This window comes from Gymnoscopelus braueri (genome assembly GCF_963280865.1).
Source record: "Gymnoscopelus braueri genome assembly, chromosome: 13".
Classification (NCBI taxonomy): domain Eukaryota; kingdom Metazoa; phylum Chordata; class Actinopteri; order Myctophiformes; family Myctophidae; genus Gymnoscopelus; species Gymnoscopelus braueri.
The window spans coordinates 52,918,690-53,062,868 of record NC_137615.1 but is presented as its reverse complement, the minus strand read 5'-3'; the positions used below and the strand labels follow the sequence as shown (position 1 = coordinate 53,062,868).

Below are 144,179 nucleotides of genomic sequence, written 5' to 3'. Positions count from 1 at the left end.
GTATGTGGAGAAAACTATCCAGTTCCTCTCCCTGCTGAACAGTTACCCCGACCAACCTGTCCAAGTCACTACTGCAGTGACAGAGATCACCCTCCCTGCCTGGCCTCACGCCTGTGAACACAGTCAATTGGCTTTGTGCATTGACTGTAGAAAGTTTTAAAACGGAAACACAACACTAGTTCAAATCTGCTGCTGAGCCAATCAAATTAAGCTGCGAGAAACTGACCTGGAACAGGAAATAGAAATGCTACTTTCTAGAAAATGTAACTACAGTCATACTGCACTTTCAGCACTGCAGTTATTGTCTAAAGGGTTTTCATTTGTGTCACATTAACAATAAAGTGCCATAGGCCTACTAAGAGGCAAAATCTAAGGTGACACAAAGCCTAAAACAACAGGACATATTCAACAGGATGAAGTTGAAAGCAATAGAACGATATACTTTTAAGTTAGGGAGGTTAGTGGTCGAGTGTGTTAATGTGTGTGTATAAGCCTGTTGTGTTTCAGAGAATGTGTGTGCATGTGCGTGCGTGCGTGCGTGAGTGAGTGAGAGAGAGAGACAGTGTTGGGTTACTTTAAATTAGTAACGTTATAGTTACTAGTTACTGGTTTCAAAAAGTAACTTAGTTACTTTATTATAAAAGTAATATGTTACTAGTTACTTTTGCATTACTTTTTTTAGCTTCAATATTAATGTAGGCTACACATTTTCATAATGCTGCTGCACAAGATGATAACTTTTTACAAAAGAAGAAGACAGTGCTGCAACAAAGTCCAGGAATTCTAGCTTGATAACCAAGGTGAAAAAAGTATGAATGTATTGGTTCAAGGCAAAGACAGTGAACAGAGCAATAGCTTGTAATTTAGTAGCAGCTTTAAAGAATTGCAGGTAATGTGCAGAATATACAATCACTAATCAATAGTAGCAGTGCTCAATCAAATGTGCAAGAAGAGTCAAGCATAACACATAGAATAGGAAATAGAATAGGAAATAGAAAAAGAAGCAGCTTATTATCAGTAAAGTAAATGTTGAGAGACAAACAAACAACCAGACTGTTCTACTTCATATCACAAGCAAATGGGGCAACTTAACCAGGTCCCCCACGCATTCTTTTCCCTTTACACCAAATCTATTCATAGAGAATAGCAGATCACAACGAGTTAACAAGCTTGCAGATCAGCTATTTCTGGTGAATAGTCACATACATAATGTTCCCAAAATTGGGACACTAGGGTTCAAGTGGTTCAGTCTTGTCTCCCACTGGTTGGCCAGACCAGACTAAAGAGCTCTGACTTGAGCATTCCAAGTCAGTGTAATAGTTTGTGTGTGTGTGTGTGTGTGTGTGTGTGTGTGTGTGTGTGTGTGTGTGTGTGTGTGTGTGTGTGTGTGTGTGTGTGTGTGTGTGTGTGTGTGTGTGTGTGTGTGTGTGTGTGTGTGTGTGTGTGTGTGTGACTCTGACTGTGGAGGTGAGAGGTTGTGTTTTTTGAGCTCCTGAGCCCTTGGATTCCTGGAACACTTTTAAAGACTTTTGTGAAATACTTTTAACACTTTTCACAAAGACCAAAAAGGATCTACCAAGGACAACAAGGACAACAAGGAATAAAACAGCTTTTTACCACTCAACAAAACATTTGGAGTTAAAACTTGCTCTTTGCCAGAAAAGACACACAACAAACTTGAGTAAGTAAGCCTGAAGTTTGGAGATACATTGCAGAACTCTAGTCTAGAGACATTGAAGTGTAGTAAGATTGTTGTAAGACTGTAGTAAAATAGAATACTGTAGAATCATAGTAAACTGCATGGGAACAGTTTAAACATTTAGACACATATAATAGTAGTATTAGCAGTAGTAGTAGCAGCAGGCAGCAGTAGTAGCATAACAAAGGAAAGTACCGGGGGAGGGGTGTTAGACAGGGGCGGGAAGCTAGGTGAGCCAGGTGTGAGCCTGAACAATGGAAACCACGGCAACTGAGCAACCAGCTACAGCACACACACCCACAACACCAATACCAATTGAATATCCAACATCAGCTAAGGTTAAGGCTAAGGAGAATTACAAGACTGAACTCCTGACAAATAACATAGAGACACTTTATGCAGACTATGACTCAAAGAAGGTTGAAACAAACCTAATCTTTTTCACACATAGACCTCAGGCATGGATTGAAGCCACACAAGAGCACTACACAGAGATAAAAAAGGTACCGCTGACTGATGGATGTAGCCTTAAAATGCACTCAGAGGAAGGAACCACCACTGTAAACTTTTACAACACTGGAAGAGTAACAATCCAGGGAAATAGAACACCCATAAAGAATGACTTCACCAAAATCAGGGAGATGGCACAAGAAAAGTGCACTCCAACCAGTATAGACATAAACACGACAACACATCCAGCCACAGTAGAGAGTCCACCCCCACCCCCACCAATCAGTGCCACAAAAACTCACACCATAGAGCCAAACCTGCTTACCAAGTTGGCTGACCAATTCTATAGATTAGAATATAGGCAAGTACAGATGGAGCAACAGCTGTTGGGGTATAGGCAAGAACAGACAGCCCCCAGGGCCAGTGCCACAAAGCAACAGGAAGAGAGTGAGCCTAAGCTCAGACAGGAGTTGGTACAGCTACGGGAACATATGGGAAAGGAGATAAGACAGCTAAAGGAAGACATGGTAAAGGAGCTAGCAAAGCTAAGAGAAAGACAGGAAAAGGAAATAGCAGAGACTAGGGAAAGTATGAGAAAAGACACAGAACAGCTAAGGAAAACGACAGAAAAGGAAACAGGGCAACTGAGGAGAGAGATAGAAAAGCTTGAAAGGGAAGCAAGACCAACCAGCAATCAGCAGGAAGGGTTAGAAATAGCAGATAACCTTGACCAATCAACGGTACCTCAAAGCCAAGTACTCTCCCAAGAGATCGTTCAAGAAGAGGACCCACCCCAACCCACCCCCACTGCTACACCTCCAGAAAACCGCCAGCTACAAAACCCAGAAATTGTACTCCTGACTGACTCAAATGGGAAATACATTGATGCAAGAAAGCTCTTCCCAAAGCACAGAGTTGAACACATCAGATGTCGAAACACATCACGTGCAATGGAGCTATTGACAAGGGACCGGCTGGGCTCCCCCAGCCACATAATAATCCACACCGGCACAAACGACATATGGGTACAGGAAGACCACGAGATGGTTACATCTACCAAGGGAATGATAGAAAAAGCCACCTCAACATTCCCCAACGCAGAAGTAGTCATCTCGGCACTGCTACACAGAGGCGACGTCGAATACGACTACATCAACGCAATCAACGCACAAACTTCCAGAATCTGTGCAAGGAAGAGTAAGGTCCACTTCGCAGAACACCCAACCCTGCACAAGGGAAGCCTACACGACCAGGTACACATCCGCAAGGCTGATATCCCAACCTTTGCAAAGAGCCTGAAGGACATCGCACTCGACCGCGACTATCCTACAGACACAACACCCTACACACGCAACCACCGTGGACAACATCCTACACCCAAAGGACACCGCACTGCACACAGAGGACACTCTACTAGACGTCACCACCCCTATCAACCTAGCAGATCCTCTCCTAGACACCCCTCCGCCCCATCCAGACCCCATGCCACACAACAGGGTGGCCCACCCACACCCCTGATGCATATCCTCACTGCTCCACCCAGACCTCATACCACACACAGCTCACCCACACCACTGATGTCCATCCCATACACTCTTGCATCAGCCTCACCACCGCCCACTCTCCCCCTCCCTCTCCAACCATACACATACGCACAGGCGGTGACCAGAGCCATCCCCAGCACACACAGCATCGAGCAGATGTTCAGGGAATTCTACACAGCATGGGCCCAGGGCAGAACCGCTGGAATGTAACAACAATGTGAACAATGGAGTACAAATCACTCACTATATCATCCTGGAATATACAAGGTTTGAGGTCGACTGCCCTTGGCATCAAGAGCACAACCCCAGACTTTGCCAAAGAGATTGCAAACATAGACATAATTGTTCTACAAGAGACATGGCACAGAGGGGACGGCCCCACTGGCTGTCCTACTGGCTACAGAGAAATCGTGGTACCATCTACAAAACTGGCAGGAGTCACCCAGGGAAGGGACTCTGGAGGTATGCTAATATGGTACAAATCAGAACTAATCCACGCCATTAAGCTAGTAAAAACTGGAACTTCTTCCATCTGGCTGGAATTAAACAAGGAACTTACCACAACCGAAAAAAATGTCTACCTGTGTGCCACCTACATCCCCCCAATTGAATCCCCTTACTTTACAGAGGACTTTTTCCCCACACTAGAAGAGGATATCAGCCGTTTCCAGGCACACGGTCACATTGTAATTTGTGGAGACCTAAATGCCAGAACAGGACAAGGGCCTCAACACCCTCAACACACTGGGAAACAAACACTTACAAGGAGGGGGAAACATCAGCTCCCCAACATGTCCCCCGAGATACAATCACGACAAAACAAAACATACAATCATCGTTAACGGTAGACTCCGAGGGGACTCCTTCGGTAGATATACATACAGCTCATCCCTGGGAAACAGCACGGTAGATTACTTTATCACGGACATAAACCTGGCATCGCTCAGAGCTTTCACAGTCAGCCCGCAAACACCCCTGTCAGACCACAACAGAACCACAGCCTATCTAAACAGATCAACACACAGACACAAAGAACAAACGCCAAACAAACTACATACTATAAGAAAACGTTACAAATGGAATGAACACAGCGCAGAAGCTTTCCAAAATGCTACTAGGCAAAAACAAGTCCAATCACAACTGGATCAGTTCCTAGAAAAAACCTTTGAAGAAAACAGTGAAAGTGTAAACAGGGCAGTAGAAGGCCTCAATCATATATTTGAACTAACAGCCTCACTAGCAAACCTAAAAGTATCAAACAGGAAAGCCAGGAAAATGTTGAGAATGACAAATGGTACGATAATGATTGCAATAATCTCAGGAAAAAATTAAGGAAACTATCAAACCAAAAACACAGAGACGCAGACAACCACAACACACGTCTCCAATATGGGGAAACACTGAAACAATACAAGAAAACAGTAAGAGAAAAAAGAGATCAACATGTTAGAAACCAACTGCAAGATATCGAGGATTCCATACAGACAAACAGCTTCTGGGAAAACTGGAACAGACTAAATAAGCTAAAACAGGACGAACTACCCATCCAAAATGGAGATATATGGGTGAACCATTTTTCTAGCCTCTTTGGCCCAATCGAGAAGAACAAAGAGCAAAAACAAATAAAAGATAAACTACAAAACCTAGAGTCAGCCGTAAAAGACTACCAGAATCCACTAGATTCCCAAATCAACCTAAAAGAACTACAAGACAAAATAAAAACACTTAAAACCAAGAAGGCCTGCGGGCAGACGGTATTCTAAATGAAATGATAAAATTCACCGACCTCAAATTCCAAATAGCCATACTAAAACTCCTAAATATCGTGCTCAGCTCTGGGATCTTCCCCAGCACATGGAATCAAGGGCTGATAACGCCACTCCACAAAAGTGGAGACAAATATGACCCAAATAACTACCGCGGGATCTGTGTAAACAGCAACCTCGGAAAGATCCTCTGCATGATCCTCAACCACAGAATTCGAAACTTCCTCACAGAAAGCAATGTCCTGAGCAAATCACAAATTGGCTTTCTACCAAAATATCGCACAACAGACCACATTTACACTCTAAACACCCTAATTGACAACCAATTAAACAAAAACAAAAGCAAATTATTCTCCTGCTTTGTCGACTTCAAAAAAGTATTCGATTCAATTTGGCATGAGGGTCTGATGTACAAACTGTTGGAGAGTGGCATTGGGGGGAAAACCTATGACATCATAAAATCAATGTACACTAACAACAAATGTGCAGTTAAAATAGGCGAAAAGCACACAGACTTTTTCCCCCAAAGCCGAGGAGTTAGACAGGGATGCAGCCTGAGTCCAACACTCTTCAACATATATATCAACGAATTAGCAAAAACGTTAGAACAGTCCACAGCTCCAGGCATCCTCTTGGCAAACACAGAAATCAAATGCTTACTTTTTGCAGATGACCTGCCTCTGCTGTCTCCAACCAAGGAAGGACTACAGCAGCAACTTGATCTCCTACACAAATTCTCCCAGACATGGGCCCTGACAGTGTGTAGTGTGAAGTAACAGTGAAATCTGCTGGGACACTTATTGTAAGTTTAAATATTTGATGTCAGAATAAAGACAGAGGAGGTGTGCTCATCTTTCTGATAATGATTTACAACAGGCATTATTTAACCTTGTATCCCCATATTTCAGCTGTTTATGTTTTTTCATGAATGTATTCCTAACCTCGTCATCAAAGACAGTCACGGTGAGGACAGCCGATCTATAAGGTCACCTTTTTCAAATAAATACATTAATGATTTAATTAATTAATTAATTAATTAATACATAAATACAATTTAAAAAAGGTAGGTTAGTGTGGCTGTGTGGGCCAGCAATGTTCTGAATTCGCCAATCAGGCTGGAATGTGAAAAATCGGATGGATCGGATGAATATGTCTTGATCACTTGACTTTCATTTTCTTGATTTTTTTATCTCACAAGTTTGTAACCCATTTTTTCACCCAATTGTCTAAGTAATAAGCAAAAGCAAAATTTCATGGAAATTGCATGCTGTGTTCATGATTTGAGGCACTTTGTTCAAAATGGAGCACTCCTACAAACTTTGGAAGCCATTTTTTGCCAATCAGGATGGAATATGAAAAATCTGAAAGACACGTTTTGTTTAATGACTATAGAGATAATGTTCTCTAAAAAGCAGATTTGCGTGATGTTTGGACAACATCTGTAGGAGTACTGTCAAAAAAGTACTGTGTTTTTCAAAAAGCAGCCTCCTGGTGGCGCTATATGTGAAAAATGTAGGGCAGAGGTTCTGAATTGGCATCCAGGAAGTGTGTGTGCACAGTTTCGCTGCGATCAAGCCAACGGTGTGGGAGATTAGCTGTTTACAGACGGACACACGGACGGACGGACGGACGGACGGACGGACGGACGGACGGACGGAGAGACGGACGGACGCACGGACAGGGTGCAAAACATACTCTGAAAAGATACGATGAATGATTGATTGATTGATTGATTGATTGATTGATTGATTGATTGATTGATTGATTGATTGATTGATTAATAAAGTGAAAATCTGTCTGTGAATTAAAAAAATACTTAACCATTGGAAAAGTATTAACTTCTGACCAAATCACAACTACCTTGGACTCATAATTTTCTTTAACTGGTTAAGTGATTAAAAGTATAAGAATGGGCTGGTGGACCGCACGCACGCACGCACGCACGCACGCACGCACGCACGCACGCACGCACGCACGCACGCACGCACGCACGCACGCACGCACGCACGCACGCACGCACGCACGCAAGCTGATAGATTTGTGTATCGTATTTTGTGTTACTCTGTCTGCCTGCACCTCGGGACCTATACCCCACTTTGCATAGAAAGACTACAGGTCCTCAACTACAGTACGTCATTACACACACACACACACACACACACACACACACACACACACACACACACACACACACACACACACACACACACACACACACACACACACACACACACATAGATTGTTGGCTTTTCAGAGAACAGTGTTACTTGAGGACATGAGGAGAGCCAAGTTCCACCTGCTGAACTGGTTTGTGTGTGTTTGGCAAGGCAGATATGATACATGATACATATACATGATGAGTGATTAATGAAGGACATGGCAGGATTTAAAGGAATGCAATGTCACAACTAGTTTAAGGGCTCCTAAACATTGATCAGAGGTGAGCAAACATTTAGGTTGGAGGTCTGATGTTGATTCCAGACCGTCCGGTCTCTGAACGTGTTTCTATGGATTATGGCTGTGGACTATTGTCACTTTGTCTTGAATGACAAACATCTGCTTTACTTGTCCAGTTCTGCCCTCCTTTGCCTTGGTAGCAAACAGCTCATCCTCAGCAGATGACATGCTATCCGCTTTTCCTCTTTTTTGGACCATTTCCCCCTGTGGTCACTCACATACAGGGGTCATCACCATGCCAGCGTGTGATGGACATTTCCATCAATGTTTTATATTGCCACAGACATGCAAAACAAGTGATCAATAATATTACCCAAAACACATAGGCCTAGCCCTACATGTATACAGTACTAATGTACTCCTGATGTGCCATTGTGTCTATTCTATTCCACTGCACTACATATTTTAAAACGTGCCACTTATCAAAAACATAATAATACAAATAAAATCTAAATTATTTTGGCAGAAAAGACGATCTTCAAGCTCACAACCCATCACGACATGTTGTGAGTTTGTAGATCAGCTATTGTATTTTCTTTTTAGCCTATAATGGCTAAAATGACAGGGTTAAAGTGGTTAACTATACTTTAGAAAAAGTGGAAATTGTGAAGTCGTCCTCTGTATACTGGCAGCTATAGGGGGCAGTCCTGAGACAGGCATTAAATGTGGCATGGTCCAAATATTCCATGTTTGGGATTTCAATTATTGGGTTTTATCAGTACAGACAGTGCTTCCATCTTACATTGCAGGAGCAAAATGGCCACTTAGCTGCAAAGGTGAGTGGGTGCGTATTATACTGTACTATGGTTATTATCATATCGACAGATGGCTTTTCAGAGGACAGTGTTACTTGAGGACATGAGGAGACAAGAAGTTCTACCCGCTAAACTAGTTTTTTGTTTGTCAAGGTAGCTCCAATAGTTGTGGTTTCCATGAAGGTGAACAGGTACTGTAATCTATGTTGATGAGAAAGTCTATAATATGCCAACAATGGAAAAAGATACTTGAGTGTCACAGCAGGTAATTATGTACATGATGAGTGATTAATGAAGGGCATGACAGGATTTATTGGAATGCAGTGTCACAATAGTTTGACGCAAAGGTGCCTAATTTTGATCAGAGGTGAGGAGGAGGTCTGATGGTGAAGCTGTGGATTATGCTTGTGGAGTGTTATTATAGTTATTGTTATTATTGAAATACTTTCTCTTAATTGACAAAAATCAGCTTTACTTGTCCAGTTCTGCCCTTCCAAGGACCCAAGGAATTAATGAAAGTGGTTATCATTAAGATTCAAGCACATCTTGACTCAGGACAGGAAAAAAACAGAAAAACTAAAAAACAGAGCTGAAAATGTTCAGATCACATACACTACTCTCTTTTGAGTAAATACTTAGGTTGGATTTTCCTTACCAAAGCATTTTCTTAATCCTTGAAGTGTGTATTTTAAGATTTTGCCTGGGACCAGGCTGAAATAATGTCCATTGGGGTTAATTTTTTAACCCTATCTTACACATAATCGTTGCTGTCAGGCAGAAACCAGCTAACTTCATTTTGGCGCTTTTGCATTTTTTTTCTCCATAAATCAGGGCCATTGAACACCCTTTACATCTGTGTGTTGGTAAAAATTGATTGATTGATTGATTGATTGATTGATTGATTGATTGATTGATTGATTAATAAAGTGAAAATATATCTGTGAATTAAAAAAATACTTAACCATTGGTAAAGTATTAACTTCTGACCAAATCACAACTACCTTGGACTCATAATTTTGTGTGTGATTAAAGGTAAAGAATGGGCTGGTGGACCGCACGCACGCACGCACGCACGCACGCACGCACGCACGCACGCACGCACGCACGCACGCACGCACGCACGCACGCACGCACGCACGCACGCACGCACGCACGCACGCACGCACACACACACACACACACACACACACACACACACACACACACACACACACACACACACACACACACATAGATTGTTGGCTTTTCAGAGAACAGTGTTACTTGAGGTCAGGAGGAGAGCCAAGTTCCACCTGCTGAACTGGTTTGTGTGTGTTTGGCAAGGCAGATATGATACATGATACGTATACATGATGAGTGATTAATGAAGGACATGGCAGGATTTAAAGGAATGCAATGTCACAACTAGTTTAACCCTGCAAGACCCGGATATATTTCTACTTGCAATTTTTTTTTTTCAACCTTTAAGATGGTGTAGGAGTACTTTGTTCTTCACCCAGACTCTTTGTCCTGGTCTGAGCTCTTGTCTCGGCTGTGTGCGGTGTCTTTGATTGAAACAGGATGCTTGCTTCTCCTTCATCTGCTGATCCTTCTCTTTGAAAGACTGTAGGTCAGGCCACCTCGGCTCCAACTTCTCCTGACTGACGGGCAGGGGTGTCCTGGTGTTTCGACCCATCAGCAGCTGTGCAGGAGATGCACCTTGTGCCAGGGGTGTGGCTCTGTAAGCCATGAGGGCCTTGTATGGATCATCTCCCTTCTTCACGAGAGATTTGACTGTTCCCACAGCCCTTTCAGCCTCCGAATTACCTTGAGGATAACGGGGGCTGCTGGTCACATGTCTGAAGTCGCACGCACGCACGCACGCACGCACGCACGCACGCACGCACGCACGCACGCACGCACGCACGCACGCACGCACGCACGCACGCACGCACGCACGCACGCACGCACGCACGCACGCTGATAGATTTGTGTATCGTATTTTGTGTTACTCTGTCTGCCTGCACCTCGGGACCTATACCCCACTTTGCATAGAAAGACTACAGGTCCTCAATTACAGTACGTCATTACACACACACAGACACACACACACACACACACACACACACACACACACACACACACACACACACACACACACACACACACACACACACACACACACACACACACACACACACACACACACACACACACACACACACACACACACACACACACACATAGATTGTTGGCTTTTCAGAGAACAGTGTTACTTGAGGTCAGGAGGAGAGCCAAGTTCCACCTGCTGAACTGGTTTGTGTGTGTTTGGCAAGGCAGATATGATACATGATACGTATACATGATGAGTGATTAATGAAGGACATGGCAGGATTTAAAGGAATGCAATGTCACAACTAGTTTAACCCTGCAAGACCCGGATATATTTCTACTTGCAATTTTTTTTTTTCAACCTTTAAGATGGTGTAGGAGTACTTTGGAGAGGAAAATATAAGGTTTTATTGAAATGTTGTAATATTACAACATTGGGTCTAACGGGTAGCAGAATTTCCTATAGGCCATTTTTACTCACTGTCAGAATAACATGGCAAATGTCTATATACTTCACTAAAACAACTTAAGGGTTCCTTTACATGGTTATGGTTTATTATTTGGCCTCAGAACAGTATACATTATGAATAATATTTGGCCTCAGAATAGTACATTATGAATAATAACATCAATAAGCCATATTTTTAAGATGTTTTTTTATTTTAGTCGATGTCCACATCACTCTCTCCATTCATTACAATATCCAACACATCCCTTGCAGTGAAGCGAGGCTCTCTCCTTGCTTGTGGCATTCTGAAATGAAAATAAAGACATACCTTTAGTACATTAGTAGCACATCTCACTGCAGGTACATATTTCACAAGTCACACAATACTGTCTGGCCAACCTATTGTGCTTCGCTTATCCTCACAAAGGCTAAGCACCATCATCACTGATGGTGCTTAGCCTAACAAAGGGATTGAGGGTGGCTGTAAGTGGGCAATCCCCAACACCCATCACATGAACAATGATGAGAGAGTCTTAACTTCTCTCTTTAGCATTAAAAAGCGCATCTGACAAAACCAGCTAACTCAATTGGATCCTCGTTTTTTTTGCTAAACCAGCTGGTTTTGCTGACTCCAGGCTCCACCCCCTTTTGACCTCCAACCTCATTGTGAGCTTGGAGGTCCATTCAGCTGTTCTTATCAATGATGAACAAAACCTCCTTTTTTTCATTTCCTGAAAGATTAACATTTTGGAGTTAGCTGGACAGCAGAGATATTCTACCCAAACCCAAAAATGGAAACAATAGGAAATAGCAAATCTTTGGAAGTGTGCAACATATAAATGCATATATATGTCCCCATATAATTATTTGGTATTATTAAGATTCAAGCATATTTTGACTGTATTTCTGGGCAAAGATAGCAAAAAACAGAGCCAATATATACTTGTCTTTTTACTAAATACTTGGGATGGATTGTTTTCATGCCAATATTTTTTCTCATAATACTTTGAGTGTGCATTTAAAGATTCTGCCTTGTTCCAGGCTGAGATAAGGTCCTGTGTTGGTGTTTGTGTGTGTTTGTGTGTTGTGTGTGTGTGTGTGTGTGTGTGTGTGTGTGTGTGTGTGTGTGTGTGTGCGTGTGCGTGTGCGTGTGCGTGTGCGTGTGCGTGTGCGTGTGCGTGTGTGTGTGTGTGTGTGTGTGTGTGGGTGTGGGTGTGTGCACGTGTGTGTGTGTGTGTGTGTGTGTGTGTGTGTGCGTGTGCGTGCGTGCGTGCGTGCGAGCAAGACAGCAGACACATTACACACCGGGAGGAGAAATAGGCGCATTGTGAGCTTGTATATCTTCTATTTTCACTATTTTAGAAATAGGATAAACTAAGTCAAAAACAAAAAGGTGAATTACTAATGGTAACTCACTTCCTGAGGAAAGGCGTGCTCAACTCCATGTCTTGAAGTATGGTCTCTTGAGGATAAACTGGGTGCAGTATACAATAAAACAGGGGTCTTCAACGTTTTTCAGGCCAATTAAGGACAAGAGACCGAGATGAACAGGGACCCCCACAACATATTGTATTTATGTTCATGTGTTTTCAGACATTAGATAACATTTTAACGACTTAAACCCTCAATACTTTGCAAACTTGACCTTTGGCTCTGTACTTGGTCCGCTTTTTCCCCCCTGTACACCAGACCTCTTTGCCGAAAATAGCCGATCTCCAAGCTCAAAATGCGTCAGTTTTTTTGTCCCAGACTCTGGAATGCCGTTCTACAGGTCTTGAGAGCTGCAGCATCTGTGGATATTTTTTTAGAACCACCCAATAACACTTGTGTTCAAACAAGCATTTGTCTCTTCTCTCCTCTCACACGTTCACCTCCTCTTACACCTATAGGATTCCCCACACACATAGCTCTTCAATAAACAGGCTAGAACAGCACAGAGCAGAGGACATGGACCTGCCGTTCATGGACGATGGCAGGAATAAGTGGATCGATTTTGTCCTGGTCTACGAGAGCGAGAATGGTCTACCAGACACGCCAGACAGGACAGGCAAGAGGGTGAGAATCTTTTGTCTATTATATGTGCCATATAACTTAACAGCATAAAATAACAGTGTTTCAAATGTTATTAAGTTTAGGTTTTCAAATTTGGGACACCCAGGGGTGCTTGAGGGGGTTCCGGGAGGTCCCCAGCCAAAGATGAGTAATTTATCGTTGCAATATGGGCCTTGTTTTAATGAATAAACCATTATTCTTTTTAACAATATGCATGATAGAGTATGTTACAATATAACTAGTACATCTTTATGGTAGAGTATGTTAATACAAAATTACTAGGGTTAGGTTTTAGGTGGTCTTTAGTTCTCTGTATCGGGTTAGGGTTAGGTATACCAGTGTTGGAAAAAATGGAGATCCCGCACACTGTGGGTATCTCATCAGATTCCTGATGAAGGTCGTTGGCCACGTTGTAGCCTAATAAACTACTTTTTTTTGCTGTAAGTGAAGACAGTGTGAGGGATCTCCATTTTTCCTGTTTCATGCACTGGTTCGCCTGCTCCTACACACCTGACCCAGTAGCTGTGCAAAATGACCTTTTTTCATAAAGGTATACCAGGGTTGACATTTGCCAGGTCAGGTGGATGGGGGTTGAATACAAGTGCGACGAGTGTGAGGTGGGGGCGAGCAATCTTCCCCTAACACGCGCACACACGGCTCTGGAATATGCCGTGCAGAAAACAAAACTACGTAGCACACCTTGACACCAACAGATAGATTTGTGTATCGTAGTTTCCGCCTGGTTTGATTCTTTTGTTACTCTGTCTGCCTGCACCTCGGGACCTACCCCCACTTTGCATAGAAAGACTATGTAACAGGCTCTATTAGTATACTTTATAACTAATATGGATGAGACGTCGTGTATCCTTTTAGGTAGCTTTATTGACAACTGGAATGAATCACAAGCATGAATGAATGGGTGTCTCACCTAATGTGTTCCCCCGTAGCTACACACATTGGTTCCTATATCTATCTCCACATCTCCCTCTTTTAGTGAAGTACAACGTTTTTTTCAAACACTGTTAATTTCTTTTACTGTACTTACACAAACACAATTATTTTCTTTTACTTTAACTCAGGAGTGTACAGTATGAAATCAACTATTACATAATTCCTCAGAATAACATTTATCTTTCACACAACACTTGTAGTGTCTCTTTTCTTTTAAACCAACCACATATGAATTAACTTAAATGTACTGTTCCTATCTAGGGGTCAAGTTAGACTAAATGAGTCCCCAAAACTGTGCAGGGATTATTCTGCCCTGTTTATCAACAGCTTTCTATCTAAAACACAGGTTATTGTCTCCGCCAGGCCGAAAGGCCGTCTGTCCGTCTGTGGACAGCTAATCTCCCGCACCGTTGGCTTGATCGCAGCAAAACTGTGCACACACACTCCCTGGATGCCAATTCAGAACCTCTGCCCCAATTTTTTTCACAAGGCCCTGTTATAACGCCACCAGGAGGCCGCTTTTTGCTTAACAAATTTTTTCACAGTACTCCTACAGATTCTATCCAAACATCACGCAAATCGGTACACAATATCTCTATAGTCATTAAACGAAACGGGTCTTTCAGATTTTTCATATTCCATCCTGATTGGCTAAAAATGGCTTCCAAAGTTTGCAGGACTGCTCCGTTTTGAACAAAATGCCTCAAATTATGAACACAGCATGTAATTTCCGTGAAACTTTGCACGCACATTCCCACTATGCCGAAGAAGAAATACCACTTGAGATTTTTCTAATCAGCCTCATGGTGGCGCTATAACAGCCCGATTCGTGTTTTTACCTATAACTGCAACAATCTGCGTAAAACTTTGTATGCGCACTCCCTAGAGGTCAAGGAAAAACCTTTGCCCTGCATTTTTCACATCTGCCTTTTATAGCGCCACCAGGAGGCCGACTTATGTAAAACATATTTCTTTACATTACTCCTTCCGATTTTATCCAAATTTCACGCAAATCGGTACACATGATCTCTATAGTCATGTGATCAAGACTGATCTGTAAATACTTTTCATATTCCATCCCGATTGGCTAAAATTCACATCTAAAGTTTGCAGGAGTTTTGAACAAAATGCCGCAAATCATGAACACAGCGTCCGATTGTGGTCAGACTTTGCACGCACATTCACACTATGTTGAGGAACAAATGCTACCCTTTTAATATTTGCCTGTTATAGCGCCACCAGCAGGTCTAATTTAGAAAAACATTTTTGAACAAAATGCCTCAAATCATGAATGCAGTGTCCGATTGCCGTGCAAGGCCTAAGAAGAAATGGCACCCTTTTCACATTGGCCTATTATAGCGCCAACAGGAGGCCACAATAACCTACCTGACCTGGCGGAGACCTGTGCTCCGAGGAGCACTTTTTCCATTCACAAGTCCATTCTGAGTCTTTTAATCATGCGCCCTGATCTAGCAACTGTAGAAGTCTCTGGAATGACCCTGATGTGGGATCGGCTTCTACGAAGACTTCCAGATGGCAGCTCGATGTTGTAGGACCTTGGTGTCTGGGCTGGACCTGTGATGGTCCCAGGCTGCTCGGTGTTCTTCACCCAGACTCTTTGTCCTGGTCTGAGCTCTTGTCTCGGCTGTGTGCGGTGTCTTTGATTGAAACAGGATGCTTGCTTCCCCTTCATCTGCTGATCCTTCTCTTTGAAAGACTGTAGGTCAGGCCACCTCGGCTCCAACTTCTCCTGACTGACGGGCAGGGGTGTCCTGGTGTTTCGACCCATCAGCAGCTGTGCAGGAGATGCACCTTGTGCCAGGGGTGTGGCTCTGTAAGCCATGAGGGCCTTGTATGGATCATCTCCCTTCTTCACGAGAGATTTGACTGTTCCCACAGCCCTTTCAGCCTCCGAATTACCTTGAGGATAACGGGGGCTGCTGGTCACATGTCTGAAGTCGTACTCTCTGGCAAAGTCTGCAAACTCCGCTGCAGCAAACTGCAGACCATTGTCAGTGACCAGAACCTCCGCGACCCCATGACGTGCAAAGATAGACTTCAATTTCTCCTTTACATGGGCTGAGGTAGTGGAAGTCAGGTGAGCTACTTCTATGTAGTGTGAGAAGTAGTTGACCACCACCAGGTACATAGCTGCATTCCACTGGAATAGATCTGCTCCAACACGCTGCCACGGCCTGTCCGGCAACGGTGTCGTCAGCAGTGGTTCTGGGAAGTTATGAGCCTCCTTGGCACATATTGCACAGTTTCCCACTTTCTGCTTTATGTGTTTTGACAGACCTGGCCACCATATGGATTGTTGTGCTCTGGCGATACACTTTGTGATGCCCTGGTGACCATCATGAACTTTGTTCAGCATCTCTTCTTGCATGAAGTCAGGGATGACAAGTCGTTCGCCTTTCATCAACAGTCCATCTGCAATAAGCAGATCCTGGCGATACTGCCAGTATTGCTGAAGCTCTGGTGGGAGAGCCTTTCTGTTAGGCCATCCAGTTTGCCATTAATCTTGTACATGAAGCGAAGCAGTCGCAGTCTGAATCTCAGGATTCTAGGGGGCAAGTCATCAAGGGCTCTGCTGCCCAGCAGGGAAATAAGGGGTTTGTGGTCTGTCTGTATCAGAAAGTCCATACCAACCTTTCTGTTAGGCCATCAAGTTTGCACCAGATTCTTTAATCTTTTGCAGATACTGTCTGCCTCTTGTGTGGCTCTGATCTGAGCCAGCCTCCCTTCTGACGCAGGTAGGTGCTCCACCACTTGGTTGACGTACGCGCCAACATCCTTCTCCAGCTGCGTTTCTTCTGCCGTCGGCGGCGCTTGGATTGGAGCCCTGGACAGTGCGTCTGCTGTAACCAGGTTCTTCCCCGGTACATGTTCAATCTTGTACGTGAAGCGAAGCAGTCGCAATCTGAATCTTAGGATTCTAGGGGGCAAGTCATCAAGGGCTCTGCTGCCCAGCAGGGAAGTGAGGGGTTTGTGGTCTGTCTGTATCAGAAAGTCCAATCCTAAATAGGATTGAAAGCGCTCACATGCCCAGGTCAGCGCCAGCGCCTCCTTTTCAATTTGTGCGTATCTACGCTCCGCATCTGTCATGCTGCGTGAGATGAAGGCGGCTGGACGCCATTCGCCTGACGGTTGCCTCTGAGACAGGACCCCTCCTAGTCCAAATGAGGAAGCGTCCGCTGCGACTTTTGTCACTCCGTTCGGGCAGTATTGTGCCAGGACAGCGGCTGAGCTGAGCTCCCGACGCAGCTCCTTGAGCACCCGCTGCTGCATGCTCCCCCACGCCCATTCGCTGTCAGCTTTTAGCAGCTCCCTTATGGGCTGTGAGAGCTCTGCAATACGTGGCGAGAACTTCCCTACATAATTCACCATGCCCAAACCCAAATATCTTCTAACACCAGCGATATCCGTGGGTGTGGGCATGTCTGTGATGGCTTCAATTTTACTTGGGTCTGCTTCTAGTCCCTGGGCACTGACGATGTGACCTAGGAACTTGACACGGTCCACAGCAAACTGGCATTTTTCATCATTGAGTGTCAGCCCTTCCTTCTGTAGTCTCTCCAACACTTCAGCCTGTGGTCATGTGTTCACGCGATGACCCAAAGACAAGGATGTCATCTGCATGACACACTGTTCCTTCCAGTCCTGACAGCATCTGTGTCAGCCTCTTCTGAAAGTGCTCGGGTGCTGACGAAATCCCAAATGGTAATCTGTGAAAACAGTACCTCCCGAACGGTGTGAAGAACGTTGTCAGGGGAACTGATTCTGGATGCAGTGGCACCTGCCAGAAGCCAGCTGTGGCGTCGAGTTTTGTAAACACTTTCGCTCCTGACAGCTTGGCGAGGGTTTCATCGACTGCCGGCAGAATGAGTCTTTCACGGCAGACGTATTGATTCAGGTGTGTCAGATCTACACAGATTCTGATCTTTCCGTTGGGTTTTGGTGCCACAACAATCCCTGCGCACCACTCTGTGGGCTCATCGATGGGAGCAATCACTCCCAGAGTCTCCATTCTCTGGATCTCCTCTTTGACTTTGTCTATCAAGGGTATAGGCACACGGCGGGGCAGTGACAATGCATAGGGCTTGGCATCCTCTGTCAGCTTAATTTTATACATGCCCTGCAGGCATCCCAGGCCTGTGAAAACTTTGGGATACAGCCTTTTAATGTCAGCTGTCTGCTACTGAATACTGTCAACCGTGTAGGCTAACTGCAGTGCTTCAATTGCTGGCAGGCCAAGTAGTGAGGTAGCTAATCTTTGTATGACAAACACTGGCTGTTCAGTTGTCTGCTCTTTGTATTTTATGATTCCATTGAACTGACCTCTCACTTGTAGAGCGTTGTCGCCCGGTCCCAGCTCTCAGTCTCTTTGTTGCAGTGGTGAGTGGGCCATGCTGCTTCTTTGAGTAGACTTTAGCTGGAATGGCTGTCACGTCCGCTCCTGTGTCCAGTTTAAAGGTGGTTTGTTGGCCATTCAACATCAGTGTCTTCTGCCATGTTTTTGACTGTCCACCTGCGGACACCTGTACCAAGAAAACAGTCTCTACCTCCTGTTCCTGGATTTCATCCACGCTGCTTGGCTTTGTTTTACAGAGGGCTGCATAGTGGCCTTTTTTGTGGCATTTCCGGCACTCTGCGTCCCTTGCAGCACAATTGTTCTGGGAATGTGGAGGCGCTTTGCCGCATTGACCACAGCTCTTCTGCCCTTTTTCATAGTCCTTTTGACCCTTGCCGTGGGCACTTTTCCCTGTTTGAGGTTGTTTTTGAAACTTTTTCTTGAACTTCATCATATCCACATTAGCTTCTCTCTGGTCTGGGCTATGTGTGTCACGTACAGTGGACTGCTGTTTCTTAATCTCTTCGTGTTGCCTAATTTTTAGGACAGTTTTTGCCAGTGTTAACTCACTGTCCATCTGCAAACTCTCTGACAGGCCTTGGTGTCTTATGCCGACCACCAACCTGTCTCTGATCATGTCCTCCTGCAGTGCACCATATTGGCAGTGTTCTGCTAGTTTATAAACTGCAGAAATGAACGATTGAGCCGATTCACCTGGCTCTTGGCATCTTTTGTTAAATCTGCATCGTTCATAGATCACATTATGTTTGCAAACAAAATATTTATCAAAAGCTTATTTTACTTTACTGTATTCCTTTTTGTCTGCATCACTCAAGCCCAGTGTGCACAGAATGTCATCAGCTTTATCACCCATGGTGTAAACTAATGAATTTACTTGATAGTCTTCATCCTTTTGGTCCAGTCCAGCAGCAACCCTGAACCTCTCAAACCTGCGGATCCAATTGGGCCAGCTTGGAAAGTCTGAGAAATCAAAGTTTTCTGGTGGACTTATGGAGAACAGGGAATCCATCATCTTCTCTCTGTGCCGTTTGTCTCTTTCTTTTTTTCTTATTTTTGGGCGGTTTCACCGCCCCTATATGTGAGGTTTGGATATTTGCACACCAAATCCTGCGCTGTGATTGGCCACCAGTGTACCCCCCTAACCCTGCACCGTGATTGGCCAATCACAGTCTATTCAGGACTGTGATTGGCTAGGGAAACATGACAATTGTGCATAGCCCTATAAATAGGACTATGCACTTAAAAAAAACACATTTATGGTTTTTTTTACTTAAAAAAAACACATTTATGTTTTTTTTTAAGTTAGGGGTGCTGGTCCACAATATTACTTTTCTTTAAGTGAACTTCCATCACTGTGATGACCACTGTGACCACACCGCCCACTTCACACTGGGTGTGATTTTTTTAGATTTTTAGATTTTTAGACGTTTACAAAATAAAAAATAAAAATCTTCCAGGCAAGCAGGACCACGCGATGCTGTCTTCAATAGCACTCAGTCTCTTTTTACCCAAATCGGTAGCTATCTGCTATACTACCACTACAGTTTCTAACTGCTAGTTAGCTTATTAGCTTAGCAACGCCGACCGGGACTTTACTATATAAACGTTCGTTTCTGTACTCAACAAACGTTCTTCTTAACAGCCTCCGACAATCACTGTGACAGGACTCGGCACTTCTGACACCATGTAACAGGCTCTATTTGTAGTATTAGTATTACAGGGGTACCGTACGGGTCCTATGTTCCCCGCTTTCCTAGGGAGAGCGGGGAATATAGGACCTAACCTAAACCTAACCCTAACCCTAACCTTAGTGGGGGAACATAGAACCCGGGGAACATAGGGATGACCCCACTACAGGTCTTCAACTACAGAACGTCATTATATTTATACGTATATTATATTTTGCAATGAATACAATTTCATCTCATTATACACTTTCTGATACATTCTCAGATTATTGTTTTCTATACTTTTTTCTCTTCTCCGTGTCCAGGAAAAGAGAGAGGACTATGAAGCCAGACTGGTGGAGAGGTTTGGGCTGGAGCTGGAGACCAAAGAATCAGTAAGTGCACAGTGGTCCGTACAAAGTGGCCAGTTTTAAGATGGACGGAAAATTTCATTTTTGACATTTTGACAATGAAATTTTCCTACTCAAATTCCTGAATCAAAATCCTGCTTTCTGGTAGAGTAGTCTATTTGGAAACACCTTTAACCCTTCAGACATTCTTGTTTTTATTTGCTCTCTGTCTTTCTCTTACGCTCCGTGTGCTGTGTGCCCTGTCCATCTGTCCTTACATTGATCTGCCCTGTCAGTCTTACTCTTTCCAACCCCCCTGGCTTAATGTCTCTCTGCTGTCTGTCTGTCTGTCTGTCTGTCTGTCTGTCTGTCTGTCTGTCTGTCTGTCTGTCTGTCTGTGCACACACACACGCACGGACGGACGGACGGACGGACGGACGGACGGACGGACGTATATATATATATATATATATATATCTCTGCTGTCCAGCAGCATCCTGCTAACTCCAAAACGCACATTTTCAGGAAATGAAGAAAACCGTATATTTTCAAAACAAATCAATAGGCCTACTGCCTCATCAAAGTTGGTATAGTGACTTTATATAATTGTCATATACTTGCATGTGTCATTATATTATCACCACTTTACCCAAATCCAGCTCAAATGGAATTAGGAGTTTTGTCCGAACAGAAATCCAGCTCAAATGGAGTTAGGAGTCCGAACAGCTGACAATAACTCCAATCGATCGGAGGGAGAGATTCTAAATGGGTCTAAATTTCAAAAGGATCTCCAAGCTCACAACGCATCACAACGTGTGAATTAATGCCCTGATGCTTCATGACACTTATTATATAGGCCTACAATAGTAAACAGGACTTTAAATATTACAATAACTTCTGCAAAGAGGGGTTCACAGAGTTGGAGTTTCAGTAGAACTAGCGCGACAGAAATGCTATTCTCCTTTCTTGTCACAATGCTCTCCTCATTAATATAGTTTGTATAGTTTTAACAGACTACGGGGGGAAAACGATGTCGTTACTGTTTGTTTGTGCTGCTCCTCTGCCTGTGTGCACTTAGTCACTGCGCAGTGTGCTGTGTGCTGTGCTCTGAGCTGTAGAACAGCAGCAGGAGAGGAGAGGGGGGGAGTTGCGTGGTGTTGACGGATAGTTTGAGGATCCAATAGAGTTGGGAGGTTTTGTCAGAGGCACTTTTTAATACTTTTCATTGGTTCAAAACATTTTTTTTTACACAGACGTAAAGGGTGTTCAAAAGCGTTGATTCATGAATAAAAAAAATAAGCTGAAAATGGAGTTAGCTGGTTGGTCCTGGACACCGACGAGAGATATATATATATATATATATATATATATATATATATATATATATATATATATATATATATATATATATATATATATATATATATATATATATATATTAGAAACCATTAATGATCACTATCATCACTTAACTTCAGACTGATGGTAGGATGAAGTTTGTGAAGATCCACATGCCATGGGAATCTTTGTGTGAATGTGCCGAGTGGCTCCACATCAAGCTGCCCATCAAAGTGCCCAGAGACGATGATGATAGCGAGGACGATCACAGGGAGGAGCCTCACATCAGTGGCGACCTGTGCGATCTGTGCGAGAGCCTGTTCTGCGGGCACCTGCCCTGTAATAGGGGCGATGTGTCCTACACCAGAATGGATAATGACACAGAGACGACTATTACTGCCCCCTTCGAGAAACACCGGGAGGATCACTTCAACATCAACCCCAACGACTCTGACAAGACCTTCCCACCACCCATGAGAATCAGGATGGTGAAGTCCATTTAATGTTATCACTCTCAAACTGATTCAGGTCATTTTAGACTTAGAGGGTGCATTTACTGTATGTCTTCAATGATGTCATTGAATATTATTATGGATTTATACACTGTAGATCCATAACAATACAGTGTTGGTGTTGGTGTTGGTGTTGGTGTGTGACTCTGTGTGTGTCTGACTCTGTGACTCTGTGACTCTGTGTGTGTGTGTGTGTGTGTGTGCGTGCGTGCGTGCGTGCGTGCGTACGTGTGTGTGTGCGTGTGTGCGTGCGTGTCATCATCACCTTTATTTGAACTTGGAGTACAGTTGAGGGGCAAGCCCTCATTTACAATAATCCATATACATAATCCAAACCTATTGCGAATTGACATGGAATGCGAATCAGAGTACAATTACAAAATAAAAGTACTTAAACAGTACCACAAGTCAACTAAAACATAAATGAATAAAAACAGGTGCAATGTTAAGGACCATTGCTCTGAACTGAAATCGAAACAAAGCAATGCAAAAAAAAAGCTAATAGACTATAATACAGGGTAGCTGGGTATTTACGTTTATTAACACTGTATTGTTAAACAATAATATTAAGCATGCTTATCTGAATGTATCTTTAATGTGCTGTAGGTTTACTACATCCTCAGCACTGAGATTGGAACATTGCGGGACACTGACATGTCAGGAGTTAACATCACAAAGCTGCTGGCTGAAGGAGTGTACCAGGCTGCCTATCCTCTTCATGATGTGAGTGACATCGCTGATTCATTTAGCTAGATGATCTGACCTAACAACAATAATAATAATAATAATAATTAGGGGCCTACTCCTCCCACCCAACACTCCCTGCTGACAGGTGCCGCCCCAGCTTGTAGGAGTATGTGCAGTGACCATTATCACCCTCCCCGCCCGGCTTCCCTCCCCCCGAACACGGGCCAATTGTGTTCGCATAGACGCCCGACAAAGCCGGATGCGCCACAGTGGATTCTAACCCACAACCTCCCCTTGTGCCTTTCAAAGTACCAAGGACACTTTACATCAACCTGAGCTGGGACCACATCCCTCCCTAGTTTATATTCAGAATTGTTTATAGATTACCTTCACTCTGTGAATGCCAGAGTAGTGTGCCACTGCTGCCAGAGAAAACGGGCGATTTTTACTGTACCTTTGAAACAGAATTCTCACCAACTTTTATCAATCACTCTTGTTTCTAGTATTTGCTGATTATTTTCTGACTTTTGGTCACATGAGAACCATGTGGATCCCACTCTACAGATTTAGCCGGTAGGCTACAACGGCAACATCCCGGACGACTCGTCACTACATCGTCTTATATTCCTATCGAACACTGTTCCAACTCGATAGGCCCAGTCTATGGGCCTTCACTGCGAGCCCTCCTCTGTTTTCTGGTCCAGTTTTAAAGTCTACTCTTCGCTGTGGGACTCCCGTTGTGGAGTCCTTGCGAGTATGTGTCGTCCTGAGTTGCTACCTGCCTAGGCCTGATACAACACCGCTGCACCTAGCCTGCACTATCTATTCCTCTTAGATTTTTATAACTTTTTTGCTCCAAAATACATTGCTGAGCTCCTGTAAATAAAGATTTTATTATTATTACTAAGATTATTATGATTATTATTATTATTATTATTACCCTTATTACACTTATGTTAAGATAATTAGATTTTCTACATGGAATTTTTGTGTTTGGTTTTTCCCCAACTCAGTGTAGCCTCAACCCTAACCCTAACCCAACGCCAGGAGAAGATGACAACAACCCTAAGGAGCGGTTTGAACTCTACCGAGACTGGGCTCACATCTCCAGCTTCTACAAGACGCAACCACTTGATCACATTAGGTAATGGTCTGTTTTCACATTCACACCAGAAACTACCAATGGCATGGTTCTGCCAACCAATTTCATTGGTCAGAGATGTGGTCACTACTATTATTTACCATGGCAGAAATAAACGAGAAAGATAGCACATATTAGGAATGCACAATTGAAAACACCGCAACACACAAATACAACTGGACAGACAAGACAAAAAACAGACAATAGACACAACAGAGGTACAACTTCAATTAACATTTCACATACAGCTTCATTACATATCAAGCATTAGGAAACAAAGGGAAAGCTGCAACCTGTTCACATTGGGAAGTGCGGTAGTCACCATGCTGTTTCCACAGAGTAACATGATTACAAACTATACATTATATGAGTAGTTTGTAATCAACAATGACCAATCAAAAGTAGGTGGTGCTATGACTATGATTAATGTTGCCAGTAGGTAGCACTATGACCATAACTCAATATCGAGAGCAAGCGATCTGATTATCCTCCTAGGAGGAGATCATTAGAGTAAAAAAAAATGTATGGCATGAAAAACACCAAAAGGCCACAACAAATTCAAAGTTGCTCCAATCTGCACCAAGATCTGCACAAACACAGTTCAGTCTTCCATGTGAAGAGTCACATCAGGGGGCACATTGTGCAACTCGGCTTACTTTGTCAGGGGCCACACGTTCCCGAGGCGCACTGTGCTCCATCCACACCAAACTTGCCATAAACACTGGGTCTGACATGAGAATAGGCACACCAAAAACTAACAACAACTTGCACACATTTGCGGTGATACAGCAATGTTACAGCAGTGTTCAACACTTAAAATGGCCATAACTCAGTGACTATTACTCTGATCAGCAATATAATGACTATTATTTGAAGGCCGTGTAGCGGCCTGAAAATCTTGTAAAATACATCTGTACATAAAGTGAATGTGCCATCAGCATATACAGTACAGTAGGTTAATGGTTGCTATATGCCATAGATTATAGGCATTATCCAGTACAGAGGGGATGGGAAATAATACATTCACGTTCACGTTCACAGGAAGTATTGTGGGGAGAAGATTGCCATGTATTTTGCTTGGTTGGGATTCTACACATTCATGTTGATCATAGCTTCCATCGTGGGAATCATCTGTTTCATTTATGGGTTGGCGACTGGGGAAAACGCCACTTGGAGGTATGTACAATTTATGTGCATAATTACAGTATCTCACATCACCATTTTACAGTCAAACTATGAGAGCATCACATCATAAGAATACCACAAAAAGCTATTGTTCTAATCTGTCTCAGATGAGACCCTAACTATGTATATTAAGGTCATTAAGGGCTGATATACAGGACACATGAACACAGCGGACCAATAACTGTGGCGTGTGAGGGAGTGGATTTTCTAGGAATACTCGCTGGACACACAGACAATGTTAAGGACCCCCTCTAACCACAAGGCATGTAACGATACCAAAAACGATGAAGATATGATAATTACGCGATAACAAGTCCACGATAACGATATTTTTTTATATATTGGCCGGCCCAGTCTGTGATTTGTGAAACAGTGTGAAAGAAGTCCCTCGCACTAGTGCAGTTTCCTTCTAAACAATTAGCACAATATATTGAATTATGTTTAGGTTATTATAATTATAATTCTAAACCTAAAACCTAAAATGTTCTTCTATTTATAAATACAGCCAATGAATGCTTCTTAACATCAATTTACAATTAAGCAATAGAACATCATGTATTCTATTGCCAGTTTGATCCATTTTAATACTCTTTGAACTTATAAAATGACTGACAACTTTAATCCATGTTGATTCCACAGCTCTGGTTATTATATCGCGTAAAAACATTTAGGGGACGGCCGAAGGCTGGGCGGCCGATGGCCAGAGACTATGTTTCACCCCTGTCTGTCCGTCCGTCCATCCGTGTGTGTCTGCGAACAGCTAACCCCCGGCACCGTTGGACAGTTTGGTGTGAAACTTTGCACGCACACTCCCAGTAGGCCAAGGAAGACCGAAAATTCTCAAATCAGCCTCATGGTGGAGCTATAACAGGGCCTTTCACATCTTGGCCTATAACTGTTGAACCGTAGGTCGTACAGTCAAAATATTGGTTTCCCAGGTTTCCTTGGATCATTACGCAACTCCCCATTTAGTGGACCTCTGTCTGACAAGATTTTCTGCCATTTGGTCCAAAACTCGCACAAATTGGTACTTATCTCTGTGGTCACGTGATCAAGATGTATCTGTCAGATCTTTCACCTCATGGTGGCGCTATAACAGCCTACTTCACGTTTTGGCTTAGAATTCTTGAACCTTGGCAATCAATCTTTGGATCATCATGACGCAACTCCCCAACACTCTTAGCACTGCCACATGTTTTTATTCATAAATATTGGCTACCTAAACAGCAAGACCACACACACAACGTCTTCAGAAAAAAAGTATGTTCTCCTTCTGTCCAGTGTTTGACCATTCTCCTCTGTTATTGGGCAGTAAAGAGGTGTGTGATCCAGAGATAGGCGGGACTATAGTGATGTGCCCACAATGTGACAAGAAGTGTGACTACTGGAAGTTAAACAGCACGTGTGGAACTTCTAAAGTGAGTGAAACAGTCCTTACAGCTCACAGTACATTTCATGATGTATCATTAAAAAAAGAAAGAAAATCGAATGTCGACATTGTATTCTATTGTACCATGGTGATACAATTTTGCAAACCCCGTTGATTTGAAACACAACATGCATCCAGAATGAACTCCTTCATTAATTAAGTAATGAATTCATTAATTAATTTACAGTTCTGTGTAAGCAATTCCTGTAAGAAGTCCTTGATTAACCCTAGAACACTAACCATGAAAATAGTATATGTAAATAATAATGGAGCTGGGAACTTTTCCTTTGGTCCACCCATTCTTGGGACATGTGAGCTTGTCCAGTGAAGGCACAGTCTAATTGCATCAGCTGACCATTGTGGTAGTATGGGATTTATTTTTACCCTTTATCACTAACGTTAGGTGAAATTCAACCGAAGACCACCCTGTAGAAAAAAACAGGGATGGGGCAGGGAAACAAACCTACCTTCTTTGACGTCAGTGAGCATTCTGAAGGTACCCAAGGACCTGCCCACCTCAGATATCAGCAACATTATGAAAATCACATAATTAAAATTGTTCGGGTGAAATTCACCCATGGTTAGTGTTAGGGTTAAGAAAAGGAGTTCAATCTGGATGCATGTTGTGTTTCAAATCAACAGTGTTTGCAAAATTGTATCACCATGTACTGTATCATGTATCATTCATTCATTCGTTAATTCATTAATGTTTGTGTTGTATGTATTCAAAGATTGGCAAATAAAAAAAAATCTGCAATCCTTCAGATTTTATCAAAAATTCACGCAAATCGGTACACATGATCTCTATAGTCGTGTGATCAAGACGGATCTGTTTGATTTTTCATATTCCATCCTGATTGGCTAAGATTGACATCTAAAGTTTGCAGGAGTGGCCCGTTTTGAGCAAAGTGCCGCGCAAATCATGTACACTGTGATGTGTATAGTGCAGGGGTCTTCAACATGTCCGTACACGGACAAACATGTCCGTGGCAAGACTTGTCTATGTCCGTTGCTCATTTAAGTTTATTTTATTTCTTTTGAAAAAATGAAAAATATAGTCTACATATTTTTTTTCATGATAATGTAAAAACATATTGAATATTCTCAATATAATCTTTGCATTCAAATTGGTTTGAATAATGTATGTGACTAAGATTTGGGATGACATGCTCATTAATATGTTGCAGGAGATTTGCGGTATATTGTACATAGTACTGTACATGATTGCATCACAAGAGAGCTAGAAGTAATGTTTAATAATAGCTACCTAATTCCCTGAAAATAGCTCTGTTTAAACTGCCAGCAGCCCCTCCCCCTGCAGAGCACACAGTGCATGCAGCCATCTACACAGCGGTCACAACCGCGAGTGAGTGAGGTAGATAAAGACACACCATCTTTTGGACAACAGAACTACAAGCTTGAGAAACACACACAGGGAGATGGAGGGAGAGAAACAGCGAGAGACAGAGAGACGTGACGAAACGTTTCTCTCTATCACAGGGCTTCTCAAACTTTTTTATACCACAACCCCATATCATGAGGGATTTATTTTGGCGACCACCCCGCCCCCCGTGGTCTAGATTTAACTCCGCGAGGGTAGAGATGGAACCAAATGGACCCATTATGAGGGATTTATTTTGGCGACAACACACACTAGACCTGAGGCCCGCACAGCGGGCCGAACTTCTAGTCTCTACAATAACCATATGACACACACCTACTCACCTCTGCTCCTAAAAGGCCTTTTGCTCATGTAATGTGCGATGGAAGCACTGTACTGATAAGACCCAATTATTGAAATCCCAAACACAGAATAGACTTCTATCGTGACACATTTAATGCCAGTCTTAGCCTCCTGGCAGTCTTACGATTTTCTTCAGAATAGGTAACCTCTTTAGCCCTGGCATCCCCATGTTGGGCCTGTCTTTATAGGCCAAGTAAATAAATAAATAATTAGAAACATTTCTGAAATGTTTCTAAAATAGTAGATCCACAATCTCTCAACACGTCATGATGTAATGTTTTGTGAGCTTGTAGATTGGCTTTTAAAACAATGGCTTATATTTATTTGTGGCTCAATGGTTAATGCAGATATACTATCATTGTAAAATGTGTGGCACATTGGCATATACAAAATGGCAGGCACATTAGGAGTTAATTATGTATTTTTGGTAAAACTTAATACCGATCACTTATTTTGTATGTCTGTGGCAAGAATAAAATAGCTATGAAAATGTCCATCACAAGCTGGCATGGTGATGACCCCTGGTATAGTGGACATTTAATTTGGGACAAAACTGTGCATTCTTTATGAAACTGTCACACTATTCTAGTATTATGTACTCCACAATAAGTAATACTGTTATTTTTTTCTAATTCCAGGTACTTTCAAAATTTGATAACTATGGGACCATGGTGTTTGCTGTTTTTATGTCAATCTGGGGTGAGAAGCTCAATACATTATTTGCCGTTAATTTCCTAGCTTTCATAATTTCAGGGCCAGAACGTGAAACTGACTGTGGAAGTAAACACTACTGCATATCTGACATAACATGAACTTCCACCATTCAACAGTTAAAACAAACATATATATGGCCTCACACAAACAATACAGTAACAATACAACACAAGTCTCTTAACCACTGACAAATAATAATTGAGGCTTACAGATTTGATTTATTTTTGCTCTGCCTAATGGTCTCTAATGGTCTCTCTCTCTCTCTCTCTCTCTCTCTCTCTCTCTCTCTCTCTCTCTCTCTCTCTCTCTCTCTCTCTCTCTCTCTCTCTCTCTCTCTCTCTCTCTCTCTCTCTACCTTGCTTTAGTGACACTGTTCCTGGAGTTCTGGACGCGGAAGCAGGCAAAGCTGAAATACAAGTGGGACACCATGGAGTTCCAGGAGCAGGAAGAACTGCCCCGTCCCGAATACTTGGACAGGTGTAATGAGTCCAGTCCCACGAGGCCCAACCCAGTCACATGTGTAGGTCACATGATCAAAATGACACATGATATTACTGTATAATTTAATTTGTGTCAAATCCAGAAATGTGGTCATACAGAAGAGCATACAAAAATGCATAAAATGCAAAATACATAAATATAGCATAGTGACAAATGAAATTAACACAGGGAGACTATTACACTGAAATAATCAATGTCAATAGCAGAAATGGAATTGGGGAATGGAATTAACATTATATTCCATATGTGAAGGATGTCTCAGACTCCAAGTAATCATATCCTACTATATAATTGGAGTACCGTCCGTCTTGGTGTCCGTCTTGGGTCGACCGACCGGCCGACCGGGTATGGGCTAGTGTATATAAATGCTATATGCATTGATCTTCATGCCATGGGTCAAGTTAAGACCCTAGAGCCTCTGGATTGTTAATACAAACATATTAAATTAAGTCAATGTTACACATACAGTAACTGTAACGTCATTTTATTATAATGTTTCAGAAAAAAGAAAAGGTGCCATATACTCCCTGTGAAAGACGTGCTCGGATTTCCTTAGGAATAGTGGCTCTCTTGTTCATGGTAAGGTTGACATGCTGCTCCTGTTTGTCTTTTGTTTTTTTGTTTTATTCTACGACCTACGGTTCAAGAGTTATAGGCCAAAACGTAAAGGGGGATGTTATAGTGCCACCATCAGGCCGACTGGTGTAATTATTTTTTTAATAATTTTGCACTAAATTATGAACCTCCCCTACAAGTCTTGTAACTCTAGCCCTTACGGTTGCTGAGAAAAAAATACTTGAATGGGAGTTTTTCAATTTTCCCATTAAAGTCGATGGGGAAATTTAATGCACTAATAAATCAATATCAATCAAACTATGTAACCATGATTCCCGGTGAAGCCGCTTAATTTACCATATGGCATGAGTGTGGGTAAAAAAAACTGTTGGAGGAGTAGCGTGGCAAAATAAACTGTTAGGGCCTTGGAGGATAACAATAGTCTGGTTGCCCTGTTAGGGCAACCACACTAATTAACAAAAAAGGCAACTCCTTTAGCAATTGTGTGGGCTCACTGAAAATAAATATAGAATATTATGTCAAATAAGAACTTTCATATCTGTAGGGTAGAGTAATACAATATAACTTATACAATTGGGGTGGCTGTGCTTTAACTCCCTGCTCTTCTATTGAGATATTTAGATCGTGTCAAAGGTCATGTCTCACCTAGACACAGAATCGGACACAAATTTTGACCTGATGGTCAATATTCAGTTTATCCCCTGAGCAATAGCAGGCAGGCTCTATTAGATCAATGGTAAAAAATTTACTGACAAACTGGCTGTTGCAAACAGTTTTAACAGTTTTTCTCCACCAGGCCTAAAGGCATGGCGAGAGAGTATGTTTTGCCCCGTGTCCGTCCGTCCGTGTGTGTGTCATTCTGTCTTGTCTGTGTACAGCTAATCTCTGGCACCGTTGGCTTGCTCGCAGCGAAACTGTGCACACACAGTCCCTGGATGCCAGAGCAGAACCTCTGCCCCACATTTTTAACATGGGCCTTTTATAGCGCCACCAGGAGGCCGATTTGTGCAAAACACATTTTTGGACAGTACTCCTACAGATTTTGGCCAAAAATACCGCAAATCGGTATGCAGTATCTCTATAGTCATTAAAAGAAACAGGTCTTTCAGATTTATCATATTCCATCCTAATTGGCAAAAATTGTCTTCCAAAGTTTGCAGGAGTACTCCGTTTCGAACAAAATGCCTCAAATCATGAACACAGCATGCAATTTCCGAAATTTTGCACACACATTCCCATTAGGCCGAGGAAGAAATGCCATTTGAAAATGTTCAAATCAGCCTCATGATGGCGCTATAACAGGCCGATTTGTGTTTTTACCCACAGATCTGTGTAAAACTTTGTATGCACACAGAGGTATAGGTCTCTACTAGGTTGGGGGCTTAGCCCCCCAGTCCCCTCCCCTCCCCTCCCCTCCCCTCGGATTTCGGTCCTTTTTTCCCCGTTTTTTGTTACTTTATTTCGGTTTAAGGGTTAGGGGTAGCGTTAGGTTAGGGTTATAGATATATAATTAAAAAAATATATATATATTTTATTTTTTTATTTTTTATTGGTGGCTTTGGATAAAACATTGGTGGCTATAGCCACCGAAGCCCCCGCGTAACGACGCCACTGCATGCACACTCTCTCTTGGCCAAGGAAAAACCTTTGCCCTGCATTTTTCACATTTGCCTTTTATAGCACCACCAGGAGGCCGACTTATGTAAAACACATTTGTTGATATGAAGCCTTCTGATTTGATCCAAATTTCACACAAATCGGTACACATGATCTCTATAGTCATGTGATCAAGACGGATCTGTTTGATTTTTCATATTCCATCCTGATTGGCTAAAGTTTGCAGGAGTGGCCCGTTTTGAACTCAGCGTGAAACTTTGCATATGCACATTTGCACTACGTTGAGGAACAAATGCCACACTTTTAACAGTGGCCTGTTATAGCGCCACCAGCAGGTCAAATTGAGCAAAACACATTTTTAGAACAAAATGCCTCAAATCATGAATGCAGTGTCCGATTGCTGTGCACGGCCTAGGAAGAAATGGCACCCTTTTCACATTGGCCTTTTATAGCGCCATCAAGAGGCCAAAATAACCTACCTGACCTGGCGGACACCTGTGCTCAGAGGAGCACTTTTTCTAGTTAACATACTGTGCCCTCACATTCAGGACTCTATGGTATAGAGCAGGGGTTCCCAACTTTCTGTTACGCCTTCTCGCGGACCGGTGTTACATTGGGAATCGAACCAGGGACTCGCTGTCAGGCATCAGAGCCTACAATATGTGGTACGTGCCTTAAACACTCGGCTTTCGGCGCCCCCAGACCATTGATTGATGTATTTTTGTTTGGCCATACAGTTCCTGCACACGCAACACAACACAAGACAAGACATGACAAGACAAGACATGTTTTACACTGCCAGAGTTCATACCCGTATATTCCATTTGATTACCGTACAATGCGTACATGACTATTCTCTTTAGTCAGTCCACACTGGGATCGGCTACAGATGAGAGATCTGTAGATCTGTACACCAACACAACACCTCTTCTCTCTTGCTGCCCAGGTGCTGGTGATCCTGGCATTTGTAGTGGCCATCATCGTGTATAGCATGGTCATGATCGTCGTCTTCTCAGATGCGATGGGCGAAACTCAAGGACGGTCCAAGTATGTGACTCCGCAGCTGGCCACCTCTGTCACTGCCTCAGTAATCAGCTTTGTTATCATCACAATCTTAGACTTCCTGTACAAGAAGGTGGCTAAGCGGCTCACAGACTATGGTAAGGCTTTACTTTAGCTTGTGCATCTGTTCTTTTAGGAAATAACACTGTTGCGTTACAGAGCTCAGTGCTGTGGAATTCTAAATGAGCCCAGACTTCAGCTCTGGACACCGCGAGGAGGGGGTGAGGGAGACTTGGGAAGCACAGGTTCAACTGAAATTTCAGGGTCACAGGGTGCGCTCCCACCAGCGCTGTATTATGTATACATGTTCTTTGGTTCGTTCAGAAATACTTTCTTACAGAGTGTATTACTGAATGAACCCATTAACATGTATTGTAAATACGTATGCTTTAATGGTCTGTGATAAACTCCCAGGCATAAAAAACAAGAACAATATATATATATACATATATATATATATATGATTATGTTTAATTTGATTTTTTATTTAAAAAAAAGTTTTTAACCATTGCTCTGAACAGCGCTATGTAGGATTTGCCGCTGCACGGCCTGACAATCTAGTAACATTTATAAGGAGGAATTCTTGAGGCAAATTTGTTCCTCGTTAGGAAAGGCATGTGTGTAAAAATGGCATGGTATATAGGCCAAACAGGGCATGAGTAATTCCTGCTACACACCTTTTGGACAACAGGTGTCTAGCACCCCCATTTCACTTTCATTAGTCAATAATGGAGGGCCAGCCTCTGCTTATGTCTACTGATAAGCGAATAATTCAATTAAATTCAATTCAAAGGAGCTTTATTGGCTATTAACATTGCAAAAAAAAGTGTCAAGATATAATAAAAACATTTTAAGAAAATGGGTAAAGTATAATACAGTTGGAGGGTGTACAGTGTTAAACAGAGTTATACAGGGTATAACGCTTTTTGAAACAAATAGCAGCAATCTTTGAAGTCACTTCGGGACAATTTGCAGCATTTTTTTTCAAAACTATTTAAATAGTATTTTTTTTAAAGCCTCACATTTAAAATGTGTTTAAATGTAGCAGCTCTGTTTATATGTGCAGTAGGTCTAGAGGTCTACTCATCAATGGTCAATGGTCAAACACAGTTTTGTTGTGTTATCTAAGCACTTGTGAATATTTGCCTTTTTATGAAGCCACATCCTATACAATATTCATTGGCTCATAGAGGCCTATGGAAGTAAATGGTGCATTTATATAGTACCTTTATCCAAGGCGCTTTACAATGATTGTGCATTACATTCAGCCATTCATACACCGATGGCGGAGGAAAACATGCAAGGCACCAACCTGCTCATCGGGAGCAATTAGGGGTTCAGGGTCTTGCTTAAGGACACTTCGACACTGACTCTCAGTGAGCCTGGGATCGAACTGGGAACTTTCCGGTTGCCAAGCGCCCACTCTACCCCTGAGCCACTGCTGCCCATCTAATATCATCTTTCCTAATTTAGCATCTTTGCCTGATCTAATTATGCAAATGAGAAAAGGTTGTATTACTGCACCATGGTAATAAAACAATGAGCTGTTCCCCATTGATTGTGCATTGTATACATACAGCAGGGCATTCTCATTGCCACGCGACAGATGCACCCATCATTTACTATTATCTTCCTATCAGTGTGCAACCTGAACGAAGCTGAGTCGCTAGAAGCAGGTTTGAACCCTGTGAGGTGCCCATGTGACTGCACTAAGCCATGTTTTCAATGTTTTAAAGGCGTTTTCAGTGTTGAGTCTGCATGGTCTGTACTATGCAATTGTCCTCTCCAACTCATCAAATACTTGAGCAAGTGATTGGGGGATGAGAATGCAAATGAGCAATGTCAAGTGCACAGTTCTCACACCCTGTTTCACACATCTGACACCCGGAAACAGAGATCCCTCGGACCCAGACGGAGTACGAGAACAGTCTGTCCCTGAAGATATTCGTGTTTCAGTTTGTTAACAACTACGGCGCCTGTTTCTACATTGCCTTCTTCAAGGGGCAGTTTATTGGCTACCCAGGACAGCCGGCTTATATTGGAACTTTCCGAAATGAGGAGGTACAGTTTGCCATACTGTCCATTAGTCATTTGTTTTGTGATGCTCTTGATGAATGCCTAAGGATGTATATGAATCTGACCATGGTAGTGGATATACGTAGTAGTAGACCCTGGGATTAACCCTTTTCTTTCTTTCTTTCTTTCTTTCTTTCTTTCTTTCTTTCTTTCTTTCTTTCGTTCTTTCGTAGAATAAAACATTTCTAAGCACATAAAATATATTGGTTTTAACAGTTGCTGTGGGTCTTCGTTGCAGTGTAACCCTGAGGGTTGTATGATGGCATTGACCATCCAGCTGGCTGTCATCTTGAGTGGAGAAACCATCTTGAACCTCATCCTGCAGGTCTCACAAACGTAAGTAAATACAAACACAATCACATTCTGCGTTGGCCAATTCATTACTTATCTACATTATGCTTTTTGTGTCATTAGCCAACAGCTGGAGAGAGAAACTGTAATCAGTGTCATAAAAATAAACGGTTATTGGCTTTATTAAGAACTCTTAATAACTCTATAACTCTATCTATGAATTACTATCACATTATATATATATATATATATATATATATATATATATGCACTGCACAAAGGAAGTTAATATGATATGAACATCATCGCTGCCACGCCACCCAATGTGTCTGTGTTGTGCACGCTCAGTCGTGTGCCTGTGTGTGTGTGTGTGTGCGTGCGTGCGTGTGTGCGTGCGTGCGTGCGTGCGTGCGTGCGTGCGTGTGAGAATGAATGAATGAATTAATCATTACATTTTTCGTGTCTGGCTGCCTCAACACAGCCCATCCCTTACGTGATTATTCAGACACATTATAAAGAACACAGTATTCCAATGCCAACATGCTGTGTGTGTGTGTGTGTGTGTGTGTGTGTGTGTGTGTGTGTGTGTGTGTGTGTGTGTGTGTGTGTGTGTGTGTGTGTGTGTGCGTGTCGAATATTAAAAATAAAGCATTGAAATTCGAATGGGATTATAGAGGAAGACTGACAGCACTCATGGACTAACAGTGTCCTGCAAGATTTGGCCCATGGGCCTTGACTTTGACATGACGATCTGAGCTTACACAATAGTCTGAATTTAACGTGCCAATATTTCAGTAAAATAACCTCTCATTCTACCAGTTCTGTCCATTCTCCTGTACTAGCCTATGCACTGTATGTATGTGGTGTGTCAGGTTCCTCAGTGGGAGGTGGAAGAACTGGAAACGTCGACCCCTTGTGAATGCAGATCAGGACGGACCTCTTCCACGTTGGGAACAAGACTACAAGCTGTTGAAAAACAAAGAACTTAGACAGTTCTATGAATACCTGGAAATGGGTAAGGTTATTGGTGTGTTTTGATTGATTGATGTAGTTTATTTAGAAAGACATGATAATAGTACATGACAGTACATAACAGTACATGGAAGTACAAATTCACAATACAAGGTCTACTAAACTGGAAACTCTCATTAAGCACTAAGCTTGTTTAAGATGAGAACCCCATGCACACAAATCATGATGTCATATAAGAGGCAGACAGATATACACACTACTATACAGAATGTCATACAATCAGCTTTCAGGTTACTGGTATGACGAGAGAAAAAAAATAATATATATATATATACAAAAGAGGAAAATGAAGGAGGGGGGGGGGGGGTAGGGGGGGGGTAGGTTAAGACTTAAACAGGGGCCATTTTCGAATTGCAGCCTGTCAGTGTATCTTTCAGTTTTGAAAGTGAGTAGGGTTTTACACTCCTTTACTCCTTTTGGTAGGGCATTCCACATTTTTGATGAATAACATGAGAACGAGTTCATACCCTTAGTTGAGCCAAATCTGGGTTGAACATGATTTGTGGAGCTGCCTCTGGTGTTATGATCATGGACTGCATTAACATTTTGGAAGTATTTTGACAAATACAGGGGGATCCCAATGTTGTGGTATATCTTGAAGACCAGGCCCATAGCAAGTTGCTGTACTCTGTCCTCAACCCTAAGCCATCCAATCCTAGCAAAATGAGCAGGGGTTAGATGGGTTCTGTGATTGAGGCCAAGAAGTAGCCTTACAAGTTTGTTTTGGGATGTTTGGAGCCTTGTTTTTAAGGCCTTGGAGGTGTTGTGATACCATGAAGTGCATGCATAATCATAATGACCTTGAATGAGGGCCCCTGCAAGAATCTTCAGAGTATTCTTACTGACTAGGCGATCAATCCTCCACAAATAGCGTGTTGTTTGGTTGACATTTTTGATCACTTTTTCGGCGTTTTTGTTACCAGAGAGGTTTGCCTCCAAGATGGAGCCCAGGTAGGTAATTTCATCCTTTCTTTTGATGACATCATCACCCACTTTGATCGTGAAACTCTCTGCCTTGCTAAGGTTAGGACTGGACCCAAATGAAAGTTTGTTGTCAGAGAGCCAGATGCAGATCTTGTTGAGTTCGGAGCTGAGAGTTTTCTCAACCTGCAGCCTGTCCCTGTCCGAGACTAGTAGGGCCGAGTCATCTGCGAACAGGAACAGCTTGCAGTCGCAGGCCGATGACATGTCGTTCACATATATCAGGAACAGTAAAGGTCCTAGTATACTTCCTTGTGGGACACCACAAGTCACAGGGAGGGGGGGGGGACTGGGTGCCGTTTACTTCCACCACTTGCTCCCTCCCTTCCAGGTAGGATCTCATCCAGTTCACTGACGTATCATCAAAACCTATTGCTTTGAGCTTATTGATCATAATTGGGTGATTGACGGTGTCAAAGGCCTTCTGGAGGTCCAGCATGACCATGCCGCAATATTTGCCCTTGTCGACATCTTGTTTGATAGAGTCGTTCAAATAGAGAAGGCATGTGTCAGTGGAGTGGTTTGTTCTGAAACCAGATTGGAATTTGTAGATTAGATTTTTTTCGGCAAGATACTTATCGACCTTCATAGACTATTTTTTCCATGACTTTCGAGATGGAGCTAAGAAGTAAGAATAGAAATAGGGCGGTAGTTGCCAGGGTCTAATTTGTTTCCTTTTTTGTACAGAGGGGTCACCCTTGCTTTTTTGAAATCGTTAGGGACCCGTCCCTGTATGATGGAGAGGTTTATTATGTGGGTAATGATTGGAGCAATGGAGGCGGCCGAGTCTTTTAGAAATTTGGCGGGGATATTGTCGAGGCCTGTGGCTTTGTGTTGATGAAGAGCACAACATTTTTTAAACACCTCTTCTGTTTTCACAGGGGAGAGTTTAAAATCATCTTTGCGTACACCCTGTTTTTCGTAAAATGAGTCAACATGCTCTTCACCATAGCACCCAGAGTGAGGGGGTAGTTTTTCAACCAAATCTGAGGTTATGGTCGTGAAGAATATGTTGAGGATTTTACTCACTTCATGTTTGGATGTGATGAGAGTGTCATTCACCTTGAGGCTTATGTTTGTAAACCTGGTTTTCAATGACAGTTGTGTGCGCGCGCGCACAACTGTCATTGAATAGAAAACAATTCTTATTCGCTTTTTTTTTTTTAACATACTGTCATCTTTTAAGAAAAGGTTGATGCACACCTCCAAGGTTAGTGACAGGTGCGTAGGACAACCAGGAAGGTCTAAATGTTCAGATCTATGATATAGATCTATGATATCAAATCAAAGAAAAGGGTCCTGCACACTGTGTGGAACTTTATTAAATCAACGTTTTGGTTGTTAGAAGATAGTAGGTCGTTTTTTTTTTTTTTGTCCTGATGAAGGTCTAACTACCGAATCCTTTATGCAAGTTCCAGACAGTGTGCGGGACCTTTTTAAGGGTTCGAGGCCTGGCTTTCACTATTATTCTTCCGCAGTTTTTGCAGTTCTGGCCTAACCGTGTGGTAACTTTTTACGAAACTCGGCAATATGGTAGAGGGCTATGCCAAACGGCCAAGGCCCAAAACTCACAACCATTGGCCAAAGGGTGGCGCTATAGCACTCAATTGAAAATGCCAACTTTGAACAGGTACAACTCATGCCCTGATTGACCTACAGCCATGAAACTTCAATACACACATGCGTCTCCTCACGCCTAACAACTTTCATACTTTGACTTTTGACCTCTGACCTTTAAATCTCCCACCATTTTGAATTATATGAAAAACAGTAAAAGTCTATTTCCTCCTGGGATCTTTGAGCAATCTGCACAACACTTTTTACACATGAGCTTTGGACCTATGCCAACAAACTGCGGAAGCGGATTTTCCATAAGTGAAAAAATTAAGCTTTTATGAGCCAATGAATATTGCAGTTTTATGAAAATTATTCGTTTGCCCCTAACACATACATGCGGACTCACATTTGTTTGAAACTTTGCAGTAATGTAGAGGGTCATTCGAAGTATCACTGAAACCAATCTTACTCCAATTGGTCAAAGGGGGGCGCTACAGCAATTTTTTGAAAATGGAAACTTTAAACAGGCAAAAGTCATGCCTCGTTTGGCCGACAGCCGTGAAACTGTGCCTTGACTCATGAGGAACACATCTATCACTTTGACCAGTAAGCTCTGCCCTTAGATTTTCCGCCATATTGAGCAGTTTGAAAAACATTTAAACCCAGGATTTCTGAGCAATTTGCGTGAAACTGTGTCATCTGTATGAACTCCTTTTTCACCAGTTCAGGTCTGTTGGTCCAATGGCTGATTGGTAAACCATATGCCTTGCAACCACAGGGTCGTCGGTTCGAGTGTCACCTCATGCAGACTTCATCTCAATTGCATTGCACACAACATGACTGAATACATGAATGTGCAATTGTTAAATTTAACATGAAATGCTTATTTGAGAGTTGTTATTTTCAATGTATGACCTAAACCTAAATATCAACAGACACAGGGAGGCCATATCTCAATGAGAAGAGGCAGTCTGTGAATTCATAGGTCGCTGGTTCGATCCCTGTCCTCAACAACGTGTTGAGGTGATCATCATTTGGAATTCTTAGTTTTACAAATAGTGTTTCTTGAGGTTAGGTCGTTGTTTTACTGAGGTTAAGGTTAGTGAGGGTGGGTGTAGAAAATAGCCATCTAGTCAGCAACCTTCCCCCTATTCCCATGGATTGGATCCACCCCTCTCACCTGCTCTCACTCATCACCAATCACACCTGTCACAACTCATTAGTGGCCTGGTGGCTTTTTCTTTGAAAGAATTGTAGTTTTTCAAATATTTAACTTTAAGCGCCCAATGCCACGTTATTGGCCTTGGCCATTTAGGGTCGGGTAGCAACATTAACAAACAAATGAGTCTATACCTGTAACAATACTCTATACACCAGGGAACCAGATTACTCATATGCTGTGTTGCTTTTACCAGGATTCGATCCCATGACCTTGCGGTTCAGAGTTAATAGCTCTTCCAACTGAGCTACCCAGACACAAGAAACTATATACATTGACATTTGATGAACTTGCAATTTTTACACTACAGATTTTTTTTACATCACACTCCTATTTCATCAAAAAATTCTAAGCTGTGTGATATATACATTTTGAGTTAAGACCTTTAATATCAACCCATGTCCCTCTGCACTCTAGCAATCAGTGCACCTAGTGATACCTAGCCTGTCAGTGATTGGCTCCTCAATGGTGCTGAAAAGTAACTATGTACATTTACTCAAGTACCAATACAAGTGCTTACAATGCACAGTACCATTTTGAAGTATTTTTTACTTTACTTTCCATTTTTGTTACTTCTACTCTACTACAATTACAGCATATGACAGCTTTAGTTACTTGTTACTTTGCAGATTTAATTATTAATACAACACCTACAGTAACCACATACAGCCGATCTACAATGTGACGCATTATGAGCTTGTTAGGCTGCACTAGCCTTCCTGCTTTCGTGTATAGAGGGGCGGGTTTAAAATCAGCGAGGAGAGAATGCGCCTGATCCCATTGGTTCACCAATCTGTCCGTCAGCCCCTGCCCTGTCAACACAACATTACGAGCGACGCCCACTGCACTCTGGTTGGTTGGGGAAATGAAACACTTCCTACACCGGCTACACCGACGCGCATGTCCAGGCTTTTATTTTTTAGCAAAACTAAACAATAAAAGCATGGAGATCGAGGCTATGAGCTTGTAGATATATAATAAGCAATCCATGCTGTATGATAATTTACCACACATGCAATCCAATTCTGTCTATCCAATGGCTCAGTCAGTACACTATCTACCTGCAAATCTGTAGGTCCCTGGTTAAAACCCCAATTTAACCAGTCCAAATGTAATTTACTGAACAAAAATCATGACTTAATTGTTGACTCTCTCTCTCTCTCTCTCTCTCTCATCTCTCTCCTCTCTCTCTCTCTCTCTCTCTCTCTCTCTCTCACTCTCTCTCTCTCTCTCTCTCTCTCTCATCTCTCTCTCTCTCTCTCTCTCTCTGCCTGCCTCTGCCTTATCCCTCGAACCCGCTTATTGCTGCTTGCAGCTATATTTATTTGATTTGATATCATAGATCCCTTTCTGATCATACTCATCAAAATTAAGTGGGTTATCATTCATTCACAGTGTCATGCTATGAATAGTTTGCTAGCTATTGGGAAGCAAAATGTTGTCATCGAGTAGAGGGGTACTTGGAATTTAGAAAATCAAGGAAATGGGGTACACTGAAGCAAAAAAAAAAACACTGTCAGCTAGAACTCATATTATGTCACATCTCATCTCCTAGTGATCCAGTTTGGCTTTGTGACTATGTTTGTGGCCTCATTCCCCTTGGCTCCGTTCCTGGCTTTTCTCAACACCTGCTTGAGATACGGATTGATGCCTGGAAGACAACCTCCCAGTTCCGACGCATGGTACCAAGAGATGGCTCAGGACATTGGAGTCTTGGCTGCCCATCCTGCAGGCTATCTCCATATTGGCTGTGACAACAAATGTGAGTGTTGACAATAACTTCGACTCTCATACCAATGGATGGATTGCCCATGGCGCCAGTTCCCAGGGGCCCTTAATTACCAATTTACCTATTTTTGGGCGGTGAAACCGCCCCTATAAGTGAGGTTTGGATATTTGTACAATTTTGTACAATTTTATTTGTACAATTTGTACAATGCACCGTGATTGGCCAATCACAGTCTATTCAGGACTAGTGATTGGCCAGTGTCACATGACACATGTGCATAGCCCATTAAGAACCATAACTTGAAAAAAAACCATAAATTGTTTTTTTCAAGTTATGGTTTCTTCCATCATAAAGAGTGTTTCAATAAATGTATTTATTTTTTGTACATGATTGGTTGACTCCATTCAGTATTGTGATTAGCTAGCAAGACACCGCCCACTTCACACAGGGTAGTGATTTTTAGTATAACATATACTAAAATCTGTATACTGTATGATAACGCTCAAATACGTGGGTCCCCCAGCCTATGTAAAACAAGGCTCTCCTATACAGTATGTCCGTAACAGGATTCCCGACCGTCCTGGAAGGAACATTTTGATTATGTTGCTTAAACTATACACACATGTTGATTATAGTTATACTAATTGTTTCAGGCAGCACACACTGTAATGTTGCCTCAAACTATGTGAACAAATGTGGTTCCAATGTGGATGTGGGCCTATGTCATCTATGACATATCCACTTAAACCCCAGCATCTTTATTGTGGGGAAGGCTTTCGCAGAAAATAGCAGATGGACAAGCTTACAACGTGTCGCATTGTAATCTTGTCGATCCGCTATTTTCAGCGAAAGCCTTCCCCACAATAACAGAAAACAGAAAATACACTAGTATCCCCGAGGGACTCCAGTCAGCTATATAAGGTTTAAGCGGAGGTCTATGATGTATGACTCTCCATATATGGGGAAAGTTTCAGTGGGCAGGCAGGCAAGCAAGCAAGCAAGCAAGCAGCAGTCAGGCAGGCAGGCTGGCAGACAGGCAGGCAGGCAGGCAGACAGACAGGCAGGCGCGCGCACACACACACACACACACACACACACACACACACACACACACACACACACACACACACACACACACACACACACACACACACACACACACACACACACACACACACACACACACACACACACACACACACCCTTAATTATATCAAACATAATGCACCACTTAAAAAATCAATCATTTATAAACCTGTCAATTCTGTATCCAAGGGATGTGTAGTTTATATTAAACAATTATTATTCATTATAATCATAGGCAGTTTTGCATCCTGTTTCATTGCTTGAAATATTACAGAATATTTGCTATAAAATACATGAATGTGTTATTATTATTATACATTTTAATCCTTAATTATGTGTAATATTATATTAGCTATTCTATACAATCCATCAGTTATAATGTAACTACAGCACAATGCAACATTGTAATAGGGCAACTTAATGTTAAGTGTCATACACCAATCTTAATATCCTCTTAGTTATAATATTCTGTTGCTGACAGCAATGAAACCATGAAAATAATAACTTGCTTTTCTTCTGGCCACTCTTTTTTGGGGGGTCTGGCCTTTTTATTAGACATATACAAAGAAGTAAGTAGCTCTCTAGTATGGAAGTGATTCAAGTTCAACTACCATGCACACATTTAAAGTATCTTTTACTGTTATCTTACATGGTTTTATGACTTTAAAACGGTAACTAAAAGGAACACATTATTGGTGTCCAGTAATAGTAGTTCATGGACTCACAGTACCGCCGCTGAGCACACGCACACCATGCACTGTGCATAGGGCACCACGGTGCCGAGGGGGCACCAGAATGAGCCAAGCCAATCATCTTAATAACTAAATGATGAATTATTATTATTTAAATGTAAGATTTAAAACACAATTACTAAAAGACCAAAATACTTGACTGGTTGTTTAAATGACTCAAAACCTGTGGTGGTATCCAAGCAGGAAGTAAACCGAGATGCCCCTTGGCAGTATAGGGAGAGGGAGAAGACTTTTTGCATTTGTTTGCCTTATAATACCTTAAAATGCCATACCTTTTTAAAATTATAATATGCAGTGTTTATACAACAATTAAATAACTATATAATGCTTGCGATTCATATATACCGGTACTTAAAAGTTGTAAACTAGTTAAAACGTGGGATAACACTGGCAGGGACGGTGACAAGTAGACAGTCGCCACAAATCACAATATGAAAATAGAAAGGATTGCCAAGTATATTTCACCAGCTATAATAATATATAACTAGAAAATGTGCTCCTCGGAGCACAAGTCTCCGCCAGCAGACCTTCTGCGCCTTGCGTCTTCATCAGGTTTCAGATGCTCATTTGCTGCTTCTTTAGTTTGCATAATGGGAGTTAGTTACATTGTGTGATCTCAGCCTCCTATTTATATATTTATATTACATATTGTGATGTCACGTAAAACTGACCAATGTTAGGTGTTCTCAGAGGAACACACACACGCACGGACGGACGGGTGATTTGTACTGCAAGGTACTGTTGGTAGAATGTGCGTGGTTTTTGGTGTTCTGCAGGGGCGACTGAATATGTAGTGTTTGCATCTAAAGAATGTTCTTCTTGAAGCAATGTGTCATATGGGAGTGGTCGTAATTGACTGGTTTGTTCAAATACTTGTCTGTCTTCTTCATCTTCATTGTTGTCTTGAACAGTTTCAGCAGTTGATTGGTGTGTTTGATCTATGTCAGTTTTCTCTAGTGCTACATAATGTATTTGATCAAGGTGGCCAATTGTTACAGTATTAAGACTTCGGCCTTGTTGTTGTGGGATCAATTCACTCTATAGTCCTCTTCTGTGTTACTGTTGTAGATGAGTATGCTTTCTTAGCTTTGGCCTTCTGCGCCTTTGCTTGACCAATGTTAGGTGTTCTCAAAGGGACACACACACGCACGGACGGGTGATTTGGACTGGAAGGTACTGTTCCAATCAAGACTGATTGATCCTGTCTTACCTCACTTCAAAAAGTGAAAGCTTTTTGAAGTGACAACACCTATTTATAGGATTCTATTTCGTCATGCGTCCCTCTAGCCAATCAAAGGCATTGGTGTCAACATATTGACACGTGTCACGTGGAGCTTGACCAATGCTAGCTTGGCTAACAATGTTTGCTCACACACGGCGGGACGAAGCGAAAACATATTCTCCACCTACGGCGGAGACAACTACGGCGGAGACAATAATATGTGTAATAATAATAATAATAATAATAATGATAATACTACTACTACTACTACTACTACTACTACTAATAATAATAATAATAATAATAATAATAATAATAATATGTGTAAGGGTAATAATAATAATAATAATAATAATAATAATAATAATAATAATAATAATAATAATAATAATAATAAATGTAATAATAATAATAAATATAGCTGCAAAGCAAGCGATAAGCGGGGCCAGGGAATGCAGAAAGAAAACAGAAAGAAGCAATGATAAGTAATATGCACAATAAGCCATAGAAACATAGAAGAATGAACTTGAGAGAATGAAGACCATGCAATTAACAAATGAGCATTTTAAACCCTCACTAACCCTAACCTCAGTAAAACAACGCCTAAGCCTATCCTCAAGAAACACTATGTGTAAACACAAGAATGTCAAATCATGATCACCTCAATAGATTGTCGCGGACAGGGGTCGGACCAGCGATCTACGGACTCTGAGGTTGCCTCTCTTCTCATTGAGCTAGATATATGGCCTCCCTGGTAGTGTCTGTTGATAATTATAAGTATTTCCGTCCATTATGAACCAAGCCTCTGTGTCCCGAACAACTCTAGATCACTGGTTCACAAACCATTTACCAATAAAGGCATTTTTGTGTCTCCTCGGAACGAAAACTAGTGAAAGTAGCCGATCTACAAAGCTCACAAAACGTTGCTATCTGAAAAGTTGTGAGATTGTAGATCGGAGAGAGAGAGAGAGAGACATGGAAACGGAATAGATTGAAGAGATAAGGATAATTCCTTTAACAGGTCCGTTCATGAAAGTCCTTGCGGTCTTGTTTCCAATGAGGGCCTGTGAGCAATTAGGGGTTAAGAGTCTTGCTCAGGGACAAATTTCATTTGCTGGCCTGGCCTGGAATCGTACCTGAGGCAACTAGGGCCTCTGGCTCCCTAGGGCTGGCTCACTAACCACTCAGCTATGGCCACCCCTCAAGAGAGAGAGAGAGAAAAGAGAGAGAGAGAGAGACATGGAAACAGAATAGATTGAAGAGAGAGAGAGAGAGAGAGAGAGAGAGAGAGACAGACAGACATGGAAACAGAATAGATTGAAGAGAGAGAGAGACATGGAAACATAATAGATTGAAGAGAGAGAGAGAGAGAGAGATGGAAGCAGAATGGATTGATTGGACATCTCAACCTATTGCCATTAACAGGAATCGAACCCTTAACCTTCGGTTTGACAGGCTGCAACACTACCTATAGTGCTATAGCTTTGTCCAGGCTAAGGTTGTCTGTTGAAGATAAAAGTGAACCAGTGAAAGCAGCCGATCTACAAGCTCAGAAACACGTTGCTATCTGAAAAGTTTTGAGATTGTATATCGGCTATTTTCAGAATGAAGTATGTCATACATTGCAAAAACATACCTTCTCAGATAAGCATTTCATGTTATCTTTATCAATTGCATATGTATTCATTAATACAGTCTTGTTGTTTGCAATGCACTTTAAATGAAGTCTCCACCAAGTGAGGATTGAACCGGCAACCTTGATGTTGTGAAACATTCACTTAAGCGGGAAGCCATTGGACCAACAGACCTGATCCAGTGAAAACGGAGGTCAAACCAGATGATACCATTTTACGCAATAACAGAAAAATCCTGGGTTTAAGTGTTTTTCAAACTGCTCAAAATTGCAGACAATGTAAGGGCGGAGAGAGAGACATGGAAACGGAATAGATTGAAGAGAGAGAGACATGGAAACATAATAGATTGAAGAGAGAGAAAGATGGAAGCAGAATGGATTGATTGGACGTCTCAACCTATTGCCATTAACAGGAATCGAACCCTCAACCTTCGGAATGACAGGCTGCAACACTACCTATAGTGCTATAGCTTTATCTAGGCTGAGGTTGTCTGTTGGAGATAACATTGAACCAGTGAAAGCAGCCGATCTACAAGCTCAGAAACACGTTGCTATCTGAAAAGTTTTGAGATTGTAGATCGGCTATTTTCAGAATGAAGTATGTCATACATTGAAAAGACATACTCTCAAATAAGCATTTCAGGTTATCTTTAACAATTGCACTTGCATTAATTGACACAATCATGTTGTGTGCAATGCAACTTAAATGAAGTCTGCATCAAGTGAGGCTTGAACTGGCAACCTTGAGGTTCTAAGGCACACACTTAAGCGAAAAGCCATTGAACCTGACCTGGTGAATGAGAGAGAGAGAGAGAGAGAGAGAGAGAGAGAGAGAGAGAGAGAGAGAGAGAGAGAGAGAGAGAGAGAGAGAGAGAGAGAGAGAGAGAGAGAGAGAGAGAGAGAGAGAGAGAGAGAGAGAGAGAGAGAGAGAGAGAGAGAGAGAGAGAGAGAGAGAGAGAGAGAGAGAAGAGAAGAGAAGAGAAGAGAAGAGAAGAGAAGAGAAGAGAAGAGAAGAGAAGAGAAGAGAAGAGAAGAGAGAGGAGTGAGTGAGGGCAGGTGTGATTATGGATTGAGAGGGAATGACAGCAGGTGAGGTGGGTAGATCCAATCCATGGGAATAGGCCAGGTGGACTGTTGCTGTTGCTCACTTTCTACAAGAACATAATTATGTCTGAAAATTGACAAACAAATATTGTTAAGCATTTCATGTTATTTTTAACAATTGCACATGTATTCACTGATACAGTCATGTTATGTGCAATGCAACTTTAATGAAGCCTGCATCAAGTGAGGCTTGAACTGGCAACCTTGGTGTTGTGAGGCATTCGTTTAAGGGAGAAGGCATTGGACCAACAGACAGAAACTGTGAAAAAAGAGATCACACAGATGATACAGTTTCACGCAAATAGCAGGAAAATCCTGGGTTTAAGTGTTTTTCAAACTGCTCCAAATTGCGGACAATCTAAGGGCGGAGCTTACTGGTCAACGTGATAGATGTGTTCCTCATGAGTCAAGGCACATGTGTAAGCAGGTTTAATGGCTGTCGGCCAAACGAGGCATGACTTTTGCCTGTTTAAAGTTTGCATTTTCAAAAAATTGGCCAATTGGAGTAAGATTGGTTTCAGTGATATTTGGAATGACCCTCAACATTACTGCAAAGTTTCAAAGAAATGTGAGTCTGCATGTATGTGTTAGGGGCAGATGAATAATTGTCATAAAACTGCAATATTCATTGGCTCATTAAAGCTTCATTTTTTCACTTATGGAAAATCTTTTGCACATGTTTGTCGGCATAGGTCCAAAGTTCATGTGTAAAACGTTTCGTGCAGATTACTCAAAAATCCCAGGAGGAGATAGGTTTTAACTGTTTTTCATATAATTCAAAATGGTGGGAGATCTAAAGGTCAGAGGTCAAAAGTCAGAGTGTGAAAGTTGTTGATCATGAGTAGACGCATATGTATATTGAAGTTTCATGGCTGTAGGTCAAACAGGGCATGAGTTGTACCTGTTCAAAGTTGGCATTTTGCTATAGCGCCACCTTTTGACGAAAGATTGTGAGAATTATTTCTTGATAGTTTTTCATGACCATCTACCATATGGCCAAGTTTCGTAAAAAGCGTATGCACGGTTGAGTCAGAACTGCGAAAAGTGGCAGAAGAAAAAAGAGGGGAACATTAAGACAGGTCCAGAGCTGAGCTCTGGCCCCGTAATAATAATAATAATAATAGTAATAATAATGATAATAATTTACAAAAACTTGGGACGGATTACATTCACTTTGGGACGGTTACATGTTTTAGTCCGGAGCCCTGCTTTAGTGCCCACATTTAAAGGTTTCATGACGTTCAGTTTTACCACACATTAAAAGTCTTTGTCATGGTCCTTCAAAACGTGTATAGAAAGTTTTAACAAAAAATTCCACTCCATTGATCGATGGCAGGTGTTTTTCTCTCACATTTCTAAAGCCTTTTCAACTGCAATGAAAAAAGAAATCTTTGCCTGCGGGTGTCGCTAGTGAGGGATTTTGCCTGTCAATCATCGCCTCTGCTCCGCCCTCCCCAAAGGAAAGGATAGGGGAGGGGAGGGGCAAGGAGGAGAGTGGGCGGGATTATGTGACCTCACTGTCGAAGGGCCAAGCTCAGATTACTTTTCAGCCTAATTATTCAGAAAACCCCAGACCACAGAAAATCCACTGAATGTTCAAAGTTCAGATTTTTTGGGTGTAATTGAGGTCATAAAACCCCCCAAAAAACATAAAAAATAAAAAAAAGTGAAAATGAATGTCATAGAACCTTTAAAGTTCTGGTTTTTGTCTCCCTCTCACTCAGGTGATGATCATGGCCTTCACATCAGACATGATCCCTCGTCTGGTGTACTTCTGGGATCTCTCTGTCTACCAGTATGGACACAACAGTACCTACACCATGAAAGGATACATCAATAACACCCTGTCTGTGTTCAACATCTCAGACTTCACCAATCAGAGCAAACCAGAACACATACCAGACTGGTTTGCCAACGGCACCACCTGCAGGTACGGAACACAATTCTGTCTCATTCAAGCTCTGTGTATGGAGAGCTGGTCATTGGTCCTGACTGACACTCAGGCAGGACTGAACATATTTCAGTCTTATTATCACGGTTGATAGTCTGTACATATCCATTCATACTTCATACTTATTTTCATTCACGGATGATAGAGTTCAAAGTGTTTTGTTTTGTGTGTGCTCTGGAAGCCACCGTTTCCTTCAGCTGGTTTTCCTGGACTCTGTTGTCATGTAGCAAACAATGTTGTCCCCCGTCAGGTACAGAGACTTCCGTTATCCACCAGGACACCCCAAACAGTATGAGCACAGTAACTACTACTGGCATGTCCTCGCTGCCAGACTGGCCTTTATTGTTGCTGTAGTGGTGAGAAAAGAGTCCATATCTATCTATCTATCTATCTATCTATCTATCTATCTATCTATCTATCTATCTATCTATCTATCTATCTATCTGTCTGTCTGTCTGTCTGTCTGTCTGTCTGTCTGTCTGTCTGTCTGTCTGTCTGTCTGTCTGTCTGTCTGTCTGTCTGTCTGTCTGTCTGTCTGTCTGTCTGTCTGTCTGTCTGTCTGTCCGTCCACCCACCTACCTACCCCTGTCCCCAGCTGCACACCTATAGATCTATTTTCGGTCTGTCTGTCTGTCTGTCTGTCTGTCTGTCTGTCTGTCTAATCTATTCCACCCTGTCCCTTACAGCACATCATCTACCTGGTAAAAGTTGTCCTGATCAAAGTGATCCCAGACGTGCCTAAGGACATCAAGACAAGGATCAAACGAGAGCAATACCTGACGCAGAACATCCTTTATCAGGCCATCGGGCAGAGAGCGGTAGAGGAACCAACACTGTCTGATGCAGTTAGTGTAATTAATATAAGTTACTCAGTGTGTTCCACTTGCTAACGTCCAATAATGGTGTAAAAGGAACCAAAATAAGCTTTGGAGCATGATCCAGTGTGCAGACCTTATTCTTCTTTATGGATTCTGACCTCTGGCCCAGCACCTGGTTTTTAGTGAGTGGATGTGCATGCTTTATTGTTCTTTCCCAGTGAGTGAACCTTGTAGTTTTTACCGTGTGGAGAAGAAAGCCACCTACAAAGAGGTCTGTGAGTCTGTCTGTAAGTGTGTCCATAGCTAATTTTGCAAATCGCCGGGAACGATAAGCACCACATTTCTTGTGCACACTGCCAAAGAAGTACCTAAAGGTTTTTTTTACATAAACGTTTTAATGGAAGTCAATTGGGCTGAAATCTTGTCCAAATATGGACTCATGCGTCACATGAAGTCTGGGATCCACATATTTGCCTCACTTTTTTTAGGCACCGTCCTGTTTTTAAATGGGGTCACAGCCTCACAGGTTAGCAGGACACCATGTGATGAATCCGTTTTTTTATGTTACTTCAGCAGCAAGTTTGCAATGATTAGACATTTTCTAAAATTTCAGATTAAGAACCAGGGACGAGTCTAACATTGTTAAAATGGAGTTTGAAATAACGATGGGTTTATAGGAACACAATATAGGATGTCAAAATGACCCCAGAAGTGTTTTTTTTTAAGTTAGCAGTACAATATTATTCCCTTTGTTCGTCTGCCATGTCAAGGCCAAGGACAAATTAGCCACAAAACTACTTTAAAATGGCAACGTTTTGTATCACACTGTCCTTCTGTCGTGTAAATGATGTGGTGATGATTGCTTAGCACAGTGTAGGCAGCTCAACTGAGATAAAGGCAATATAGTCTGGGATGGTATTCACCAGACATTAGTGTCAGAAAAAGAAAGAATCGATCACTGTATTTAATGTATGTATCCTTCTATCCATCCATCAATCTATCCTTTCTTCAGCTTAATTCATACTCAATATACTCAACGCAATATTATGACGTCACTTGCAGATGAGAACAGAACTACAAGCTTACAAAAAGTTGCACATTTTTATCATCTTTATCATTTTTATCTCATCCAGCTTGTGGATCTGCTGCTTTTGTGTGACGCTGTAGTATGATCAAGATGGGCATTAAAATACAAAAAAACACAAAACGTTAGAACATGGAGATACAAGGTTTCTGCCCAACAACAGCGATATACAGCAACAACTAAAATGACACAGAAGTGTTCCCAGCTTGAAAGGTATAGCAACATTTAGATGTAACAGGTCTAAATGGATAAAAGAAGCTTACCTGTTGTCTTTCTCTGAAGGTGTCAGAGAGGGAGAGACCCAGTCAGGAGAGTAGGCACATCTCCTCTCTGAGGAAGCTTGGCACCTCCCTACTGCAGATCACCGCTGAAGTGAATCAGCGGGATGGAGGTATATTTTATTGTATTATTCATCAAATCAATCATGATTGGTATTAAAAGTACTAACAGTATAGCAGCAAATGTGGATCACTGGCTTCTTTCAAAACAGGCCTGAAAAAACATTTAAACCACAAGGGCACCTCCATAAAGGAGGTGTCATTCACTGGCGACATTTTCCTTTTTCTCCTTTGTACATATAATGTTTTGTATGTGTTGATGATATGTATTATTGTGTTATTTTTTTTATACTATGTTGATGAATTGAATACATACAATACAATTGAAACAAGTCCCCAGGACTTTTTTTGTGTTATCCTTTTAGCCTTAATGTCTGACGGTACCTCGTGCTGTATACATTTCTGACTAATAAAGTATTCAATCAATCAATCAAAGAGCAGGGATTGGAAAAAACTGTTAATTAAATAAACACTGAGGATGTGTAGATATAAGAAAATAAAATAAAAGAAAAACTAAAACAAAGGTATCAAAGGTATTCTTGAAATGAAAAAGGTCAAGAATCACTGACGTAAGGTACTGAACATGTTGCTTTATTGCCTTTTATCCACACAGAGAGGGAGGCGACCGAGGAGCACCTTGAGGGAGAAGGAGGAGGTGTAGAGGAGCAGACAGGAGAACCTCCAAGAGAAAGAGGGGGAGAGAGGAGAGCTGGAGGAGCTGAGAGTGAGAGGCAAAGCTCTGCTGGAGCAGAGGAGGACAGAGTTGCTGGAGGAACTTGAGGAGGTCCGCCGAGGGAAGGAGAAGGCAGAAAGGGAACAGAGAGAAGCGGTGGAGGGCTACTATACCGTATTGTTGTTTTATTTGTTTATTCATGCTTGCATGCCAGACAGTGTTGGAAGAAGTATGCTATTTTTTTTACATCAAGGTAGAAATACTCTGTACAAGTAAAACGTCTGGTATTCAATATTTACTTGAGTAAAAGTACAAAAGTGTTGGGATCAAAATATACTTACCCAAAGTAAAAGTAGGCTGCTCATTATGCAGAATGCCCCCATTTCACAAGTTTTGTATTTTTATAGAAATCTTTTGAAAAAAGCAGATCTACAAGCTCACAACGTGTTGCATCGTGAGCTTCTAGATGTATTAATGAAGTGTATGTTTTGTAATAATAGAAGTACAATATTTGGATCTGAGATGTAGTGGAGTAGAAGTAAAAATATTGAAAATTGGAAACTGAAAATTGGAAAGTAAAAATAATCAGAATTGTACTTTACACCAATAGTTGCTTTACACCACAGAGCCAATATGCTTTCCAAAGAAAACTAATGTGCTAGTTTTGGTGTCCTTCTTTCATGGGGAGATCAGTATTCAAAAACTCTCCAAAATGTGCTCTTCCAAATGTACCCTACTTGTTCTGAAATTCAATTTCTCTTAAATTGTGCTTTTTTGCTATTATTTTAGTGTTGTTTTATGCCTTTGCTTTAATTTTTTTTGCTTTATTGTTACATTATCTTTACTTTTTCTGTAATTGTATTCTTGCTCTGTAAAGCACTTTGAGCTGCATTTCATGTCATGAAAGGTGCAATACAAATAAAGTTTATTATTATTATTATTATTACTACTGTATTAATACATTTACACTAGGTTCTCTAAAGGGTGGTGCCCTGCTAAAACTGTCTGTTGGAGACCGGATGGTTTGCATAGGCCCGACGGTACCTGCCTGCGTCCTGCACACAAAGTGCCCAACCCTCATGGGTTTAGAAGACACCATTGTTGAAGGCATTGAGACAAAATAAATGTATTCGATTTTTGTTTCACCGTGAAATTCAAGCTCTATTTTTAAGGGGCCAAGGCCGTAGGGCTTTTGGACCCTTATTGCATCTCCACACTTTATTAATCTTCTGTCGTTTTACTCATACATGGCAAAATTAGCTTAACCGTGCAGTCACTTTTTACGAAACTCGCCGATATGGTAGAGGGTCATGGAAAACGGTCAAGAAATGAAACTGACATTCATTTGTCAAAGGGTGGCGCTACAGCACTCAATTGAAAATGCAAACTTTCAACAGGTATTACTCATGCCCTGTTTGACCTACAGCCATGAAACTTCGATACACATATTGGTCTCCTCATGCCGAACAACTTTCGATTTTTGAGACCTGGAATAATATCTACAGTAAGGCAGGCAGTAGAATAGGAGGTGCAACGGTCAAAGTCTACAGTTCCACAGAGCTGTAAGGTCTTGAATGGCTGCTATGCATACAAAGGGATGTACTGTACATACTGTAGCACATCACGATAGAATAGTGGAACTCATAGCGATGTCGATGGACATATCAAAATATCATGCATCTACAGTGAGAATGTACAAACATTCCCGTGTCATTCCATCCATGTTCCATCTCTGTGATAACCCAGACATCTTCACATCTTTGACAGCTAATACACCAGATGTTGTTGTGGTTGATGAAGAGTCACATACTCACAGACTAGTTTTTAGGGGGCTTCAGCAACGTGGGACGCCCAAAAAGGAGGCACAAAGGCTGGCAAAGTATTGTGCTGTCTCTGCTATAATTGGCAGCCGCCATATATGGCAGAGATGCTGTTACTTATACCCATAGAGTATTGAGTGTCATGCCTACTGTATCATGAAGACATATGCCATGATTTTGTGAATGTAACCTTACTGCACCTACAATATGTGTGCCTCATGATTAGGACAACAAGGTTGTGTCCCACTGTTGTACATGCTGATTTGCTCATCAGTGACAGCAGCCAGCTGTAACTTTTCTATGAATATTGTTCAGTTTGAGGAGTTATTTTTTCAGTATAATACTAGATTCCTGGTGTTGAAGGGACAGTTCACCCCCCAAAAATACTTTTCTTCTATCGATTAGTCACCCCATGGGGACTTGAATTCATGGATATTTTTTAGTTTTTGTCGCATTCCTAAGCCAATAATTTGATGACCAGAGGACCAGTAGGCAGCCGTTCCGGTAGGAGACACAAAGGAGACTCTTTTTGTCTCCTACCAGAACCACTGCCGTCATCAAATTGTTGGTTTAGGAATGAAACAAAAACGTAAAAAACATCCATGAATTCAAGTCTCCATGGGGTGACTAATCAATAGAAAAAAAGTGATTTTGGGGGTGAACTATTCCTTTAATTTAAAATGAAATATTCCTAGAAATGTAAAAATAAATAAATAATTAGGTGCCCTTTTGAAATTCCAACCTCTGCCTCTCCAAACCCTCTGCACGTCCCGGGTCTGAGAGCATCTCTGACAGAGGGGGAGGAGAGGTTCAGCCAGTGGTTCTCAAACTATTTTATTTCAAGGACCCCCAGTTTTATATGAATTAGGCCACCAAACCCCATTTGACACCATTTTCTATCTCTGGGACCCCAATCTTCTACACTATAAGATCCTAACTCAGAGAGTGTACAAATGGAACCAAATGGACCTGTAAGGGTCCATTTCGTTCCATTTGTACACTCTCAGTTACAGATCCATACCTCCTCAAGAACCTGGAAATCCAAAAATCCAAAAAAAGTTTGCATGTTCTCCCCGTGTCTCCTAGGGTACAGTAGGTACCCTCACAAAAACATGCAGTAATCCTGGTCACTATACTGCCTCCCCCTGGCCAGCCGGGGCGCCTGATGGAGGGGAAAGGAATTGGTTGGAATAACGTGTTCCTTCCACACGCTACGTCCAACCAGGGAAACTCTCCCCTGTCAGGTGATAAGAAGGTTAGTTGGCTCTCATGCATTGAAGGAGGCATGAGCTCGGCCCTGGCCTCCCTAGGTTGGCAGAGGGAAGGTAGTGCCCAGGATTACATAGACAATTGGCACTGGGTGTAAAAAATGGGGTTACAAAATCGTGGGATAAAAAAATAATAATAACCTGGAAAACCCCAGACCCCAGTTTGAGAACCTTTATTTAAGCAGTCACACCTGGCCTGAATCCAAATGAATTGGACTCTGAGTGTGACTGCACACCTCAATGCACTCAGGATAAATCTGTTATCACCACATTTCACTCCACAGCATTTCCATCTGCTCTGGTTGGTACCATCTTGCCCTCTGTTCAATACATGTGTTTTAACAGCTGACCACCGGAGTGTCAGAGGAACCCCAGCAAAACACATACTGTATAGCAAACTACTTGCTAGAGTTTTTTTTGTTGTCAATTTAATAACGTGCAAAGGATGTTTGACGGTCAATGTCACATGACACACAAGATGTGGTGGGGGTAACAAGTCATGTGTCTGCAATAAACTGTGATTTGTAGCATTCGTGGTGCCCCTACACAGTATGTGGAAGTGAAATTACTTTTGGCTCTGTGCTGTTTAGAGGCCCCTTAATGTGTGATTAATATTTGGTGCAGGTCCCTGCCTTCTCTTTGCAAGTGGTCCAGTCAGGTCCATTTATTACACTCTCAGAGGTAAATTAACACAGTGACAAGTTTAGTACAAGGCAGACACACACACACACACGCACGCGCGCACACACACACACACACACACACACACACACACACACACACACACACACACACACACACACACACACACACACACACACACACACACACACACACACACACACACACACACACACTACACCATTGAGCAGAAATGGAGACATAACCAACTCATAATTTAGGAGCTGGATACACGGCCTACTTCCGTTTCCAAATGGTTCCGCTCACCATAGCCTATGGGTTCCACAGAGCTCAAAGAAGGTCTATGACCGAAAGCTTGCTGTAAAGAATAAGAAATAAAAATTTTGCACTGCTTTCAGTGTGCAGAGTCCACACTTGTATTGTTCATTTGGGGGTCCTTGATATGACAATGTTTGAGAACCACTAATGTATAGGGTCACGACAAATATGGTGGGCCATTGGGCATAGGAGTTCCTGTTTTACACAAAAAAGGAGGTGGTGCCCCCAGAGACAAAAACATTTTACTGAATGGGTTCCCAGATTGGGCTAGAGTAAACCTTTCAAAAACATATTCCTAACATTTTGCTAATACAATGCTTTTCCACCTCCGATCACATGGAAATAAAGAAAAGAGGCAATTCATTTACATTTTCATAGTTTTATTCAAGCAGGCAAATTTAATGAATGGAAATAGCTTTGTCGCATATAAGCACTACCATTAATGAAAGCTCAATTTCACTCACAAAGGAAAAATATAAAAACTATCAGTTCTAATTTATAACCCAATCACATACTGTCATCTTGACATCATTTTAGAAGAAATAAAGAGTGCCTGGCCAGTCTTTTCAACATTCCTGATCAACTTCTCGACTGACCAGTCCAACTTCTTTTAAAAAAAAAGTCTCTTAGCAGAGAGTGGCAGTGGACTACCGGACCGGTATGTCACCTCCTTTTTGCAGGATCCATGCACACAAAGAACAGTTTTAATCCCCAAAAAAAAGGCAACATGTGTGAAAGACAAGGCACTTTTTGAAAATATCAGTGCTCAATGACTGACTCCTTGTAACGTAATGATCTGTGATAATGGCTTCTGGGTACATCAGTGGCGCAGCCAGAACGCTAGTATAGGCTGGGCCTAGGCAGGAGCAGGTGGGCATGCATGCACGCGCGCCTGCATGCGTGCCTGCATGCGTGCCTGCATGCGTACACGTCCTGTGCACGCGAAAATTTGCGTTTTTTGGGCGGATTTGGTTACTTTTTTGTTTGTTTTTTGGCTACTTTATTTTGGTTTTAGGGTTAGGGAATGGTTTGGGTTGGACTTCAGTGCTAAGCCTTTTTTAGAAAGGGCATCCTTTCCGAAAAAGGCAGAGCAAGGAATTTTTGCTCTCGCCATCTTGTTTTTGAAAGAAAGTCTTTTTGGGATCCCGTTACTCTTTAATTTTAAGGTCCTTGTACTTTTACATTCTGTTTACTAAGTCTTTAATCTAAATTCTAAATCTTAGCCCTAAGTTCTTTTTGGCTGTTTCGCCTTTCCTAAGAAAGGATTCCCCATTAGGGTTAACCATTTTCCCTTTCTTCAAAGTTTAGGTTTTTAGGCATGTTTACAAACTATAGATAAAATTGCCAGTGAACTTTGTGAGGAATGTTCACTGGGGACTGTGCATGGCAGGTACGTCCAGTCATCCTGAGTCCCACCTTAGTTGGACCGCATACCAAAAATCATCCATAGTCTCATTATAAGAATGTTTACAGGACTAGGACTCAATAAAAGATTTAAGAATACAAATGTAGTTATGGACCCAACCGCGATGGAGGGGCGCAGTCTCAAGCGAACTTGAGCCACGGGAAGCACCACCGAGCGCGCTAAGGCGCGCGAGTTGCCGTGCTGAACGTTGCGAAGTTCGCTTTGAGCCTACTCAGCCCCGTCCGAATTATGTACCGATAGGCACAGAATAGTAAATGATGTTTGTGGGGACTGCGTATGCCCCAACTGAACCTCCCAGTGACTACTGGTCAATCCTAGTGCGTCTTTCCTGGGACTAGCACAATTCTTTATTTCTGCTACAGGGGTTAGGCTTAGAGTAATGAGAACCTTAAGACATTTATTTTTAAGGTCCTTATTATTTTGCATTTGTTCATCTAAGTCTTCCTAGGTCCATTGTTTGATTATGTGTGTCTTTAACCCACTTAGTCCTTTTGAAGGTTGAGTGGGCATTTGGGTTGACTACTCTCACACCTATTTGGGTCTTAAGCTATGGGTCAGGAAGAAACCCCTTGTCTTCCCCTAGGGTCGTTGATGCTTCTGTGATTGTCCTTAATCTAGTATCTAGGTCAGGTGTTACTCCTCCTTTACTCCATTTTTGTACTCCAGCAAGTACTGGAGTGCTCAAAAGTATCCAAGAGTACATATATTAAAAAGAAAACAAGTGAATTATTCAAAAGTAAAAAATGTCCTTTTATGTCAATAATTGCTTTATTGAAATATAGAAGTGAGTTGTAGTCTGGTATTTTCACGATATTTGAAATAGGGCTTAAGTGGTTAATTCATAATGTACTTTTTCCCCTCCCTAGAAATGAGTCTGTACAACATTTGCCTTTATTATTATTTTTTACTTGAGTACAGTACTCAAGTAAATGTGCTTTGTTACTGTCCACCACTGTTAGAATGACTCAATGAACAAAACTCGAGAAAAGCGATACAAAAATACAAATAGAAAAAACTATCTAGAAGAATTATGAATGATGAATTATGAGTCACACTCACCACCAGAAAACACAAACTGCTTGTCACTGAAGTCAGTGTAAACAACTGTGTCCTGAGGGTTCCCAGCTCTACACGCATATCCTCCTGTGCCTGTAGGACCATAGATGATGTGGGAACCTTCTACAGTCCCTTGGGGGATACCAGGTAAGAGCTCATTGATGTAGTTGCCTTCTGGTCCAAGAACAGCCCTGTACCAGTAGAACCTCCAGTCTGCAGATGATTCGTTAACTTCACATCTCAGAGTCACTGAAGCTCCAGGACTCAACCATGTAGTAGGAGACACACACAGAACAGCCTTGGGTCGACCTGTTTGAACACATGACATGTGTGGTTCAGTATAGATTATATCTGGCACACAAAACAAATGGTGCTAAATAGCACTAAAAGTGGTTGTTTGGTTGTAATCATAGGCAGACCTCTTTTGGTGCTACAGTATTAGAGCAGTGGTTCTCAAACCTTTTTAGCTCAAGAGCCAAAAGAGAAATAAGACGTTTGCCGGGGACCCAAACTATTGAAAATAGTAGATCTACAAGCTCACAGGGCGGCACAAAGTGACGCGCTGTGAGCTTGTACATCGCTGTGAGCTCGTACATCTGCTATTTTTGATCATTAAAAAAAGAATAATCTTGAAAGGAAAATGTTGAATAATTTTGAATTTGTTTTAACACAAATCTTCTCTCCTGGGGGGGTCCCTGGCACAAAACATTTTCAGATGTCAATTTGGGGGTCCTTGACTTGAAAAGAACCACTGCTGTATGTAGGAATAACTACACACAGAGGTGTTCCCGGCTTGAAAGGTATAACAACCTTTAAGTGTACCAGGTCCACGTGAGTTAAAAAAGGTTTTCATATACACTGTTTACCAAACAGTGGGTCGGAACCCATTTGTGGGTCACGGGCCCATTTTTATGGGTCGCGAGTAGATATCCCCTTTTTTTGTTTCCTACATTCCTACAAAAAAGTTTAAAAAAAACTTTTCATCAATTAAAAACAATTCCAACATTCCAAGTATTTCATAAAAAAAAAATCCATGAATAAATAAATATAAAGTTTAAGAAGTATTGAAAATCTACAAGCTCACAACACGGTGCAAAGCGACACGTAGATCAGCTTGTAGATCTGCTATTTTCACTAGTTTGTGTCCTGGGCAAATGCGTAATTTCTCTTTTGGGTCTTGAGTTAAAAAGTATGGGAACCCCTGCTTTATAATAGCACCAAAAGAGGTCTGCCTATGATTATAACCAAACAACCACTTTTAGTGCTACAGTATTTAGCGCCATAATGACCAAAAAAATTAAAAGATAATTAAAAAACCTATTAAGAATGAACTAATTTGCCTACAATTAACAAAGCCAAACATCACAGGGGTCCACCTCAATCTAAACCCCTGCCTTCCTTTTTATTTTTATTTTAAATTATGCTTATAGCTACACAGTTAATTAATTCTCTTATTTGTGTGATGATTAGGTTGACTATTTTGAGTCAACCAAATGACTTTATTTTTTGTCTTGCTTTGTTACTGTTACATGTTACAGTTTGTGTTGCAACTCATTTGTTTTGGTTTCAACATATCTTTCACAACTAACACAATGTCACTATTGTTCATGTATGTGATGATATATAATAATGCAATATAACTGACAATAAAACAAAGTTTAAAAAAGAGAAGTGGTGAAATTGACCACTTCTGTAACTTCATACTTCTCTCTTTTTTAATCGTTTTGTAATCAGTTTCCTCCCATAGATAGAGTGACAACATCCAAGTAGCCTATTGTCAATATAAGATAGTTTAATAAGCCTAAATATGATAACCTCCTCATCCTGTCCTGTACATCTACACGTGGGTCCTTTACACACATCTTAACAAACAATAGAAAGGAAAACAAATCAGATAAAACCATCAGAAGCATTTTACATTGAGTTTCAAGGTTAAATAAATAAATTTAACTGTCCTAAAATCGTCTAAATGTGTCTTAACCCATTAAGCCCTAAGGCTGATTCTACAAATAGGCCTACCATCTAAATCAGTGGTTCTTAAACTTTTTTGTGCCAAGGACCCCCAAAATGTATGTATTTGGCCGCGGATCCCCCATCTGAAAATGTTTTGTGCCAGGGACCCCCCGCCAGAAGAAAAGATTTGTGTTAAAAAAAAGCTAAATAATTAAACGCTTTTTCAAACACATTGAAGATTTTAAAAAAATGCAACCCAAAAAGTGACCCGCTGCAAGCTTGTAGATCTGCTATTTTTGAATAGCGAACGCTAAAATCTAAAATGACACAGATGCTTTCCCCGTTTTAAGGGGTTAATGTATGACAATGCTATGTATTTAATTCCAGGAATGTCTTTATGCATGACTGACTGTCTTTCACAGATCTCAGAACATGTGATTGACTTCACACTTGCTGTATACACGTATTAATCTTTAATCACATGAACCATAGCATCTCTATTCGGGTCAAACTGACCGCTTCTGTAACTTAGTCATAGCAAGTAGTGTCAAAATATGAGATAGTGTCATAAGCCTGTGCAGTACAATACTGTATAGTTTATACATATGATATAGTTTCATAAACCTGTACAGTACAATACCGTACGGTTTAAGAAGCAGACGGTGGGGGTCTGATTGCATAGATGATATCATGCTGGGTCCCTTTAGTTTGTATTTATTCGATAGACTGACTGACTGACTATTATAATTATATAACAATAACACAATTGATACAGGCCTCTGTGGGTGTGCTGCTGGCCTAGTGGTTAAGGCGCATGCCAGGCTCTAATATTTAGCCTGACAGTGGGCCGGAGGTTTGAGTCCCAACGACCTTTGCTGCATGTCACTCCCCGTCTCTCTCCCTGTTTCCTGTCTCTCTCTCGACTGTGTAGGCTAATATCAATAAAGGCAGAAAAGCCCCCAAAATATATATATATATTTTTTTTAAATGAGCATCTCTACAAAAAATCCTCTCTCTCAGTTGGTTTCTAGACAGATTTAGAGGAATATCTCATTTTAAATTAACTCCTTAACTCCTCAAACTGAATAATATCCATATAAAACACTGCATGTTGTGATATCATTATTCAGTCTTAAACCTCAATATTTGCTCCTCTTCTCACTCACTTTCATCTCACTCCACGCCCTACATGACAAAGAAGACCACACATATACCTTATCTGTCTCACATGAAGACGTACCATTCGCCTGGACGTGTATGCGGCCGGGTTTGGTTTCGATTGAAGGGCTTCCCTTGATATACTTTGTTGCGCATAGTGTCACGCACCAAAAATAACTGACCTACAAGCTCAATGTGCATTGTGAGCTTGTAGATCGGCTATTTTCTGTGAGCGTAAGCGTGTAACTTGATGAAAAGTGTGTGATTTGTTTTCGTTTAATCTTTTGTAAATCTTTTGAAATAATATACATATTTATTTTTAAAAGAAGACACAAAACATGTGCCCCGACTGTTTGGGAAACGGTGTTCTAGAGGACGTTTGGACCAGCGGGCCTGGGCCCGGGCATGCCTCTACAGGGATCCAGCTCTGTGCCTCAGAGGAGCTGTGGACAGGTCAGGAACCTGCCTACCAGTGACATCATCGATAGGCAGGTTTGGTAACTTCAAAAAATATTTCAAATGTAATCGGTTTTTTTTCTTCTTTTTTATCAATGCAAGAACAATGGCTTCTATTTTCAGCAAGAGAAAGGCTGTAGTTTCTATTACCTTGGAATACGTCTGTCCACAGCCCTCCAATGAGACACAGAGTGAGAAGACAGAAATGGTTCCATCTTATAATGAACATTAGTGAGGACCAATTATACTGTACATGTGTTTCTCAACCTTTTTTGGCCCAGTGCCCCCCTATATCCAATATCCAGGTCTCTTATCGCGCCCCCTCACCCAATTACAATTCATGCTAAGTTTTTGCTCTGAAAAGTTTGTTTATTATTGTGTTGTTTATATAATTTAGAAAACTATTAATTGAATGCCATAGGGCCGATTTTATATTAAACTGGACTGTCAGCATGTTATTAATATGTAATTAGCCTATTTTCCGGGGAGCAAAAAAAAAGTAGAATGAGTAGAGTGAGTAGAACTACATAGTCAGGGGTCTAGGACCCCTATGGGGTCCTCAGAGTTACTACAGGGGGGCCACCAAATCGATGGTGTGATTGCATCCCTATTCTGAGGGGCAACATAAGAAATAGCCTATCTACAAGCTCACAAGGCCTTGCATTGCGAGGCGTTGTGAGCTTTTCAAAGAGGTTTGGTGTAGAGGGAAAAAAGAGCAGACCAAGTACAAGTATTTCAAGTATTGAGTGTTCAAGTAGTTAAATTTCTGAACATACACATGAACATGAATCCAACACAAGACTGATGACAGTGCTGTCAAACAAGTCTATGAAGCTATCTATGGAATCTATGAAAACGTTTCATCTGCAACACATTTTTGTCCCTGCTTCATCTCTCTCTCAGTTAAGGGGTCCTTGACCTAAACAAAACATTGAAGACCCCTGCACTAAGTGGTCTCCTTATTGAAACACAGCAATCAATAGGCAATAATTGCATAGAAGAGAATCATGGACTGCGCTCAATCTGATCAATCAATATCTGGTTTAAGAATCCATGATGTCACACTGTCACAGCCACAGCCATGTCCCCCCCCCTCCTCTCTCTCTCTCTCTCTCTCTCTCTCTCTCTCTCTCTCTCTCTCTCTGTAGCTGTTCTCTGTATCTGTCTGGAAGCCCAAGCACGCACGCACGCACACGCAGGCACGCAGGCACACAACGCGCACGCACGCACGAACGAACGCACGCACGCATGCACACACGCACGATGGTAGTACAACTATGGATGCTCAGTACACAGCAGGACTTGATAAATCTTTGTGCATTTGTCACAGTTTGGCATGGTGACGACAGCGTTATGTTCCAACCATCCAATGGAACTACATGTTGCAGTAGCATGGCAGCTAGTTCAGACCAGAGTGGCTAATCAACACATGATGACAGTGACGTCGTGTCGCTTGCCATAAATAACACACTTAAAGGTCAAACAGGGCTTTAGCAGTCTTTAGTATGCTTCCCATGCATCCTTCCACCTGTACAAACCCCATTCAACATTTAGAAATGTGCCATACAGCTACATATGCCAATCTACCATCATCATCCCCAATAGAAAACGTACAACTAATACACAATTCACAAACCAAGCCTCATGTGACTGCAATGTTAATGAAAGGAAGTGGAGGATGAAATGAAGACAATGTGTATGTGGATATATTAAACTGGTGCCCCCCAAGAGCACCTCAGCGCCCCCCCCTTAAAACATACAGGCTACAGTATTGCTTCCAGCGCTCCACAAAGTTCTCTGAGCACCCCTTTGAGAAGCACTACATTTTACAAAGTTGAGGTTAAAAATGGGTGAATTGCTCCTTTAATACATAATAATAAACTGACATAAAAATATGCAATAACTGAAATTATGGAGTATGCGTAGATGTAAATGTATATATGTTTTTTAATACAAAACAATAAATATTAAATTAATCTTTACCTTGACCGTGTCCACAGGAGATGACACTCAACACTGAAAGATATTTGATGAGACAATATCAACATAACAGAAATATTTGCATTTTAAAGGACAACAGATAAGTATACTGAGTGCAGATCTCCGATGTTATACTAAAGGAGCCAATGCTAGAGAATGACTCTGTGCAACGCCCGGGAATCGAACCCTGGTCTCCCGTGTGGAAAGCCAACATCTCAACCACTTGTCTAAAGGGGAATTCCACCTCGGCCGGGGGAGATATTAGACTTTTGGTCAGCAGGCAGAGGCTCTGACTCAGTAATGCTGCATCTGTACTGTAGAGTTACATCATTGTTGTTGACAACAAGGTGAAAACACTGGTCAAGATCCCAAACCAACTTTTGTTTTTACTCTATTCTAACTCAGCAGCTTAAGAAAACAAAATGTTGTTGTTTAAGGGGGTTATCCCTATGTTCCCTGAGTTCATAGATAACATTCAACATATATACATTTCTACATTGAAATTAAACTATTAAAACTACTTCAATAATGCAATTAGTTATATTAGAGATGTAGTAGTTACAGTAATAATAGAGCTAGTAGTAATAATATTGATATGACAGAGCTAGTTGTAATAATATTGATACATCAGAGCTATAGTAGTCATACCACTGATATATTAGAGCTAGTAGTAATAATATTGACACATCAGAGCTATAGTATAAATAAATGATATAACAGAGCTAGTAATAACATTGATATATCAGAGCTATAGTAGTAATAATATTGATATATCAGAGCTATAGTAGTAATAATATTGATATATCAGAGCTATAGTAGTAATAATATTGATATATCAGAGCTATAGAAATAATATTGATATATCAGAGCTACACCATGAATAAAAAATAAATTATAATAATATCATATTGTTTATGTCCCTCAAACGTTTTCCAAAAGGTTTGAGCCTAAATCAAGCCTCAGATATACTCATTCCAACTAACTTCTCTCTGGCTTATAAAGCACTTTCACCTGCAATACCACATTGTCCTGTTTGGCACGGGGTGCTATTGAGACAGTTTGTATGCATGTTATCTTCTGGATCTGTGTGGGAAAAGTAAAAAAAAAAAAAGAAAAAAAAGGGGTGGAAAAAATGTTTTGGTTGGAACTGAAAAACGGGAGGTATTGTACCACGTCACGTCACGTCAGGGTGAAAATCAGTTTGGCCTGTTTTGAGATCAATTTACAGAAAACCCCAGATTTGCTGTGAAAGCCTGAGTGTTCAAACTGGGGTCTTTTTGGGGATAGAAGAGAGGTAGGGGAGACCAAAAACACACAAAAAAGAAAGAAATGTTAAAATTCATGGCGTAGTCCCTTTAAAACGAGTCATTTAAAACTCTTAATATAAGTGAAATGGAATGAAAAGAAAGTTATTTTACATTGAAAAACAACTTGAAAAACATAGCAACTGTTACGCTCTATTGGAGCAAGCACTATTACATGAAGTTCAACTACACTTTCACCCATTGCAATGTAATCTCTCTCACTGTATACTGCCATCTAATGCTCACCTGTTTTAAATCTTAGACCTGGGACATCATTTAATTAATGATAGAGAGTACTACAACATAGTAAGCCTATATCTTCCTTGCTTTTGAGAACACTTTATGGTTATGTCTCAGTGATAAGCTATTAGTTTGTTGTACATCACATTTACAAAATATGATTTGTATTTACTTATTGAAATTATCTTTATTTTGAACATGTTTTACCATAAAAACATTAATAACATTGATGTATTGTCAAACTACATATCATGCCAACAAGATAAGGAAATGATATTATGTACTGTACATCTGTAAAAATACAAAATAAGGATTCTGTTCAGTGAGTTATTTGACATTAGCAAGGTGAACAAAGCAAATTGTAAGTAAATAAAAGCATTACTGATATTATGCAATAGTTAAATATTATTCATTTAAGAGTATTCATTGGCAATAAAAAAGATGCTATTTTAATGTCATGTTCTTTAGCTGCATAGATATATTCACTCCAATATGTTAATGGAGTGAATATGCTTAGAGGAGATTAATATTGCATTTGACATATTGAGTCATGAATTCACGGTCAATATAATATTCAGATTGAATCTAAAACCAGTTGAACCACCGATCCATTATGAGCAAAGATTAAAAGTGCTTGTTATTATATGGCACATGTGTGAAAGTGCTGGGCAATATAAATGACATAGTAGAAACTATATGATCTACACAAATAAAAACAACCACTTTGTAGAAATGACATCCTTCTTCAGTGTAGTAAGTGTGGTCCTGATCCAGCCGTCAGTATACCAGAGCCATGTTTTGAGTCCGATCCCCTCGTCAGGGTTCCAGAGCCATGTTTTCAACTCCAACTTTATGTCTTCGAGGCTGTTCAGGAGACAAGGAACATGATTGAAATAAATACATACAACTCACAACAACTTAAAAGCAGTGGTGTAAAAAGTACTCAAGTGTTTTACTTAAGTAAAAGTATCAATGGGGCGGCAGTGGCTCAGGGGTAGAGTGGCCGGGTAGAGTGAACTGGAAACCCCCAGAGTTAGTGTCGAAGTGTCCTTGAGCAAGACGCTGAACCCCTAATTGCTCCCGATCCCGATGAGCAGGTTAGTGCCTTGCATGGTTTCCTCCGCCATCGGTGTATGAATGTGTGTGTGAATGGGTGAATGGCACAATCAATGTAAAGCGCTTTGGATAAAAGCGCTATATAAATGCACCATTTACCATTTAAAGTACCAAAAGTAAAAGTACTAAAATGTTTGAAAATAGCAGATCTACAAGCTCACAACGCTTTCGTTGTGAGCTTGTAGATCGGCTATTTTCAAATAGCCTAGGGATAAAATGTATATATAATTTATATCTGCAAAGTAACTAGTAACTAGTAGTTTTCTAATAATTGTAGTGGAGTAAAAGTACAATATTTGTCTCTGAGATGTAGTGGAGTAAAAGTAAAAATATAGACAATTGTAAATACTCCAGTAAAGTAAAAGTACCTCAAAATTGTACTTAAGTACAGTACTTGAGTAAATGTACTTAGTTACTCTCAATCTACGATTTGTGAAAAGGCTTGAAAGGGGCCTGCCACACTAGCGTGCCGTTTCCTAAACCAGTGGTTTCAACTAAATTGATATACATTTGGCCGCGGACCCCCATCTGAAAATGTTTTGTTCCAGGGACCCTTTATATATATATATATATATATATATATATACACACACACACACACACACACACACACAAAGATTTGCACACATTTTCAAGATTTAAAAAAAATAGCAGATCAGAGCTTGTAGATCTGCTATTTTTGAATAGCGGTATAGTGGTTTTGAGGTATGGTAACCCCCCAAGGACCACTGGTGGTCCCCGGACCACTGGTTGAGAACCACTGTCCTAAACTATTAGTGCAATATGTAAACTTGTGTTTTGGCATTATCATTCTAAACCTATGTACTCTTAGACCCTATGGAATCCACATGACTGTCATGGCAAATAAGAATTTAAATTCATGTGATGTACCTTCTTTAGCTACAGGAGTGGTTTCAAACCGTCAAGAGGGAAGTTCCCTGTGTAGCTCCATGGGTACACACTCAAATTTAGAACATTCATTTAACGATGGTTAATCGTTTGCTGATATATAAATATATATATATATCGTTGCTGTCCGGCAGAAACCAGCTAACTCCATTTTGACGCTTTTGCATTTTATTCTATAAATCAGGGCCATTGAACACCCTTTACGTCTGTGTGTTGGTACAAAAAATATTGAACCAATGAAAAGCATTAAAAAGCGCTTATGACAAAACCAGCTAACTCCATTGGATCCTCAAACTTTCTGCTAAACCAGCTAACTCCACCAGAGTTAGCTGGGTCTCCGCCAGGTCAGGTAGGTTATTTTGGCCTCCTGGTGGCGCTACAATAGGCCAATGGGAAAAGGGTGCCATTTCTTCCTAGGCCGTGCACGGCAATCGGACACTGCATTCATGATTTGAGGCATTTTGTTCTAAAAATGTGTTTTGCTAAATTTGACCTGCTGGTGGCGCTATAACAGGCCAATGTGAAAAGGGTGGCATTTGTTCCTCAACGTAGTGCAAATGTGCGTTCAAAGTTTCACCGCAATCGGACGCTGCGCTCATGATTTGCGGCATTTTGTTCAAAACGGGCCACTCCTGCAAACTTTAGATGTCAATCTTAGCCAATCAGGATGGAATATGAAAAATCAAACAGATCCGTCTTGATCACCTGACTATAGAGATCATGTGTACCGATTTGCGTGAAATTTGGATCAAAGCTGAAGGCTTAACCCATTGAGACCTGGAACGCATCTGTGTCACTTTTTGATTTGAGGTAAAAAGCATTATTTTACACTTTAGCTATTCAAAAATAGCAGATATACAAGCTCATAGCGCGGCACCGAGTGCCACGCTACGAGCGGCCTTAGTGTGTTTATGTGTGCATGGGTGTGTACCTTCTCATCACATCCACAGCAGCAGCAACAGCGGATGAGAACCAGGCTGATCAGCAGGAGAACCATACCTTCACACAGAATGCAAACAGAACATTGGAAAAAGACAGCAATGTGTACAAGTCTCAGTGGAGCTGCCTCACTGTCATCAATGTGTACAAGTCACAGTGGAGCTGCTTCACTGTAATCAACAGATTGCTGTATCGCAGGCAGTGGTGGAAAAAGTACTAAAATCATTTACAAGGCAGAGGTCACTTTACAGCCCTTACATACACACAGTGATACATGCAAATAGATGCTGATAACTTTAGGAGTAAACACGTTGCACAAAGCACCTTAACCCACTAAGACCGGGACGCATTTGTCTGTCATTTTTAGATTTCTTTGGCTATTCAAAATTAGCAAATCTACAAGCTCATAGCGTGGTACCGAGTGCAGCACTATGAGCTTGTAGATCTGCTATTTTTTTTTATCGTGAAAATGTGTGCAAATCTTTGAATATATATTTTTCAAAGCGAACATTTGTAACACAAATCTTTGCTTTTGGGGGATTCTACAAATGTCTTCTAAATGTCTTTTGGAAAAAACGTGTTGCTATAATCAGTGGTTCTCAAACTGTTTCATGTCAAGAACCACCCAAAATGAAATGTATTTGGCCGTTGACCCCCCCCCCCCCATCTCAAAATGTCTTGTTCCAGGGACACCCCGGAAGCAAAAATTTGAGTTAAAAATGTTTGCTTTAAAAATATGATATATATTCAAAGATTTGCAAAATTTTCAATATTTTTCAAAAATAGCAGATCTACAAGTTCATAGCGCAGCACTCAGTGCCGTGCTATGAGCTTGTAGATCTGTTATTTTTGAATAGCCAAAGTATAAAATAATGGCTAAAGTGGTTACACAGATGCGTTCCTGGTCTTAACCATTTAAAACCGCAATAAAAGATCTGAGTTGCAACAGTAGCCTACTTGGTACGCACTGTTTTCACTCTACACCAAATCTCTTCGCTAAAAAATGCTGATCTACGAGATTGTGTGTGAGCTTGTAGATTGGCTATTGTTTGGCGAACATTCCCCCAGAATAGGGATGCAAAATACTGCAAACTGTCTTAATACTGCCATTTGATTCTTCTTTTTCTTCTTTTTATTTCTTTGTTATTGTTTGCTACTGCTGCCACATTGTGTGAAGAACCAGTACAAAGGACGTTTAAATGAATGCACCTGTACATAAGATGTAACAATAAAGAAAGCTTGAACCATTGTGTTACTTTTGTGGGAAACCATGGGTGAGAGGAGTTAAGTACTAGGAAAACCGACTCCATTTTGTTGTTCAGTGTGTTGGTTTGGTGGTTGTGGGCATCAATGACAGCCACAAATGAAAGAGTAATCCTATAGAGAGGTTACAAGCCTGCTTCCATCGGTCATTATAATATTTGCTATGTAGAAACTAAACAGCTGAATATTCAAAAGTTCAATGTAATTAAAGCAACCATCATTTTTTTGTTAAATAAAAACACTGCATAGTTAGTAGTGTATGTTAATACATTATAACTAGCAGAACTTCAGTGGCTGTAGCTGCTCTACCTGATTTAGAAGGTCTACCTGCCCTTCTATTGAGAAATGTAGATTATGTGGTCGGGTAGGACACCTACTGGTCGACATGAGGTACTGCATTAAAGTAAAAACCGCTCAAACCAGCTCTCCCTTACAGCTCAACCGTAAACATGTTGGTGTTTGTGCAGGGTGCCTGGGTTCGAATCCCTGCCAGAATGGGTAGCAGCTTTAACATGAAACAGGATATTGTTCTGAAGACCAGTGTTGGATAGTTACTAAGTAATACCGTAATATTATTATTGCTTTCCCCAGTAACTAGTAGTGTAACTTATTGCAATAGCCAAAACAGTAATAATGTTACAGTCATTACAGTTATGAATCCAAATAACGCTGAGTTACTGCGGTACAATGAACGTGATTAGTTTTTGACCGAGATAGACTAAATAAAGTCTATAATTTATAGTCTACTTCATGCACATGTGAAAAAAAGATTAGATCTACAAGCTATGAACACATGATGTTGTATTGTTAAAGTGTTCTTTTTGACCCATTTAGACCGGGAACGCATCTGTCATGTTCCTTTGGCTATTAAAAAATAGCAGATCTACAAGCTCATAGTGCGGCACGAGTGCTGTGCTATGAGCTTGTATATCTGCTATTTTTTGAAGAATCATGAACATTTGTGCAAATCTTTGAATATATATATTTTTAAAGCGAACATTTGTAACTCAAATTCTACAGATTCTACAAATGTCTTCTAAATCCTAACAGTTAAAAAAAAAAACATATGTTTCTATATCAGTGGTGCTCAAACTTTTCATGTCAAAGACCCCCAAAATGATATGTATTTGGCCATGGACCCCCATCTCAAAATATGTTGTTCCAGGGACCCCCAGAAGCAAAGATTTGAGTAAAATATATATATAATATTTATTATATTATATAATATATATAGATTAAAAGATTTGCACACATTTTCACGATTAAAAAAAAATAACAGATCTACAAGCTGCCGCGCTATGAGCTTGTATATCTGCTATTTTTGAATAGCCCAAAGAAATCTTAAAATGACACAGATGTGTCTTAATGAGTTAAACATGTGCCCTCTTGCTAATTATTGGATAGCAAAAGTAATGTAGTAATATAACTTGGTAATGTAACTATTTACTCTTGATCGCAACTAAGTAATAAGTAATGCATTTGCATGTTTTATTTAAGTGATTAACTTGCCCACACTTGCTCAGGACTAGCTTACCAATAAAGATGAAGAAGACAGCGCAGGAGCCAATGTCCCAGTCAGACTGGAAGAACTCTTTGGATTCGAACCTGGACACAATGTCATTGAACTGCTCCTTCACCTCTTCTCCCAGATCCCTCTTCATCATCCCCATCGTCACTGTAGCACAAACTACACAAGGCATACATGACAGTGAAGAACGGTGCCCTGCACCAGTGGTTCTCAAAGTGGGGCCCGGGGACCCCCAGGGGTCCATGGGGGGGTTCCAGGGGGTCCCCAGCAAAATGTGTTAATGTGGCATCACAATCATTTTAACCACTTTAACCTTTTATATACTTTGGCTATTCATAAATAGCAGATATACAAGCTCATAAGCTTGTAGATCTGGAAAGTGTGTGCAAATCCTTTGAATATATATATATTTTTAAGCGAACATTTGTAACTCAAATCTTTGCTTCTGGGGGGTCCCTGGAACCAAATATTTGAGATGGGGGTCCGCGGCCAAATACCTATCATTTTGGGGGTCCTTGACATGAAAAAGTTTGAGAACCACTGCCCTACATCAGTGACTTTTTCATGTCAAGGATGCTCACATTGATATGCATTCTGGCCACAGACCCCCATCTGAAATTATTTTCAAGCGAAGATTTGTAAAAACAACATCTAAATAATTAAAACATTTTCAAGATTTTTCAGGACACGCTGCTGCTGTGAGCTTGTAGATCGGCTATTTTTAATAGCCAAAGTATACAATATGGTTAAAGTGGTTAAAATGATTGTGATGCTATATTAACTAATTATGCTGGGGGACCCCCTGGATCCCTCGGTGTCCCCGGACCCCACTTAGAGAACCACTGGCCTACATCAGTGGTTCTCAATATGGCGTTCGGGAACCCCCAGGGGTCCTTGAAGGTTTTATACCTGTGACAGGTATTATGATCAAATAGAATACTCCATGACCAAATGTATCAATTGTTTAATTTGTAACCTTTATGAACTTGGATTAATACATTGATAAAGAAAGTGATTGAAAGCACAGTGCCCTGTGTGCTGAAAAAAAAGATTCACTGATATTGGTCACAATAGACACAACTAAATGCACTTGCTAAATAAGGTTTGGAGTAAGGAAATATCGTCTGGTTTGTGATGTGTGACTACAACAACACAAAATTTGTTTTAATTTCCAGTCATCCGATCTGTCATGAACACAACTTAAAGTTTTTTTTTTTAATGCATCTTTGTTTTGTTTGTACATAGTGTTATTTTCTCTGTATTTTGTGTTGATATTTGAACTATATACTATATACTATATATATATGAACTGAATATAGTTGCTACTATATATGTCTATGAAATGAATAGCAAGGACCTCAATGGAAACAAGACTGCAAGGACATTTTTGGACAGACCTTTTAGTCAAAGTATTATAAATGTAATTGTGATGTTTACATTTTTTGCCTAATAAAATATAAAAAACTGAATTGGGACACACACAATTAAGGTATAATAAGAGAACAAAACATTGGAATGACGGTTTCCCCCTTTTTAAATTAAATGTTATTTAATTTAATTTCTTGTTCTATAATTTCTTATAGAACAAACTTAAATGTTACATTTCCAGTGTTTAGTAGTATTTAGGACATTACGAGTTACAAATGTAGACCTGTTCTGAAAATAAATAAAACCTACTAAAATAATGATAAAAAAATTTCAACTTGGTTATGCTATATATATATATATATATATATATATATATATATATATATATATAAATTAGGTCAAATATAGTCAACATGAGTTTTTCTATTATCTGAGGAGTGAGGACTGTGAAATTTATTTTTTTATTGCATTTTGTATCAGCCCTAGCCATGGTTCACATGACGCTCGTCAGTCACAAGCGTCATGGAACCACTTGATCATGGTTTTCAATTTTTTTCACATTCACAACTGCTACATAAACGTTCAGATTTCAAATATAAAGTGCTGACCCCCATGCCACGGATGTAACAAGTTGAGCCGCAAAAGGTACAAGTACCTGTATATTCCGTATTGTTCAATAAAAAGCTTTTTAATCCGATCGCCGTCCATTTTCTCCGAATTTTCTCCGATGCTTTCAATTGCGCGACACTACCGGTTGGGGGGTGTATTGCACTCTGATACATTACAAAAAAATAATAGAAAATGGCCGCCGATTGGATTCAAATGCTTTTTATTGAACAATACGGGAGATACGGGTACTTATCGCGGTCCGGCTCAACTTGTTACATCCGTGGCATGGGGGTCAGAACTTTATATTTGAAATCTGAACGTTTATGTACATGTGAGAGTTGTAAATGTAAAACAATTTAAAAAACAGGACCAAGTGGGTCCATGACTGGCATGGTATGACAGTTATGTTTCAGGGCTATATCATACCAGCTTTAATTTCTCTGACCTCATTGGAAAAGAACAGAGAAATAACTAATAACCTATATTGGTTTTTGCTCAAGTAGGCTAGTAATCACATTGCAACATTATACATCTTACATCAAATGAATCCAAAGAGTAATCCTAGTGTCTAATCTGTTCTAAGCCTGTTTAAACATACCTGTCAATGTTGTTTGGTTTAGTTGCTTTGTTTCCTGGTTAGAAATCACCTGCTTTCTTGACACACCTGTTGGCGGAGAAGCACTTTGCAGTACGGCGGTGCAGCGCGCGCCTAAAAAGAACAGATCTACAAGCTGTCAACGCATCGCGTCGCGACGCGTTGACAGCTTGTACATCTGTTCTTTTTTTTTCTTTAGGCACGTGACACCCTCGGGCCAACCAACGGTCGGTCTTTGTGTGAACACTTATGACGCTCCTCTGTCACAAGCGTCATGGAACCACTTGTTCCTGGTTTTTGATTTTTTTTACATTCACAACTCTTGACTTGCACGTACATACACGTTCAGATTTCAAATATAAAGTACTGACCCCCATGCCAAGGATGTAACAAGTTGAGCCGCCAAAGTTCTAAGTACCTGTATATTCCGTATTGTTCAATAAAAAGCTTTTTAATCCGATCGGCAGCCATTTTCTCCAAATTCTCTCCAATGCTTTTGACCATGCGACACTACCGGTTAGAAGGTGTATTGCACTCTATGATACATTAGGAAAAAAAAGAAAAACGACATAAAATGGCTGCTGATCAGATTAAAATACTTTGTATTGAACAATACGGAAGATACGGGTACTTAGAGCAATACGCTTCAACTTGTTACATCCGTGGCATGGGGGTAAGATTTTTATATTTGAAATTTGAACGTTTATGTAGATGTGACACTTGTCACATCTACATAAACGTTCAAATGTAAAAACATCGCAAACGAAGAACAAGTGGTTCCATGAGTGTCATGGTATGACAGTCATGTTTTCAGGGCTAGAGTTGAACATGACAACCCACAGAGGACGCTGTTTTTCAATAGTTTTTTTGTGCTGTTTCCCCTTAACGTTACGTCACACATACACATCCTGTTTACGTGGAAGCAGGAAGTGTCAGTGTGTAGCTGGAGGAGCTTGGTTGTTGTGGACGATCATCATCATGTCGGAGCCGGTTCCAGCTCCTCAGTCCCTGCGGGTCTCGGAGATCCGGGACCCGGCGGCGCTGTTCGAGCGCTATGGCACGGAGGAGATCCGCGGCGTGGAGCGCAGGGTGCGCGGCGAGATCGAGCAGAAGAAGGAGGTATAGTATAGTAGTGTGTATATCTGACTGTCTCTGTCTCTTATATGTCATCATGATTTGTGTGCGTGGGGATCTCATTTTAAACACGCTTAGTGCTTTATGAGCCTTCCAGTTTAGTATACCTTGTATTGTGAATTTGTACTTTCATGTACTGTTGTTCTCATGTCTTACTAAATAAAGTACATCAATCAATCAATCAATCAATCAGGAGCTGCGGCAGATGGTGGGCGAGAGGTACCGCGACCTGATCGACGCCGCCGACACCATCACCCAGATGAGGGAGTGCAGCGAGGGTGTGGTGCGCTCCGTGAAGGACATGAGCCGCTACTGTCACCGCCTCAAACACCACCCTGTCACTGTGTCTGTTAACACCACCCTGACACACAATGTAAGTACTGTCTGCTACTGTCACCGCCTCAAACACCACCCTGTCACTGTGTCTGTTAACACCACCCTGACACTCAACGGAAGTACTGCTACTAGCGTCACCACCTCAAACACCACCCTGTCACTGTTACTACTTGTAAGCGCCCTCGATGTAAATGATGAAGCGGATTGGTTTCAACGGGTGTTTTATTTTTCTTGGAAGCACCATGGATCAACACCGTGAAAACTATGAAAAATAGAGAATAAATACTTTTACAAATGTATCAAATATTTCATAGTTCCATTCAACAATAAAAGCAGTGCATTTGAATTAATTACTTCAGTACAATTCAACAATAAAATACTTTAGTTGATTGTCAATATAAGTAAAGTAATTTAACATAGAAACCCAAGCAGACATAAAGCAAAATGCACCATAACCAAAGAATCATATACCTAAACAAAACAAACAAAAGTAATTAAGCCCAAAGTAAATAACAAATGAAAACACAAAACAAACAATCCTATACCTTGCTCCGGCTATCGAGGGGCTAACATCTCTGTTTGAATGCCACCTGGAACCATCATTCATTGTCACCCATCATAAACAGTTGCATGTCAACACTGGTCACAGCAGGCACTGTGGAAAATACAAACTGCTCAGTACACTGAAGCTACACATGTCCGAGTTCAACATTTACCGAAATAATGAGGCATTTCCAACAAAACATACCGTGTTGCTCTGCTAGGCACACACACACGCCGTCTCTCTGCTGCTGTAACTGACTGAGTTGTGAAAGGAATGGGGTGTGTGAAGCGAGCTAGTTTAAATGCGTGCCGGTGCGGTGACAGGACGTTTCAAAATAAAGGTAAACCAAAATACAGGAAGTATCAAAATAAAGGTATCCCAAAATAACGTAAATAAACAGAGCAACTTCAAACCAAAATAATTGAAGTTAAAAACAGCAAGTGTCGGGGACACTTACACTCCCCCCAATCATGTTACGGGGTAACTTATTCTGAAAACATGATTCACAACAAAACCCATCTTTTACAGGCTTTATTTATTTGAAGAGCCCACTATGCTCCACCCCAACACGGTTCTTTGGGCGAAGGGATCGTTATCGTCTCCGGTGATGACCTTGAGAGGTGCCAATGCTATTGGGCAGTCGTTTCCAATCAGGAGGCCAACTTTGCAGTCTTGAAGTGGAGGCAACTCGTTTGCAAGATGTTTTAAATGAGGCCATTGTAGGGCAGTGTTCTTGGTGGGAATATACGACTTGTGTACGGGAATAAAGTTGCGGGTGTAGGCGTGTTGTATTTGGACTCGTTTCTCGGAGGACAGACCTCTAACTTGCAGTCCTCGAACGTTCTTACTGGCAGTGACCGTGTTAATGGCTGTCATGGTGCTGAGTTTCAACTGCACAGGCTGAGTCTTCACCTTCAGCTCTTCAAGGAGGTCTTCTAACACAAATGTGGAATCGCTCTGTGTGTCGAGTAGGGCGTAGGTTAGGATTTCTCTCTGTGGCTCCTCTGTCGACGACATGAGAACGGGAACAATACTTGAAGTGGCAGAAGCGCTTTGAAACACTGTGTGCGTTGTAGCAGTATGGACCTCCTGATCCGAATGATTATCTGTGGAAGTGGACTCTGTCGCCATTTCTCCCACAGGTTTCTTGACTCCGTCGTCATGTAGACAGGTCGGATGTCGTCGACTACACACTCTGCAAGTATGTCTCTTAGTACATTCTTTACTGCCATGTCCCCGCCTTAGGCATCCGAAACAGAGGTGGTTTTCGAAAATGTGTGCCTTTTTCTCTTCCATTGGCTTATTTGCAAACGTGGGACAGGTAGCGATGCCGTGCGCTTCCTGGGTACAGATGGGGCAGGTGAATGAGGGTTTGAAGTTTGAGTCGTTATTTTGGGTACTGGTATGGAAAGCGCTGGTTTTTCTTGGTGTTTTGTCGTCCGTAGACCGCTGATGTACCAGAAAGGGAGAGGCGATGGGGTTGCAAGCTATGTTTGCTTCTGTCTGGATGTACTTAACAAAACATGAAAAGTTTGGGTAATCCCCAGATTGATCCAGTTCCTTCACCACCACTCTACTCCACCTACGCACAATCCATTCAGGCAGTTTTTGGAGGATTTTATGGTTCTCCTCACAGTCATTCAATATGGATAGTCCTTTAATGTGTGGCATTGCTTCAAGACAGCTTTGTAAAAAGTCGGAAAATTCTCTGAGTGCAAAAGGGTCCTTTGGGCTGATGTTGGGCCACTTCATTACTTTATCCCGAAAGGCCTTTTGCAAGATGAAAGAGTTTCCATATCTCTCTTCTAGAACCCTCCAAGCTCCCTGATACGCATCCTCAGAATTTCTATAAAAGAAGCCTTCCACAGCCCTGAGGGCTTCCCCAGCTAAATAGTGTTTTAAATAATACATTTTTTCGCTAGAGGGTATTGGCTGTCGATCTATCAATGCCATAAAGGCCATTCTCCAGTCCAAAAACTCCAATGGCTCACCGGAAAATATTGTTGGCTCTGGGGTGGGGAGGCGATTTATACTTAGTGAGTTTATGAGTGATTGCGTGAAACTGTTTGTATCCAAAGTAGCTGCTGTATTAATGGGCGTTTGGGATGTTGCTGGCTTTGGGTTTGAATTAAGGTGGGGACGTGATGATGTGTTGGGGGGAGCAGAGGGTGGGTTGTTGCAGTGATCGGCAGCACCTTCGAACTGTTGGTAAACTTGAACCCGTGCTGCTGCCACTCGGATGTCCCTTTGCGCTTTAAGTTGCTGTAGCTTTGTCTTTGCCTCTTGCAGTTTGGCTTCTTGGTTGTGGATCTCCTGCAATGCCTTGGCCGCTTCTTGTTTGGCAGCGAGATCTGCTTCTGCGTCGGCTCTTTGGGAGGAAGTGTTGGATTGATGGCTGGAGTTGGATTTCGAGTCGTCGCTGTGTACTATGGAAGGGGGCTTGGGAGGGTGTAGAGGATGGGTTCCACGGGAATGCTTACGGTTTTCGGCTGATGCGTTAGAGACAACAGTTTCTGTGTTTGTGTGTCCGAAAATTGAGCCATAGTCTCCTTTATTCAAGGCCATCCTGATGCGTGTTTTTGCGAGCTGCTCGTTGAAGGGTTGATTAATAGTTTGTAAGTGTTTTTCCACAATTTCGTTGATTTCCGAGGTGACAATACCACAGGCGTCCATTTTCTGTACGATGTCAGGAGTGGGGGTGCAGTTGCGTTGAATTGATTTGTAGCATTCATTAATTACAGTGTGTTGGGTTTGAATAACCTTTTTCATGTCACAAAGATCCTCCTCTGAACAAAATGTTTTCAACGCTGTTCGAATGGGTTTGGCAGATTGCACCCAGGTGTCATACGCTTTGGTAAATGCTTTTTCATGTTTCTTTGTATTCTCATCATGCATCATTTGACCCCTTTCTGTAAAGGTTTTTTGTCGAGTGCTTAATTTTACCAGTGATGCACTGGACTCTCCCTCTTCAGGTTCATTAACGTCCAGTGTGTCACATGTTAGCTTTTCTGGATTTATAGGCTTTTCTGGATTTACAGGCTGCTGCATGTTAACAGTCGTCTCAGAGATTGACATTTTCTTTGGATTGTTTGATCACTTAGCACTTCAGAGGGTATGACGTTCAGAGTATATACACACACATACAACAAATTTTGAATCCCAATAAAGAATGATGTCAAAGCAAATTAATCACAATGTATGTGAAATTACCCCTTTAATGTTGGTAGGCCAACTCTGTTTGAGAAATACCTTAGACCAGAAAAGCACATTCAAAACCCTTCACCTTGAAAGACACATTGGATTTTCCCATATTTTTTTTGTTTGTTTTCTTCTTTATTGTCCTCTTTAGAACCTTCAGTCCAGCAGTGAAATGTAGTGTGAGTAGCATGAGTGTGACAAACTTGTGAAGATGGGCCGGTGGATTGAAGTACAGGGTGGCTGTAGTTGAGAAGGAGGTGTCGACGTTGAGTTGCTTCAGGGTCAAGTTTTCACTGTAAGCGCCCTCGATGTAAATGATGAAGCGGATTGGTTTCAACGGGTGTTTTATTTTTCTTGGAAGCACCATGGATCAACACCGTGAAAACTATGAAAAATAGAGAATAAATACTTTTACAAATGTATCAAATATTTCATAGTTCCATTCAACAATAAAAGCAGTGCATTTGAATTAATTACTTCAGTACAATTCAACAATAAAATACTTTAGTTGATTGTCAATATAAGTAAAGTAATTTAACATAGAAACCCAAGCAGACATAAAGCAAAATGCACCATAACCAAAGAATCATATACCTAAACAAAACAAACAAAAGTAATTAAGCCCAAAGTAAATAACAAATGAAAACACAAAACAAACAATCCTATACCTTGCTCCGGCTATCGAGGGGCTAACATCTCTGTTTGAATGCCACCTGGAACCATCATTCATTGTCACCCATCATAAACAGTTGCATGTCAACACTGGTCACAGCAGGCACTGTGGAAAATACAAACTGCTCAGTACACTGAAGCTACACATGTCCGAGTTCAACATTTACCGAAATAATGAGGCATTTCCAACAAAACATACCGTGTTGCTCTGCTAGGCACACACACACGCCGTCTCTCTGCTGCTGTAACTGACTGAGTTGTGAAAGGAATGGGGTGTGTGAAGCGAGCTAGTTTAAATGCGTGCCGGTGCGGTGACAGGACGTTTCAAAATAAAGGTAAACCAAAATACAGGAAGTATCAAAATAAAGGTATCCCAAAATAACGTAAATAAACAGAGCAACTTCAAACCAAAATAATTGAAGTTAAAAACAGCAAGTGTCGGGGACACTTACACTACTGGAATAGCCAACACCACCCTAAGTAATACTACTGTCACCACCTCAAACACCACCCTGGCTGTCACTGTCCCTACTGTCTCTGCTGGAATTAATAGCTAATACTACCCAATGTAAATACTACTGTCACCACCTCAAACACCACCCTGTCACTGCTGGAAGAGTCAACACCACACTGACACCCTGAATGATGTTTGTATGAACCACCTTATATACTACGACCTACTATCCACAAGTGATTTAGAGGGTATCCATAACCTCTAAGTTGCAATTCCTTCCATTTGCAGCCCTCTTTGTGAGGTAGAAAAGTATCTGATTAACAACGATAAACTCACCAATATTGCACCTATATGGGCAGCTTGGATTATCCTCTTTGTCCCTTTAAGCCTTGCTTTCAGAATAATACACAGTTTATAAGCAACTGTATGTCGATACACTATGTGCATTAATGTTGGTGTTATTTCTCTGTGTTTTACATAGGGGTGTGCCGATACACTAATTTCACGAAACGATATTGGGCTCACAACTTCGATACGATACGCACTTTTTTATTATGAAAATATATGGGGGAGAAAAAAGCAAATGCAAACAAATAATTCTGTTTTTGCATTATTCAGACATGCAAACTTGTAGCTTTTCAGCTACAATAGCCGTTTTGAATCCAAATAGGGCAATAGTGTGACACCTGACCCGAAAAAAAACATGTTGTCACCCTTTTCACCTCGGGGCTGTTTGCATGCCTGATTATTATTATTGTAAAAAATATATATATATATATATATATATATATATATATATATATTTTTTTTTTTTTCAAAACGATTTTTTCCCCCCCCAAAACGATACATATCGTCACGAAAACGTATCGCGATATATCGCGGGACGATATATCGGCACACCCCTAGTTTTACACAATGTGTAATGCATTACCTGTGTTTATTGTGGAGGACAACCATCATCAGTGGAGACTATATGGGGTCCACACACCCAGTGGCGTTTGGTGGAGTCTAACGTTGACCGGGCCAGAACCGGTTTGACGGCTAAACTGTTTTTTAATGGCCACTCATTAACAATTCGGCCGAATGCAAATGAGCCCCACTTGAAAACAAAGGCAACTTTCTGTGCTACAACAGAATAGGGTGAGGGGCTGCTAATGTTGATTTTTAGTTTTTTCCCCCTGGATCTTGGGACAAGCTGGGTTTACAGACCGGGCCATGGCCTCGTTGGCCCCAATGACGATACGCGCCTGCACACACCTGCATGTGCTCATTAGAGTTTATATTTTCACACTCACTCCAGAGGGCCACATTGCTTATACTGTACAGAAAGCAGTACAGAAACTTGTACTTGTAGATCATCTATTTCTGCTCTTTTTTTTTGCATGTATTAAATTATGAAATACTTTGTAAATTTAAGTTGTTTGTCATATCTGCTCTGTGCCATTTTTTATTAGGAACCCTAAAAGGCAAACAGAAATTAAAATTGTATGCATACGTTCCAATGTTCAATGGCCAAACACACAACTAAATCGTTAATCGCAATTATTTGAGTGACAATTAATCGTCAACTTAAATGTGTAATCGTGACAGCCCTAACTAGCCTGAGTCCTGTTATTGTGTTTCATTGTTCTAGGAGCAGTGGCAGGAGAAGTTCTACACCATGGCGTCTCAGATCAAGCTGCTGCTGGAGATCCCTGAGCGGATCTGGAGCTCCATGGAGTCGTGCCAGTACCTGCAGGCCACCCAGCTCTACCTGCTGTGCTGTCACCTCCACAGAGAGCTGCAGCTGGACACCAGCGCCACGGGAACTCACTACAGCCCCGTCCTCACTCGCTTCCCCATTCTCATCAGACAGGTCGCCACCGCTGGACACTTCAGGTACTGCCTCTCATCAGCTGCCCAAGTTTGAATCAAATTAACAGTGGTGTAAAGTAACTAAGTACATGTACTCAAGTACTGTACTTGAGTACAATTATGAGGTATTTTTTTACTTTAATGGAGTATTTCCAATTTTCAGTACTTTTACTTCTATCTCAAATATTGTACTTTTACTCCACTACAATGATTTGACAACTTTGGTTACTAGTTACTGTGCAATTATCAATTATTATATTATAAAGCATACATTAACCACTTTAGTCCTATTTTATACATAGGCTATTTGAAAATAGCCGATCTACAAGCTCACAACGTGTCGCATCGCGACGCGTTGTGAGCTTGTAGATCTGCTATTTTCAAACATTTGAGTACCTTTACTTAAAGTTTTGGCACTTTAAGTATATTTTGTGCCAATGCTTTTGTACTTTTACTCAAGTAAATTTTGAAATCCGGACTCTTACTTGTAACAGAGTATTTCTGCATTGCAGTATTGATACTTTTACTTAAATAAAACATTTGAGTACTTTTTCCACCACTCCAAATTAACCACGTAAACCCTATTAGGGGTCCCCCAGGGGTCTGTGCTTGGTTCCCTCCCTTTTCCCCTCCACACCAAATCAATTCGCCAGAAATTACCGATCTACTGTCAAAGTTCAAAATGTGTTGTGTTATGCGACACATTGTTTGATTTGATTTGGATCCCTTTTAGCCCATCGGTTAATCCTCCAAGAGTTCAGTCGACATAAAAACATAACATTACAGCATACAAATAAATAATGATAAAAACAACAACCAAGTAGTGCAGCATACAAATACAACACACACACACACACACACACACACACACACACACACACACACACACACACACACACACACACACACACACACACACACACACACACACACACACACACACACACAATTTAACAATTTATTGTCCACACAAAAGGAAAATTGTATACAAGGACACACATATTATGGTGCAGCAAGGTTACATCCACAAAGTCAAGGCATGTTATGTCTTCATGATACAACAAGCATGTCATGTCACCCAGCCCTCCATGGGCACAAGCAGCAGTGACTCTCAAGCAGAAGCACACAGTCCAAATGCATCTTAAATCTGCATCTACTAAATTAACGGTGGTAGTTACAACGGGTGTGGTTGTTGTTAGATGTTAGAAAAAATCGGTGGCGTTCACCGGTGCTTCGCCTCAGTGCTGCCATTCTAATTTGGTGTCTGGCTTCGGGTCGGGCTCTCTGGCTTATAAATGGCAGACCCTTGTCGGGTTGGGGCAGGGCCGGGCTCGAACACCACGGGCCAGGGCCAGGCTCGGGTCCGTGCAGAGCTGCAGTTCATACGTGCGGCGAAAATAGCAGATCTTCAAGCTTAAAACCACGTTTGTTTTGAAATTATGAGTGACATCAAACCGTCCTTGAAATGTAAAAGGGTTGAGAATCACGGCTCGTAGTAGCACACTAGCACTAGACATGTGTTGAAGAGCTTATGAACCCAATCCATGTGAACAGTGTAAACTAGGGGTCTTCAACAGGGGGTACGGGACCCCTAGGGGGTCCTCAGAGTTACTACAGGTAGGATAATTGGAACTTAACTTTTTTTGCATTATTAACCACTTGAACCCTAGCGTCCCTATTCTGAGAGCAACATTAGCCGAAAATAGCCGATCTACAAGCACACAACGCCTTGCAGCGTGTTGTTGGCTGATGTTGTATTTTCGGCAAAGAGGTTTGGTGTCAAGGGAATAAAGAGCAGACCAAGTGCAGAGCCAAAGGTCAAGTTTACTAAGTAGTTTAACCCATTTAGGGCGGGAACCCCTATTTGTAACTATACCTTTCAAGACGGGAACCCCTTTTGGGGTTCCTGTTGCTATGTACAGTTTATAGCAACATACATTTTTATTAATCTTTGAATACATATTTGAAGTTTTTCTGAAAACTTAGGTCAGGATTTAGAAGGCCTCGGGTCTAACTTAAAAGAAAATGCACATTTAAATGAAGCCAACATGATAGTGCTGTCAAACAAGTCTATGAAGCTACTTATGAAAACTATGAAAAGGTTTAATCTGCAACACAATGTTATACAACATGTAGTGGGGGGGTCCTTGCTTCATTTCTCTCTCTCTCTCTGCTAAGGGGTCCTTGACCTGAAAAACGCTGAAGACCCCTGATGTAAACAGTAACACATAGTCTTTGTGGGTGTTGGTATGAACAGGTCCACCATCCTCATGGAGAGTAAGCTGGTTCTGCGAGGACGGGCCATATCAGACCAGGCCATCACTGAGGCACTGGTGTCCACCATGCTGCTGGAGGACAGCTCCGCAAGGCAGGCCCTGCACGACTTCCTATTGGCCAGGAAGGCCTCCATTCATCAGCTTCTTGGCCAACCACAGCACGGTAAGACGCGATTTCCCTGAGCTCTTCTCGAACACAGGGATAAATTGTGGATACAAAAGAGTAGAGCCCGATCAATGGCTGATTTTTGGGTCTGATTTCGATCCCAATTTTGGACAGTCCTAGATCACCCATTCCTTATTAGTCTAGATGGATAGGGGGGTCCACGCGCATAGGGTGGATTTTTTTACGCCACCTGTTTTTTCTTAATCCTTGAAGGGTATATTTTAAGATTCTGCCAGGTACCAAGCTGAAAAAATGGCCCATGGGGTTCATTTTTAACCCTTTGTTACACACATCCTACCCAAATTCGAAAATGGAAAACAAAAGAAAACAGCATAATTATTGAAATAAACAACCTACAGGGACAAATGAACACATGTTTCCATACAATTAGGACCCAGTGAATTCATTAAAAGTGTTATTATTAAGATTCAAGCACATCTTGACTCTATTTAGGGGCAAAAACTGCACAAAAATAGCTGAAATTGTTCGGATCACATCTATACTTCTCTTTTTACTAAATCCTTAGGTGGATTTTTCCTTGCCAACTGTTCTTTTCTTGATCCTTGAAGGGTGTACTTTAAGATTCTGCCAGGTACCAGGCTGAAAAAATGTCCCATGGGGTTCATTTTGAACCCTTTCTTACACACATCCTACCCAAACCCGAAAATTGAAAAAAAGAGAAAACAGCATAACTATTGAAATAAACAACCTACAGGGACAAATTAATACATTTTTCCAGACAATTGGGACCCAAGGAATCCATTAAAATGGTTATTCTAACACATGTTGACTCTATTTCAGGACAATAATGCAAATTAACTATAGCTAATAGTACACTGGACAAGATAAATTAGGTTATTATTGGAAATAGGATATAATAATATGAACAAGATTCTCTACAAGCTGTTATGCATTATATTGTTTGTATAATCAAGGCCCAAACCTATTTAAAAATATATTTCTCATTAAAAACAAATGTAATTGCAGTTGTTGAGTAAGAAGATACAGAGAGAAATGCATTTTTTCACAGTAAAATGTTTATTAGACGTCAGGACAAAAACTGCACAAAATAATTGAGTAATACTATTATATTACATCATTCAAGTTCTGACCTTTTAATTTTACGAACTTAAGCAGTATGTGCCCTACTACAACTAATCATCATCATCATCATCACTAAAGAGGTCATCAAAGTCTATCTCCCCAATCTCCATCTCTTCATCCTGATACTCTCCATCCTCCTCATCCACATTATTGTTGGAGGAATCTGCTTCTTGTTCTTCCTCTGCTTTCTGGGCCAGTACCTCCACAAGAGAAGGAGGGAGGATGGGTCCAATTGTCCAGACAGGCTCTAACACCCCCTCATCCATCGTCTTCTCCCAGCCCATACACTCATCATAGGGGTTGGCCCTCTCAAAGATTGGTTGGTCTGCTCTTTTGTAGCAGGCCACTCTGAAGTTGGCACGCTGTACATGTGGGATCAGACAAACCTTGGGGGGAGGCAGGCGTTCAAGGTCTACTTTGGACCTGGAGTCCAGAACTTGATCAGCACCCACCATTTTCTTCAGCATTTTAGCCCGCACAGCATCGACTGACTTCATACGAGCTTGGCCATACATAATGCATGTGAAGGACTCCATCTCTTGTTGGACCTCATCCGTCACCAGCCACAATTCTCCAAGCTGACTGAAAGCCCTCTGGTACTTGGGGTTCTTCTGCAGCTTCTTGAGGGGATTCACCTTTCCCTTGCCTTTGAAGGCGCTGGTACAGTCCTCCCCAGAAAAGACATAGAATCCCAGCAAGGTACTGCAGTACTCAGGGCCCAGAGACTCAGCCAGTTGGGACACATTAATTAGCCTGCGATGCATACCAGTACCGTGGTCGAGGTATATGGTGAGGTTGATCCTGCTGGCATGGTAGAGGAGGATCATCAGTATGTCTGTGTCAGGTGTCCTTACCACGCTGGACTTGTAGCCCCACTTGACAGCCTGATGGAGGTACAGGACAACACGACTGTCTGTCTCCTCCTGGTTTGACCGCAGGGCATGAATCTCAGAAGCCTGCACCTGTAACGAGTAAAGAAGAGCCCAAATAAATAATAATAATAATAATAATAATAATTAATAATAATTTCAAGCACTGCTAAATACAATATATTATCCTCATTCTTGGTCAACTTACTTCTCCATTTGTTGAAGTTAGGTCATAGGCTCTCCCATCAACACACACCACTGCTTTCTTGCATTTCTCTAGCCGAGATGCTGCCTCATTGCTCCCCCAGACCTTGAGAAGCAGCTCACAGAGCTGCTTCTTGTTAAGCTCATTCCCAAGGAAGGCCTTGAAGTCGTAGGGCTTGCGGGTATGTGGACCGTTGATGATGTACTTTTCAGTGAAGCCTCTTCTAAGCCTCTCCTGGGCTTTGATAGAGTCCGGCTGGTAGCAATCTGTGGAGAAGATGAAGTCATGCTTGGGAATCATTTGGTCCAATAGCTGCATGCAGATCTCTCCACAGGTTGGTGCAAGGTTTGCCATCATATGGAACAGGGCATTGCCATCCTGTATGAAGAGTGCATTTTTAGGATATGCCACCTCCACATCTCTGTCCTTGAGCAGATACTTAAGGATGGAGGCCTTGTTTGTCTTGGCAAAAAAGCCATCAGGAGTGCCAAGTGCATGAGGAACCGGCGAGAGGGGGTAATGCATCAGTTCTTCCATGCTGATGGGCATATCCAGCATCTGGGACTTAACAAGCAGCTGGAAGGCAAGGTTGCTCTGCTCCTTGTACATAAAGAGCTGCAAGGAATTTAGAAGACATTAGTGAAGCCTTAGACTAATAGTATGATATAGAAATTTGTGAATAAGGTTGAGTTAATATCCACCTTTCCCTGTGCAGAAGTGAGCTTGACCTTCTTGCTGCAATGTTCCATCGTCTTCAGCTTTTGCTTCTTGAGGCGATCAAAGAAGTCCTTCTTCTTCGCGACAAACCGCTCATCTATAAACTGCTGTTTGGCAGCCCTGCCTGCAGCCTCGGCCTGCAGCACATCCTTTTCGACCTCTGGAACCATAGGAGCCCCAGATGCCAGTGAGTAGAGACGTTGTTTATCAGGGATTGTCCAGGGGTTGGTGAAGCCATTGATCGCATTGATGACCCTCTGCACTGCCTCTTCCTGTTTCTTGATCTGAGCAGGTTCCAGCTCACGGTGCTTACCTGCCTTTGGGCAGTCAGGGTCATCAATCATGCCGCACATCTCCAGAGTCAGCTCATAGAGCTGAGCACGTGCAGAGGTTGTGCGGCACCACTTCTGGTATGCACCGAACATGTTGAAAAGGCCAAGTAGACCACCTGCAATGTAAAGACAAACATAAAAGTTTATTTTACATTTTGGTCACACTATTGGTTTGAACAAACGTTTAAACATTGTTTATGTAAACACAACCAACATATTATGAACCTATTATTAAATGGAGGTGCTTATGATTGTGTCCACACAATGAGGCACCTGAAGTCTTGGCAAATTTCATGAAAGTCTCCTCCATGGTCTTGTCTACCGCTGAGAGAGTCCCTGGGATTAAAGATCTTGCGACAGCAATGGCTCCTAGCTTGATGTAATCAAGAGCACCAGGATGGGTGAGGTCAATATTGGTGAGATACGCCTCGAACCAGGTCAGGTATCTGTAGACAATGAAATATGATTGAAATTCATGCTACACAAATATATACTGCATGTAAATTCTATTAAATTAATTGTAATTTAATATTAGGAGAATAGTGTGTATACATTACCTTGCATAGTTGTGGCCATCGAATGCAAAGCAGAGATCTGCCATGGCACCGTTACAGTGATGGTAGAGCTCGAAGTTGTTTGTTTTCACGGCAAAATCCATCATGAAGACCAGCCTTGCATGATCCATCACAGAAAGCCAGAACATGCCTGTCTTGCCCAGGTGGCCCTTGCGAACCTTCTGTTGAAATTCTATATATTGATGAATCACCTTGAGTATTGAGGCGTCCTTCAGAGCTGCATCAAGGTTCTCACGACTGCAGCAGTGGATAAGGCCGACTAGGGTCTCCTGTGGTATATCTATGTTCTCCTCATCCAGGAAAACATTAATCAGCAACCGTTCAAGTGCCTCTGTGACCACCTTAAGATTGAACAGAGCTTTTGCATATGATTTCCCACTAAGTATACCTTTTAGGCAACCACTGGGTGCAAGACCAGCTTCAATTAGGATTTCTGCGTAACCAGCACCTCGACACTTGTGCCATGTGACCTTGCCTATGTAATTCATGGCTGTGTGGAACTTTCCAGGGAGGATGACATGGTTCTTAAATTCCTCCTCGTACTTCCAAACTATAGGACAGGCCTTCATGACCACCCCCAGGTCAAACGTGTTGATCGTGTAGGGCTGCCCAACCTCCTCTGTTGCTGCCTCAGACCTCTTGAGTAGCTCATACACCACTGCGTTGTCTGTAATGGGCTGGTTGATGGGAGTGTAAAAGTCAATTGTGGACTTTCTAGGAGGCACTTTTCCTGTGCTTGAAATAAAGCCACCAAATCCAGGCACTTGCTGCTTTCCCTTGCTGCTTAGATGTCTGCAGAGGAAATGGATGTAGTACTCCAACATCGAGTCATCATATGATCTTTGGTTTTTAGCAGGAGGGGTGAAGCTGGCATCTTTGGGGAAGTTGGGACCAACTCTCTTGAAAGCCAGCTCTGGTAGCATCTCCGGAGGTGTGAGCTTAAGGCTTCTCATCTTGGATGATCTCTCATAGAGAGGAAGTGTCCTCTCATTGGTACTCTGATGGCCCTCCTTCACCTCTTGAATCATGATACCCCCAGCACTGTTTACAACATTTGAGCCATGAACATTGGTTGTGATTCTGTTGAGGTTGTCCCACTCGCTGTGAAAAACAACATTTCCCTCGCCTGTTATAATTTGAGGGGTCAGGTAGGTGGACATCTCATCGAAAGCCATGGTCATTGCAGTTTCAAGCTCCATACCAAAGTCATATGACTCTGAGTGTCCGAGTCGCGCAAGGATGGTAGTGAGCTGCAAAAAGAGCAATTTGCTTTATTAAAGAAATCAAATTACAGTATCAAAGAGTAATAGACAGGACATGTTAAGTGATTACTCACCTGTTTACTTCGATAGAGGTGTCGAACTGTGGCACAGAGAAGGATGTGCTTTGGCAGTTTCCACTTGCTGTTTGTTGCTGCACGACACACATCCTGTGCTATTGAATAGATCAATCTCTGAGTCTTTTCAGACTTTTCTCCATCAAGCTCTGCTTTTCCTGTCAGAACCAAATTTAGAAATCTTACAAGATCGTATGGGAGCAGCTCTTCCATTTTCACAGCATCTAGCTCCTGTGTTGTTGGGGGCCATGGCAGATCCTTTGACTCTTTGAATGCCTTTAGAATAAGAGCATGGAGGGTGAGGGCTGCATCATGGAGCTGGTCTGCTGTTCCGAGCTTGTAAGCACATGAAACTGCTTCAGCTACGGTAATGCTTGACCTGTACACAAGGTAGAGTTCAACACAACCACAGAGTGGTACCTTGGAGAAGGCAAGTGCATGAGAGATGTCCTTGTCTCCTTGCAAATGTCTTAATACATTTTCACTGCTGTAATCTGGATTTGGAAAACCTTGACTCTCCAGCTCCTTGATGTACAAACTGCACAAGAATCTCAGCTGGATTATCTCTTTATGATCTATTACATTTCTAAGAATGTAGTCCTTCACCACCACATACGATTTCTGATGTGCTTCCATCTTCTGGGCCTGCAGGTTGCCTGTTACCTTCTCTGCCCTCTCCATCCCACGCATGTGATTTTGGTAATCAGTGTTGAAGGTGTTCCTGCATGTTGGATGGTACATGGCTTCCATTGCAAAGAGGTCCTTGCCCTGCACCTTGCGGTAAAGAGCCTCTCTCTTCAATTCCCATGCCCTAGGCTCAATGACTTTCCATGCTGGCTCTTTGTGTTTCCAACTCTGAAACTTTGTAAGACGTTCAGTCTTGCATTTTACTTTTAAATCGGTCTTGTCACAGAAAATGCACTGATTTGGAAACAGGAAGGAACACCTTCGACCTTCAGATCGATCCTGATCTGATTGATATTTGGAATGGCGTAGGGAGTCCTTTATCGATGATGCTGTTTCACCAGAGTTAGAGGCCTTTGAAGCCTGCAAACGATCCAATTTCCCTGTGAAAGATTTGTAACAGTTTTGATGATAGCCAGTTATATCCAAAGGCAAGCCTTCCAATGTAACTGGTATCAGGTCACAAATTTCCTTCATGCGGTAGGGTGAAGTGGCTTCTTCAGAGAGTCTCATATCACGAACGCTGTGTAGATATGTTAGCTTTTCCTTTGGTTCCCCTTTGCAGGTGGCAAAGGCTGTAAAATTACCATACTCAGAGAGAGTTTGACATGTAGAATGCATGACTGGAGTGGAACCTTCTTTCTAGGGCCTTCAGCAGTGCTGCAAAGTTTTCCTTTTCTCATGGTCTTGTCTGTATGGCTTTTATAGACATGAAACGGACAGGCTCTCTCTTGAGTGTGTGTGGGAATGACTGATCTATCCTGTGTGCATCAATTAGATCAATACACAACAGGTGTGCAGTCACAGCCAGCTCAGTCAAGCCAGGTGTGACTGCTTAAATCAGCCATCTCCCACACTACACCATGATAAGAGCTTGCATTGGATGTTAGTAGGAAACAGCACTGATTTCAGCCCTGACAGTTTCAGCTTTTTGGGGGGACAGTTTCTGTCCTGTGATAGAGTCAAGATGTGCTAGAATCTTAATAACCATTTTAATGAATTCCTTGGCTCCCAATTGTCTGGAAAAATGTATTAATTTGTCCCTGTAGGTTGTTTATTTCAATAGTTATGCTGTTTTCTCTTTTTTTCAATTTTCGGGTTTGGGTAGGATGTGTGTAAGAAAGGGTTCAAAATGAACCCCATGGGACATTTTTTCAGCCTGGTACCTGGCAGAATCTTAAAGTACACCCTTCAAGGATCAAGAAAAGAACAGTTGGCAAGGAAAAATCCACCTAAGGATTTAGTAAAAAGAGAAGTATAGATGTGATCCGAACAATTTCAGCTATTTTTGTGCAGTTTTTGCCCCTAAATAGAGTCAAGATGTGCTTGAATCTTAATAATAACACTTTTAATGAATTCACTGGGTCCTAATTGTATGGAAACATGTGTTCATTTGTCCCTGTAGGTTGTTTATTTCAATAATTATGCTGTTTTCTTTTGTTTTCCATTTTCGAATTTGGGTAGGATGTGTGTAACAAAGGGTTAAAAATGAACCCCATGGGCCATTTTTTCAGCTTGGTACCTGGCAGAATCTTAAAATATACCCTTCAAGGATTAAGAAAAAACAGGTGGCGTAAAAAAATCCACCCTATGCGCGTGGACCCCCCTATCCATCTAGACTATATGTTTTGACAGATTTTCTTTTCTTGAAATACATTTGAAAAACTTTCATTTGATGAAAGTTTCTATTTAAGAACATTGAATGTATAAGCAAACACATATACAAATAAAGACAAATAACCTTTTGATAGATACATTTTTTTTTAAATGTAATTATGTAAGTAATAAGCAAACAAATAAATATAGAATACGCATACACTGAACTTTAGTTTATTTAACCAGTTAACTCTCTCAGTGCCACGCCCCGAGATATCCCGAGTTTTTCCCGAGTACCCTCAGTGCCAGCACGAGAAATCCCGAGTTTTTACTTTTGACTGTGGTCGCGCTATGCTGTTTATTTTTCATGATCACTTTCGCTTCCTGACTCCTTCAGACTCATTGGGTTCCGGTTTCATGACGCAGATTCCGTTTCCGGTTCTCATTTTTTTCCCGCGATCATTTTTGGCCAGAATAGGGAAAGTCACGGTGAGGTCCACGGAGAGGTCCACGTCTACTCTCTTTGGTCTGGGTGACGATCAGTCATCGTAGTCGTGTATCACATCGTAATTTAGCCCGATCAACGATTGTCAAAAATGTCAACATCCGGTTATGACCGGATATGACGTCAGCCTGTTTGGGAGGGGGCGAGTGAGCCAGCGAGATCATCAATGTGTCGATTTGTTGCTCTCTACTGGTACAACTGTATTATGGGTTTAAACACCCAATCAGATCATTTATTTGAATGAAAAATTACAAAATTAAAAAATTTAAAAAAACGCAAATTGCTGGCACTGGGGGAGTACTTTATGAAAATACTCTTGGCACTGAAAGAGTTAAGACCTATTTTAAAAAAGAGGGGAAAAACATCTACAAGCTCACAATGTGTCACAATGCGACACATTGTGAGCTTGTAGATTTGCTATATTTGAATTTTGTTGAAGATTTATTTGCATAAGTGCCGATACCAATGTTGTTAAAAAAGTAAATTAATGGCCAATATAATGGCTCTAATATAAAGAGCAGTTTCAAGGACTTCTGTTTGCCGTGGCAATGGAGTAGGCCTATATGTTAGTGCCCCATTTGTCTCTCATGCCAGACACTCTCCCACGATCTCTTCTGAATGCTGCAGAGAGTGTAATTCTGCCCTGTAAACGTTGAGAACAGGAAGCTGTTATCTGCTCTTCAGAATGGAATGGTACAGGCTCTCTGCATAACTGTAGTCCCTACGTTTTCTTTGATGGTTAATTCTCCCTTAGCTTCAATTGACTCAGCAAAATTGAACTGGAAACGCATATCCTTCATATGCATTTCCAGTCCAAACCTGCTGCCGAGCCAATCAAACAAACCTATAGGAACATTGAGCATGGAACAGGTATGACGCCCTCTGGAAACGCGGGACTACATTTAAGCACCTAGCCTATTTGACCAATCAGAAACCGGTGTTCACAAAAAAACAAATTATTTAAAATATATTTCTTAATTTCCATGTCTGCTAAACATCTAGCTATTTGGTTCCCAGTAGGAGTTATTTGTGTGACTGCGCAGGGGAAACTGAAAGTGCGGGGAGTCGGGACAAAAAGTCGGCTTCAATTTCTACGCATTAGGGGGAAGCATTTGAACATTGTGGGAGCAAATATGTCTGTCTCAAGATACTACTGGCCTATTATCTGTTCTGTCGACAACAATTTAGTCTGTTCTTTTGGTTTCAAAATGCACCACTTGAACAGCCTGTGATTGCCTTTGTATATCGTCTCCATGGGGTGGAAAACTGTTACTTTTCAGGATTCTAATTCAAAAATTCAAAAGTAGCAGATCTACAAGCTCGAAACGCGTCTCTTCGCGCCGCGTTTCGAGCTTGCGGATCTGCTACTTTTGCTGCTTTTGTGTGACGCTGTAGTGTGATCAAGTAGGGCGTTAAATTACGGAAAAAATAAAATAAAATATGGATATAAGAGGTGTCTGCCCGACAGCAACTAAATGTACTACATTTGCCTTGTGGTTCTGATCAACAACAAATCTGTTTTCATGTTTTTGATGATTCCAAACTTAGTTGGCCAAAAATCCGATTTAGTTTTTCTTCTGCCAGTCTGAACATAGCGGGGGAGGCTATGATAAAGAGTTGGTTAGTTGGTTCTCTGTAAGTAATTGTAAATAAAACTACTTACAGAGAACCAACTCTTTATCAAACTAAAAGCACAAAAATTCAAAGATCTGGTTGACCTTAAAGTTCAAATAATGTACAAAGCAGAAATTACCGAACAACATCCAAAAGTTGTTCCAAACGGGAGAGAGTCATTACAATTTGAGGGGAGTCTGTGTGTTTAAACAGCAGTTAGGACCGTTGCAAAATATCACTGTATTTCTGTTAAAGGAGTTACTGTGGAACAAATGCAGAGATGAATTGAAACAAAGTGTGACATGGAATACGTTCAAGCAAATGTTGAAAATGGACACACTAAATAGATAGTTAGGATAGATAGGATAGACTAGCCAGTTAGGTACAACAGATGTAGGTTTAGATCTGGAGCATAATTTCGACTGTCTTGTATGCTTGATTGTTTTTTTTTTAAATTTGTTTTAGTTTTTTTAAATGTGTAAACACTGGGGTGGAAAGCCTACATATCTTTCTGAAGGTTTGAGATATTTGAGATACATAAAGAAGGGGTAGGACCTAATAAGTTTTCACAAAACGTCTTCCTACTCCTTTTTCAAAGATGGAATATGATTTAAGGATGTTAAAATAACTTTGGAGCTGTTTTTAATAAATTTTTTCCCTTTTATTTCCTTTGTCTTTTTCTCATTTATATTTTTAATATGTTTGATTTTTTTTTAATAAAATAAAAAAAATAGCGGGGGAGGCAAAATGCTGATGAATTCTTCTAAATCTTGTCTTCTTCTTGTCCCAGTGGCTGGAATCAAGGCCCAGGTGTGTAGCTTGGTGGAGCTGTTGGTGACCACGCTGTTCCAGGCCTACGCCGTCTTCTACCTCCCCCCAGAGGGCAGCCCCCGACCCGGGGAAGGGGCGCTGGGCTGTGGCATGCTCTTCTCCACACTGGAGAACGTTACCACACCTACAGGTACAACAAGCTAGCATAGACAATCCTCTGAACTCCATATTTTTGTGGGTTTTTTTTGTAAATGAATGCCCTACTCGATAGAGATGCCGCGATCCGATTAACAGATCGGATATCGGCCTGTTATCAGCTAAAAAATGGAGATCGAATCGGATCACAGCAAAAATAACCGATCAGACGCTCCAATCAAAGCACTCCATTCCAGTACTCCACTCCAGCAGTGCTACCCAGCACGCTGTGAAACTTTGTTGAGTAATATCACGTGATCAATCCTTTTTTAACATTTAGTTTTAACATAACATCAGTAATAAAAAGTAAAGATAAAAAGCGCGGAGCGTGGACCGCGGTCATGGCCGCGCGCCACATGTTGTACGGGCTGACACATTGTCCGTGCAAGAAACACAGAAGTGCGTAGCGCGTCCTGAAATACTTCATAAAAATTCTCCATCACCGTCATCCACACAAGTATGTTTATAAATACCTTGGGACTGTTAAGTTATATCCAGCCGATCAAACAATACGATTTGAAACGCAAGTGACAGAAGACTCTGTCACTTGCTTTTGACACTCGCTTTTGCGACGCGAGCCTCTCTCTCGCAGTGGTGTAAAGTAACCAAGTACATACAGTAACCACTTCAGCCCTATATACATTTCGTCCATTTGAAAATGGCAGATCTACAAGCTCACAATGATTGTGAGCTTGTAGATCTGCTATCTTTTTCCACCACTGCTCTCTCGAACCTGGTGATTAATCATTAACCCACAGGATTTATTATTGTCTGTCTTATTAAAAAAGACACTGCCTGATCGGGATCGGATCGCAAAGACCTTGATCGCAGCACCTCTACTACTCGATCATACCAAAGTATCACACAAAAGCATGAAAAGTAGCAGATCTACACGCTCGAAACATGGCTAATCTAATATCAAATAGAGCCTGCCTGCTTGCGTAGAGCATTGGTTCTCAAAATGGGGTTCCAGGAGGTCCCCAGAAAAATGTCTTAATATAGCATCACAATAATTTTAACCACTTTAACCTTTTTATACTTTGGCCATAAAAAAATAGCAGATGTACAAGCTCATAGCGTGGCACTGAGTCGCGCTATGAGCTTGTAGATCTGCTATTTTTTTTAAGTCGTGAAAATTTGTGCAAACCTTTGAATATATATATTTTTTAAAGTGAACGTTTGTAACTCAAATCTTTGCTTCTGGGGGTCCCTGGAACAACATATTTGAGATGGGGGTCCGCGGCCAAATACATATAATTTTGAGGGGCCCTTAAGATGAAAAAGTTTGATCACCACTGGCGTAGAGCAAGGGTTCCCAAACTTTTCAGGCTGCGACCCCCCAAAATAATATTTGAACTGGGAACCCCCCGACCCTGACAAGCACTTGGAATTGTAGGCAGGTAAATATTGTGAAAATATCTGAACTACAAGCTCACAACGCCTCTCACTGCAAGGCGTTGTGAGCTTGTAGATCGGCTATTTTTCAAAATGTTTGCCTCTGTCTGATTTGGGAACCACTATAGAGGAGAAACTGAATTTTGACCTTCATGCAGTACCACATGTCCACCAGTAGGTGTCCCACCAGACCACAATATCTGAATGTGTCAATGTAAGAGCAGGAGACTGCAACCAGTGGTCGACAGTAACAAAGTACATTTACTAGACTACTGTACTTAAGTAAATGTTTTTGAGTATCTGTACTTTACTTGAGTATTTGTATTTTTGGATACTTTCACGCCACTATATTTCAAAGACAAATGTACTTTTAACTCCACTACAGTTCTAAGAAGGGGAAAGTACATTACTGATATGCATTAACCATTTAAGCCCTTTTTCAATTATAGTGGAAATAGCCAATAGATGGGATATTTGTCTCCGCCAGGCCGAAAGGCATGGCGAGAGAGTATGTTTTCGCCCCTGTCCGTCCGTCCGTGTGTCCGTCCGTCCGTCCGTCCGTGTGTCCTGTCTGTGTGTCCTGTCTGTGTGTTAGCACCAAATCTCCGGCACCGTTGGCCCGGTCGCTGCGAAACTATGCACACACACTCCCTGGATGCCAATTCAGAACCTCTGCCTCAGATTTTTCACATGGGCCTGTTATAGCGCCACCAGGAGGCCGATTTGTGCAAAACCAATTTTTTCCCTTTACTCCTACAGTTTTTAACCAAACCTCATGCAAATCGGTACACAGTATCTCTATAGTCATGTGATCAACCCTGATCTGTCCGATTTCCCATATTCCATCCTCATTGGCTAAGGTTACCATCCAAAGTTTGCAGGATTGGTCCGTTTTGAACAAACTGCCTCAAATCATGAACGCAGCTTGCCATTTCCATAAAATTGCACACGCACATTCCCACTAGGCCGAGGAAGAAATGGCACTTAAAACTTTTCACATCAGCCTCATGGTGGCGCTATAACAGGCCGATTTGCATTTTTAACTATAACTGCACCGATCTGCGTGAAACTTTGCATGCCTACTCCCTAGAGGCCAAGGAAAAACATCTGCACTGCATTTTTCACATCTGCTTTTTACAGCGCCACCAGGAGGCCGACTTATGTCAAATACATTTTTGGATATTAATCCTTCAGATTTTATCCAAACATCACGCAAATCGGTACACAGTATCTCTATAGTCATGTGATCAAGACGCATCTGTCCGATATTTCATATTCCATCCTGATTGACTAAGGTTGACTTCCAAAGTTTGCAGGATTGGTCCGTTTTGAACAAAATGTCTGAAATCATGAACGCGGCGTGCGATTTCCGTGAAAATTTGCACGCACATTCCCACTAGGCCGAGGAAGAAATGCCACCCTTTTCACATTGGCCTATTATAGCGCCACCAGGAGGCCACAATAACTTACCTGACCTGGCGGAGACCTGTGCTCCGAGGAGCACTTTTTCTAGTTTCACTACTTTTGGAATGTTTTGTATTTTGTAATTTGTACTTTTGAACCCTTGAGTATTTTGTTTGTTTGTTTGTTTGTTTGTTAAATAGCAAGTACTCCAGTACTTTAACTCAAGTAAATATTTTACTGAGCAACTTTCACTTAATATTTGAGTTTTAATTGAGTATTTTGTCCACCACTGAATACAACCACCCAAATTGTATACATCATTGGTGTGGGGTCCGGGGAGCCCCAGGGGTCCTCGGGGGAATACCAGGGGGTCCCCAGCAAAATGTGTTACTATAGCTATTCGCGTCACAATCATTTTATCACTTTAACCATATCATATACTTTGCCTATTTTAAAATAGCAGATATACAAGCTCATAGCGTGTCACTTCGTGCCACGGTATGAGCTTGTAGATCTGCTATTTTATTGTGCAAATCTTGATCATTTTCTTTTTTTACTCAAATCTTTGCTTCTTCTTGAGATGGGGGTCCTCAGCCAAATATGTATCATTTAGGGGTCCTTGACACAAAAAAGTTTGAGAACCACTGGTATAAGTTATATTGCATTACCATACTCTACCATACAGATCGCAAAATAACAGAGTTTAAGATCAGTTATTGTTGGCTAACAGCACTGTCGTGCTAAAGTGTATATATTATGCTTTACAACCTGTAGTCAATCCTATGGGTGTCATACTGGAATACTTTAAAATATAGAAACAATCCGCACTCTCTGTAGAAGTCTTAGGAGTCTTTTTTAATAATGTTGAAGATCTGCAGCAGCAGTCAACCAAGCAAACAAACGAACGGACGCGTTTTGGCATGTACGCCTTCCTCAGCGTTACTGAGGTAACGAGTTAAGACTTCTACAGTGAGTATGGATTGTTTCTTTCTTTTACTTATTAACAAGAATTTGCACCCAGTTTATTGAAGACCATCCTCCAGTTGAGCGTGCCTTACCCTTGAAGTGAGTTGCATTCAATGAAAATATATCATATATCATATATCATCAATCCACTGAGAAACGCTGGTCTATAACAGTGGTTCTCAACCTGTGGGTCGGGACCCCCAGGGGGATCCCCACATGATGTTGGGGGGGTCCCCACATGGCAGTGAAGTGACAATTTAACGACTTTTAAGACCTTTTTAATACCTAAAAGCAGGCAGAGATTGTTAAAATAAGACTATCTACAAGCTCACAACGTCTTGCTGCTATTTTCACAATATCTGTGGAACCGAGTCGAACTAAATGTAATGCCTAAACTCCTACATTCCAAGTGCTTATAAGGGTGGGGGGTCCCAGTTCAAATATGACTATTTTGGGGGGTCGCGGCCTGAAAAGGTTGAGGTAGTTCTCAAACGTTTCCAGGTCAAGGACCCCCAACATTGTATTTGGCCGTGGACCCCCATTTGAAAAGATTTTGTGCCCCATAAGAGAAGACTGGTCAAGATTTGTCGACATTGTTCAAAAATAGCCAATCTACAAGCTCACAATGTGTTGTGATGCGACAATTTGTGAGCTTGTAGATTGGCTATTTTCAAAAAAAATAAAAAATAAAATAAGACTCAAGTGTTTCAACTCTTTCTCATTTTGCTGGAACCCCCTCAAGGACCCCTGGGGGTCCCCAGACTGCACATTGAGGGCCAGTGGTCTAAAAAGCAGTGGATGGAGGAAATCGTAACACCTACAGAAGTTGTCTTTTGTGTCACTGTAAGGTTTTGTTTCACTGTAATGTTTTGTGTCACTGTAAGGTTTTGCTTCACTGTAATGTTTTGTCACTGTAACGTGTCCCCAATGCAGGGAAAGGCAGGAAGGTTTTCCAGGACATGAGCACAGGGAACTGGTTCAGATACCTGCCTGCCTCCATCGCCGAGTTCCAGCCCGCCCTGCGAACCCTGGCCCAACCAATCCAGAGAGAGCAGCTCCGAGACACACTCCAACAGTGGATAGATACGTAAGATACACACCATTAGAGAGACTAAGGTTGGGCGATATGCCAAAATATTTCTATCGGCCATCGCCAGCCCAAAAATTGCCGATTGACGATATATTCGTGCTAGAAAAGCCATAACGTTAGAACAGCTCCCCAGTTGTTTAAGCTCGAGTTATACTTCGCCGTACAGCGGGTCGCGTGTCAAAAATAGCAGATCTACAAGCTCACAACGCGTCGCGGACATGAGGCATTGTGAGCTTGTAGATCTGCTATTTTTGGCGCACGACCCCGTCGTACGACGGAGTATACATTGGGCTGTAACACATGCTCTGTCGGGTCAATGAAAAAAAACTAGATGAGACGGCATGACTGTATTTCTGCTGCCATGCACCAATCTCACTCTCACTGACCAAATTTGTTTAGACAACAACGAATTGTAAATCAATTGTAAATCACTTCCATAGGATATTCTTTTAGGACTAAGCTAAGATCACAGGCTGGGCTGCTAGGAGATGAAGAGTTTATTTTATTATTATTATTATATATTTTTTTGTATATAGTGTTATTTTTTGCTGTTTTTTTTTTTGTATTGATATTCGAACTGTGGTGCCACTATATATGTCTATGAATTGAATACCAAGGCCCTCATTGGAAACAAGACCGCAAGGTCTTTCATGAACGGACCTGTTAGACAAAGTATTTTAAATGTAACTGTGCTGTTTCAATTTTTTTGCCTAATAAAATATTCAATCAATCAATCAGTTGAAGCAGAGAAGCCTACCTCAGTTTGCAGCAACGATGTGGCGAAACACACCCATCCAGGTTAACTTTTTTATATTCGGACAAATAATAAATCGTGGTGCTGCGGGATAAATCACCCGTCCGGGCCGCCCTCCCCTGTAACTAAAGGAAAGGGACTTGCAGTGCGCGTCGGGTCACGAGTTAACTCAATTTCAAATCGCATTGATTGACTGCCTGGAGATATAAACATCAGCTGACTAAAGTTTTAATATCCAGACTTGACAGCAAAAGTTAAGAATCAAGTGCTTGATCTTGTGAGACCGGGGGACACACTTACTGCGTCATCAAGCTTACAAATGCACAGTGAGGATTTGCAGAAACTGGAGCTTTAGTTTCAATTTCGTTTTTATATAAAAATATATATACAGCTATCATCAAACGTACAGTAGCAGATAAACAGACAACTAGGAAAGCAAAAGCTATTCCCTCTTTACTCTGCTCTCCTCGACTCCATTCAGTTTTGTAGCCTAGACTCGTCAGAAATAAGCGCAACCAGAGCGCATGCCTTCATCATCAATCATTATTAGAATGGCTCAAATTGATTAACATTTCGTGCATGCTTTATATTGCGCTTTAATTTGGCTATATTTGAAGAGTTTAAGGAGGAGGCAGACCATTAGGATACATACATTTTGCTAAATAAAATGTCAAATATTGTCCGAAAATCGCCTAATAAAAACATTCGACGATTGGACTCATCCAATCGCCCAACCTTATTAGAGACAGACTCCTGGGTTTGATCATTCTTGTTTGTTTGCTTGTTTGTTTTCTCCTTTATGGATTTGTTGAGCAGCATCTATGTAGAGGAAATGATTTAAAAGCAAAACAAAATAAAGCAAAAAAAATAACCCTGTATAAAAATAACAATTGAGTTAATTATATGTTGTGGAGAAACTAACTTTCTCTCTGAGATCAAGCAGTTATGGATGAAGCCTGAAACCTATTTGTCTAGATGGATTTATTCCAAACATAGATAAACTATACCACAATGTATCCAGTAAATGATTAGATTGATTGATTGATTGAATACTTTATAAGTCAAAAATTCAACTCATTCAGTGCCAGTGAAATAAAAAATTATTGCGAACTGTGCCAGCAATTTTTCTATTTTCTTATGCCTTTTTCAAGTAGTCACAGAATATTTATCTCCAGTATAATCGATCCCCTGATGGGTACTAATCACTGGGGGTTGCACTGTGTGGTTTCACAAATGTCAACGAGGTCATTGGACCTTGTTGACATTAATTGTCTGCCTTTTGAAAATAACATAACATTGAAAAATACATAGTAAAAGTGCTCAGGAGCCGAGATACAGCCTTTTTCAGTAATAAGTTAAACAAGAAGTGAATGGAGCAGCAAATGTTCAAATGATGATATCTTGTTTTGTTTTTTTGTTTTTTTTAACACATCAAACACGTCATTGGCACGTTGCGCCATTGCGGTAAAACACGTGAAACACGTCAATGGCACTCAATGAGTTAAACAGCACGTGGTACAGTCAGACTTTAAGGCTAAAAGGATAACACAAAAAAGTCCTGGGGACTTGTTCGTGCCACGCTGCGAGCTTGTACATCTGCTATTTTTGAACATTTGTGAAAAGTGTTGACTTTTTTAGGACAAATCTTCTGTTCTGGGTGTCCCTGGCACAAAACATTTTCAGATGGGGTTCCGCGGCCAAATACATATAAAATCCATGACATGAAAAAGTTTGAGAACTACTACAGCTTTAGAAGGCATTTGTAGAATCGGCCTCTTTATATATGATTTTAATGGTTGAAAATGTACGTATTGTAATGTTGTGTTTACTTTATTTAATATAAAATAATATAGGCTACTAATAATTATTATAATATTGCGCGAGCCAGGCAGGCGGCCAACGTGGCCGGTGAATCTTTTAATGTATTATATTATTTATTATTGCTGTGTTCGGGCAAGCCCGAGAATCTGGATTGAATCCTGTATTGCAGGGGTCTTCAACAGGGGGTCCTCAGAGGTACTACAGGGGGTCCACCAAATCATTGTGTGATAGGAACTTAGTTTTTTACATTTGAACTTGAACCCTAGCATCCCTATTCTAAGGACCACTTCAGCCGAAAATAGCCTATCTACAGAGGTTGTAGATCTGCTATTTTCGACAAAAAGGGGGGAAAAGAGCAGACTAAGTACAGAGTGAAAGTTTACTAAGTATTGACGGTTTAAGTGGTTTTAAATGTCTGAAAATACACAGTAACATGAATCCAACATCTATAAAAAATCTTTAATCTGCAACACAATTTTATGCAATATATAGTGGGGGTCCCTACTTCATACCTCTCTCAGAGAGGGGGTCCTTCGGCTGAAATCTCACGTTGTTAAAATTGCTAAATTTCACATTGTTGTCACCAGCTGTAAGGAGGATATGTGCAGTGGCATCAGCAGTCTACTGGTCTACGTGAAGAGCCTGAAGGGCCTGGCGTCCATCAGGGATGCTGTGTGGGACCTCCTCTCTTCTGAGTCCATCAGTCAGCACTGGGGGTCCGTCTGTCAGCAGATGCTAGAGCGCCCCCTGGCCATGTGGGAGGACTTCCTGCAACAGCTCTTCCTTCAGCGCCTGCAGGTAACTTTGGATCATTCCATTTAGGGCCGCAACTGGTCATCAAACTAAGTGAACTTAATCCGTTATTTAAAAAAATAAATCGAAAAATAGCTCAATTTTAATAAAACAATTGTTTTGGGGGGAACACTTTTTTCTTTCTTTCTTTAACACATTATATAGCATAAGTAGACCGTGACATTCAATAGGGCTGCAACAGTTTCTTTTTGTATATACTTTTAATGCAATTAATTCATGTTAATTACACAAGTCCAAGTTGTATAGTTGTATAAGTACAAGTGCAACGATTTAACAACATTTGACTTTTCTAAAACGAAAGTCATAGCCACATCCCATTTCACAGTTTTCATATATACATTTCAGTACAACAATAATTTATACAAGTAGTAGAAAGTATGCCCCTTACCATAGGAGAAAACTAAATCACAAATGGTAATACATCCATGGAACAATATGGTGAATATTGTAAACAGGACAAGGGGCCAGTGATACTGATGCAGTACATGTGGTTCAGCTGTGTGTTTGAAAGAGTATTTTACAACCGCACTCAGACTAATCATAATACAAAACTAGAGCCACTCAGGTGGCGCAGTGGTAAAGTGTCTGCCCACCACCGCAGAGGTTGTGGGTTCGAATCCGCCACGGTGCGTCCGGCTTTGTCGAGTTTCTATACGAACACTATTGGCCCAAGCTCGTAGATCTGCTATTTTTGGAAAATGTGTGCAAATCTGAAGTCTTAAAGGACGACTTCACCCATTTTCAACCTGTCTTCATAATAGGTCCTCACTAATGCTCATGATAAAATGGTACCATTTATATGGTACCACCTCAAAGGAGTACTGTGGACAGTCCAGAAACCCGTCTACCAGTGACATCATCGTTAGGCATCGTTTTTTTTCTCCAACAAGATTTCAAATTGTTTATTTAGATTTTTTATGAACGCGAGAACAATGGCTTCTATTATTGTATTGTACTTTCCAGGAATACAAAGCTTGCAGTTTCTATTAGCTTGGATTCACCATCGATGATGTCACTGGTAGACGGGTTTCTGAACTGTCCACAGTCCTCCTCTGAGACACAGACTGAGTAGAATTTTTTTTTTACCATTTTATCATAAGCATTAGTGAAGACCTATTATATGAAGATAGGTTGAAAATGGGTGAAGTCGTCCTTTAATGGGTTATAAAAGTGCTGTGACAACACACAATGACACAAATGCGTGTGGGGACTAAATTGGGAAGGAAAAAGGTGTAAAAAGCCCCAAAAAAAAAAAAAGACATTACTAGCTACATATTGAACTCACCTTTCTTCTCCCCTCAAATGTCTTCTTCCAGGCCATCACCCGTGAAGAAACCCAGGCCATTTCAGCCAGCTGCACCCAGCTGCTCAGCTCTGCTCTGAGGGACCTGGAGAGCCAGTCAGCCCAGTCTCCACCGCTACCGCCCTCTACAGGTGGCAACGGCTCCTGCAGCCGCACGGGGGCCCAGTACGAGGCGGACGTGGCCTCCTTCCTGTGGTCGGAGGGAGCGGGGGACCTGCTGAGCGACGCTGCCTGGGTGAGTGTGAGCCAGAGAGGCCAACAGCAGCAGCAGCAGTGTGGAGGTCTGGCCATGAAGACCCAGGCCCTGACGCCCTGCGTGCAGAGCTTCTGTTCCTCCCTGGACGCCAAGCTGAGGAGCAGGCTGGACGACCTGCAGTGCTACCTGCCCTCCCAGGACAAAGGTGGGAGCAAAGTGTAGGCTGTCCATTGTTTTATGTAGCGATTTGGGATAGTGATTCAATTGGGTGAAAAAAGTGTCTACTCCCATGTGGCTCTAAGATTGATCTCAGACTTCATGTGACCGGCCTGTGAAATCAGTCAGAATCAGAATCAGAATCAGTTTTATTGTCACATCACAGGTTTACAAGGTAAAAAAGTGGGTGAAATTCTTTTTTGTACATCGTTCCCATCGCAACGTTAGTTTCCATAGAAAGAAGAGGGGGGGGGGAGAAGAAGAGGGTGGGGGGCAGGTGGGAAGGAGATCAAAACAAGAGAGCAACAGAAGGCCAGACAAGTTATCTACATATTTACAAATTACCTGAGATAATAAAAAAAAACTAAAAAAAAACTAAACTAAGGTGCCTGAGCATAGCAGCAATGTATTGTATACTGTGCATGTTATACTTATACTGTGCATGATAGACAATGGACGTTAAGGTGCTTAGAGGAAAAGGAGCACAATAAAAAAGACCCAAGAAAAGTCAGTGCGTTATACAAGGGATTAAGGTGCAAAAGGTCAGTGCGTGTCCACCTAGAGTGGACTGACCCTAGTATAATCCGCATGTAGCTCCATGAGGGAGTGCAAAAAAAAAAAAAAAAGAAGTCATCTATGATGTCAGTTAGAGATGCACGATATTGTTTTTTGGATACCGATACCGATTATTTGCTGGGTCATATCTGCCGATACCGATCCGATACCGATATATTATATATCATATTTATATTGAGCTCATTGCTGAATTTTTTTATTTTAATTTGTTTTACTGGTGAAAGTTGATGGTAAACCCTCCTCTCCACTAACCCTACTGTGATGAAAAATATTTATGGAATAAATACATTAATTATAATTATATATAAGTAACAAACTTAACTATGACATCATTTTTGTATGCTATAAGCCATCACAGAATTATTTGAATCTTTGTATAACACAAAACCATATGTTATGTGGCCTATGGAACTAAGATCATTGAATCTAGTTTGTTATTAGTGTTATTCATATTGTCTGTTGCCTAAATTAATTAGCCTCTGGCCCTCTGCTCTAAACAATAAAGCCCCCCTTAGCTCTCCCAATCACAACTCCCTGGAACTACCACTGTGTGTGTGTGTGTGTGTGTGTGTGTGTGTGTGTGTGTGTGCGAAAGAAAGAGACAGTGAGTTTAGGACAGGGACAGCTTGCTTCGTACACTACACTACACTACAGATTGTAGGACAACAGGATGTCAAAGACAGAAACATTACCAGCTGAGAGTTAATTTGTGCTCATTCTCTGTGGTTAAATACACAAGCAGCTTGCTTGTTCAAAAGCAGCCGCTGGTTGCACTCGAGTCGAGTAACGACTAACGAGTGTTTGTTACGTCGATGTTAAATAACGAGGCAAAATATATCCTCCGCAGTATCCCTACTCTAATCTAATTTAAGATGTACAAGAAACCCTCTGACTGTTCTGGGTATGAACTATGGACGTGAAGAGTTTGTTTGCTGTTAGTTCCACTCTCTGTGCAGCCTAGCCTGCTCCGCTGCGTAGTGCAGCAATGCACTGTCTGAGAGACATTGCATGTAGAGCGTGTGGAGGGGGGAGGAGCTACAGCTGTGCTCTCTTAAAGAGACAGAGACAGGCAGACAGACTGCTCTCGCCTCTCGGTCATTTTATTATACAATATCGGTGAATTTAATCGGGTTTATTTTGAGATCGGTTCGGTACAGATATGGCCGATATGGGCCGATATCGGCCGATTCCGATACGTTACCGATTATATCGTGCATCTCTAAATTGTCAGTCGTCTATGTCTATTACATAGGACTCCAAATTTGGGCAAGGTTTCAGCCCCATCCAAAGCCCCATTGACTTCCATTATAAAAATGTAAGTTAAATAATTATGCAGAGAGAAAATGTAAATCGATAGTGGAGGCACTTGACATGTGATATGTGATGCTGATCGGTCCAGCAGTTTGTGTGATAAGCTACACACACATTGGAATTAATCACATTTTTGGAAAAAAATATTGGATATACATACATTTTGTTCATTAAAAAACATGCCCAAAACATGTATAGCAATAAAATATAGTGCTGGGCCTATACAGGATGCCATATGACAAAAAGAGTAGATCTTCATGCTAACAACATGTTGCACCGTGATACGTTGTTAGCTTGTAGATTTTTTTTGGCATGGGACGTCTTCGCTCAAGTTAGTCTTGGTGCATTTGATAGCACACATGTGTAATTATTGCACCATATGATTGCTATAGGTCTGTAAATGGGGTATAACGCTTTGGAAAAGTTTAGACAATTAATTGTTAAAAATGTGTAGGAAACCCTGACACGGTGTCACTAGGGTGGCCACCAGCAAGACCTCAGATAGGAGGACACTTTTGTGGGGCACGCTGTGCCCAGCAAAATGCACAGCAAGGACCCCAAAATGTATATGTATTTAGTCGTGGTCGTGGACCCCTTCTCAAAATATTTTGTGCCAGGGACCCCTCAAGATTATTCCAGATTTTTCAAAATGTTAAGAAAATACAAGCTATATTCAAAAATAGCTGATCTACAAGCACATAGTGTCAATAGGTTTAAATAGGTTTCAATGTTGATGCTCTATTAACTCATTTAGCTGGGGACCAGGACCCCCTTTATTTAGGGAACCAAAGACCATTCATGAATGACTGTATTTTATAATATTTTTCTTTACTTGTTTTGTTTTTATTTGTTCATGTTTAGATTGTCTTTTTCTTAGGCTTTTGTTGAATTAATTATTCCTGAGTTAAATTGTCCCAATTTAAATCTAATCCATGGCATATCTGACAGAATAAAACAGAGAAAGAGGGGAAGAGAAGAGGAGACTCAGTAGGGACATTTAGTAGAGTACTGGACAGCTCGGAGTCTGCTGCTGTTATTTTTACCTGCACTTCTCGCACCTTTCCCTTTGTTGCTGACATCAATCATGTCCGACGGTGCAAAGTGAACAATACTCGTCAATTCTACTTACTTTTCTTTATGAACTCCTTTTCCTTGCTCAATTGTTTTCCGTTTCGGCGATTTAGGGCAACTCTACAGCAGATTATCTGCGTTACAACTACAGTAGGACTTGGCGTCAGTTTCATCCGACCCGACATCCACATAAACCAAAGTGGGAGGAGTGTTCAGTCAGTGTGAGTGACAAGCGAGCCTATGACAAAACAAGATGTGCGCACGCAGCAATGCATACTATAGCCAATGCGCTGGCTGTCAGCTGATATTCTAATCTATACCAATGAAACGGGAGATTTACCGAGATATGTATATAAACCAATAACACATACACTGTAATCACTCTTTCAAAAGCCGGACAATTATGCGTCCGGCTAGAAGGTGTGCCGGGCGGGGGACAGCTGGGTCAAAAACCGGACAAATAGGTGTCGCGCAACATTTGTGAAAATAGCCGATCTACAAGCTAACAACGCATCGCGATGCGACGTGTTGTGAGCTTGTGTTGTGAAAGTGGTTAAGTGTGTGTGTGTCGGTATTATAAATATTGAACCAATGAAAAGCATTAAGAGCTTGTTGTGACTAAATAACTACATTGGAACTATCGGAACACAGGATCTTTTTTTTTACATTTCCTGAAAAGTAGCTTGTTTTGGACATGAAAGTTTTCCAACCGACAGCGACGATATGTATATTATAATTTAAATGTATATATATTTATCTTTCTCCTCAGCCTCCAGCACCACGTCGGCCTCAAACTCTGTCTCCAACGGGGCCCCCGGCGACAGGGGCCCCTCCTCCACCACCGTGTCTCCCTTCGACCGCTTCACGGACGCGCCGGCCGTGGAGGACACCTTACGGGAGAACTGCCTGGCGTGCATGCGTCACATCCTGTCCTCGGTGCGCTCAGAGCTGGCCGCAGGGCTGCCCGCGGGGCGCCCACCGGCCCACCTCAGCACGGTGCTGTTCCTAGCCAGACTCTGCCAGTCCGTGGGAGAGCTCTGTCCCAACCTCAGACGCTGCATCCTGGGCAGACGCAGCAGCGGTAAGGCTTGGCATAATGATTATGACAGGGGTCTTCAACAGGGGGTCCTAGGGGTCACAGACTTTGTGTGATATGATTTTGTGTGATAGGGACCACTTGAACCCTAGCATCTCTATTTCTGAGGAGAACTTCAGCCAAAAATAGCAGATCTACAAGCTTGTTGTGAGCTTGTAGATCGGCTATTTTCGGCAAAGAGGTATAGGTGTAGAGGGAAAAAAATAAAAGACCAAGTTTAAAAAAAAAGTTTAGTCTGAGACACAATTTTATACAATATAGAGGGGGTCCCTGCTTCATCTCTCTCTCAGCTAGGGGGTCCTTGGCCTGAAAAACGTTGAAGACCTCTGGATTATGACATAATCACCTGATCACAATTATTAGAGATAATCACAATTATGTCTTCAGAATTGTGTCCATTCACAGACTACATTTTTTGTTTTGGTACCAGCCATTTTCAGTCACTCCTCGGATTTAGAAGATATTGGTAGAATCCCCAGAGTTGAGTCACAAATGTTCGCTTAAAATATATATATATTCAAATATATATATTGTGTATATATATGTATGATATACACAACATTCTCATGTTTTTTCAAAAATAGCAGATCTACAAGCTCATAGCGAGTGCCGCACTATGAGCTTATATATCTGCTATTTTTTGAATTGCCAAAGAAATCTAAAAATGACAGAGATGCGTTCCCCGATTTATTGGGTTAATGTCCTGATTTGGTTGCCAGGGACGGAGGCCTCAGGTAAAGGCACGCCGGGCCAGAGCAGGAAGCTGGGTAAAGCCAGGGGAGCGGTTCCGGAGGTGACCCCCGCCCAGGCCAAGTGGACCGGGCTCAACCAGGAGCTGTTCGCCTGCAGCATGGAAGCATACGGCATCTGGACCGACGCCCTCTCCAAGGTCAGGGGTCTCAACCGTCACATTATGATTACTGTACAGCAGTGGTTCTCAAACGTTTTTAATGTCAAGGACCCCCAAATTGATATATATATATATATATTTGGCCGTGGACCCCCTTTCTTTGTGCCAGGGACCCCCAGAAGAGACGATTTGTGAAATTATTAGTTTAATTATAGTTCAAAGTTATTCAAAATGTTCCAAATATTTTTGATATTAAAAAAACAAACAGAAGATGTACAAACTCACAGCGTGGCACAAGGTGACACGCCGTGAACTTGTATATCTGCTATTTTTGAATAGCCAACGTATAAAATATGGATTAGGGGGTTAAAATTATTGTGACGCTGTATTTACAATTTTAGCTGGGGACCCCCTGGAACACCCTCAAGGACCCCTGGGGGTCCCCGGACCCCACTTTGAGAACCACTGCTTTACAGGCCATGCCACTGTGACAGACCAATTTCCAATGTCGGAACATAAAATAGTGTTTTGCTAGTGTTGTGGCACGCTCCTTTCTGGTGCTGCAAAGGTTAAATCAAACTCATCGATTGAATTGATTAATTAATGATTATTAAGAATGTTATTTAGATAGCATGTTGTTTAGATCGATGCTACGTTCATTGTTTACCTGCTATCCTATTAGTCCTAAGCATGTTTTCTATGGAACCATCTTGCACAGCGAAAATAGTCTTATCTACAAGCTCTCAATGCGTCGCAGTATTTTTGGTCATTATTTTAAGATTAGAGCATTTGAAGCGGTCAAACTATCAATATGTTCAGAAGCATCTTCCATAAAAACCTAATGATCTCGGATGTTTCATAAAAGCAAAGGTTAAAAGCCTCATTTTGTGATTTCTTCACCTGGTTGGCAGTATGTAGAGCAGCAGGAACATTGGGCCTCATGCAACAATATGTTCCTAATGTTTCCTCTTACATTTCTTCCTAACTGAATTCCTAAGTGAAGTCGAGTCAGATTCATGAAACGTTCTTAAAAGGCAGAATTGTTCGTAACTATGTTCTTATGATGATGAATCTCAATCCTCGTAACTTGAAGGGGTGTGCCAGTTAATCCTAATTACCATAGGGAGCCGCCCCACCAATCCCCATATGTGTGATTGCTGCACACAGAAATCACAGGAAATCACACAGAAATAAAGTTGAGAGAATGAAGTAAAGAATACCTAAACTAAACAAAATTATTTAATTTAATTAATGAATGAATGTATTTTATTATTTATCTCACATTAATCACCACTAGACATCAATGTAAATTTGAGATGAGGATGGGTTGGATGGGGGGGTTATGGGTTGGGTATGGGGCTTGGGCTTCAACTCAACCGGGTCCGTTTGGGTTAGATTGTAATTTCAGGCCCGTTAACTCTAAAGCAGTTGTTCTCAAACATTTTCATGTCTAGGACCCCCAAATTGACATGCATTTGGCTGCAGACCCCCTTCTGAAAATACTTTCTGCCAGGGAAAAGTTTTCAAGATTCATCAAAATGTTTCGAAAATAGCCGATCTACAAGCTAAAAATGGCCAGTAATGGGACACGTTCTGAGCTTGTAGATCGGCTATTTTCAAACAAAGTATAAGATAGGGTTAAGTAAACTGTTCCTTGTTTGTTGTGGACCCCCTGGAACTCCTTCAGGGACCCCTGGGGGTCCGCAGACCACACTTTGAGAACCACTGCTCTAAAGATATGATAAAAATATTATTGTAATTTAAATCCTATATTATTCAACTGTAGAATTGAAGAAACTTTGAGAATAAATATTTTTTGCACAAACATGTCACACTTAACTCTCTGTGCCAAAAACGAGTTATCCCGAGTTTTTTCTGAATGCCCTCAGTGCCAAGAACGAGTTATCTCGAGTTTTTTTGTATTTTTAATTTTTTTTTAAGAATTTTCAAAACCCAAGATATCGTGATCCGAAGATTTGCTGCTCCATTCACTTCTTGTTTAACTTATTATTATTATTTTGTTTTACTTAAAAAAAAATTGCTGGCACAGTATGAACATATTTGTTTATTTCATTGGCACTGAGAGAGATAAGAACTCAAAGGCCACCCTAAGAGTGCTCTTCAGTTGTGTAGATTCTGTTCTTTCCTAAGAACAGATCACAGATAAGAAAACATTGGAGTAAATCAAAATCTACTTAAAAACTACTTAAGTGGGTCTAAGAAGAAATGTCCTTAAGAAAGTGTGCGTAGATTCTGTTCTTACCTAAGAACAGATCACAGCTAAGAAAACATTGGAGTATACCAAAATCTTCTTACAAACTTCTTAAGTGGGTTTAAGAAGACATTTCCTCTTAAGAACGGTTGCTGCATGAGGCACATTATTACTAAAACATCAGCGTTTTACATCCTGTGTTAATTGTTTAGGAAACAGTGCTATTGTGTGTGGGGGGGGGGCTACTTTCACACTGTTTCACAAATCGCACAATAGGACTTGGCCATACAAAATGTTTCAGTCGTGAGATTTTGTACTTGTAGATCCGTTGGGTCCAGTACATCATGTTGTCTATGGTGTTTTGTTGGTGTAGGTACTTGTAGATCCGTTGTCACCAGTACATCATGTTGTGTATGGTGTGTTTTATGGTGCAGGTACTTGTAGATCCGTTGGCTCCAGTACTTCATACACAGTCTACAGGCTCTATCCTGACCACCGCCACCAACTGGGAGGAGATGGAGATCCAGGAGGAGGCGGAGTCAGGCAGCAGCGTCACGTCCAAGATCAGACTTCCTGCCCAGGTCAGTTCCATTCAACAACATGTTACCCTACCAACACCTGCTACGTTCTGAACAAACATGTTGTACTATAGCAATTTTTTTCTAAAGCTGCAACAATTTTTTATGAATAAAAGATCTCCATATATGGGCATGAAAGGGACAAGGACTGACAGATACAGATATCTCCATATATGGGCACAAAAGAGACACAGACAGACGGGTACAACGGGTCGGATCGGCGGTGCCACGTAGGTGTGAGGCAAGCCCCCAGAGTTGCTGAGAAACATTGAAGCCGCCACCCCAGTGGCCAAAGCTGGAACTGCAGGCGGGGAGAAATACATGCGCGAGCAAAACATACTGAGAGATATTTACATATATAAATATAAATATGTAAACATATTATACATAAATATATATTCATTTACATATAAATATGCATCTCGAGTGTATTTAATAAATATCTCGCGTTCAATCCTTGACACACGGGCTGCCGTAGAACGCAAAAAGGACACTAGTGCGCATGCTCATAACTCTATGTGTGACCAAAAACGACTCAATAATTCTACTTCCGGCAGGCTTCCGGGTGCTTCAAAACGCCACTGAGCACATTCATTGAAATGCCCTCTAGTTATATTATACCTCTATGGTGTGAGGGCCTCTAGTAGTTTCAAATCTACAGAATGTTATTTAGACAGATGCTAGGTTCATTGTTTACCTGGTATCCTATAGTAACACTACATTGTACTCTCTGTACTCTACTTATGTGACTATTTACCTTGTTTGTTGTTCATGTTTACTCTGCTTATTCTGGTTTCACACTTGTAAGTCTCTCTGGATAACAGTGTAAATGCCTAAATTCAGTGTGTGTGTGTGTGTGTGTGTGTGTGTGTGTGTGTGTGTGTGTGTGTGTGTGTGTGTGTGTGTGTGTGTGTGTGTGTGTGTGTGTGTGTGTGTGTGTGTGTGTGTGTGTGTGTGTGTGTGTGTGTGTGTGTAGCCGTCGTGGTTTGTGCAGTCCTTGCTGTTCCAGCTGTGTGTGGAGGTGAACCGGGTGGGGGGTCACGCTCTGCCCCGGCCCACCCTGAACCAGCTGCTTCGATCCTGTCTGGACCGGGCTCTCCAGCACTACCATGCCCTCACACAGCCAGACCACCACAAGGTACCTGAGGGGGGTTCCAGGGGGTCCACAACTAAATGATGGATAGTTAGGAACCAAATGGACCTTTACTGTTCTGGTAACTCTGAGTGTACAAATGGAACCAAATGGACCCTTATGGGTCCATTTGGTTCCATTTGTACACTCTCAGAGTTAAATTAACACTGAGGGTTTTACAGTGTAGATTGAGTTTGAGACTGATTGAAGACAGAGTGACAGACAGACAGACAGACACACACACACACAGATTCTGTGAATTATAGTACATATAGATCAGGGGTCTTCAACGTTTTTCAGGCCAAGGACCCCTTAGCTGAGAGAGAGGTGAAGTAAGGACCCCCACTACATGTTGGATTCATGTTAAATGTGTATTTTTAGACATTTAACCAGTTAAACCCTCAATACTTTGTAAACTTGACCTTTGGCTCGGTACTTGGTCTGCTCTTTTTTCCCTGTACACCAAACTCTCTGCCGAAAATACCCGATCTACAAGCTCACAACGCGTCGCAGACACGTTGTGAGCTGCTATTTTTGGCTAATGTTCCCCCCAGAATAGGGATGCTAGGGTTCAAGTGGTTAACATAAAAATAAAAATAATTTAAGTCCCTATCACACACAGATTTGGTGGCCCCCCTGCAGTATCTCTGAGGAACCCCCTAGGGGTCCCAGACCCCCTGGTATACAGTAGATAGGAAGTCCAACACACAAATGTGTGTGGGGAGTAATCAATTGGCATAACGACTAAATTGGGGAGAAAAGGGTTAAAAACACACACAAAAAAAATTTCCTTTTACATAACATAATTATGAACTGATACTCAGATGCTTTCTTAGAAGAATTTTACCCGTGGTACACAGTAAAATCTGTGTAAATGTATCCATTTTTAACTCAGAGTGTACAAATGGACCCATTTGGTTACATTTGTACACTCGCAAAGTTAAATGAACACACTGTGCAGTGTGCCCGTAAACTGTGACAAAATGGTGGTGTCATGCCTCACACTGTTCCATTGTGGTTCCATTCCATAACAGGAGGGACAGTTCCCTATGACCCAGAACAGAGCCTTGCAGCTGTTGTTTGACCTGCGCTACCTTAGTGCCACGCTGGGAACAAGACCCGAGGAGGGCAAGAGCTCCCGCTCCCAACAAGACCCCAGGTACTGTATATACTGTCAAACTGTTGATGATGTCGACGCGCCAACGTTTTGATTAATGCCATACTCATAAATAGACCCCACAAGACCCCAGGTACCGAACTAGAGACCCTGACGAGACCCTGTCTTTATACCCCACAAAAGACCCCAGGTATCATATAGAGCAGTGGTTTTCAACCCTTTTCATGCCAATTAAGGACCCCTAAATTGATATACATGTGGCTGTGGACCCCATCTGCATTTTATTTTTGCCAGGGACCCCCAGAAGAGAAGATTTGTGTTAAAAATGGAGAAACTCTTCAAACACTTTTTTTTGAAAATGTTCAAAAATAGCAGTGCGTCACTTCGTGCTGCGCTGCGAGCTTGTACATCTGCTATTTTTGAATAGCCAACATATACAATATGGATAAAGGGGTGAAAATGTATTAACACCTTTTGCTGGGGACCCCCTGGAACCGCCTCAAGGACCACTGGTTGAGAACCACTGATATAGAGAACCGACAACACCCCAGATGATTGATTGATTGAATACTTTATCGAGGATTTTTAAAAGTATAGCAGTACAACCGACGATTTAAAAACTCCAAATGGATGGGACACAAAAAAGCCGAAGGCTTGTTTCCACTGTGGTCCATTGAACAAAACAATCAGAACTCAAATAGTGCAAACAGAATCAGCACCATAGAGTGTACACTCTCAGAGTTAGGATTTTACAGTGCAGATTAGTGGCCCCGGAAATAGAAAATGGTATCAAATTGGGGTCCCTTGCCTAATGCATACCAAAGTGGGGGTACTTGAAAAAAAAATTGAGAACCGCTAATATAGAGACCCCACAAACCCCCCTTGAACCTGGTATTAACATACTGTGTGTGTGTGTGTGTGTGTGTGTGTGTGTGTGTGTGTGTGTGTGTGTGTGTGTGTGTGTGTGTGTGTGTGTGTGTGTGTGTGTGTGTGTGTGTGTGTGTGTGTGTGTGTGTGTGTGTGTGTGTTGGTTGCAGGGTCCAGGAGGTGTGTGATTGGTTGGAAAGCTACATCGACCCCTTTGATTTGGACGTCTTCACTCCGCATCTAAACGCCAACCTCAACCGCCTATCACAGAGAACCTCGGTACCGTCAGCCAATAGAATCACATCTCTGTACCGTCAACCAATAGAATCTTACCTCTATACCATCCACCAATAGAATAACACCCCGTTACCATCCACCAACAGAATCACACCTCTATACTATCTCTATGTCATCAACCAATAGAATAACACATGCATGTACAGTATGCCCCATGTCCAGTATGTCTATTGAAGTAGGAGGTCTCCACAATTCAAATCATCACAACTCACTGAATTCTCAACCGATTTTCACAGGAGTGGTTTGTCAGGAATGTCAGATTATGTCAGACAGATGTAGTTATGTTATGATGTAGGGACAAGGGTCTTCAACAGGGGGTCCGGATCCTAAGGGTTACTACAAGGGGGGCCGCCAAATGATTTTGTGATAGGATCTCAGTGTTGTGATCAACACTGATGACAGTGCTGTCAAACAAATGAAGCTATCTATGAAATCTATGAAAACGTTTAATTTGCAACATTTTATAGAATATGTAGTGGGGGTCCCTGCTTCAATTTTCTATCAGCTAAGGGGTCCATGGCCTGAAAAACGTTGAAGATTCCTGATGAAGGATATGTGGTTAAATGAAAAATTAGGGTTTTCATACCAACCATATCATGGTTTAGATAAAGTTGTAGTCTCAGGTAATTCTATAAATTGGGCCTCTTCTTACTTCCTTCACAGGTGTTACCAATGGTACTAATGAAGGCTCTGTTCCATCCTGGTCAAACAGAGTCAGGTTACTGATATTGCATGTTGGCTCACTGGAAACACTCTGCTACACCAGTGGGTCTCAAAGTTTGGACAAGGTACCCTCATTGAGGGGGTTCCAAATGGCCCCTTACATGTGTGTAACTCTGAGAGTGTACAAATGGACCCGTAAGGGTCCATTTGGTTCCATTTGTACACTCTCAGTTATGGGGGTCCCATTAAAAAGGTTTGAGAACCACTGTGCTACACTAAATGGAACAGAGCCTTCATTAGAATAATTAGTAACACCTACACCTGCGAAGGAAGTAAGGAAGAGGCCCAATTTCTTTCCAATATGGCTGCTGTGCATAGAGCCTGTTGTCTTTGTGTTGCTAGGTGTATTGAGTGTACTGTTGTCGTGGTGATGTGTGTGTGTGTTTCTAGGTGTTGCTGGGGCTGTTGACAGGCACAGAGAAGCAGTTTGTGTCACGGAACAGCAGCAGTGTCACCTCCCAGGAGCCCTACAACATCCTGCCCCTGGCCAGCAGCCAGATCAGGTGCGGAGGGAATTGTAGTTATATAACTCAACATTTGTGTAGTTCACGGAGAAGTCAGTGTTTAGACTTTTTATCAGGAAGATCATTTATTTTCATTGTCAACCAGTAGGTATCCTAACCCAGTGTTTCTCAAAGTGGAGTCCTTGAGGTTATTGCAGGGGGTCCCCCACCACAATGAGTAACAGTTTAACAACTCACATTTTTGGCTATTCAAAAATACCTGATCTAAAGTGCCCACAAAAAGTTCGGAAAAGGTTTGAAAGGTTTGAAAAGGTTTTGTGCCCCAAAGACATTTCAAAATAATTCCAAAAGATCTTTCAAAATGTTTCAAAAATAGCAGATCTACAAGCTCTCAGATCTTATAAACTGCCCACAAAAGGTTCAGAAACGTAACTTCGGTTGATTATTCCTCCCCTTTAAAAATACCAATTGGTATTGTGTTTTATATCATGTTTATCGTTGATTAGTCACCTTTACAACGAGGTACAGCTTGTAAGGATCGGGCATTCCTGGAATGAGCAACACAGCTAAACGTGTGGCTAGCGCCCCCAAAACATTTGCCAAAATACCCCAATATTGCTTGTGTTAATCACTCTCGTTTTGAGCGACCTGCCAGCACACACTTGCTGAGAGGTGTGTGCCAGTCACAGGTGTGTGTGACTGACACCTGAGTTAGGTCTTGCAACTTTGTTGAGTTTGTGTATGCTCCAAGCAGCAACACTGCCCCCATGGAAAGATGCTACGTTTGTCCCTACAGGATAAGGCCCATGCAATAGGGCAAGCTGGTGTTCCGTTACGCAGATTACGCATTATTTGATGTCAGCCCTGGTACCATTTGCAGGCAGATGTGTGCCAGTCACAGGTGTGTGACTGGCACCTGAGCAGGGGTCCTGCAACTTTGACATCTGTCTTTGGTACCGTTGTGCAAATCTTGCCGGTAAATCTCTGGAAGAAAACCTATGGTTCCTCAGTGAAGCAAGGGATGCAACCGGTCTTCTTGGGTTGTTGTCTTCCTTTGACTTCACCAGTCTCACAGAACTTGGTCCTAAGTTTGGAAATGGTACCAGGGCTGACACCAAATAATGCTTCCACTTGCCCTATTGCACCTTATCCTGAAGGGACAAACATGGCATCTTTCCATGGGGGCAGTGTTGCTGCATGGAGCATACAAACTCAACAAAGTTGCAGAACCCATGCTCAGGTGCCAGTCACACACCTGTGACTGGCACCAGCACACACCTGCCAGCCGGTGTGTGCTGGCAGGTTGCTCAAAACGAGAGCGATTACCAACAAAAGCATTTTGGGGGATTTTGGCATTTTTTTGGGGGTGCCACCCACATGTTTAGCTGTGTTGCTCATTCTACGAATGCCCGATCCTTACAAACTGTACCTTATTGTAAAGGTGACATAATATGATAACATAATAATGATATAAAACATAATACCAATTGGTATTTTTAAAGAGGCGAAATACACAACCTAAGTTAAGTTTCCAAACTTTTTGTGGGCAGTTTATAAGCTCACAATGTGACACATTGTGAGCTTGTAGATCTGCTATTTTTGAAACATTTTGATAGATCTTTTGGAATTATTTTGAAATGTCTTAACACGTGGGGCACAAAACCTTTTCAAAACTTAACAAAAGCTTACATTGCATATGTAAGGTTGTAGATCTGTTATTTTTGGTACACAACAGTGTTTATGTTTATTAAGCTTTCAGCATGATCACAGGTTTAAAAAGACAGGTTAAAACATTGAATTATTTAGCTAGTACAATATAAAACTTCCATCTCAATAAATCAAAAGTTCAGAATCTAAAAACAACCTGAAACACAAATCTAAAATCCACTATCATTTAACACATTGACTGCCAGAATTATTTCAGATTTTTAGCTGTAGCCTGCCAGAGATTTTTCATTGAAAAAAAAAGTACTCAGGAGCCGAGATACAGAATTTTTAAGTTTTAAGTTAACAAGGAAGTGGATAGGAGTCTAAATCTTCGAACAATCATATCTCCTTGGTCTTTGGGTCAAAAACAGCTGTCTTGGCAGCCCACGTATTTATTAAAAATAGAACGCAGATCTGCGTTTTTGGCAGCCAATGTGTTAAGAGTCTGCACATATACGTATATGATTGGTGATTGCTTGTATCTCTCAGTTGGGCAACTTGGGATGTCCAGTGTGTTTGAGTTCCTTGTTTGGTGACCAGAGATCTCCTTCCTGAGGGCTGGTAGCCAGTTTCTGAAGTTGCACTTAAACAGCTTCCTGTCAAAGTGGAGACACAGTTGAGTGCGTCTCTCTGCTAGGTGCACAATGTGAGGGTGCCACGAGTACCTCCGGCCAAGTATGATTTTGCAAGCCCATTTCGGAACTCTTTCCAGTCTTTTAGTCTGGCCGTCAGTCAAGGAACTGTGACAGACTGGGACTGCCTGCTCCAGCACTGGGCGCACGTAGCCTGTGAATATCCAAAACAATTCAGGATCTCAGACCCCCAAATTTCTTCAGGCGGCAAAGGACAAAAAGCTTTGTGGTCAATTATAGTCCATACTAGACCTTAACTGTGTGTCAGACTTCTAGTATGTTTTGGTCAGTGGAGAGTGTTGACAGGGCTGGTTTCTGTCTCGTCCCAGTGACATTGCGTTATCTTGGATTGAGTTTCATTTTTGTGCTCCTTTACCCAGAAGACAGCAGTTTGATGTTGTGACTCAATAATGCATATTTGCGGCTATTAATGTTTGTGTTTTGTGTCATTCCCAGGTTTGGCTTGCTGCCTCTGAGCATGACCAACGCACGCAAGGCCAAGTCAGCCATCAGATCTACCACCACCACACGTCCACTGGTAAGACACCGCACCACTGGGAGATAAAGCCTGATTTGTATGAAAATATTTCCAGTGTTCAACCGAATATAAAGCAGGCTTTAGGGGCTTTCTCTTGAAAGACCCCAGGGGCTGTTTTGTAGCCATTTTTTTACATCCATTTGTCTAGCAAAACTGTTGGCAAGTGAACTTTTGAGATGTCACGAAAAGACTCAAATAAAACTTGAATGAGTTTCTAACAAGCTTAACGTGTTGTTAGCTACACCGTCTTACTACAGAGTACTATATAATTTATGACGCGTATATCGTTGTTATCAGGTGGAAACCTTTCGGTGCAAAACAGTTCCTTTTTTATTATTATTTTAAAAAACATTTTTGAATAGTTAAAATATAGACCAACACGTCGCGATGCGACGTTTTGTCAGCTTGTAGATCTGCTATTTTAACTACTTTTGTGTGACACTCTTGTATGATGAAGTTGGACGTTAATTATATTTTTTTTAAACATACAAATTTGAAGCATGGAGATACAAGGTTTCTGCCCGACAGCAACAATATATTTATTTTTATTTTTGTTGTTGTGTGTCATTCTTTTGGGTAAATATTGTTTTGTTAAACTCTCTACCTTTGCCAGCATTATTGAATGTGGGAGTCACAGGCAAGTCCCTCTGCTGGCCCACTGCTGTCACTGCAGTGGACCTTGTGTTTGTGTGTGTGTGGGTGTGTGTGTAGTTCTTATTATGTGTGTACATCTATGTAGTGTTAATTGTAGATGCTCATGTATAATGTGATTAGTGCATTCAAAAGAACAGGCTTGCACTCAATATGTAGTTTGTTTTATATATAATTAACCTGTTTTATTTATACATGTCACAGTCACCTCCACAATTAATGGCACCCTTGATAAAGATGCTAGTAATGATAATGATATTAACGATAATAATAATAATAATAATAATGATAACGACCATCATCATCTTATTATATTAGGCATGTACACTTTTTTCTTCCTTTAATTCATAAATCTGAAATCAACCTCAAGAACATAACAGTATTGCAATTACAAATATTTTCTCAAGAAAATAGGTTTCACAATTATTTGCAACCCCTATATGCACATAGATAGATACATAGATAGATACATAGATACATAGATACATAGATACATACATAGATACATACATAGATACATAGATACATAGATACATAGATATATAGAGAGATAGATAGATACATAGATATATAAATAGATATCAATCTATCTTTATCAAGGGTGCTGATATTGTGTATTTTACTGTACATCCATAGATGATATTTAACCATCCAGCCTGATGGTTAAATATCCAGAATCACTGTGCTTGGTAAAGACACAGTAGTTCTGTTTTGAGCCAAATTCAACATTCTACTTGTTGTTGAGTGCAGTCTTATTCTTCTGCATAGATGGTATTAGTTGATGAGTGTGCAGTAGCCTACCTGCACGTTTGCAGTGTGATTTTACCATATTACTGCTGCATTGTGCAATACAAGACCTGAGAATAATATGAAGGCTTTATTCAGACATAACAATATGGACACGCACTACTAGCCTCCATGTTGTTCCCACCTCCTTTCTAATGCTTAAAGGTGGCGCAAGTCATATTTTCTGGTTAAAACATAAAGGTTGTTGAAAGGTTAAAGCACTATATTCTGAGAGTAATCATCGCGTTATTGTTCAGTAGCAGATGTCTCCCTGTCTATCCAGCTCTTTAAAATACATACACACAAATACATGTTCAGGTGGGTTCCCAATTTCCTAATCAGGAGAGTAATTCTTCAGCTTCAATTGTCATCTAAATTTTGGTTTCATCACTTCCAATTTCAATTATTTATCTCCTGAATGGATAACATTGGTATCCCGTCCTGAAAATGTATTTTCTGTTTACAAAAGAAACAGGAGACCCCTATTACTCGATAGTCTTTAACAATGATTACTATCAAATTATAGAGCTATTTAACTCGTATTTTAACAAGACTATCACTTTCCATCACCTTTAATTAGCTTGTTGTGCGCTAATAATTGCCCATGTTCATCAGTATATCTCATAATGCAGCTTTAATATCTGAACCAATGATTGTCAGTCCTGCAGGAGGAGAGAAGAAAATATTGCTTTTATGCTCGATGAATGACCTCTTTGCTCTTTAATGATTGTGAAGCATCAGCCTTGCATCAGCTTTGTTGCAAGATTTGCACTGGACGGCAGCCCATGTTAAGTTATACTGACAATTTTGCACGCTGAATAGCGGATCTACAAGCTCACAATGTGCCGTGATGCGACGCATTGTGAGCTTGTAGATCTTCTCTTTTCAGCGCGTGACGGCATATAAGGCCTCATGGTCTGCTAATGGTAGAGCACAATCCCAACCTCACGTTAATATCATTTGTTGAGCCATAAAGCCATGTAAAGCTATTGTAATGAGTTTGTGTCTATCTGTGTATACTGTATTTATGTAATTATGAAGCCAATTTTTATGGGGGGATCGCTCGTTTTGATTTACTCAACGGCCTGCGTGTGTGCAAGACAGCAAATGCATGAGTTTTTATACTAATGGTAAATGGTAAATAGTGCATTTATATAGCGCCTTTATACAATGTGCATTACATTCACCCAAACCATGCAAGGCACCAACATGTAGCCTGGTAAACCCTCCCTCCGGAAATCTAATTTCTATTTGATTCCAGGAGTGAGTCTGGCCTGATAGCCCATTGTGGGGGTTTCTAGTGGAATTACCAGCTAACCGAGCCTATCAGCGTCGTCGCACATCGTTCTGTGATTGACAGCGACAGTTGGCCAATCAGGTGGCGAGTTCGAGTGAGCCCAAAACACGAACGGCAGCCATCTTTTTCTGTCCGCTATAATCTCCGCGATTTTTTGACTTCAAAAAGCTCTCTAACTTCTATTTTGAGGCACGGAATTTACTTATAAGATATCGTTTGGATAGAATTTAGTTGTTTAACTTCATATATGTGGTCAATTAATCATGACAAAGCCTATTTAAAAATAAAAATTTAGAGAACCGGTAGGGGTGGGCAGTGACACCCATGTACCCGAATAAGGCAACCCATTTTGGGCTTGGCTGTCTCAAAAGTCCCGTTGACGTCACATTAGACTGGTGAACTGCTGATTGGCTGAAGGGGAAAAAATATCATTGGCTGAAGGGGTTGTCAGTCAACGGTATTACTTCCGCCCAACTCAGCCTGCAGCCAATATTGCAGAATGGGCTATCAGGCCAGACTCACTCCTGGAATCAAATAGAAATTAGATTTCCGGAGGGAGGGTTTACCAGGCTAACCAACATGCTCATCGGAAGCAAAATTAGGGGTTCTGTGTCTTGGACACTTCGGCAGGCACTGACTCTGGGGGGGAGCCCGGGATCGAACTGTGAACCTTCCGTTTCCTAAGCGGCCACTCTACCTCCTGAGCCACTGCCACCCCTTTATTTATGGGCAGGCGCGCCGTCTGAGTTGGCAAGCCGTGGTGGACGGAATAGGGGTTTCACATGAACCAAAAGGCACGATCCCTCTGTGTCAATCACCATGGTGGTTTTGTGGTTTCACATACTTTTGGCTTCAGGATAGCATAAAAAGGTGTACACTGTACTGTATGTACATTACAATTATACTATATGTGTCACTGAATGCAATGTTGTCCAGCAAAGGGTGCTGAAAACTCAGCTTTCCTACTGTTTATCTCCCCCTGTTGTCCTGTTACCTGTGTCCCTCTCAGCTTTCCTACTGTTTGTCTCAATATAGGACAGTGGTTCTGTAACTTTGTATTTATTTATGTCAAGGACCCCCAGTTTACATTATGCATTAGACCACAGACCCCTATAACTCTGAGAGTTTACAAATGGAACCAAATGGACCCGTACGGGTCCATTTGGTTCCATTTGTAGATTTTGTACACTCTCAGAGTTACAAACCTGTAAGGTCTGACCATTTTGTTCCTATCAATAATTTAGCTGGGGACCCCCTGGAACTCCCATAAGGACCCTCGGGGTCCCCCGACCCCACTTTGAGGACCACTGATATAGGACATGGCATCTTAGAGGTGTGCATAGTTGATCCACATGGATCATCACCTTTCACTCGGGGAGTCTGGTAGTGTTTCATCCCAAGATAGTTATGGTGTTTACATCTCGTTCTGGTGGACAGATTAGCAGACAGTGACATACGTACTGGTAAACAGACAGCTTCATTATAATAGTTTCACATGGATGCATGGCTCAACTTAAAAACCAGAACAGAGATGACTCTCCTTTGAAACATGAAACTCTTAAGTTGAGATTCTACCCATATAAAAGCACAATTATACTTTGGTTGAGGTTTGGGTTGTGTAGTTACTTAACTTGCCATGATGTAACTCCAAATGTTTGTGGGCATTTTAATAGGTGCTCAGTTGATTAAAAACTGATAATCCAAAATACTCTCCCCTTTGACTTATATTGCAGGTCTCGGTCACACTTTCAGCACACAAACAAAGTGGATTCTGCCAATGTCAAAACAGTTCAACACCACTAGGAAGAAGTTTCCAGTAGACAATGTTTCTGTGTCCAAATCACCTTGTTTGCTATTGCGTGTGTAAGAAGTGATGATAGTGCCTTTATCAATTATTGTAAACAGACATAAACAAGTAGTTTTATACATAATCTGCTTTGTTAGTGTGACTTTTGAGAGCTGTTTCACTGTGCAATGTAAGTTAGCACATTGGGTGCCACATTGGGGGGGGGGCTAGCGCAGCTCTGGAATCCTCCACGGTGACTCTGAGAAGGAAGGGACAGATGGATCACCGTGCCAAAAAAACTGGCTCCGGTCCGCTCCCATTCTATCTCCTTGCAAAAAAGACTCCATATTTCCTTAACTTTTTACAGTGGGGAAAACCACTAATTTTCTATCCGAGATCACTCCGCCGTGGTGACTCGCGTGAGAGATGTTATTGTTCCAGGCGTTAGCCAGGACCATCCACCATCGTGCAAGCATATATTGTTTACAATCGGGTGCTCGTCGTGGAGTCTACAGCTGTAAACAGCGTAGCGTAACGGTGAGATCTCTGCCACTCAACGTCACTTTTTTAAATAAAACTCTGGCACCAAATGTGTTAATGAGTCTATTTTGGGTTATCAGTTTTCAATCAACTAAGCAAATATTGAAGATATCTAATCAATATTTGGAGCTACATCATAAGGTAACTACACCACCCAAACCTCTACCAAAGTGGCATTGTGCTTTAAGCTTATTATACTAGTATAGCCTACAATGGTGTCACTTACCAAAAATAACAGATTTTCAAGCTAACTTTTTTTCTGTTAGTTTGAAAATGAGCTATTTTTTTGGCAAGCAACACTGCTATACTACAGAGTATAAATTAGGCTTGATGCAGCTCTTCTGAATTTAAGACCAATTATTAATGTTTGTTTTTCTCTCTCTTTTTTTCACCTAGGTTCCTCCCACGTCAACACCAGCCAATGACAACACTTTCCGCCCTGGCAACTTGTTCAGGCAGTTAGCCAATCAGGAGGAAGAAACTGTAGCTCCGTCATTGTTCAAGTTGGGCTGGCTATCGGGCATGTCCAAATAACACTACTGTTGAGATGTGTCGCTGCAACTGTACAGAACCTTTGTAAAAAATAATGCTAACCTGCTATTTTGATGGGCTTCCATTTATGTTATTTCTGACTGATTTACCTGCTATGTATCTACAAGTTCACACAATGCTGTAACATTACTGATATAAGATCAATACATTCTTGATTTCACTGAGATTGTTGTGGTTTCTTAATGTGAATTTGTGATTATTTTCTCTATATTGTAATTTTATTTTCATTGTGTATATTTGTTCCTCTTCATTAATGCTAGTAAAGTGATAGTAATTGTCAAAAACGGGATGTAAGCTCACCCAATCACAAGTTAGAAATGGGGGGCTGATGGCAGGAGATTGTGACAATGGAGTTGGCCGCTGTCTGCTACAGGAATGTCAGATGGATGGGTTTGCATCTCCACACAAACACTACTAAATGATGTACAATATCGGTATCAGTGGATGGATGTAGTGTTTGTCACTGTTTTCACTGTTATATGTACATATTTGAGAGAAAATAGACCAGAAGACAGACATCTCTGTCATTAACAACTTAAACCCTACATTTTTGCTGTTGGGAAGAACTTTTTATGATGTGTTCCTAAATTGATGACGTGTCGCACACAAGTAGTGAAAATAGCAGATCTACAAGCTCACAATGTGTGGCGTAGCGATGCGACGCGTTGTGAGCTTGTAGATATGCTATTTTTGCAGTTTTTTTTAATGTTTTTAAATGTTTTAAAAGGAACGTTTTGGGCACAAGGTTTCCACCCGACAGCAACGATATACTTCATTGACCAGGGTCCCCCAGGAGTCTATACTTGGACCCCTCCTTTTATCCATCTAAACAGTCTCTTTGCTGAAAATAGCAGATGTACAAGCTCACAACATGTTGCCTTATGGCACGTTGTGAGCTTGTAGATCTGCTATTCTCACCAAATGTTCTTCTATTTTTTTCGTCTTTTTTCAGCGCTCAAATGATGCGGCGAAGGGGCGATTAATCACATTTTTGCTTCACTATTTCCAGTGATAAAAAGCAACTGTTGTGCATTGTACAGCTGAGACTTGTATATATGTGGCAAGAACACACTGTCTATAACGTGTCTTCACAGACGTGTCACAACCAACCACTCATCCCGACTGCAAATATAACCAGCCCTGTTTGTTGTTACATCTGCTGCTGTTGCTTCCGCATGTAATCACTGCAGTGTGATGCCCCGTTATTTTAAAATTGTGTAGTGTGTTCATGTTTAAGATATTTTATGAGTGAATGAATCTTATAAGATTATACTGTAATGTGTGATGCTACCAGATTTTCAAATCCTGTTGTGTGAGTCCAGCTTTAGAATGAGCCCTTTTGGTCCACAGTGCACACACCATGCAGTTGCCATTTTCAACCTGCAGAGGGCACAAGAGAAAGAATAAGGTCGCGGGTACAAGCGGCCGAAATGAGTTTTCTCAGACGGGTGGCTGGCATCTCCCTTAGAGATAGGGTGAGAAGTTCGGTCACCCGGGAGAGACTCGGAGTAGAGTCGCTGCTCCTTCGCTTGGAAAGGAGCCAGCTTAGGTGGTTCGGGCATCTAGTACGGATGCCTCCCGAGCGTCTCCCTAGGGAGGTCCTCGCTGCACGTCCCACTGGGAGGAGACCCCGGGGCAGACCAAGGACCAGATGGGCGGATTACATCTCCACACTGGCCTGGGAACGCCTCGGGATCCCCCAGGAGGAAGTTGCTAATGTTGCTCAGGAGAGGAAGGTCTGGAGCTCTCTGCTGGAACTGTTGCCCCCGCGACCCGACTCCGGATAAGCGGTTGAAGATGGAGATGGATGGAGAGGGCACAAGAGGGCACTGGACAGTTAAATCAAGCTGACTGTGAATGTCACCAACCAGTGACTGATCACAAAACACTGAGAAAGATGAAAACATCCATGTTTGTACAAGCAAGATGAAGGTCATAGCCTGTTGACGCATTTGTAACAAGACTAAGGGAAACAAAACTTGTAATACGATAAATCATTGTCTTCATGTAAGTAATCAACTCAGGAAGTTTCATTATGATAACTATTTTTTAAATTTTGTCATTTTTTCACCTGTCATGTACGTATGGGGAAAATAACAAAATGTGTGATAACCATGAAAAAGCTACTCCTGTGGAGAGGTTATCATATATTTATTTACTCATATTGACCCTATGAACAATTTAATATAGGTATGGTTTTGCCCACTCTTTCGATAATGAAATCTTGTCTGGCTCATGGACTATTAGCTCAAGACCCAAAAGAGAAATGAGATGTTTGCCGTCCCCTTCATTTGTAGATAATCTGTTAGTGCTTTCAAATGGAACTTATTAATGAGCTACATCCCAAACCACGATGTGAGGTCATTCATTGTTTACCACAACGGTATAATTTGATAAAGAACCAGCATTGCCTTGAACAGGTCGGCAGAACAGACTACACAGTAAAACCTTAGGGAAAGACACACATTTCCGTCCTCTAAAATGTTGAACCTTTGCTTTTAACTAGGCCTAAATAAGAAAAAGGGGTCGCACATCAACAATGGGGTTTCTCAGTGGAGTGCTACACTGAAGACCCAAAATCCAGTATACATATCAAAAAAAGGAATTGACAAAAATCCCAAAACGGTAGCACACCCCAAATTTCAAATCAATGGAGGACAGACATTCCCCATGTCACCCGTGTCTTTGCAGCCTTTCTCTGCTTCATGTTTAACTTTCAGGCATTTACAAAGGGCAAATAGCTATTGTACTAAGCTTTCCTTTAAATTAATAGAGGGTGAAAAAACTGGACGGTTTAGCAATTTGGATCAATTGTCCTGTTGAGCACAATGTCACAAACCTGGACACAAGGTTTGTGACCAGTCAGCTGACCTCTTTTTCTCTTGACGATTGTGATTTGATGACTTTGAATGCCTGCCACTATAATCATGATTTATTGAGAACATTGAGTTCCTTCCTGTAAATGTGCCACATTTTTCCATTAGGTCCCAAACTTAAACTTCCTTATTTGTATTTTAGTGGTACAGTACAAGTGTATTGACATAACACATTCACCTAAGACTAAAAGGCTGTACTGGAATGGGGAATGTCTTTTGCAAACTTTTATTATCAAAAAGGTACCCTCTAATGCAATTCAAACACTGTAGTCAAACATAACCTGAGGTGATATTAAGTAGGTGAGGTGATAAGCAGCCCAATCGCATTTAAAGCGTTAATCTCACACACAGCAATGTCCTGTTAATTCAACTCTGTCTAGAAATGTATAAATATAAATACATTATGTGGAACGAGGGGAGGGGGGGTCTGTGCATTATTGGAATATTTCATGTGATATTTTAGTTGATTTCTAAAAAAGCCAATAAAATGTTTATTAAAACTATTTTTATTTGAAGAAACATGTATGTCTGTCATGTGAAATAATCTTTTGTATTGTATAAAGTACACAAAACATTTCTTAGAAATTATTTTTATTCCCTTTGAAATGAAGGGACTCCCAGATGATATGTAATTAAATACCCACAATTACATAATGAAGTGAATCACAACATGGAGAAACAATTGAGCATCTTGTTAGTTCAATCATCCTAGGCCATGTACAGTAGTCAAGCTCCTAGCTCAGATAGTCAGCTGAGCTCAGTAGAGCAACTATCCATGTCAGCTGATTCACTCAAGTAAACTAAAAGAGCATTTTTTTCAAGTGGGCTAATGGAGGTAAACGACAGTGAATAAGTTATTGGACATGATCAATCACAATATAATATTTCACCCTTGATTTTGTTTTTACGTAGTTATATATTAGGAATATTAGGAAAATAGGAATATTTTTAAGCTACTTGCATCATTGGGCAGCTGATTCAGCTAAAGTCATAAGACACCACCACTTCAAACTGATCCACCGTGACATTCATGAAGTGAAGTAGTGTGAGAATTACAGGAGAGCAGGAGGTCATCTGGTCACACAGGTTGAGAATGCAGTGAATCAAGACATCTCTGTAGTCTCCCTGGAACAGGAAGAGCAGAGCAGAGAAAACAAAACCTGTTTTCGGCACTGTGCAAATAGATGATGTCTTTGGGGATGTGGGTTAAGGGTGCATTTCAAAATCTGGCCCTTGGTCACAGACTGAGGTCACACATGCTTTAACTTTTTACTTTGAAACGTTTTGTAATTTTTGAGATATTTAACTTTTAAAACTTTGACACCCCCCTATTCCTATACGTTCACCTATAGAAACTCCGTCCACAATTTAGAAATCCCACCTTACTGTGGACATGCATGCTTGCGATTTTTACTTTGAAATTATTTTTGAAATATTTAACTTTAAGCGCAAAGTTGTAAAGTTAAGTGCAAAGTTGTAAAGTCAAGCTTTTTTCTTTTCACCTGTTTGCAGTTACTTCAACATGCTTTAACTTACAGACTCCATTTCAACATAAAAATGTAGAGCTATCTTAGGACATGTGGTATTTTCAGCTCAGTGAATGCATTAAAGGAACACTCCACTCAACGTTTTGCTCATCAACATGTATGGTTCTCAGTGGTAGAAAGTAACAAAGAACATTTACATCACGTGATGAGTAATTTCCCCAAAATAATGAATGAATTAATAACTACAACAACCAGGTACTTGGCTCATGCGTTTTGCAAAAAAAAGTTAAAATTACAATCACACAATCTCTCTCTCTCTGTATCACACACACACACACACACACACACACACACACACACACTAGAAAATAGCCGATCTACATCCATATACACTGTGGCTCATTCATACTATGCCTCATCACATGCTATGCTACTAGTGGTGGAAAGTAATTAAGTACATTTACTCAAGTGAGAGAGAGAGACATGGGAATGGAATAGATTGAAGAGAGAGAGAGATGGAAACAGAATGGATTGATTGGACATCTCAACCTATTGCCATTGACAGGAATTGAACTCTCTCTCAACCTTCGGACTGCTGCAACACTACCTATAGTGCTATAACTTTGTCCAGGCTGATGTTGTCTGTTGAAGATCATAAACTCTTGCCTTCTGTCATGAACCAAGCCCCTGTTTCACTAACACTAAGATCACTCGTTCACAAACCATGTACCAATAGAGAAATTGTATGTCTCCTCGCAACCGAAACCAGTGAAAGCAGCCGATCTACAAGCTCAGAAACACGTTGCTATCTGAAAAGCTGTGAGATTGTAGATCGGCTATTTTCAGAATGAAGTATGTCATACATTGAAAAAACATACTCTCAATTGCACATGAATTCATTGATACAGTCATCTTGTTTGCAATGCACTTAAATGAAGTCTGCATGAAGTGAGCCTTGAACCAGCAACTTTGTGGTTGTGATGCAGATTCTGTAGAGAGAAGCCATTGGACCAACAGACCAGAACCAGTGAAAAAGGAGCTCACACAGTTGATAGTTTCACGAGAATTGCTCAAAAATCCTGGGTTTAAGTTTTTTTCAAACTGCTCAAAATTGCGGAAAATCTAAGGGCGGAGCTTACTGGTCAAAACGATAGATGTGTTCCTCACGAGTCAAGGCACAAGCGTAAGCAAGTTTCACGACAGCACGGTTCAGCCCGAACTGCGAAAACTGGCAGAAGAAGAAGAAGGAGAAGAAAAACTAGAAAAAGTGCACAGGTCTCCGCCAGGTCAGGTACGTTATTGTGGCCTCCTGGTGGCGCTATAATAGGCCAATGTGAAAAGGGTGCCATTTCTTCTTAGGCCTTTCACGGCAATCGGACACTGCATTCATGATTTGCATTTTGTTCCAAAAATGTGTTTTGCTAAATTAGACCTGCTGGTGGTGCTATAACAGGCCAATGTGAAATGGGTGGCATTTCTTCCTCTGCCTAGTGGGAATGTGCGTGTGAAATTTCACGGAAATTGCAAGCTGCGTTCATGATTTGAGCCATTTTGTTCAAAACGGACCAATCCTGCAAACTTTGGAAGCCAACCTTAGCCAATCAGGATGGAATATGGGAAATCGGACTATAAAGATACTGTGTACCAATTTGCATGACGTTTGGATAAAATCTGTAGGCTTAATGTAAAAAAAATGGTTTTGCTCAAATCGGCCTCCTGGTGGCGCTATAACAGGCTCATGCGAAAAATTTGGGGCAGAGGTTCTGAATTGGCATCGAGGGAGTGTGTGTGCACAGTTCCGCAGCGAGCGGGCCAACGGTGCCGGAGATTAGCTGGTAACACACGGACAGGACACACAAACACACACACGGACGGACGGACGGACGGACGGACGGACAGGGGGTAAAACATACTCTCTCGCCATGCCTTTCGGCCTGGTGGAGACAATAATGCCAATATCAAAACGGAGCCATGCTGGCAGCCTGGCCCCGTAATAATGCCAATATCAAAACGGAGCCATGCTGGCAGCCTGGCCCCGTAATAACACTCCACAATCATAATCCATCCATGGTAACCCTCCATCCACAGCCTAGGACCTCCTCCAACCTAAAAGTTAGCTCACGTCTGATCAAAGTTAGGTGCCTTCGCATTAAACTATTGTGACACTGCATTCAATTACAATCCTGGCATGCACGCCCTTCATTAATCACTCGTCATGTACTTATCTTTTTTGTCTCTCAAGTTTCCTTGTTCCAGTGTTCCATTGGCATTTTATCCTTGACGTTTCCGTGAGAAGCATTTAACTATTATATAATTATCATGTCTAATAAATCAAAACTAATCAAGTGTAGCTTGTATGGTGTCTTTTTCCATTGTTATATGTGCATGCCTTGGACTTTCTCATCAACAGAGAATACCTGATCACCTGTACCTTGCCAAACCAAATGGTTTAGCTGGTAGAACTTGATCTCCTTCTGTCCTCAAGTAACACTTGAAAAGCCAGCAATCTCTATATTAGTTATATGATGTATAATACGCACCCACTCAACTTTGCAGCTAAGTGGCCCTTTTAAGGTTGAAGCACTGTCTGTACTGATGAGACTCAACTATTATTATCCAAAATAATTAGGATTTAATTTGTTGGTCGTTAAGTGGCTCAGTATTTAATGCAGACATACTATTGTTTTAAAATGTGCAGCACATTGGAATAGACCCTATGACACATTAGGAGTCCATTAGTATACATTTAGGGCTAGGCCACTGTGTTTTTGGTACGATGATTATTTTGCATGTCCGTGACAAAAATTTAATATTAATGAAAAGTGCATCACAAGCTGCCATGTGATGACCCCGGCTCCCACCTCATTATCCTTGCAGCTGCAAACAACTTGATTTGAGACAAGCAGTAAGCATGTTAAGTTCACTCCCCCATCAATAAATTGTTGCTTTAAGTTTTACACTTCACTTTCTGTGCAGATTAGCTACAAAACTTAACTGAGATGTGTTCATTTCATGAGCTTTTGATAGCTTGGTTTGTATAGAGTCAGGTTCATTATTTCCCCCTATTTCCAATCCCTGACCTGCTACTGCTGAAGCATGCATGTTACTGCATTAGCTGTTTCTCACCTCAAATGTTTTCAGGTACATATTTTAGTACATTTTGATCTTCACCTGCCTTATCTGTTTTATTTCATCATTAGTATTGAAGAATGAAAATGGGAATGATGGCTAATAGGCTACATAGAGAAATGTTAATTATTTAAATGTGTACATGTAATGATAATAATGAGAATATATTGCTTATTTTATTGCAATTTGCACTGATGAAAGTCCCACATGGACTGAAGCTGTCAAATGAAATTAGTTACTTTGCCCTCATCTTAAAGTTAACGTGTTAGGCTGTTTGTGGTATGATGAAGGGATAACAGGATAACTGCAGCACTATAGGACATCTGGGCACCTCGATGGAAAATTGGCTATTTTGTCCAACATGCTATGTTAAATAAAATATTTGGAAAATGTTTTAAAGTAAAGTGTACATGATTAGAATACGTTTAAACATTCAGCAATTAAGGTCTAATATTTCTACAATTGTTACAAATTGCTACAAAACCTGTATATCCAGTCATTTTGGGGCATAAACAAGAAGTTGAAGGATAATGTCCCCAGTGCCCACCTATCCTGCATCCAATGCAGGAGGCAGAGGAGAGGGTAATGGCAGTAATGACATGGGCCATGTTATTGTGGAAAATCTTGCCCCATTAGCATAAGACATCCAACATACTACATTTCTGGTGTCAAATGGCACGAGGGACACCCACAAAAAGACCACCCCAAAAATCGGCGTGCGCATATGCGCCCTTTTGTGGACATTTTGAGCACCTGCCCCTTCAGCACTCTCTGCACGGCCCTGCACACACACATGCGCGTGCGTACACACACACACCCCCACACACCACACACCACACACACACCACACACCACACACCACACACACACACACCCTTGTTAAGACAAGTGTTATGACAGGTTATGGTTCATTTTTATTATCAGTGTCTCCTTGCTTTTGATGCACTTCACTTCACCTCTGTCAACAAGTTGCCGATTATCTGTGTCCATCCAGATTCCAATGACTCTTTTTCGTGGCATGCACCTTTAAGCCCTTTTATAATACTAGATTTTAAGGCCACTACGCAGCCTTCAAATCCAGTCCTATAGGGCATAGCAGTGGCGGCCATTTTCTGGTTCCAATTCAAAATAGTCAATGCATTTTTCCCATTGACATTTCCAAAAATATTTATATCAATTATTTTAAGCCTGAATCAAGCCATCCAGGGTCCTGGTGAATCATGACCATAAAACGTTTGATTCTGTGAAAAAACTGTTTTGAAAATGGCAAAACAAAGGGTATTTATTAAATATAGTATATCATATAATTAAATATAAAATGAAAAAGAATCACAGAAAAAAAATGTTTAATGGTCATGATTCACCAGGACCCTGGATGGCTTGATTCTAGGCTTAAATGAATTGATATAAATATTTTTGGAAATGTCAATGGGAAAAAAAAGACCATTGAACAGTATTTGTGCCAAGTTTGGTAAGGATGTTACGTTTGTGATGGCAATTTTAATGTAGGATAATCAAACTTATTAGCAATTGTATCGAGGTCGATTTCAGCTACAAAGGAAAACAAATCCACAAAGTGAAAAAATACATTCTCTCTCTCCATCTCTCTCTCTCTTTTTTTTTTAGGATTGGGTTCTGAGACACCGATTGGGATCCCAGCCAGCACATTGTCAAGAGGCGGTTCCAGCACATTGTAAAGAGGTGGTTCCAGCACATTGTAAAGAGGTGGTTCCAGCACATTGTAAAGAGGTGGTTCCTTTTGGAGGTTGGTGAATATATAAGACAGCTGCCCTGTGTCAATAATCATTGAGTTCCAGGATGGAGGCTTGCAGAGCTTTGCTGCTTTTCCTCTGCTGTCTGAGTGAGGCTGAGGCCATGCCAGCTGATGTCCAGTTCCAGCTGAGCTTCGACCACAACGAGAACCAAGGAATGGCGTTGGAGCTGAGCTTCGACCATCACGAGAACCAAGGAACGGCATTGGAGCTGACCGTCGGCCATCACGAGAACCACGGAACGGCAAACACTGGTAAGGATGATCGAGATGCTGATGCTTGTACAAAACGTGATTTAACCACTTAACCACCCTATGTACTTCATTTTACAACGAATAGCTAAAATTAGCTCACAACCAAGACGAAACAAAAAGCTCAAAATCAAGATTATAGTTTTTTTTTTCGTTTTTGATACAGATTGGACAAAATAAAAATTATTTCATTAAAAAAGAGTTACATAGTGCAGCTTTCATTTGTTTATATGTAGGCGTAATGTTATTTTAGATTGTATTAGTTTTAATGTTAGCATTAGTTTTGTATTGTCATATGGCGTATTTGTCAGTGAGGAGATTCAAAAAGTTAAGAAAGATATTATTTAATAAGGAGAAGGAATGTTATATCCATCCACAATATTGGACTGATAGTTAAAGCAGCTCTATGCGACTTTTTTATTAATACAATGTAATTTTGTCCAATCTGTATGGTAGGTTGTGTTGATAATACAATATAACTATACAATCTGTATGGTAGAGTATGTTAATACAATATAACTTATACAATATGTATGGTAGAGTATGTTAATACAATATAACTTATACAATATGTATGGTAGAGTATGTTAATACAATATAACTAGTACATTTGTGTGGTACAGTATGTTAATACAATATAACTTATACAATCTGTATGCTAGAGTATGTTAATACAATATAACTTATACAATCTGTATGGTAGAGTATGTTAATACAATATAACTTATACAATCTGTATGGTAGAGTATGTTAATACAATATAACTTATACAATCTGTATGGTACAGTATGTTAATACAATATAACTTATACAATCTGTATGTTAGAGTATGTTAATACAATATAACGTATACAATCTGTATGGTAGAGTATGTTAATACAATACCACTTGGTGGTTGTATTTAGTCTCCCTGCTTTTCCATTTAGACATTTAGATCGTGTCAAAGGTCACATCTCACCTAGACACAGGATCTGACACAAATTTGTATCTGATGGCCAAGATTCAATTTATCCCCTGAGCAAGCAGGCAGGCTATTAGCTCAATGGTAAAAATGTCAGCACTTTCGCAGGAAACCTGATTCAAATATGAGGTAGCAAGGAAAGTTATATAGTGCAGCTTTAATATGTATGTATGTATGTATGTATGTATGTATGTATGTATGTATGTATGTATGTATGTATGTATGTATGTATGTATGTATGTATGTATGTATTTTAGGCCGGGAATTAAAGGACCACTTCACCCATTCTCAACCTATCTTCATATAATTGGTCTCAGAGGAGGGCTGTGGACAGTTCAGAAACTCGCCTATCACTGACATCATCTATGGGGAATTCCAAGCTAATAGAAACTGCAGGCTTTTTATTCCTGGAAAGTTAGCATGCTATAATAGAAGATAAAAATGTTATATAATACATTTGAAATCTTGTTTGTAATGACCAAACCTGCCTACCGATGATGTCACTGGTTGGTAGGGCTCTTGTCATCTCCCGCCTGGACTACTGCAACTCCCTCCTTGCTGGTGCTCCGGCATCTGCCATCAGACCTCTGGAGCTTGTTCAGAAAGCTGCGGCTCGTCTGGTGTTCAACCGCCCCAAGTTCTCCCACACAACTATCCTTCTCCGTTCTCTACACTGGCTCCCCGTAGCGGCTCGCATCCAGTTTAAAACCCTGGTGCTAGCCTATAGGGCAGTGAAATGAACAGCTCCTTCTTACCTCCGGGCTGTGGTCGATGCCTACACCCCTGCCCGACCACTTCGGTCTGCCACCTCGGGGCGACTGATTGCCTCGTCACTCAAGGGTCCTTCTGGCCGATCCACACGGTCACGACTTTTTTCTGTTAAGGCCCCACAGTGGTGGAATGAACTTCCCACTGATGTCAGGACAGCAGAGTCACTGCCCATCTTTCGCCGCAGGCTGAAAACCCACCTCTTCAGGAAACACTACCCTTCCTCTTTGCCTGGCCTACTTGTTGTTAACTAGTTGTACGAACGCTTGTTTTATTGTTGTATTGTTTTATTGGATCTTGTTTAGTCGATACTTATTTGTTTTAGCTCCTGCTCATTTGATTTTGATATTTTGTCTCATCTGTTTAAGGAAATAGGTAGCTGATATATTGCACTTTTACCTTAGCGCTAGGTATACTCTTGGTTGCTTGTTTTTGCAGAAAATGCACTTAAGACTTCTGGTGATTAGTAGTTTTCGTTCCCTACCTATGTTGAATGCACTTATTGTAAGTCGGTTTGGATAAAAGCGTCTGCTAAATGACTGTAATGTAATGAATATTCGACTATCAAAACCACTATTCGACACTGTACATTAAAGTCGATTATTCGCGAATATTATTTTTATATATTCTTAAATGTGTTTGTTTTTAATTTAGTGGCTTTTCTACAGCAGACATGCAGCTGTTGGTAGTTATCCTAATCCATTCATGGATGATTGTTGTCATATCATGTCATACTGTACTTTTTTTTTAAAGTGGAAAAAACATGGCTCTACGCTCAATGGTGACAACTACAGTACAGTGTGTAAATACTTTACTTTTCTTAGTATTGGTGAGTTTATTGTCTCCGCCAGGCCGAAAGGCATGGCGAGAGAATATGTTTTACCCCTTGTCCGTCCGTCCGTGTGTGTCTGTCCGTCCGTGTGTCCGTGTGTCCATCTGTCTGTGAACAGCTAATCTCCGGCACCGTTGGCCCGGTCGCTGCGAAACTGTGCACACACACTCCCAAAGTTTGCACGATTGCACATCCATTTGAATGCCTCAAATCATGCACGCTGCTTCCGATTTCCGTGAAATTTCACACACACATTCCCACTAGGCAGAGGAAGAAATGCCACTTGAAGATTTTCAAATCAGCCTCATGGTGGCGCTATAAAAGGCCAATTTGCGTTTTTAACTATAACTGCACCGATCTGCGTGAAACTTTGCACGCATACTCCCTAGAGGCCAAGGAAAAACATCTGCCCTGCATTTTTCACATTAGCCTTTTATAGCGCCACCAGGAGGCCGACTTATGTAAAACACATATTTTGAGATTAAGCTTTCATATTTTATCCAAATTTTACGCAAATCGGTATAAATGATTTATACCGATTCTATCCTGATTGGCTAACATTGACATCTAAAGTTTGCAGGAGTGGCCCGTTTTGAACAAAATGCCACAAATCATGAACGCAGCATCCGATTGCGGTGGAACTTTGCATGCACATTCGCACTACGTTGAAGAACAAACGCCACTTTTTTTTTTTTTTTTTTTGTCCCACGGTTTTGTAACCCTATTTTTTACACCCAGTGCCAATTGTCTATGTAATCCTGGGCACTACCTTCCCTCTGCCAACCTAAGGAGGCCAGGGCCGAGCTCTTGCCTCCTAACGCCACCCTTTTAACATTGCCCTATTATAGCGCCACCAGGAGGCCGATTTTTCTTTTTTATATAACTCCTACACATTTTGTCCAAACATCATGCACAACAGTACACATCTCTATAGTCAAGTCATCAAGATGGTACCGTCCGATTTTTTATATTCCATCGATTGGCAAATTCTGAACATTGCTGGCCCACAATAACCTACCTGACCTCCGAGGAGCACTTTTTCTAGTTAATGCAGTTTGTTGGTAACACTTGCTCATAAGGTACCCGTAATCAACGCTTAATTTATGATTACTTAATACATTATTTAAGCGTTAATTAACATCATTAGTTAATCATTAGTTAAGCAAATTTACTTAATAAATGAATTAATGATGAATTACAAGGAATTCATGATGAATTCATGATGAATTAACGCTTAAATAATGTATTAAGTAATCATAGATTAAGCGTTAATGACGGGTACCTTATGAGCAAGTGTTACCACATTCGTTTAACAAATTAGATTGGAGACGTGCCGTGACTTCCAGGGTACAGTAGCAAACACTCCTGTTGCCGAGTACATCCACAGTTTGGTAGGACACTTAGTAGGGGGTACTAAGCACAAAAAATGGCCAAATCGTTACGCGGCGGATAAAAGCACCAAATTTGGTACACGCACTCTTTAGGATGTATCTCATCATCTCAGAAGGGGTGCCCAAAAATGTGGACCTATTAAAGGGTTTTTTAAAGGAAAAATCAAAAATGGCCGCCAGAAATGACCCATGATTCCTAAAAGTTGATATAATTCTGACATTTTGGCTGATTGTGCTAAATGTAACTTTTACATTTATAGTAAATAGACTGATATTAAAGGATCTGGCAAAAATAACCCATGAAACATTTCTTAAATATTTTTTAAACAACTCTAAATGCCCAAAATTGTCTTAAAAACCACTCTGAATAAGATGACCTTCCACATTAATCCTTTTCTAAGTGATATATTGTCAATGCCAAATATACTTAATTGTTTTCTAAAACTTTTAAAAGACCCTATGAATGATTACCAATACATAATATATTGTACAAATCTTCATATGACCAGAGATCAAGCCCTCTATTGGGGCACAACTCCATAGCGTTTTAATGCCCCAAAAATGTAGGAGAGTGTGGGAGCAGACAGGTTCTCGTGCTTGGAGTGTGGGAGCAGACAGGTTCTCGTGCTTGAAATTAAACAAAGTTGCAACCTTGTGCGGGAAAGAAGAAGATCAAAGACACACACACCAGCACCCCCCCCCCCCTTAAAAACGGTCTGGGGGGCTCACAAAAGCCTGAGTAGACGATAAAATGAATTTAAATTTTTTTTTTTAAAGTGAAATATCCCTTTAACATGTTGTCCCTGCTACCTGCATGTCACACAGTTAACATGTTGTCCCTGCTACCTGCATGTCACACAACAGTTAAGATGTTGTCCCTGCTACCTGCATGTCACACAGCAGTTAAGATGTTGTCCCTGTTACCTGCATGTCACACAGTTAACATGTTGTCCCTGCTACCTGCATGTCACACAGTTAACATGTTGTCCCTGCTACCTGCATGTCACACAACAGTTAAGATGTTGTCCCTGCTACCTGCATGTCACACAACAGTTAACATGTTGTCCCTGCTACCTGCATGTCACACAACAGTTAAGATGTTGTCCCTGCTACCTGCATGTCACACAACAGTTAAGATGTTGTCCCTGCTACCTTCATGTCACACAACAGTTAACATGTTGTCCCTGCTACCTGCATGTCACACAACAGTTAAGATGTTGTCCCTGTTACCTGTATGTCACACAACAGTTAAGATGTTGTCCCTGTTACCTGCATGTCACACAACAGTTAAGATGTTGTCCCTGTTACCTGTATGTCACACAACAGTTAAGATGTTGTCCCTGTTACCTGCATGTCACACAACAGTTAACATGTTGTCCCTGCTACCTGTATGTCACACAACAGTTAAGATGTTGTCCCTGCTACCACTAAGTGACTGTCACTTCCTGTCACTTCCTGTTTCAGATTTTTTTGGGCACCCCTTCTAGGATGTCTTAGGATGACCCAAGGGACATGTGTGCCAAATGTTATGCTTTTTGGAGATTCTTTTGGTGTCTTTTGAGTCAACGGTCAACAGTTTAGGTGGCCATTTTGGATTTTGTCCATAACTCACTTCCTGTTTAAGATTTTTTTGGGCACCCCTTCTAGGATGTTTTAGGATGACCCAAGGGACATCTGTATCAAATTTCATGCTTTTATCCGCCGCGTAACGATTTTTCACTTAGTGCCCCCTACTAACTACAGTAGCTCTTTCGGTGATGTCATGTTTTAATTCAACTTTATCTTATGCTTATCCAACAAAGGTGCAGGCATGCAGCATTATTAATATCAAACGGGTCGTGATGGAGTGAAGTTGATATTAATATATATATATTTATAGCCCGCTGTTAGAGCATGTAATTATAACGCATTTTAGCCTTGCAACGACTGAAGGATGGACTGTGGTTGTTGAACATAGATGGGACAGGCTTGAACAATCATTTGTTCAAAATGAATGTCTGAGTTATTTCAAGTTAAATTAACTGAATGAATGAGATCGATACGTTTAATTTCAACCAAAGCAGTACGGCTCTGATTTCAACCAACGGCAGCATGTTATGCTATGCTCTGTCATAGTAGCAGCAAGCTCACAACACGTCCATCCGTGAGGCAATGTGCATTTGTAGGTCTGCTATGCCCGGAACAGCAGCTGTGGGTTTAGTCCAATCAGAACGCACAGCTGCCGTTCATAGGCCCCGCCTACATTAGTTAACCCTTTACTCGCTGGTTGTTTTCAAGGCTTGCAGCACAGTATTTTAATGATAAATGCTCGTTTGTGTTGGATGAAAAAAATACAATATTTCACCGGCAAATAATCATATATTCGACTACTATTCGAAGTCGAATACCAAAAATCAGTATTCGTGAATGCCCTCTGAGACAGTGAGTAGAAATAAATGTGCGATCTAATAATGAGCATTAGTGAGGACCAGTTACATGAAGGTAGATATATATATACTGTACACACACACACACACACACACACACACACACACACACACACACACACACACACACACACGTTAGGATGGTTGAGAGGATAAAAAAAGAGCTTTTACAAGTTGTAAAGGTACATGCTGAATTATATTTTTTATATTTAACATGATAATGTATCTTTCAGAAAAGGACAACACTTTGAATGCAAGTAAGACGGAGCTGGAAGGAAGTGGAGGATGTTCAGGTAAGAAGAGACTGGGTCAAACCACAGTATATGACTGGATGTTATATCATTGCTGTCGGCATAAACCTCCTATCTCCATATTCTTCTTTCGTAAATTAATGCCCTACGTGATCATACTACAGCGTCACAAAAAGCATTGATACTTTTGAATTTGAATCCTGAAAATTAACTATTTTGGACTCATGAGGTTTTCACCCGATAGACACAATAAGTATCGTGAGTTACAGGGCCCTATTTTGCGCGTCCTAGTTATCGCCAAGTCTTACGTTTTAGCTTAGTACCTGGAGGAGTGGTCAACACTGTTTTGCTATTTTGAGAATGGTAAAATGTGCTGCGACGCGTTGTGAGCTTATAGATCAGATATTTTTCCGGCAGCATAAGCAGGGGGGCCAGCGAAAGTGAAAGTGCATGAGCATTTGGAGATAGAAAAACCCACTTTGTGGCATGACACTTCTACAGGCAAGACAGCAGTGTTTTTATTTTATTTCATAGGATTAATGGAGGAATAAGTCTTTGAAATGCCACCTAAATTGTAAGCGAGACATGTGTCTTTCAGATTGGATGGATTGATACAGGGTGAGTAGGACTGCCTATCATGCATGCATGTGTACTGTGCACCTTCCGCCCGATACTTCAATTTCAACCTATAGCATTTGATAGTGGGATAATCAAATCGTAATTGATATATCGCAGTAACATAGACACTTCACAGATTATAGAGGACTTTGAATTATAACAATCGCTTGAGAGTTGCCTCGATTTGTAGCATTCGCTATTACCTCAATATACCTATAATTACCGCAAACAAAATAAGGCCCACAGTGTCTATAGTGTGAATTGACTGGGTCAAACCCCAGTATATAGCTGGATGTTATATGCAGGCATAGTGAGTTACAGTGTCAATAATGTGAATTGACTGGGTCAAACTCTAGTATATGGCTGTATGTTATATGATTGATTCTCCTTCTTACAGATTCTGAATTGAAGAACGAGAAAAACGACCTGATCAAAGACCTAGACCAGCTACAGTCCAGCCATAACAACCTGAATACCGAGAAAGACCAGTTGCAGAGCAGTTTTGACCAGTTGCAGACCAGATATAACAATCTGGTTGAACACAATGATAACTCGCAGTCCACTTATAACAACCTGACTGAACATTGTGAGGACTTACAGTCCAGATATAACAATGTGAAGAACCAGAAAGACCAGTTGCAGACCAGTTTCAACCAGTTGCAGTCCAGATGTAACAACACAACTGACCTAAAGAGGAGGCTGTGTGGTCAGTGAGACATCACTATTTTTATTCATTGTTATTCATGTTGTTCATCATTTGTCATTAAATTGAGCAAATGAAACAAAACTGTGGCTAAATTATGTTATTAAATTATTTTTAGAATCATATGGAATGACATTTGATGGCGGTGTGTGTTATTACATCTCTACTGAGAAGAAAACCTGGGAGCAGAGCAGACAAGAGTGTAAAGACAAACTATCAGACCTGATCATC

The 144,179-nt window shown here is 41.2% G+C and overlaps 2 protein-coding genes and 1 pseudogene across 3 annotated transcripts; 2 read left to right on the top strand and 1 right to left on the bottom strand.

The window, feature by feature from the left end:
- Positions 1-13,101: 13,101 nt before the first annotated feature.
- LOC308097986 (anoctamin-6-like) lies at positions 13,102-53,597 on the top strand (annotated as a pseudogene). Its single transcript, XR_013934983.1, has 20 exons — positions 13,102-13,265; positions 20,582-20,650; positions 22,084-22,431; positions 23,062-23,178; positions 24,156-24,286; positions 25,325-25,459; positions 26,781-26,886; positions 29,280-29,340; positions 29,721-29,875; positions 30,358-30,435; positions 32,996-33,209; positions 35,006-35,172; positions 35,426-35,523; positions 36,351-36,493; positions 41,823-42,029; positions 49,518-49,723; positions 49,995-50,100; positions 50,431-50,595; positions 51,929-52,037; positions 52,598-53,597. The product of XR_013934983.1 is annotated as an anoctamin-6-like (transcript).
- A 12,854-nt stretch (positions 53,598-66,451) lies between these two features.
- smim22 (small integral membrane protein 22) lies at positions 66,452-74,669 on the bottom strand. The gene is made up of 4 exons (XM_080447125.1): positions 74,609-74,669; positions 72,040-72,180; positions 69,235-69,302; positions 66,452-67,142 (listed from the first exon to the last, which is right to left on the bottom strand). The coding sequence occupies exons 2-4, from the start codon at positions 72,173-72,175 to the stop codon at positions 67,095-67,097; spliced, it is 252 nt and encodes an 83-aa protein (XP_080303251.1). The 5' UTR covers positions 72,176-72,180; positions 74,609-74,669; the 3' UTR covers positions 66,452-67,094.
- Positions 74,670-75,534: 865 nt separating this feature from the next.
- cog1 (component of oligomeric golgi complex 1) lies at positions 75,535-126,643 on the top strand. The gene is made up of 17 exons (XM_080446455.1): positions 75,535-75,724; positions 75,933-76,112; positions 82,577-82,821; positions 85,055-85,236; positions 95,567-95,737; positions 100,441-100,594; positions 103,760-103,970; positions 105,302-105,689; positions 109,428-109,739; positions 110,474-110,643; positions 113,251-113,397; positions 114,371-114,532; positions 115,561-115,685; positions 116,681-116,789; positions 117,921-118,033; positions 120,790-120,871; positions 126,328-126,643. The coding sequence occupies exons 1-17, from the start codon at positions 75,584-75,586 to the stop codon at positions 126,463-126,465; spliced, it is 3,030 nt and encodes a 1,009-aa protein (XP_080302581.1). The 5' UTR covers positions 75,535-75,583; the 3' UTR covers positions 126,466-126,643.
- The last annotated feature ends 17,536 nt before the right edge of the window (positions 126,644-144,179 follow it).

Coding starts and splice junctions, on each gene's coding strand:
- smim22 (XM_080447125.1), bottom strand. CDS start 72,175: ATGGGGATGATGAAGAGGGATCTGGGAGAAGAGGTGAAGGAGCAGTTC. Junction 69,303..72,039: donor TGTCTTCTTCATCTTTATTG/GTAAGCTAGTCC, acceptor TTCTGTGTGAAG/GTATGGTTCTCCTGCTGATC. Junction 67,143..69,234: donor GCTGTGGATGTGATGAGAAG/GTACACACCCAT, acceptor TCTCCTGAACAG/CCTCGAAGACATAAAGTTGG.
- cog1 (XM_080446455.1), top strand. CDS start 75,584: ATGTCGGAGCCGGTTCCAGCTCCTCAGTCCCTGCGGGTCTCGGAGATC. Junction 75,725..75,932: donor AGATCGAGCAGAAGAAGGAG/GTATAGTATAGT, acceptor TCAATCAATCAG/GAGCTGCGGCAGATGGTGGG. Junction 100,595..103,759: donor CTCCAACAGTGGATAGATAC/GTAAGATACACA, acceptor TGTTGTCACCAG/CTGTAAGGAGGATATGTGCA.